The 144,179-nt window shown below is 47.1% G+C and overlaps 1 pseudogene; it reads right to left on the bottom strand.

Moving 5' to 3' along the window:
• Nucleotides 1-23,972: 23,972 nt before the first annotated feature.
• Nucleotides 23,973-115,245, bottom strand: LOC130543806 (ubiquitin-like-conjugating enzyme ATG3; annotated as a pseudogene).
• Nucleotides 115,246-144,179: the final 28,934 nt, after the last annotated feature.

Here is a 144,179-nt window from a genome sequence, read left to right as displayed (position 1 = left end):
CTTTAACACTGATGGAGACCTTATGGGCCAGGCATTGTGCTAAAGGCCTCTACTCTTCCCGACCGCCCTGTGAAGTAGGTTCTATTCTTATTCCCATTTTGCAGATAAAGAGACTGAGGCTAAACCGTGTGTGCAAGGCCACACAGCTAGTGGGTTGGCGTCAGGTTCGAACCCAGGCAGTCTGACTTCCGACCCCCTCCCCCCGCCACGGAGCCGCGCACTGACGCCCCCCAGACGCGCTCGGGAGATGGCCTGCATGCACGCGTGTATGACAAGGGAGCAGCACACGCAGGAGGGGACTGTGCTCTGTCTGCTGCCTGTGGGCTCTGTGACTGCGGTCGGCCAAAGCGCTGGCCTGTTCCAGCTCACTTTTATGTTTTTATTTAGAAGCTTCAATACCAGAGCTGATGGCAGAAAATGTGCAGTAAAACGCAGGAGGCCGCTGGGTAATGGCCCCTGTAAAGTGTTAATTGCCTATTGAGACTGCAGACTTTGTCGATGGTGGGGATCTGAGCTATTGACAGTCCCTTATTTATTTCAGGCCCACAAAGCGGGCTCCTCCTCCAAACAGGCTTCCAATCAGTCACGCTTCCCTGGGCCCGCCAAGGAGCGCCAGTCGATAAGTCTCCTCGCTGCCTTAACCCTTTGAAGCTGGCAGTATGGCCTGTGGCGCTGGCTGAGCCAAAAGTCTTGTCACGAGGGGACCTGCGCCGATGGTGGTCATGGAGGAAGGTCCCCGTGGATCAGTGCTGATTCTGTACCAGGTCCCCAAGCTCTGCACGTGTTTCCTCTGATGCTTACAACGTGGACAGGTGGGTAGCATCCATCTGTATGGAAGGGGCAGTCCAGGCCCAGAGAGGTCAAGTGCACTGCTTATTATTACAACCAGTACATTGCAGACCAGTAGGGGCTGAAGTGTGCTCCCACCACGTTTGCATGTTGAAGTCCTAACCTCCAGTACCTTAGAATGTGACCGTATTTGGAGATGGGGTCTTTACAGAGATGGTTAAGGTCCAATGAGGTCCTTAGGGGAGGTCCAACACGACAGTGTCCTTGTAAGGAAAGGAAGTTAGGACATGGAGGGAAGACGGCTATCTACACACCAAGGAGAGAGGCCATATTAAAAATAAGCGCTGCCGACACCATAAGCTCGGACTTCTGGGCTCCAGAGTTGTGAGAACACAACTTTCTGTTGTCTAAGCCACCCAACCCGAGGTACTTGAATACAAATCCCAGCCAGTTGGCCAAGTGTCCATATTGAGAAGATCCCAGAGGATGGGGTGTGAGGGAGGCAAAGCCTGGGCCCAAAGGAATAGTTGTTGGAGGTGTCCCCCAGCATGAGCTTGCCGTTGCTCTGACATGACCAGATTCACCTTTCGAAGGAAAGGACTGCTCTGGTCACTGTGCATGGAGAAAGGAAGGCAGGATGCAGGAGCAGAGCCAGGAGACTGGGTCCCCAGCAAAAGGGGACCACCTGAGTGGTGGCCACGGAGGAGAGGTGCACAGACTTGAAATGGGTTTTGGAGATAGAGCTGGCAGAACCCGCTGATGGACAGGGAGCGGAGCCGGAGGGGAGGGAGTCGACCAGATGGTGCTCTGGTTTGCGGCTTGAGCAACGCAGTGTTTGCGGGAGCTATTTTCCAGAAGGGCAGACATGAAGAGAAATCAACTGGGTGGCAGATGGTTCCTTGCTTTAAGTGGACTGTCCTTGGGATAGGGCGAATGTCTTGACTGAAGGTTGTTCGAGTCTATTCATTCCTTTCCCCACGCCTCATTCACACACGGGAGTTTTATGTGAACCAGGAATTATAGAGTTGCTTTTTCTGCATGGGAACCAGACTCTGTTTTGTCAAGGGGAACACCAAATTTCCCGAATGCTCTTCACTCAAAGCCCTATCGCCAGCCTGATGGCCGTCACGCGCGCCTTTTGTGTGTTGACGTTTGATCCTGTATCTTCCGTATACGGCAGAATTTTTAATGGTATGATACTGGTAACATAAAATTTATCGTTTTAACCCTTTGAAAGTCTGGCCTAAGTACATTCATAATGTACAACCATCACCACTGTTTAGTTCCAGAACTTCTAATCCCCTCAGAAGGAAATCCTGTTACCCATGAAGAGGTGTCTTCCCGCTCCCCTCAGCCCTCAGCTCCTGGCCACCACCGATCTCTTTTCTGTGTCTATAGATGGACCTGTTCTGGACGTTTCAGCTCAGTGGGACCTCGGACTACATGGCCTTTGTGTCTGTTTTTTTCACTTACGTTAATGTTTTTAAGACTCGTCAACATGCATCACCAGTGATCCGTGTTGCAGCCTTTATCAGTACTATGTTCCTTTTTACGGCTGACTACTATTCCATTGTATGTGTAGACCACATTTTGTTTATCAGGTCATCAGTTGGGGGTATTTGGATTGTTTCAACCTTTTGGCTGTTATGAATAGAGCTGCTGTAAACATTTGTGCACGAAGGTTGGGTGGGATATCTGTTTTCAGTTCTCGTGGGCAGATACTGGGAGTGGAGCTGCTGGTCATATGTGAACTCTGTTTAACTTACTGAGGAACCTGTATGAGGCATAGTGAAGATAAATTAACTCCCGTTTTAGGGAAGAGAAAACGGAGGCCTGTGGTGGCCACAACCACCACCTGTACATTGTCGCCTCTCAGCTCTTTGACTCCTGCCCAAATCATCTCCCTGGTCCTTATCCTCCTACATTTGATGCCTGGTGGAGATTTCTACCTGGGTATCTCACAGCGCCCCAAACACAGCATGTCTGGACCTGAATGCACCATTTCCTTCCCCTCATCCCCATAATAGCTCCCTTTCCTATTTCCATCTCTGTGGGTGACACCACTGACCATTGGTCATCAAATGGTCATCACCCAGTCATCACCCTTGGCCTCTCAAGGGATGGTAGCATCATGAACTGTGTGACCATGGGCAAGTCATTAGTCTCTCTATGCCTGGTGTCCGTGTCCAGAAAGTGGGAGGTAACCTCACTGGGCTGTGTGAGGATCCAGGGACATCTCTGTCTCTCGTTCTCTTTCTCTTTTCCCCCCTTCTCTCTCTCTCTTTTTCCCTCTGCTCCCCCATCGATCCTTCTATCTTCTCCCCCTCCTTCCCCCCCTTCCCTCTCTCTCTCTTCTCTCCCTTCCTCCTTCTCTCTCTCCCTCCTCTCTCTCTCTCTCTCTCTCTCTCTCTCTCTCAGCAAGGTGTTTGGTGCACACTGTGAGCTCAGCACATGTCATTATTAATATGGACACTTCTGGGTAAGAAACGCTAGCGTCCCGTGGAGCTGGTGTTTCACAAAGCGCAGTGGAGGGACATGGTGAGCTACCGCAGTGCGGCGTCAGCAATGCCTCGGTTCTGCGGAATCAGGATACTGGCGGGTGCTGCCCAGGAATCAGCACAAGTAGCAGGCGCCCCAGGTGATTTTCATGCTCAGCCAAGTTTGGAAACCGCTACTTTCAGCTAATTATATTCTGCTATTCGTGAATGCCTTAAAAACATAGATTAGCCATTTCAATCAAACATGAGCTTCACCATTTCCCTCCCTGAATCTAATAAGAGCATCAATCCCTGCACCTTCAGACAGGTCTCTGTTTCTTCTCATTACTTGTATGGGACTTCTGTGGCCTTCTCTACCTGGTTCCCACCGGAGTTGTCTTCTTTCCAGTTGTGCATGCTTCATTCACTTGGACATACCATCAGCTACAATGCTGGGCACTTGGCGACTTACCTCGCCCTGTCCTTTGGAAAGTGTGTCTAGTCCTGACCTGTCCTAGGCTCTATTGTGCAGAGCCTAGATTCAGGAAGTATTAGTGATGAAGGGAGATGTTAACTAGTGTTTCAAGGAAACAAGTGTTCTGTGCACAGATGAGCTTGGAGAACACAGGGTTCAATAAGGTGACCCAGATTCCTTTTCTGCAGGACTTCTCAGGGCCTTGAATATGGTAATGGGCCCTGAGTATCCTTAAAGTGCAAATGAACTGTAACTTCAAGTGACCCAGCGTGGACAAAGAGGGTGGCCTCCCAAAGGGAAAAGTTTCTAGGTGGTCTGTTTGGTCAGAAGCAGAAACAAAGCTTAGAGGAAGCCTTCTTGAGGCTGTATGCTGAGGAAGGGGTTGCCATGGGAAAGTGGTGGTGATAGTGGGGGTTATTGGACGTGGAACATCCAGATCTATCCATTGATCCATATTGGTCAACATCCATCAACATCTCTATGTCCCAACAATCTGGATCACCCTCGGCTCTGAAAAGGACTACTCTGGCTTCTGAAAAAGGCCTGCCAGCCCTTCTAATGACTCGGACACTGGGGCTGTCACCATGTCATCAGCCTCCAGTGCCACATAGATGTCTCAGTCATATCTCCCATGGCGTCAAATTGTATATACATCTGTCTTCTCCAGGATGAACCACTTGCGAACAGGACCTGCTCATGTTTTCATGGCACAGTGCCAGGCACCCAACTTGTGTGGGTCAGTGTTTGCTTGCCTGTTCCATCAGGCTACTGCGACCCTATTTTGTAGGAAGAGAAGAGAGAGGAAGCAGGAAGGAAGGAAGAACGGAGGAGAGGCAAGGCAGTTGGTATATCCTTGGGGACTGGAGGGCATTGGCAGAGGGCTCTAAGCCCTGGGGCTGCATGGCCATATCTCCCCAGACTGTCACCACTAGAGAGCACAGCGTACCTAGGAAGAAGGTCTGCTCAGCCCCGGCACTGGCCCAGCCCAGCTCTGCTCAGTTCCCACCCCCACCTTCCCTGGCAACACCCCAGCGGGCAGTGGGGATTTGGATGAGGCTCAGCCCTGCCTCAGACACTTTGCAATCTTGGGCCTAATTAAAACACCACAGACGGTTTGAACCCCGCATTAAAATTTGATGAGGAATTGATCAGCCAAGCAAACAGGAAATTTAGCTGTGAGTGAAGGTGCTGTTTGCTCAAATGTGTAATGAGGCCCGCGGGGAATATTTGTGGGGACCTCAGTCATGTCTGGAGCTACTCCTCTTCAGTTTCATCTACCCCACGTGCCTCTCCCCTCAGAACATCCCGGATGCTTCCAGAGGGAACAGGGAACTAGAAAAGTTTTGGCTTGACTTAAAAATTGCCTTTGAACATCTGAGGAAATCTCAGATCCCCAACAGTGTGCTGGAACAAAAGCATAGGAAAGGCAGCCCTGGGTGGGAGTCCTGGCTTCGCCATTTGCCAGCTAGGGGTGCTCAGTTTGCAATAGTCGATTTAGTCATTAGTCTTCGAGTGCCTACCGTGTGCCAGCTCTGTGCTAGACCCTGGAGAAAGACTGGTGTGCGGAAGAGTCATGGTCCCTGCCTCCACGGGGTGCGTAGTTGAGTGGGAGAGGCTCCGAGCCCCAAATTCCCCATCTGTAAAATGGGGGTATTAGTATCTTTTCACGTGGGCTTGTTGAATGAATTGAATGAGAAAATAAACAAGAAACACAGAAGACAAGGCCTATATATGTGCTAAGTGCCAAATGAAGATTCTTCTACATCCTTCTTCCTTTACATCATGCATATAAAGTCTTCTAAGGATTTGAACTCATTCTCCTAATCAGTTCCCTGCCAGTGACCTGACTGGGTGTTCACTCACTTACGTGCTCACCGCTGGGTAATATAACCAAGGCTGAGGGTGAAGCAAGTCACAAGAAGGCTATACTTGCCAGAATTAGAATTGGTTTAGGAGTTCTATCAGAAAGATCAAATAGAAGGAATTCTTCAGTCATCTGCGGTAGGGGAGTCTTTGAAAATTTGCTCCAAAGATGAGACAGAAACACTGGAAGCTTAAAACTTTCTTTGGACACACCCAAGACACCTTAACCGAGGGAAGAAATGAACCCAGAGTGATTTTCCTTCTTTTCAGGCTTTTGTGAGGACATCTCATCCTCAGAGTGGTGATGCGCCCATGGCTTTCCCTTCTTCATCATCCATATCTTCATCCCAATGCCCACCATCATCCATTCTGCTCCTATCACCATCTCCCCTGCTTGCCCTGCTTTCCCTTCACTGCCACCAGCATCGTTAAGAGGATCTTCATTCTCTTTATCACAAGCTATCCCCTCAATGGTTTGGTAGACACAACCATATCTGGCTAGTCTCTCTTTTATTCCTGGGCTCATATAAAGAAGTTGGTTGCATTCTTTGCATTTCTAGGATAATCCCCTTTCCTTAGTTCTCAGGAAACTTAGTGCACGGTCCCTCACCTCCCATATTTTAATGTCTCTGAATTCAGAATGTCAAAAGACAATTTGCAGCCATGGGTAGAAGGATGGGTTGTGACGGTCTTGGCATTGCTTTGGCATTCTCTTGGAATGAATAGGTCATTAGATTTTCAAAGATGGAAGGAGAGTCCAAGATGACCTCTTCCAAATACCTGGAGAACGATCACTTAGTTCGAACTAAGGCAATGACTGATTTCCAAGTGCACCTTGAAGTTCCATTTCCAAGTTCCGTTAATGTGGAATTCTATTAAGGGAAAAACAGAAGTTTGAGTTTAACCAAATAGGAAGTGTAGGGAAAACCCTGGTTTTCTTCAATATGCTTCAGATGCTGATTGCTCCTAAAGTTCCTAGAATGGTCAGAATTAGGAGCATAGAATTAGGGGAAGCAGCATGTCACGCTGATGCTATGCATAACTGCGAGTGGCCGGAGAGATTCATTCAGAAGGCCCTTGCGGCACTGAATATGATTATCAATTACCTTGGTACTATGGATTGAGTATTTTTCATTTACCTTTATAAATGTTTATTGCTGATCTCCTGGAAAGCCATAGATTTATATATATTTATTTTATATCTTGCTATCTAATGAAATTCTATTATTAGCTTTTCAAATCCTTCTATTACGTATCTTACATTTTCTAAATTTATAATAATAATGTTTGCATATAATGCCCATTTGATTCTTTCTTGTCAATAGTTAAACACTTATTTCTGTTTCTTAGCTTATTGCATTGGTAAGAACTTCCATCCAGGTTGGTTGATTCAGATCTTGCAATACTTACTGAATCATTGTTGTTCATTAGAACAGTATAACTTTTCTAGAAGATTACCTACAGTGTTATTTTTAAGACCATCGGTATAGAGCTATATGCATTTTCTCTGTTAATTTTATTTTTTTATTTTTTAAAAGATTTTATTTACTTATTTGAGAGCGAGAGAGAGCGAGAGAGGGTGAGAGAGCACAAGTGTTGGGGGGGAGGGGCAGAGGGAGAGGGAGCCCGACGCAGGGCTCCATCCCCGGTCCCTGGGATCATGACCTGAGCCGAAGACAGATGCTTAACTGACTGAGCCACCCAGGGGCCCCTCTGTTAATTTTAAAATCTCCTTCCTATCTGCTCTCATATCCCCTTTTCCATTCTTAAATTTGTGTAACCCAAATGTTCCAGTCTCATGAGTATCAGGATACCATTTAGAAAGATCCCTGCGTAGTGAAGGCTCTGAGTTTCCACCTGATCAGGCCCGTGGGTCCGTCCTCCTGATTTCTTGCTGCTAAGATCAGCCAGAGTGGAATCTGAAGTCCTACTCGTTTTCTCACCCTACCTCCCAGGGGTAAACACAATGTACATTTGGGAGTCTAACATGTCAGTCCTTTATCTCTGCATATATGATATGCACAAATAAAATTTCATTTCCACACAGTTGTGATCCTATCGTATGTTGTTTTGGAATGTGTGTTTTCGGTGTGCTCTTGAATGACTTCCTAATACTCCACGGTACAGATCAACCGTGTGCTATTTACTCACTCCCCTGTCGTTGACCGTCGAGGCATCCGTTTGTTTGCTGTCATAAGTAATTTTAGGAAGAACATTTTTGTAAATAAATATTTGTTCACATTTCCAATTCTTTCCTTAGGATGAAATCCTTAAGTGGGTATATGAATAATGTCAGCATCTTTGATACATATCGCCCCATGGCGCTTTAGGAATTTGAACTAATTTATACTCCCACCTGCGGTACATGAGTGTCTCACTCACTCCACTGTCACCAACGTTGGATTTTCTTAATCTTTGAGAATGTGATAGATTACCAATACAGTCACGTTGCTGTCTTAATTTGCATTTCTTTGATTATGAGTGGGCTGCCCCTTTTAAATCTTCTTTATCTGCCATTTATGGTTCTTCATATGTGAACTTCCTCTGTCTGTCCTTGGACCTTGTGTTTCCCTGTCTCCGCACTGGTCTTCTTACTGCTGGGGGGGTGATCCAACCCTTAAGAAAACCTTAATGATATTAACTCTTGATCACATATGTTGGAAATATTTTTCTCAATTTGTTGTTAATCTTTAAATTTCTGTAGTTAGGTCTGTCATTTTTTTAAAGCTTTATTGTTTCACCTTTAGCCGTAGTGAATTCTGTGATCAGTAAAATATTGATTTTGGTTTTCTCCTGCAGATTGAATTTAGGGCTTGTTGGTGGGTTTGGCACAGAGTGACCTAACTTAAGTGGACAATCAGGCCTTCTTTAGTGGGACAGAACCTTTTCTTTGAACGAGACCGCAACTTTGGGAAGGAGGACAATGGCGCCTCCGTGGAGGATGGCTTACTGCCGGCTCACCCAGTCATCTGGCTCAGCCCGGTGGTCTTGGGGTGGCGCGTTGTGACGTTCTCAACAGCGTCCTTTTGAGAACTTTGAGTTTCCTCCTTTATTTAACCTAAACATTTTAAGTTTTTATTTGAATTCCAGTTAGTTAACATGGAGTGTTCTGTTAGTTTCAGGTGTACAATACAGTGATTTAACGCTCCCATACATCAGCAGTGCTCATCACGACAAGTGCTCTCCCTAATCCCCATCGCCTGGTTAGCCCATCCCCCACACCCTCCCCTTAGAGTTTCTTCCCTTACCTGTAAATCTTTAATCTGTTTCAAACTTAGTTCGGTGCATATCTGAGGTGAAGTTCTACTAATGTATGTGCCAGGCACGTGTATCATAGCTGTACATCGAGTTTGCACGGGCAACACAAATGTGTATAATAGGACGTAACGGCCTAGCACAACATATATGTTACAACAGCCTAATGAAGGAGAGAGTGAAATAATTTGTAGATTAGGAGAGTGAAGCTCAAAGGGGAAGGTGATTTGCTCAAGCGCTCTGTCTTTGGATTGACCCAGCCCACTCCTGCCTTTGCTGGACTACTGGATGCAGCACAGTAAGAACCTGGGGCGCTCCAAACGCCACCTGCTTCATTGTGGGAAGGCCTCTCCTATGCTCCTGTTTCCCAGAGGGCCTGGGGGTTTCTAGAGAAGCTTCCACATGTCCATAAATCAGTCCTGTAGCCACTCTCTTCTTCTCCAGCAAAACTGAGGTGACAAAGCCACACGGCCGACTTTAGAACCTCATGTCTTCTCTGAGGGTGCTGCCAACAATGGCACACCCGGGGTAGCTGTTTGATGTGCAGACTCTAATCCTGGGTTCTTTCGCCAAGCCCTGATGCTGTTGTCACTCTGTGGAGTGAGGGGAAGGACCGTCCTGACTCTGTGAGCCCCTGCCCGATGCTTTGCATGGTGGCACTGGGACTTTGTAGTCTGATGGCTCTGTTGAGGCTTTCTGTCCATACTGCCTTTGGGATGCATACTCTTTAATTGCCCAGATCATTATGATTCCAGGAGACAAGACAGACAAAGAACACTTCCTCCCCTTGGTTTATGCTTGGTCGATGGGTATCTCATTGCAAAACTGCCCAACTTCCAAATATATTTTATAGTTCTTAGATTTAGAAGTTTTTCACCTCTCCTGCCCCTCATACATCTGTTTCCCACCCAAGGGGCTCCTACATTGCAAACATCAGTGAATGTCCCAGGTTGTAAATAACAGAAATCCACTGGCTAAACTCAAGCAAAAGGAAATCAGTTGGATATTTGGGACCTCAGGATTGTTAGAGGTGGGGCACCAGGGCAGACATGAGCCCTGTAGATACCTGAAATCAGGAAGCCCAGCAGTGATCTCATGGCAAGACTGGTCTGGCCAGGAGCCCCCATCCTCTGCAGCCATGCATGGACTCTAGCCATTTCCTCCCACCTCTTCCTTCTTCTCTCAAGACTCAAGTCCTCAGGGAGGGTGTCTTGCTTCTAACCGTAGGCTGCTAGCCTGCCCCTGGTCCTGCTTAGATAGTGGCCGGAAGAAGGAGGATCATTTCTTTTTGACTTCTAATGGCCCTGCAACCAATAATGTACACAAAGAGGACAGACAGTTCCTTCAGAGGAAGCTAGAAAGGAGTAACAAGCACCCGGCAGGTGTGGTACTGGTCGAGGAAAGAGCCGGAACCAGACTCATCCATCTACGTGGAACCAAGCTGTCCCCAACCCTTAGACCATCAAGGTTGCATTGGTCCCCTTACTCTAGTGTCTCTGCCTTGTCTGTCCGCATTCACTCTCTGATGCAGGGTCCTCCCCGTCATCTGGCTTTATTCCCTTTCACCCTTGTCCACTGTACATGTTTCTATATACTTGGACCTCAAGGAGGGTTAGAGTCCTAGCTCCTGTTTTATTGGCGGGTATGGTCTCCGTTCATGTCTTCAGGAGACAAGGACTTGGGTGCGGGCTCCTTTATTTTTCTGGGAGGTGATCCCAGAAAACAGAGGGGAGAAAGTAGGGAAAGCAGGACAGAGAAGGAAGAAAAGCCTCCGAAATGGCATGAGAATGAGTATACAGTTATAGCTGTGGGGGACTGGGGCTTAATCCTGCTGGGGACCCTCGAGAGAATGTACGCACCTTCACATCTTCGCAGGGTGGGAGGCTGGGACATTGATGCGCTGACTTCCAAACCCTGTTGGCTGGAGAATTTAGAGGTGTAGGAGCAGGCACTGCAGGTGGACGACCAGCTGGAAGTCCCTCCATCTGCTGCCCTAGGTGGGTCCTGTGGGCGAGGGGCAGCAGGCAGGGCACTAGGAGCCTCTGCTGCAGGCGGGGCTCCTGCACCGGTGGGTGGATTCATCTCTGTGGGAAGCTGCGTAAATGCTGTTACAGAAAATTGGTAAAAGACCCAAATATCTTATCAGTCTTTCAGTTCCAATGGACTCTGCCTACTGCACCTTGTCCCGTTTTATTCCCTTATGTCAAAATCACTCAGAAATCAAGGTCAGAAATGGGTAACTGAAAATGTTACATTCACACGTATTCCCACTATTCCGTGCCTTCTCATTCAATTCTTCCTTCCCTTCCCTTCCCTTCCCTCCCCTTCCCTCCCCTCCCCTCCCCTCCCCTCCCCTCCCCTCCCCTCCCCTCCCCTCCCCTCCCCTCTCGTCTCCTCTCCTCTTCTCTCCTCTTCTTTTCTCCCCCAGTATTATCAACTCTGGTCATCATGGTAGGCACTTGGCTTTCTCTGTTAGGCGTAGTGCACTTAGCATGATGCTGACCAGTTTCCTCCATGTTGTCTCAAATAACAGGATTTCCTTTTTTTCTTTTTAAAGGTTGAATAATATTCCATCCATTGTGTGTGTGTGTGTGTGTGTGTGACATTTTCTTTGCTCATTCATCCATTGACAGACATTTGGGTTGATTCCGTATCTTGGCTCTTGTGCATAATGCTGCAATGAACAGGGAGTGCAGATATCTCTTCAAAAGAATGATTTTGTTTCCCTTGGCTATATACCCGGAAGAGAGATTGCTGGATCATATAGTAGTTCCATTTTTGATTTCTTGAGGAGCCCTTATACTGTTTTCCATACTCACTCAATTCTTTAATTTCTACCAGACTAATACATTGCCGTAAAGACAGCTTCCAAATGCAATGATAATCATAACAATCCCTGCAAAATGGAATAGATACTTATGTTGATGAACAATTATTTGTAGCCCTATAGGAATATAAGCATACTTATTGATTTCCATTGTTACTATTATCTTTTCACGTGCCTCTTACCAGTATTCAGGCTGGGGCTCATTGACCGGATTAGTAATTGGAAGTCTTTGGATAGACTTGGAAAGATTGTCTGAACACTGGCAGTATGTGAGCCTGGGTGACTAATGGGAATAGTGTCTAGTTTTGTTCTCTATACATGTGAGCTAAGGGGCCTTGATGGGAACTGCACGACATATTTTTGTCTGTAAGGAACTGTTTGACCTGTATGGTATTTTTGGATGATGGGTCTTCCCACAGTCCGCATGCCCTGGCTTTTCCTTTGCCAGCCTTTATTGATGAGACCCATGGAACAAGAAGCCTCTTGCATCACTGGAATGCTCCAGTGGAGAGCATCCCACATTGTGGTTTGGCTAATTGGTCGGGCAATAGATGACTTTCCACCAAGAATCCCCACCATGGTTTTGCTCCACTTCTCAGCAAAGATTTAAGAGGTCATTGGTTTAGAGACTTCTCCAAGGCATTGTTACTTTGACAAGATATACCAGGGTCATCGATAGTATGCACTTGGTATTATCATAAATAATTAAAGCAAAGCTATGCTTATCAAAACAGATGCACTAAGCAATATGCCTGTTTGGCTGATTCCCATGTTCAAAGGGATTGGAAGATTTAGAAATTAACCATATCTGTCTTTAGACACTGCCTTCAAATGAGTGACTGACTATTGATCTCCGTCCTGGAGGAAATGACATTGTAAACGGCCATGGTTTAATGAAACATGGTAGGGAAATGGGGCAGCAAAACTGGGTGAGAATTCTGATCTTCTCTTTGTAAATGTGCCCTCAGGTAAGCTTGTGTGCTTGGGTTTCTGTTACTGTGGTGATGACATAGGCTAATAGTCCCCATCCTTCAGCAGAAGCGTAAAGGTGAAATGAGAGAATGTATGAGCAAACACTTTGTAAATTCAATAATGGTATGTAGATGTTACATGCTTTTGTTGTTAAATGTGATATATAGCCCACTTCTCCCTTCCCCCTTCCTGGTTTCTCTCTAAGGCTGGGTTTCTCAGCCTCAGCACTATTGACATTTGGGGATGGATAACTTTTTGTGGTGGCAGGCGTCCTGTGCGTTGTAGGGTGTCCAGCAGCATCCACGGGCTCTAGTCACTAGACTCTTAGTAGCATCATCCAAGTCATGACAACCCTAAATCCTTCTAGAAGTTGCCATATGTCCTGGGGGTGGGGAGGGGAGGTGAAAATTAGGCCTTGGTTGAGGACCTCTGCTTTAAGAACAGAGGAACTGTTGCTGAAAGTTTCTGGAAATTCTTTGGACCTCGTTTCTTTACTAGCTGGTGGCATCTCTATACGTGAAAAGTGCCTGCTGCCATTCTCTGCCATTCTCTTTCTTCCATTCCATGGTGCTGGGTGGGTGTAACAGGCAGTTCCATCTAGGTTACACTATGGTAACAAATAATCCCCAAATCCCAGTGGCTTAAAATAGCAAACATTTATTTTTTGCTCACACGGCATGTACATTTCATGTTGGACCTGTCTCTCTTCCACACACCTGCACTTTGGGATCCAGACTGATGAAGAAGCCTCCATGGGACAGTGGGACATTGTTAGTCTGTGCCAGAAAGAAAGGAAAGCCATGGTAATGATGAACTGGTGACACTGGTTACTCCTGCCCGCATTTTAGTTGGCCAAGGGAAGTCAAATGGCCATTCTTGATTTCAATGAGGCAGGGTTAGTAAATCTCCTTCCAGGCCAGGTAGCACAGGTCACATGGCCATGTTCATCCCAGATGGGATGGGGACATACAATTCTCCCTTAGGGAGGGCAGTAAATATGGTGAAGAATAATGCAATCTGCCATATTGGGTAAGTTGGTCATAGAGGTCCTTTGTGTCCTTTGTGTCCTGTAGATATTGACACTTTTCTCCCACTTTTTCCTTGACTTTCTACTTCCATGTACCTGCCTGAGGGGGTTAAGTTCCCACGATTTATAGTCTACTTTGGGCCTCTTGGACCTCCCTTCTGGCTTTACCAAAGGTCTGCATTGGGGTGTTAGGCACAGGTGCAGCTGATAATCAAGGGCCACTTGGATACTTCTTTGCTTTTGCTCACATTTATGGCTCATATGGAAACTTCATCGAGGAAACCTTCTAAAGGCTTCAGGCCCAGAGGGGGCTAAATCGATCTGCAGTCTGTGTAGTGTCATAACATGCTTGGTTGAAAAGTCAAACAGTCAGCTAGTCATTTACTTGGTGTGTTAGTATAATAACAGTCACCGGTTGGGCTGATTTTGTCACTTAACTGATGGAGACTGTCTACTGCTTAACCATCCAGCATCACCTGCCTGCCTGGCGGCACAGATGGACCATGTCAGAATCCTGTCACTCTAGCAATGAGACTGTGGAAATGAACCTCGCAGTGGGGCTGAGGGTCATGCTTGCGTGACAGTGGAGGGGTTCTGCACCAGGATGCACGGGCTAAATTGACTTCTTCCTGACATGGTGTTGGTCAGATACTGGGGCAAACACAGTCACATGTCACAATTTATAAAGCCCTTTCCTGTCTACAGCCTTCCCTCCACGGGCTTCTTCCCTGTTTGCCTAGAGAACTCCTATTCGTCCTTCAAGAGCCCACTCAGATAGGAACTCCATGGCCTTTCCCTGACCACCCCTCCCCAGTATAGAGTTGGTTGCTCTTTGCTCTGTGTTGTTGCAGTATTCCCTGCCTCTACTGGTCTGAATTCACGAGGCAGCTCTTTGGATCCGAGGAACCCGCTGCTTTGCCTGGCATGGGGTGTGCACATAGGAATGTGGCTGCTTTACTGACAGCTTACATTAACTCTTCCCATGACTCTGTAAGCCACACAGGGAAATGGGGATTTGGCGATGTATTCACTTGCCCCAAGTCTCACAGCCGACACAATATAAACAGGACACAAACCCACCTCTGCTCGTGACCACTTCTTTCCTTCACATCAGCATCTGGGGGACTGACCCTCCGTTTGTGGGGTGCCTGGTGGAATGTGGAGCAATCTCAGGGCACTTGGTTTTCCTTTTGTTTTTCTAGTTCAGCTGAATCTTGGAGGTACAGATGTTAGTCTTCTATGGGAGCCTCATTGGATGCAGTTTTAGTGGTTGTAAAGCACTGTGTGATATAACTTTATGACCCAAAGCTCAGTCCTCTGATGTCAGAAAGACCTAGGTTTGAATCCCAGCTCTTTCATTTATTAACTGTGTGGCTTTAGGCGAGTTACTTAACCTCTCTGTGCCTCAGTTACTGTACCTGTGAAATGGAGATCCTAACAGTACCCATCTCATTGGGTTATTTTGAACACTTCCATGAAATAATGTATGTAAAAGATTTTGGCACATTGCCAGGCATACGTGAATCACTAAATCATTGTTATTTCTGCCTCTCAAACGGTATCATCTATTTTCTCTTGGTGTGTCAGGTCCTTCCTTCATTCAGTCAGTTTCGTGGAGCATCTTCGTAGCACGTGCTGATGTCAAAAAGAATCCTTAACAGCTGTAACTGTGTGATTCATTTAACTTCTCGAGTGCTTGGTTCATGTGAGGCATCATCATTCATTGGTCAGTATCAATAAAGAATCAATAATCAGTTGCATGCATTATTTCATTTAATCCTTATCACAGCTGTGTTAGGAAGGATTCATTCTCCCCATTTTACAGAAGAGAAAACTGAGACTCAGCTAACTGAGGAATCTGAGGGAAGAATGGACTGAAGCATGGTCTGCTCAGACACTAGGGGAGGACAAGAAATGCAGCAGCCCGTCCTGGCCACGAGGTACGTTAGTAGAGGAAGGAGGAGGGCCACCCCTGTGGGTGCCAGGGGCTGGCGTTTTCTTTACATTGTTTTAGCTGTTTAAGGAAAAGAACATGATTCTTTCCCAAGCTGACTTTCCAGGACAGCAGGCCGTTTTGAGGGTCAGTGGACGAAGGTTGAGAAGCCTTGAGAGCTGGCCTGCAGAGTATGACATGGCTTCTGACCACCCATTCCCTTCTGGGCAGGGGGAGGGCAATTCTGAGGAACAAAGAAGTTCAGAAGCCACCAGCGGGAGCAGAATCCTGTTCTGCCTCCTCAATCAGCCAGAGAATGGATCAGTAATTAACAAAGCCCAGAGCCAGACTGACTGTCTAAGCTGCCAGAGCATGAGCAGGAAGGAGAACTTCCCTCAGTTGTCTACACTGGGACCAGCCAATGCATAAGTCAAGCAGAGACCCATTTTGAGGGTCCACTATGTGCCTCCCATTTTCCTGGCCCCATTTCATGATTTCTCTCAATAACCCTGGAAAGGCAGGAACGAGGAGGGTCCCCACAACACAGCTTGGACAGTATTTTCATTTGTGCATCAAACATGCTTTCAGCAAGTCTATGTTTTAAACGTGCTGAGTGCTGGGGGTATAATGGTGAGCAAGACAGCCAGGGTCTTGGGGCTCAGAGAAGTGACGTCACAGGCCAAGGTCACACAGCTGCTTAAGTAGTGGAACTGGGATGTGCCCCTAGGGGGCATGAGCTCCTCACACTCCACACGACAGGAGTGCTCTTCCCGGGCTCCCTGTCCTTTCTCCACTCTGGTTTCCACATGCGGACACCAGCTATCTTTGGAGGCCAAGTGACAAGTCCGAGCCTGTTGAGTGGGTGGGGCAGGCTGATGACCTCAGCTCAGCCTTCTGGTGTTGGTGGAGGTGCTCCTGGCTTCTGGCTTTGCAAATGCAAAAAAGACCCCTGGGTTTCCATCTTTTCTACTTGTTTCAAGAGTGGTCACCACCATCACCCCATTGAACGTATGCCGCTGCAAGGAAGGCTTAGCTGACAAGCAGCCCCAAAGCCAGGAGAGGCCAGACGGTTCCTGGGTCCTCCAGTGCAGGTGATGGGCAGGGTGACGGCAGAAGCCAGCCCTGCATTACTGGGCATATCTCAGCTTGTCCTACATGGTCTTTTTTCTCTGGCGAACCACTTAAACCAGGCCTTTCCATACTTACTCTGCATGAATCACCCAGATCTTGTTACATGCAGATTCGGATTCAGCTGATCTGGGATGAGGCCTGCTAACCAGCGCTCTGCTGATACTGGTGCTGACGTCTAAGCATTACGCCTTTTTTTTTAAATTAATAATATTTTTTTAATTATATTATGTTAGTCACCATACAGTACATCCCTAGTTTTTGATGTAAAGTTCCATGATTCATTACTTGCGTATAACACCCAGTGCACCATGCAATACGTGCCCTCCTTAATACCTATCACCAGTCTATCCCAATCCCCCACCCCCTCCCCTCTGAAGCCCTCAGTTTGTTTCTCAGAGTCCATAGTCTCTCATGGTTCATTCCCCCTTCTGTTTACCCCCCCTTTCTTCTTCCTTTTCTTCTCCTACCGATCTTCCTACTTCTTATGTTCCATAAATGAGTGAAACCATATGATAATTGTCTTTCTCTGCTTGACTTAGTTTGCTTAGCATTATCTCCTCCATTAGCATTTTGCTATCCATGTTGCAGCAAATGTTGAGAAATCATTCTTTTTGATGGCTGAGTAATATTCTGTTGTATATATGGACCACATCTTCTTAATCCAGTCATCTGTTGAAGGGCATCTCGGCTCCTTCCACGATTTGGCTATTGTGGACAATGCTGCTATGAACATTGGGGTGCATAAGGCCCTTCTCTTCACTACGTCTGTATCTTTGGGGTAAATACCCAGTGGTACAATGGTTAGATCATAGGGTAGCTCAATTTTTAACTTTTTAAGGGATCTCCACACTGTTTTCCAGAGTGGCTGTACCAACTGGCATTCCCACCAACAATGTAAGAGGGATCCCCTTTCTCCACATCCTCTCCAACAATTGTTTCCTGCCTTGTCAATTTTTGCCATTCTAACTGGCGTAAGGTGCATTACGCTTAGTGAGGCAGAGATTAGACCACATTTCCGTCCTGGTTTCCACAGAACCCTAGCGTTCAATAAGATGCTGGTCTTACCAAATCAGGTAAATTTGCGAAATGCTAGGTTCCACAAAATCAAAGGAGCTTCTTGACTGCAGGGTTTCTCAGAACCTGTAATATGTTAATATGATCTGTCTCTCCAAGATGTAGATTAACATATGCAAATCCTTCTTTTTGGAGAAAGCCCTCATCTTCCGCCAACCCCTCCCAAGGCTACCTATTCATTAGTGTTGTCTGTCCTGCAGTTTAGACAGGACAGCCAGCTCTGGGCTTCCTCCTTCTGGAAGTTTTTTTTGCTCTCCACGCCAGTGTACTTGCCTCATGCTCCCTCTTCCTCTAGCGTCTGCAGATGCTCCCCTTCCGAGCCTGAAGATAATTCATTAAAGCAACTCTCCCACTCCCTGCCTCCCTCTTCTGATACACCTTTCCACCTCCTAACACCCTGACTAAAAAACACCATCAATATTTCATAAACTCACAGTGACAAATTTATTTTAATGTGGTCCACCGAGAGCCAAAGATTGATTGGTCCCTCAGAAGCGTGACACGTTTCAAAGCAGGATATTCATGGCGTGTTTTAGTGCCTACATTAGTCAGAGAGGAGCAGATCCTGGATTTATCATCGTTATGACTTTCTCAGTATCTATTCTCTTCTAGCCACTGGCAGCAGCTCTCTGAATGCTCCCTATTGATTGGTTTTGTGTCTTTAAAATGTGCTGGCCAGGGAGGCGGGGGCGGGGAGGGTGTGCAGGGGGCTTGCTTTCCATCACGGGGAGCCTGGCTTGCTGGGATTCCTGCAGATTGGTAGCTGGTGTTTGGAGGAAGCCAACAGGAATATTTTGGTTTTCACCTCTGAGGGAGCTACAGGGAGGGAGGAAGGGAGGGGGCTGATCTCCTGGAATCCTGAGGGATATTAGTGATTGGAAAGTGGGGCCGGTCTCGGGTGCTATTCTGCCTTCTGTCACTTTGCACGCCTGCTCCCCTGGCTGGGGAGCTCATCAGAAGACAGCTGGGGTTGAGACCTACGTATCGAGGGTCCTCGATGTCTGAGGACTTCGTGAGTTTTTTTTCCCTCTATCGTTCAGGACATGCCCAGTGCAGTGCCAAAACTGTCTTCAGATCGAGGAAACCCCTTCCTCCACAGATTAAATAATAATTATTAAACTGGCAGGTGACATTAATTGAGCACTTACGATGTGCCAAGTACATGACAGACACGGTCTCTTCTCAAAGCAGACCTGGGAGGAAAGTATTACCATTACTCCCATTCTACAGACAAGTAAACTGAGACAGCTTAGAGAGTTTAAGTAAGCTGGCAGGTAAGTGGTGCAGGAAACGTAAAGCCCAGGATCACCTGACTCCTGGCTCTTAGCCTCTCAACTTTCTAGATGCAGCAGCCCAGGGAAGCTACTGTTATGGAAGTGATGGGCTATATTCGATACATTCTTACCGATTCATTAATGCAGAAGGCAAGGCCTCTCTTCAGCAATTCTCTTGGGCTGATTTGATTTTCTGCATGATATTCAGAGTAAATAAGCTATTGTTCTTTCAGATTACCCCCATTTCTCATTAATTCAGCTCTTCCCGAATTCATATGAATTAATAAGAGCCTATCGCTTTGCCACATCACTAAAAGTAGCGTTAAATTGCACGTGGCGTGCTTGCCTTCAACGCACATTTCCTGGGCGCCCACCCAGGCACGGGCTCTACCCAGAAGGAGTTTCTGTTTAGCAAAAGAGACAGGTGGGTACCCAGCCGGCCATGCACAAGGGCAGACTGGGGGGGGGGGGCGGGTAAGACCGAGGGCAAGCGTGTGGCTGGAGAACTGAGGCTAGGTCAGTTTCATCCCCGGGAACTCGGTCTGGTGACACGTCAGTTGTGCTGGGCCCGAAGACGTGAAAAAGATTTCCAGAGTGGAGATGGGTCTGAGGACACTCCATCCAGGGGACTGTTGGAGACGGACACAGTAGCATGGAGGCATGTTGTGTATGTCAGGGACGTATACCTGGAATGACTGGAAAATTAGAGAGAATCCCCTGGAATTTGTCCCTTCTTCCTGTATGGATAAACGGACTAAGGCACTTTCTCCCCCTGTGTGGATAAGGATGCATTAAGCCAAACGACTGTAGAAGAGATCCTAGTTCCGCTTGGTTTCCATTAGAAAGTCAAGGATATATTATCTGTGGAAAGAAGAAAAAAATCCTCTAGTAGATTGAATGGAAGCATATTTATGAGAGAGGAGAGGAGGCAGAGGGCAGTTAATTGTGGTGATTGTAGACAGAAGTCATCTCTGCTCAGGGGCGCGGTGGGAGCGGGTTCCCTACTTAATGGTCACCCCCCCACCCACCGGGAATCACTTTATAGGGATTGTGCCAATGCCAGGGTTTCTCCCGAAGTGGAGGCTGCCACCTCCCTGTCCTGGACAATAGTTCCTTTTATGCTCAGGAAACTTTTGACTTCATATTTGCGGAGTACAGAATTTAGCTTCACCTTTTGCCAGGATGTAATAGAAGCACATTGCTCTGGAAATCAGCTCAGTAGGGCTCTACGTTCCTGAGAATGTTTTCCATTCTCCCCCCCCCCTTTTTTTTTGAAGAAAGGAATGATCAGGGATACCAGCTTCCTCTCTGGAATTTACTATACAAGCCAAAAAATCATGGCGATTTTTCAGTGGAGCGTTTCTCATTGGGCGGTCTGCAGATGACCTGCATCATAATCACCTGGGGGCATCTATAGAATAGATTCCCAGGCCCCACCTAAAAACGAATGGAATTCCAATATCCAGGGGGTGGGGCCCAGAAATCTGTATTAACACACACCCACACACCCTAGCAAAACAACTCGGAGATTCTGTTGCACAGGAATGCCATGTATAGTTGGGCAGGTTTACCCTGTGTAGCACTGGGGGTGCCATTCATATCAGATTAATGGCACTGGTACTGCCTGGATTTGTGCAGTGTGAAACCTATATAGCAGTTCATGGCAGCTTTGCACTGTGGAATCAGTGATGGAGACTGGCGTCTGTCAAGTCCAGACTAACTTGTTCTGCTTCTCCAACTTCAGGGCAGGTCAGAGATCCCTGGGCCCAGAGTAGAGCTGTCAGAGAGGCCTTGCTCCAGCCTCATTCTCCAAAGGAAGGCCCAATCAGGGTCTTCATCAGGAGCAGATGGTCAAGTAGATTTAGGCATTTTTGAAAGAGTCTTGATCACTACCTGTTCCCTTGACATATTGCTGCATAAATTAAATGTGCTAATGCTTATCAAATGCTATTGCTTGGAGCCTAGCACATATTCAACACTTAATAAATGTTGTTTCCATCCTCTTTTCCTTTTGCCGAGCATTTGTTTTTTTGATTTTATTGTCTACACCCTCCCTCGCTGATTGGCCTCCAATATCACACTCCATAGTCACAGGTGACTCTGAGCCATAATGTCTCAAGGGTTCAGTTTCTAGAAAGTGACTGATTTTACATTTTGCTTGTGCAAAATTTTTAATCTTATTTTAATATAGCATTAGACACACATAGAGCAAGGGGAACGAAGTTCCAAATTATTATGGAGGTTGGAATTCTCCCTGCGGTGACCGCTGGCCTCCTGGCCATCTGGAGCTTGGGGGGTTGTGCTAGCTCCAGGTGCTGTGGATTTCCTTTGTGGGACCCCTCTGTGTTTGAACCCTCTGGCATCCTGGCCCCAAGTCGCTGCCGGATAGGTGCTGAACTGAGCAGCTGGTGGAAGATTTTTATCTTACTATCTGTTGATGAAATTGCTAATAAACCAAGATTCCCCAATGCCAAGTTTGGAAGTGTTGCCCAATTATCTTCTGAAAAAATTGACAAAACTCAGCCAGATAAATGCCATGTGGAGGAGAGTCTGTAGGGCCAGGAGACTTGTGTTTCAACCATGGCCCTCCCCCTACTGGCTGCGGAAGCTTGGATAAATTTCATAAGCTCTGTGAGCCTTGGTTTTGTCATCTGTGAAATGGGAAGAAGCATCCCTACCTCATGGACCAATGGATGGAGTGCAGCGTGCTAACATATGGAAGGACTAGCACAGTGACCAGAATGTCCATTCATTGATTTAAAAATATGAGGAGCTGTGGCGGGTCAGGCCTGTGTTAAACATGGGGAATAGAATAGGGAACAAGGCCTCCAGGGCTGTGTAGTCGGCAGATCTTAAACTTCACTGGGGGAGAGTGGAAATAAGAAGTCAACAAATGTAGTCTTGGAGGGTAAGTTACCAGAGGGAAGTTGGGGCTACTGCAGATTGGATTATCAGGAAAGCTTCTGGAAGGGAGTATTGATTGGAGACCCAAATGATGAGAAGATGCAGAGAAGACAGGCACAAAGCAGACGATGAGCACTTCAAAGGTTGAGCAGAACAGCATGAGCTGTCCTAAGGCAAGAGCAAGATTGATGTATTGGAGGAAATGAAAGAACGCTGGTATGGCTGGAGTACAGAAAGGGAGAAGGGTGACATGAAATGAAGCAAGCAGATCAGGAAGGGGGTTTGTATTCTATTCTCAGTGCACCTGAAAGCAGGCACAAAATTAATGCTACTTTCCCTCTTCTATGTAAACTTAGCTGCTTGATTCATTCCTTCTATCAATTAAGAATATTTCAGCAGTAGGTAACAGGAAATATAACTAAGCAAGGATACACTCTTCTCACATAGTATCTGTAGAGGTATGAAGATGCAGGTACTGTTTTAGCAGCTCAACTATGTCATGTCTCTGGGCCTATGATTTTCTTGACTTTCCCCTCATGGTCACAAAATAGCTGCCACAGCTCCAATCCTTACATCCTTATACCATGCTTGCAGGCAGGAGGCAAGAGTCAGTAGAGGAGCAGATAATTTCTCTTTAAGTGCCTCTTTTTCGTAAGAACAGAGAAAACTTTCCCCAGCAGATTCCCTTGTGTCATATTGGTGAGCATGGAATGATATCCTGGGGTCAAAGAATCTCCACCTGATACTTGAACAAAGTTGGGGTTTTGTTGGCCGGAAAGAAGTATGGGGTAGGTAACCACAGTGATTTCCACACTCCTCATATTCCCACCTGCCTTCCTGAGTGAAGACCACAGAATTTTAAAGTTTGGCTCCAGCTAGGGTCAGCAGCTCTCAGAGGGGTTTTGGTCTTTTTGGAAGCTTCGGGATTTTTCCGTTTTCCTCTGGCACCATCACAGGCCACTCTTTGCTGCTCTTTAGCGAGTCAAAGGCAGAGGATTTAATTAGAAGGAAACTTGACATAAGTGCTTTTAATTGTAATAGAAAAATGCCGCCTGTTTTGTAAAGGTGACAGTTTGCAAACACGAGTGTGACTATCTTCCTCCCTCACTTGTTGGCGGCCCCAACCCGGAGTGGCAGGGTGGTGCAAGGATGGAGCTGGTGTGAATGGCTTGTTGCGGCAGGGAAGGATGCACCCTGGATTTCTCCCGAGGAGTGCCAGCTGTCACTTGTCATCAGGTGCACTTAGCTAATGAGATCCAAGGGGTGGCCTCTGGTACCATCATTCCACCCAGCCTTCAGGCTTGCCTGGGAGAGAGAGGTGTTTCCCTCTCATCCTGGAGAACTGGGGCACTCGTGACACACCTCAGAAGCCAGACTGTCTTTTCTTCACGTCCTAGTCTGATTGCGAAGCAAACTGTACCCTCGGTCCCCAGGAGTTTGACATCAGTGGATTTAAAGGCCAATCAACTGGCTGCGGGCTGTATTTACATTTTTCTCCAGGATGTTGGGCCACTGTAGATCCAGCCTTGGTGTACTTCCTGGAGGCTACTGGGCCTTCCAGAGGGAAGGCTGTCTCTCTCCATCTCGGTTTGCAGAGACGTGTCTAGCCTGAAGAAATTTAGGAGATAACCAGCTGCGGGGAGCAGAAGCCAACTCAAGCCAGTGCAGACAGAGGGTTTTCTGGGGGCATCCAAGAACTCTGCCGGAGCCCACCTGCAGGAACCATGGATGGGCCTCCTGTCTGTCTGCTCCATTCCCCCTTAGAGACCAGCTTCCTTGGCAGGGCTTCCGATGTCCACGGCCCCATGGATTCTTTCTCCGTTTTCAGGGCTGCTGCTAACCTCAACTCTTACCTGACCTTGCAGTTCAACCGTTCATTCATTTATGAATTCAGTGATTCATTCATTTATCAAATAATCACAGAAGTATGTGTATCACGACAAACGGAGATAACTCCTCTGAAGGAAAGGGTTACGGTGTTCTGCAGCCGACCGCCTCCGTCTCCGTCTCCGTGGTGCGGTTCCCACGATCCTGAGGGGTGACCACGATTGGTCCAGCCTGGGACACCTGGTCCAATCAGCAACGCCAGGCCTGGGCATGGAGCCTGTTATCTAAGTGTTGGAAATGGGCAAGGAGGACATACTTGACATCTCTCCTTAGAGAAAGACTTTCAGATGAGACATCCACAATGTTATCTTGGATCGAATCTCACCCATGTCAGGCTTGGTTCTCAGAAAAGCTTCCCTGTGATTATATGGCTGCGTAGGCTAAGAGGTCTGCCTCCTAGATGCTGAGCTGAATTCTGCAGCGGGGGGCATGCCCATGACCCACCTGCCCGTGACTCACCTGGGCAGAGAATTCTGGATCCCAAGTGCGGAGTGTGGGCGGGTGTCCAGCTGCCCATGGCCTCTGCTGATGGGCAGCTGTACTGACAGGAACATAGAGTCAGATTTTCCAAGGTCTTTTTTTTCTACTGAATGAGATGAGTGGCACAGCTACCCCAGGGCAAACAGAAGTCACAGGCACTGCACGCAGCAATGGCTGGCCGAGCTTGCCAATGTCTGAGGTCAAAGTTTTGAGAATAAACTTAGCAGTGTGATAAGAGCAGGTGACTGTGTCTTTCATCTGTTCGTCTAGCTGGCAGTGATGGAGTCTTTCATCTGTTCACCTACCCAGCGGTGATGGAGCATGGACCAGGCCTGACCTGGTGCAGGCACGCAGACTCCTAGAGAAGGAGTTCCTGATGCTGGCCTTGCTCCTGCCCACAGAGTCCCCCTCCTTGAAGAAGGGAGGTAACAGGGCCAGGTAGCCCACAGCCTAGGGCCACAGAGGTGGAGACAAGTTGCCCTGTCCGCCCAGGGTAAGCTAGGCCTTGCAGGTAAGACTGTAGAGAGAGGGTGCCGAGCAGACATTCAGGGTTCCGAGGGCCTGGCTGGGGTGTCCATCTCAAGCCGCCTGGGCTTGTCTCTGCCCTTTACTCCCCCCAGCTCTGTTTTTCGTAGCTGGGAAAAGGAGGGTTTCCCTGGTTCGGGTAGCTCTGTGGATGTGCTCCCGGCTAATAGGCTGGGCTGTATTTCAGAAGAGTTGCTACAAGGGAAACTTAGCCTGTAAGTCAAACACTTTAGTTCTCCAGGCGTGAAAAACAACACTCTTTATCTCTGGCCGTGCCTGGCTTTGTGAGCTGTGTCTAACGGCCGTGGGGGAAGTATACCACGGCACTGCCAGCAGGGTCCCCAGATTCCTGTTAGCAGGAGGCCCCCTGTCCCAAGGTGTGGAAGGGGTGCAGTCAGACTTGATCTGAAATATGTTTGTCTTGAAACAAATGTCTTTAAAAGTCATCCAATATTAAATAAAACGAAAACAAAAACAAACCAAAAGGGAGACAAAACCAGAAACAAATCCCTACTGGATTTGGGGGGGGGATTAAATCACATACTTAAAACAGTGCTCACTCCATCCGAAGGGCTCAACAGATATTAGTTGTTATTCTTATTATAATGATAATGGTTTTGCCATAGATGTATTTCAGCTCTGTCCTTCATAGTGCTGGGATCTGCCCCAGTCCATTTTTCTTTGCTGCCTAGAACTGGAGACCCCCCTCTAGAACTGGAGACCCTCCATGCCCTCTCCCCTGCCCGTATTTGTGGCATGCTCCCAAAGGCAGATGACCCAGATCTGTGCCGCTATGGAGAAGGTTTGAATATCACCAAAGGAAAAGTGTTGCCTGGCTGATGCTTATTTATGCTCTTAGCCTTGGCTTAAGCTCACTTCTTCCAGGCAGCCTTCCTGAGAAGCATTCTCCTTTCTGCTTCATGCCATTTTTTCAAAGCCCCAATGTGTTAGAATATCATATTTTCGAAAGAGGGCGGCAACAATATTTTCCATCCCATAGGCCCCTTTACAATGTGACTTTGTCACTCTCCCCAGCGAGTGGTGGGGTCTCTGTCCTTTTTTCTTGAGCCCAGGTGGGCTTTTGTGATTGTCTTGGCCAATAGGATAGCATGGAACTGATGCTGTGTGGTTGCTGAGGCTGGGTCATAAAAAGGCCAGGCGGCCTCCACCTTGGTGTCTTGGGATGCTCACTGTTGGGACACAGCCACCTTGCTGAGAGGGAACCTGGATCGGCTCCAGGTGAGAGGCCATGTGGAGAAGTCCAGCTGACAGCCCAGTGGGGGGCCGAATGGACAGTCGGCATCAACTGCCAATCACGAGGAGGAAGTGCCTGCAAATGAGGGGGCAGCAAAGGTTCCTGTAAAGGGCCAGAGAGTAAATAGTTTTGGTTGGGCAGAGGCCACGAAGTTTCTGCTGTGGCCACTCAAGTGTGCTGTCGCCATTAGAACCATCTCTAGACCCAACAGAAATGGCTGGGCGTGGCCAGATTTGGCTCATGGACTGTAGTTTGCCAGCCCATGCTCTAGGTGATTCCTACCCCATCATGGAGTCACTCTCATCCTTCCATCATCCCAGTTGATCTCCCGTCTGAATTCCCAACCCACAGAAGGCATGAGCATAATAAAATAGTTCATACATAGCAATAGGACCTGGATCAGCGCATGTCTGTGTTGCGTTATGATTATCTGTCCGTGGGCTCGTGTCTCCTTTAGCTTCGGAGCCCCTCAGAGATAGGTCCCGGATCTTTCTCCTCTTCCTCCTTCTCCTCTTCAGCAGATCTGGTTCCGAGTGCCAGGTGTTGTGTTAAATGCTTCATGTGAGTTGTTGTCTTTGGTCTTCCCGACAGTTCCTGTAGCTCTATTTTACGGATAAACAGAATGCGTTTCCATGGGGTTGGTGAATTACTCCAGGTCACCCAGAACCGTGATCTCCTTGGTTCCAGGGCCCAGGATCTTAAACATGATGCCATCTGGTCTCAGTGCTTATTGCGTGGCATAGAGGTGAGGGAGCTTGAGGAGCACCCACTAGATTGTAAGGAACTTGAGTCCAGAGGCCATGCTCGTCCAGGGTCTACTTCATAACCAGTGCCTGGCAGAGTTCCTGGGGCCTCGTGGTTACTTGGTAATTTCTGGTTGGGCAGGTAAAAGAATGAGTGGGTGACTCGCCCACACTAGATTTCCCCTCTGGCTGATGTCCTACCCAGCTGGGCCAGTAGTGGTAGACCATTGACTCTGGTGGAGGAGTTCTGTGCAGATATGGTTGGTGCCCTGTCTGTATCCCCTTGGTCTTCTCCACGTTCCTGTTTCTGCTGGAGGATGTGTCCTGCCTGAGGGAGTGGCTTAGCCTGCAAATGGGGCTGGTCAGAGGTGTGGGGGAGTTAATGCCCCGGGAGCAGCCCTCAACCAAAGGGGGGTGGGGTGGGAGTTGGTGAATAAATAACCCAGCTTTGCCTGCCAGTAGGACAACTCTGAGCTGTGCTCTCAGCAGTGTCTCTAAGGAGCCCCAGAGGGACTGAGCCCCATTCGGGCTGTTCATTAACATACCCTTCTTTGGCTTTTCTCCCTCTCTATCTCTTTCTCAACCCTCACAGTATTTTTTGAAATCACCTCTCAAACAAATAACTTGTACCCAAATTCTAGTCTTAAGGTTTGCTTAAAAGCAAACCAAAGGGGTTTTCCTAAAGCGAGAGTGAAACAAGGGAAAGTGTATGCTGGGAATGGTGTAACCAGGGGTCCACCTTCTAGGGCACACATGCAGAGGACAGATCTGCATCGAAAAGTCTGACTTAGTGAAGAAACGTAATGATTGATGATATTTTCATGGCTGTAGGTTTCTTACTTTGAGTATATATAGTAACTGGAATCAGGCCAACCAAGATTTGCTTATTATTTTAATCAATAAATAGGAACGATTTGTAATCAGCATATCAATTGCATTTAGGTAATTGGTGCCTTCTGAAATACTTGAGGGAGATTCAGAATGGTGCTATCTTGGGTGGTTTTAATCATCTTCCCCGAGTCTTGCTGCCTGTATAAATTTCTATCAAACCTTCTCTTCATGAATCCAACAGAGATGCCCTGGAGTCTAGGCCTGACCTAGACTCAATTCCACGCTGGCTGGGGGGACGGAGGGATGCATCCCAGATGATTTGATGTTAGTTGGAGCTCGTGGCCTCGCATGTGGGGAGTCCAAGTGTTGTCCTAGGGATCCCGTTGGGAAATTATTTTGGGAGAATATGTGTGGCCTAGACTAAATGTTTGGGAGAATATTTGCGGGCACATCACTCCAGAGAATATTTGCATATGATTCAGCCACATCTTGAGGATGTGGGGTCACTGTGAACTAAACGTATGGCTTATGGGTTTTTTGGACCACCGGGAGCTTTACTTTGAGGGGCAAGGTCACTGGGGGGCTGGCTTTTGGTACCACTGTTTTAGGACTCTACCCAGTCTTGCTCTGCTCAGTGTCAAGTGACTTTTCATTCGGGTCTTCTGGGTGCTGTAGGGCTTGGCATTTGTCCTTTCATGGCCAGTCTAGGCCTTTGAGACACCAACGTGATGGAGGATGGTCTCCTCATAGACTCACAGCCTTGAGTGAGCTTCAGGCTTTGTCTTTTGTCCCCCACATTCCATGAGGCTCTGAAAATGGAAATTTAAATTGTTCAGGTTTGGTAAATACTCTCAGGGCAGAAGCTGCTTCTGTATTCCACACCTCTCAGGGGTCCAACCTTCCCTTAGATTTTGGTCTGATAATTCCCATCATGGTTTTAGGAAGATTTACAAAATATATTTGATTCAGTATTTTTAGTTGTTAGCAGGGAGTCTCATTCCAATACTTATTCTGCCATATTATAGGAGATGGGTTTTTGCCCCAGGGATTTTCTGTGGAGGCCCTCGTGGCTGAGCGTTGGGCAGGAACCATCATTTGGAGACGATTCTTGAATATAAGAGTTGTGAGGTCTCTAAAACGTAACTCACCTGTCACAGCTTAGGACATGAGTCTGAGGATGACCCCATGTACCTGCTGGGGACCTTTTCTGGTCTACTTGTATTTAGGAAGATTTCCATGGACAACCTAGCCATACCCAATTCATTCATGTAGCCATTCATTCACCCATTGTCTGGCAAATGGTCATAGCAGAAGCCTGCTCGAGACAGGCTCGTAGAGGACAGTGGAAGGGGGCAGCTCACAGGCATTAACAAGACTCCCCTGAAGGATTCGAGGTAGCCGGATGCCCCCTCCTAAACTTCTCCCTGGGCAAAGTGTTGGACCCAACATCCTGTCATTATCACAAACAGATGGTTGATAAATTTTGTACAAAAACAAGGGCGAGAGACAAGATTGTGAGACAAGAGGAGAAAGATATTTAAATAGGTAATTCTGGCCACAGCTAATTTTGTAGTATTCCAGTGGGAAAAGACACTTTCCCCCCTCCCATATTTCTTGTGTTTTCCACCTGGAGAATGAGGAGCGAGAATAATGCCCTTCAGTAGAGAGAGACTGCATGAGCAGGCTGTGTAACAGTGACAAGTAAAATCTAGATCTCAAGGGTGCCAGGGACTACAAATTTGTTTCTCATTTATACAAAGCCCAGTGATGGAGTTCCTGGCCTTTGTCTTTGACTCTGGGACTCAGGATTCTCCTGTCCTGGAATGCTACCATTTTTAACACTATTAGCCAATTTGAACCGATTGACATTTATTTGTAGAATAGTCCCTCCAGCAAGAGCAGAAATCACATTCTTTTCAAGTGCACCTGGAACATTTACCAAGATAGACTCCATTCTGGGCCATCAGATGGATATAAAGTCTTGAGAAATTTAAAAGGCTTCAAGTCATACATAATATCTTCTCTGACCAGAGTGGAATTAGATTAGAAACCCATAACAGAAAGATCTCTGGAAAATCCCCAAATATTTGGAAACTAAATGCCACACTTCTAAATAAACCATGGGTCAAAGAAGGAAGTAAGAAAGTAGTTTTAACAAAGTGAAAATTAAAACAATGTGTGTAAATTTGTGCAATGAGGCTAAAGCAGTACTTACAGGGATACTTATAGTACAAAGTGTCTATTTTGGAAAGAAGAAACATCTCAAGTCAGTGACCTCAGTTTCCACCTTAAGAAACTAGAAAAAAAAAGAGCAAATTTAATCCAAAATAAGCAGATGAAAGGAAATTATAATGAAGTTCAGAGTGGGAATCAATGAAATTAAAAAGCAGAAAAACAATAGAGAAAAATCAATAAAATTTGAATAGCATTATATCTGCTAAAGACATTGCATTCGTAGTTAAAGATTTTTCCACAAAGAAGACTCCAGGCCCCGATGGCTTCACTGGTGAATGTAATCAAACATTTAAGGAGGAAATAATACCAGTTCTACATAAACTCTTCCAGAAAATTTAGGAAGATTCCTGTGGACAACCTAGCCCCACCCAGTTCATTCATTCATCCATCACCTAAGAGATGGTCCATAGTTGAAGCCCAAGAGAGTCAGATGTTTCCCCCAAGATGTCAGACTGCCCTCATTAAAGTCTACTCTACATTGTGCTGTGGGTTCTGGACAGTGCAATTTGGCAAGACAGAATCATAAGTATCTGCATTGGAAAAGAGAGAGTAAAACTATCTTTATTTGCAGATGACATGTTGTTTATATAGAAAACCCCATGGAATCTATAAAAAAGCTATGAGAGCTAACAAGCGAGTTTAGTAAGGTTGTGGGGTACAAGATACAAAGCACAGGGGACACAGGATGATAGTTTATATACTGATATCAAAATCAATATATAAAATCAGTTGTACTTATACATATTAACATTGAATAATTATAAACTGAAATTAACATGGCAATAGCATCTACAAAAGAATAAAAACTATGAAATACTTATGGATAAATCTGATAAGTGGTATGAAAGATCTATGCACTGAACTACAAAATATTGCTAAGAGAAATAAAAGAAAATCTAAATAAAGTGGTAGACCTTGTTCTGGGTCAGAGGTCTATATTGCTAAGATGTCAGTTTTTACCCACGTGATCTATAAATTTAACACAATTCTGATAAAAATGGACACACTGATTCTAAAATTCATGGAAATGCTAAGGTTCTAGTTTTGCCAAAATAACCTTGAGAGGAAGGTTTACACTACCTGATTTTAAGATGTATTATAAAGCTACAGTAATTAAGCTGGTAAGTGTTGACGTCAAGGTAGATAAACAGATAAAGATAATAGAATTGGGGGCGCCTGGGTGGCACAGCGGTTAAGCGTCTGCCTTCGGCTCAGGGTGTGATCCCGGCGTTACGGGATCGAGCCCCACATCGGGCTCCTCCGCTATGAGCCTGCTTCTTCCTCTCCCACTCCCCCTGCTTGTGTTCCCTCTCTCGCTGACTGTCTCTATCTCTGTCGAATAAATAAATAAAATCTTTAAAAAAAAAAAGATAATAGAATTGAAGAGTCCTGATATGGACTCATGCATATATGGACAACTGATTTTTGACAGAAGTGTAGGTAATTTAATAGAGAAAGGATAGTCTTTCTAATAAATGTTGCTAGAGCATTTGGATATCCATATGCAAAAAAAAACATTGATTCATACCTTCTACTATATATGAAATTTTTATTAAAGTGGATCATGGATCTAACTGTAAAACATGAAACTATAAAACTTCTAGAAGGAAACAGAAGAAGGTATCTGTGACCTTGGGTTAGGCAAATGTTTCTTAGGTAAGACACCAAAAGTGTGATCCATAAAAGAACAAATGAACAAATTAACTTCAAAATTTAAAATATTTCATCTTCAAGAGACATTATCAAGAGAATGAAAAGACAAGCTGCAAATGGAGAGAAAAGCTTTGCAAATTATAAATCTGCTAAAGGACTAGTATCCAGAATATATAAAGAAGTCTCAAACTGCGCATGAAGGAAAGAAACACCCCAGCAGAAAATTAGCAAAAGATTTGAATAGAGACTTTACCAAGAAAGATCAATGGATTGCAAGTAAGCACATGTATACACCCATGTGTCAAAACTTAACAAATCGTACACTTTAAATATGAATATGTACGGTTTATCATATGTCACTTATCCCTCAATAAAGCCATCAAATGCAGGCTCTTTGGCTGTGTGGTTGGGAAGAAACTCTGTGGGAAGCCTATTTGGAGGCCAGCACAGTAGTCCAGGTGACAGATGATGGCGGCACAGCCAAGGGTGGTAAGAGGCAACGAGGATCCCAGATATGTCAGGGAGGGGCTGCCCGAGTCAAAGGTCTCAAGGCTTGGGCTGCTGATGCAGATGGCTTTGGAGAATAAATAACTTCCCCCAGTCCTGCTACCAACCAGGGGCTGTGCCAGGAGTGAAGCCCGAATCAGCCAGGTTCCATGGAGGTCCTGGAGAGCGACAGTTCCCTCCGCTTTCTCTCTCTGTGGTTGCTGAGGTGAGGAGGGCCAGCGAGTGGGTTCCAGGCCCTGCTTGAGGGAGGGAGGCAAGTGCATGGGCTGCTTGCATGCCTGCCATGGTGTGATGGGCAGAGGCCCAGCTTTCCAGGACCAAGCAGGGATCTGGGAGATTCATCCTGTCTCTTGAGCTCAACGATGGGTGAATCTGGGGTGCCAAGTTTCCTGCTTCCTTAAAATGCATGGGCCCCATGGCCCTGATTTGTGCCAAGCTTCCTGGGATCCTGAGGGAAGACAAGATGGGCCTCAGGGCAGGTCAGGAGGAGGGCAGAGAGGATGAACCAAGTAGGTGAACTCAGGGCAGCCCTGAAACATCGAAGGTAGAGGACTAAGGACCCTCTTCTCCCTATCTCCAACCCCAAACCCTGCTACCCCCGGCAGGGTTCTGAGTGGCCGAGCTTCATGAGTGGCCGAGCACTTCTGGGTGTGGGCATGGTATCCAAGAGTGTCCGGGTGTGTGCCTGTGTGTAGACTGACCAACTCATGCTGGTTTTCCTGGAGCCGTCCATGTTTTAGCCCTGAAAGTCCGTGTCCCAGGAAATTCTTCAGTCCTGGAAAATCGGGGAGGTTGGTCACCCTTTCTGTGTGTATGAGTGTGTGTGTGCACGAGCATGCACGTGTGTGTGTAGGTGTAGTGTGTGGGTTCTTGGGTCTGTACCAGTGGGTAGAACTAATTGCATGATACATAGTTACGTGAAACAGGACGGGTCAGGGAGTGTGTGTCCACACGAGGGTGTCACTGGGACTTTGTGGATATCTGAATGCGGGCTTATTTATCCTTTCCCTCATCCCCTCCTGCCTTTCCAGAAAGGATCTGAGGTGGTTCTGCATGACAGTTTGTAAGGAGGCCATGCTTTCAGTGGTTGAGAGCATGGACTTTGGAGTTGGTGGGATCTAGGTTCAAATGCTGCCTCAGCCACTACTGGCTGTGTGACCTTGAGTAGGTGAATTTGCCAAGGTTTTGCGGATCATTTTTGTCCGTGTGAAATGGATGTCGAAACCCTTCTCAGGAACATCGAGGAGCCAGTGCATCTGGAGGGCCTGCCGCTGGTAGTCGTTACTGTTGTTTTCTTGTAAGTCTGGTGAGTGTGGCTAAACGCACTCTTACGGTGTGTGAATGTGCGTATTACTGTGCATATGGGAGTGTGTGTATAAGTGTGCACATGTGTGACCGTGTCTGTGTGTGCGCACGTTACTGTGGGGGGGGAGTGTGTGTAAGTGTGCACATGTGTGACTGTGCCTGTGTGTGTGCGCGTTACTGTGGGGGGGGGAGTGTGTATAAGTGTGCACATGTGTGACTGTGCCTGTGTGCGTGCGCGTTACTGTGGGGTGGGGGAGTGTGTATAAGTGTGCACATGTATGACCATGCCTGTGTGTGCGCATTACTGTGTGTGTGGGAATGCGTATAAGTGTGCACATGTGTGACCGTGCCTGTGTGTGCGCGCGTTACTGTGTGTGTGGGAGTGTGTATAAGTGTGCATATGTGTGACTGTGCCTGTGTGTGTGGGAGTGTGTATAAGTGTGTACATGTGTGACCGTGTCTGTGTGTGCGCGCGTTACTGTGTGTGTGGGGGGAGTGTGTATAAGTGTGCACATGCGTGACTGTGCCTGTGTGTGTGCGCGTTACTGTGGGGGGGGAGTGTGTATAAGTGTGCACGTGTGTGACTGTGCCTGTGTGTGTGCGCGTTACTGTGTGTGTGGGAATGCGTATAAGTCTGCACATGTGTGACTGTGCCTGTGTGTGCACGCCACTGTGTGTGGGAGTGTGTAAAAGTGTGCACATGTGTGACTGTGCATGTAAGTGTGCATGAGTGTGTGCATGTGTAGGGATGCATAAATGCATGTACTTCTACGTGTTTGCTTATGAAAGTGTGTGTCAGTATGCACGCACGTGCATGTGAGTGTGTGTGCACACACGTGTGTGAAGCTTTCAGGGCGGCTCCTCAGTCAGGGTGGGGGGAGTCCAGGGTGTGGGGAGAAGAGGTTCCCAAACCTCCACATTCCTCTGCACCCAGCCATGGTGCCCGCAGATCCCTGAGGCGCTTCGCCCCGGTTCTCGGCCGTGTGCTTTGTGTAGAGTTGAATTCTCTATTGTACAACCTGCCTTATTAAAATATATATTGTGCCTCTATGAATCTTTAATGTGAAGCACTTAGTGAGGAGTCCATAATCCCTTCAATCGAGCTATTTAAAGGAGGCCATTGGGGAGGTGAACACTTTCCACAGAGGCTGCAGTGAGGAGGGACGGCTGGGGGGGTGGGGAGGGAAGGTTCCTGCAGACAGAGGGAGGAAGTTCCCACAGATAGGGGGAGGAGGCTCCCACAGACAGACAGCAGGTTTCCACACAGGGAGGAATCTTCCATTGACAGAAGCAGGAGGCTCCCACAGATAAGAAGAAGGTTTCAGCAGTCAGGGAGGAGGCTTCCACAGGCAGAAGGAGGAGGTTCCCACAGACAGAGGGAGGAGGTTCCCGCAGACAGAGGGAAGAGGCTTCCACAGGCAGAGGGAGGAGGTTCCCGCAGACAGAGGGAGGAGGTTCCCGCAGACAGAGGGAAGAGGCTTCCACAGGCAGAGGGAGGAGGTTCCCGCAGACAGAGGGAGGAGGTTCCCGCAGACAGAGGGAGGAGGTTCCCGCAGACAGAGGGAAGAGGCTTCCACAGGCAGAGGGAGGAGGCTCCCACAGACAGGGAGGAAGCTTCCACAGATGGAGGGCTGTGGTTCCCACAGGCCCATAGAGAGTACATGGTTAAGAGCCATCAAGAGTCTGGTTCAAGCATAGCTCTTGTAAGGAGGTTGACTCTAAAAAGGGACAGGATCCTTGAATTTTCCTGGCATCTGGTGAGTGTGGCAGGAGGGTGAGGATGGCCTGGGAGGTGTGATCCAGTGGGACTAGAGTGTCTCTTCTTGGAGCCAAAGGCCAATGTCTTTTCTGACTCCAGCTGTAGATGGCTGCAAGCCCTGCCAGAAGGATCTCCCCCATTGGCTGCCCGTAGCGCCCACAGCTCCATTCTTCCTTCTGGCCATATTGCCTGGGCTGAGCGGCACCTGCTAAGCCCTGTTTGTCAGTTGTCAGAGGAGAAGACACTTGGATCCCCTCTCAAGAATTTAACTTGAAGGTGTAGAGACAGGAGTTGGTGGTGCCAGGCATTCAGGCCGAAAGTTCATGTCCAGCTGGGGCTGAGTCAGTGTCGTGACAACTTAATTGATTGGAATTATTGCATGGCAGGTGGGAGGTGGGTGGGCAGACACAGTGGAGGAAGCCAGTCTGAAGGAGGAGGATAAAGCAGGCTGCAGAGGAAAGTGGAGGTCAAGGAACAGAGACAGGAGACAGAGAAAGAGGAGAAGGGATAAAGATTTCCTTCCTCTCTTACCTGGAGTGGGTTTGAATGACGTCAAGGCCCTCCCAGTGCTGGGCTCCTGGGTCTTGGGCACCTAGTTCTTGCCAAGGCAGGCACGGGACAGACGTCCTCCCACTGGATCCTCCCCGTGGCCCTGTGTGGTGCTTCCTAGCTTACAGTTGAGGAGACTGAGGCTCTGATTGGTGACCAGTGCCTGCGGGTTGACACTGGGAGAACACAGAGGCAAGACTGAAACTGCTTTCCCAGCTCCCCTCTCTGTAGCCACACTGGTTATCCCATCTTGGAATCCTTGGACTTGCTGTCCCTTTGCCATGACTCCTTTTCCTGATGTCCACGTGGCTGGCTGCTTCTGATCCTTCAGTCCTCAGCTTAGTGTCACCTTGAGGAACTCTCCTGGTCACCCTGCCTGCGGGACCCCCCACCCCATTATTTCATAGTGAAGCCCCTAGGAGTGCTATCACTGTTATTTATTCACAGTTTGTCACATACTTAGTGACACTGCTTTGATGATTTTTGCCTTTCTTCTCATATCTGCTGTAAGCTCTGTGAGGACAGGAATGGCTTGCATTTTCCCTGTGAAACGTCCATGCCTTGCTTGGAACTTGGCATATAGATACAGATGGTGTTCAGTAAATGTTCGTTGAAGGCCTGGTAGCATCCCTATTTTAACTATGAAGAAATGGAAGCATGGAAAGAGTAAGAAATATGCCAAGGTCTCTGCAAAGACAAGTAGGCTGGGGTTGAACCAGTCAGATGCAACTCAAGTCTACACTCTTCCTTAGCTCTCGTGCCGGGAAACTCCCCATGCTCGATTGCTTCCTCATAGAACATGCGTTTTCCCTGGGCTGGAAGCTGTGACAGAAAAGGCGGCTTCCTGGCAGCCTGAGCAGTGGGCTTGTGCCTGCCGTTCTTTCATCCTCTGACATGAGCCACAGTGCTGAGAACCAAGGGGGTCAGGACAAGTGGGTTCAAGACCCAGTGCTGCACTAATTTGCTGTGGGAACTTAGGTAGCTCTGTTTCCTGTGTGTGTCTTTCCTCCCTGTGTGATGGTTAATTTTATGTGTCAACTTGGAAGGGGTTTTGGATGACATAACCATTTTATTGATTGATCGATTGACTGATTGAGATAAACATTTAAATAGGCGAGCTTTGGGTAAACCAGATTGCTCTCCATAATGTGGGTGGGCCTCATCCAATCAGTTGAAAGCCTGAATAGGGCAAAACGACGGGCCTCTGTGGTCAAGGGGGAAATTCCCCAGCAGACAGCCTTTGACCTCATCTACACCGTTGGCTCTTCTGGGTCTTGCCGGCCCACACTGCAGATTTGGACTTGTGATCCTCCTTAATTGTGTAAGACAATTCCCTATCTCAATCTATCGATCTATCTGTCATCTATCATCTATCTCCTATCAGCTGAGTTTCTCTGGAGAACCCTGCCAGTCACGTGACGGAGGTCCGGGGTATCTGACTTAAGACAGAGACAACATGTCAGGAGCAGGCAGGAGCTTGGTGTGTGTCAGTCCCCTCACGCCTCATCCCCACCCCTGCCAGATTTCACGGTCAGAGCTCTCTAGCTTCCTTGTTGCCTCGGAACAGGCAGGTTGGAGTGCCTGGGGGTGATGGAGGGAGGGATATCAAGGTTCAAAAGGGTTTGCAGATGAGCAGGACACTGCTGGCCGTACACACTCTGAGAGGGGGCTGGGGGGATGTTTACACTCTCCGAGGCAAGAGCCAGGTGCTGGTGTGGGGGTGAGGGGTGGGAAGGGTCGCGGCAGTGGAAGGGGAGGGCACTCGCTGCCTGGGCATGGAGGGGGCATCCGACCTCCCTGTCGCTGCCGCCCAAAGCCAGAGGGGAGCCCTGTGGCCACTGCCGGGCTCTGACTCCCTGAACCTCCGCTTAGCCATGGTGCAGGAGGCCCTGGGAAGGGGCTGGAAGGCTGTCCTGCTGTGTGTGCCTCCCCTGAAGCTGCTCGAGCACACGCAATTATAAGACAGTGGGCAGATGACAGAGTTAGTTAATGTAACAAGCCCTTTAAGCATTTAGCCACATTCGAGTGTTTAATCAGCTGTGTAAAGTGCAATATCTATCTTTCAATTTTATGCCATTAGGGGAGACAAGATTTTGATTAGGTACTTAATCTGTGCACGGAAAAAACAGGCCCACAGCAAGCCCGCGATGGGGAGGGAAGGGGACATTGGGCGCGGGATTCGATAAAGGGGAAAGACAGAAATTTAACATAAAAGAGAATTAGTGCGGCTCCTTTCAATTTAGTGCCCAGGCTTTATGGCCTAATCAATTAGAGGCCTGGCCAGGGCTGCTGGGAAGCCGCTCGGCTGGGCTGGAGGCTCGGCCATATTAATTCCCTTCATTACATGGGGGTCAGGCGGAGGGCTTTGCGGGGGCCCTGCAAGGAGTGGGTCACTTCTCGGGCATCAGCTCAGGAAGCAGGAAGGAGATCGAAGAGTGCCAGGCTGGACAGGAGGGGTCCTGGGGGCTGTGGGGGAGGCTGGGCTCCCACGGGGCTGGGTCTGGGTAGGCCCTGGGAGGGTGTCAGCCCACGAAGCGGTGGAGAGCAGCGGCTTAGCCCTCCGGGTCTAGAGTAGGAGAGGCCTGGGTTTGCACGCTGACCTTGCGACCATTGGCTGTGTGATCTCGGCGCATTGCAGTTTCTTGCGGAACCACAGTTGTGGCTACCCCAAAAGCTGGCCACCAGGAGAAGAAGAGAAAGTGGCCTGTGGAGAGCTTAGCGCAGTGTGTGGCATCGAGTGGAGGTACAGTAGCTGTTGGTATTGTGATTATCTTTATTTCTGATCTTATATGTGTCTCTGAAGCTGAATTATCACAGAGGCACCCACTTTAACCGTCTGCCTACATTTACTCAGTGCTTACTCTGGGCACCGGGCATCGCGCTAGGTGCTGTCTTTGCTATGATCAGTCATTTTTTTTTAGGTTCGTGCTGTTGCCTGCAGAGGGGGGAAACTGAGCCACGGTGCGATTAAACAGTTTGCCCAACATCACGCAATATTGGAGGCTCCGGAATCAGCTCTTAGGCCTTTCCTGTCATGGGGCGGTCGTTCCCTGCCGTGGCACAGTTAAGTGGTGCTGAATTCCACGATGGCGGAGGTCACTAGAAGAAAGGTGGCATCTCTAGGTGTACTCAGAGGACTCTGGATCTCGAGAAATCACCTTCCAGTTACAGACCACATTCTAGAAATGTGCCCAAGGCCGGGCAATGGTCTTCCCAGAAGACTCAGGAAAGGAGTTGCTGTCCTATAGGTTTTCTGACAGGTGAAGACACCCATGGTCTCTGAGAGACACGGGGAAGATAGAAAGGAGCATCTGGCTGCCTCCTTTTTGCCCCACAGCATCCCCAGACGTCAGAGCAGGACCTGAGGGCCTGGAGCACCCAGCTTGAAACCACTGGAGCTGAGAGGGAGCTGGCTGTGTGGTCTGGTTCGAGAGTGGGTTATGAAAGAAAGGCTCTTGATGAAGCAGGGACGTTCATGGAAGGGAGTGCTCCTCTTCAGCAGATATGGGGAGGAGGAGAGGGAGGGAGCCAGGGTTTATTGGGCCCTTAGTGGCTGACTTCTCGCTTCGTGGCTGTGGGACTTTGGGTACGTTGCTCAGTCTTTCTCTGCTAGTTTCCTCAGTTGTAACCCGGGGGTGATCACGGTTCCTGTCTCACAGGCTGGCTGTGAGCTTTGTGAGGTGCCAAGAGCTGTGGGGAGCACTGACCAGGCATTTGATAAATATTAGCCATTATTACCTCTGGCTGTTCTCTCGGCACTAAGTGCCAGGCCAGTCCTGGGGACTCTCTGAGCACAGTCTCATGGAATCCCTGTGGCTTCTGTGTGGATTGTTGGTACAGCGCACAGGCAGAAAGTTTAAGTTCAGTGAGATTAAGTGACTTGTCTGAGGTCACAGAGCTGGTGTATCATAGGATGAGACTACTTCTTTGACTTCTCGTGGCTTCTAAAGGCCCTTCTGCCACACAGTGCTGCCTTGACAGGCAAACAGCGTGGCCAAGTGAATCTAAATTCCAGCAGGACGTCTGGGCAATGAGTTCACTCACATATATTTGTTGAGCATCTGTTACGTGCCCCGTGAAGACAGGAATCACATCTGTCGTGGGCACTCCCACTGAGTAATCCCAAAACACACGTAATATATATTTATGTACTGTATCCTTGAGGGGAGAACGGAGACATGTGAGTGATGCAATCCTCCTGTTAGATGGAGTCGTAATTCTCTGAGTGGGAGGCAACGTCATAGAGGGGAAAGAAATGACAAACTCTGGGTTGGAATTCCTGGACCATCTCCTAACCGGTCAGAGTTGGTTTTATTCACCATAGAATCATAAGTGATCAGTAAATGTTGGACAAATGACTAAATAAATGGCCAGATGAGTGACAGACATGGCCTTGCTATCCTGCGATGGGTGGACACAGATGGGTAGGATAGGGTCTACTGTGTGATAGAGACAGGACTGCCGAAGCTCTCTTCGAGGGGTAGTGCTGCCTTCAGTCTTCCAGAATAAAATCTGGCGGATAAAAATGACAGCCTTTGCACTTTGCAAACACAAGTTTGGTAGAGAAAGACAACAGGCCTTTGTCTTTCTTGATTTCGTTGTCATTTGGAGTGCAGGTCGGCACCATTTTTTGTAAAGTGCCAAGTGACAAATATTTTAGTCTTGGAGGACCCTACAGTTTCTGTTGTAATTACTCAACTGTATCACTGTCGAGTGAAAGTAGCTGTAGACACCATAGAAGCAAATGAGCATGGCTGTGTTTCAATAAAACTTTATTTATAAAAAGCGTCAGCCCATGGTTTGGGTCCATGGGCAGTGGTTGGCCAATTCCTGATTTAGAGGGCATGTCCCCAGGAAGTAATCTCTCCACGTGCAGTAATCTCTCCATGTCCCCAGGAAGTAATCTCTCCACTTCCCCCAGGAAGTAATCTCTCCACGTGCAGGTTCACATCCACTTTAATTAATGTTGATTCTCAGGATCTCTGTCCCCATTTTACAGAGGAGAAGCCTGAGTTGTAGGCAGGCAAAGAGTTGGCTACAGAGCTGGACTTGGCAGGGTGTTGTTCCAGACATGGCAAAAAACTAGCAGCTACCACTTATGGAACACTTCTTATACGTTGCACACTTAACGTGCATTACGAGTTGAATAACCTGAGGCTCAAGCAGGTTAAGTGACTTACTTACGGTCACCTGCCTAATGCCTTAACACTTATTTGTTTAAGGAGACTTACTGAGCATCTACTCTATTCTAGACACTTGCATGCAGCTGGGGATACAGTGGACCTCTGACCTCCCTGTGCTTACATGGTACTCGGGGAAGGTGGATGATACATGTACTAAGGGAATGAACAATAGAGGCTGGCCGGAAGGGGATAAGGGGCTATCGGTCAGGACAGGCTCAAAGCAACAAATCTTCATGACTTCAAACGAGGTTCGGCAAACCATGGCCCATGGTTCAAATCCTGCCCATTACCTGTTCAGTCAGGCCCCCCTGTCCCTGCCTGCTTTTGTGCTACACTGGCAGGGCCAGGCGGTGGCAAGAGAAACCAGCTGGCTCTCAAAGCCCCAAAAGGTATGTGACTCCTTTCTTATCTTTTTTATTTTTAAGATTTTATTTATTTACTTGACAGAGAGACAGCCAGCTAGAGAGGGAACACAAGCAGGGGGAGTGGGAGAGGAAGAAGCAGGCTCCCAGAGGAGGAGCCAGATGTGGGGCTCGATCCCAGAACACCGGGATCACACCCTGAGCCAAAGGCAGACGCTTAACGACTGTGCTACCCAGGTGCCCCATGACTCCTTGCTTAAAACAGCCAAGGCTCTGTGTCCTTCTGGGTTGGCCTGGAAGCACCTGCCCATCCGTCCTTCTGGGACCCGGGCCCCGGGCCGCCCACCATCCTGAGTCTTTGTAAGGAAGAGGAGGATTCTCAAGAGTCTCATGGGAATGGTGACGTGCCTGACCAAAAGCGACACGTGTCATTTCTGCTCAGAATTTATCGGCCCCGCCCAAAAGAAGGGCTCCAGCTTCGCCGCAGGCTTGGGTGGTGGAGAGCGCTGGAGCCGCTTGGTGAGCCGCTGTGATGAGCACCAGCACTCTGCGAAATGAGCAGTCAGTCGGGGTAAGTCGCTGGGGGAGTGCCAGGGCCTTTGCACGTGGTACATAACACAGCCAGGGAGGGCATGGAGGGGGAGCCCCACTGGGGTTCGAGCCCCGCTCTGTTCACCTTGAAAGAGTGCGCTCTCAACCTCTCCGCTATGCTGCTGCACCCGTCAAAAGCGGGTGCTGGAAAGGTCACTGTGTGGTCCAATAGCGGGGACATTCTTCCTTGTGAACTCCTGCCGGGTGTCCCGCCGGCTCTGTCCCCAGTCCCCTTGCTCCAGCCTGGCGTTTCTGCCTCTCCCAGGTCACACCCCACAGCGGCCACAGCCAGGCAGACCTGCTGGCCAGTCCTGGAAGAGACGGGCCGGGGAGGACGGCGAGAGGCCTGCTCTGGGAGGCTGTGACTTCGTGAGGCACTACATTAACGTTATTAATAACCCTCTCAGCCTTTATTGAAAAGATGCTCTCTGCGTCTGAATTTGCCACTATGGCAACCCATTTATTAAGGCTGTAAGAGCTGGAGTTGCTTCAGACCATATTTATTGCCATGATTTGCTGAGGGAAGGCTCTGATCCCAGGGCTGGGGCAACTGGAGGAGAGTTTGTGTTGCTGCTTGCAGGGAAGGCCTGGGCTCACTTCGCCAGAAGGTCAGCGAGAGATGCACTTTCTGTCTCTTCCACTTAGGTTACGATTCAAATTGCAGGTGCGGAGTTTGGGGCTGACCACAGTGGCGACCCCTTCCGTGTGTGTGGGGTGCTAACCAGTGCACTCGAGGCCCTCCCCAGTAGCACCCCAGTGGGGGCAGGTGAGGCACACATTGTTGGCCTTAATGCGTACGTGTAGACAGTAGGACTCAGAGAAGCCATGAGAGTCACCAGGGTCATAGAACTAGAGGCCAAGTGGGCCATAGTGGTGGCCCCAGAGGTCATGGGCTCATTTTTCTATAAAAATCTGAACGAATGCTCTCTGGCTCTGTCTTTTTCTCGTGAGCATCAGAAAAACAGAACAGCAGCATACAGTGATAGCACCACCACCACCACCCACTAACTCACTAAGCATCGAGCTAAGAGATTCCTATCCGTTAAGCTGCTTGAATCCTCACGATGTTCCGGTGTGAATATTATTACTGTCTTCGTGTTAAAGATGCCGTGAGGTGACTTGTCTAAAGTCACACAACAGGTCAGTGGTGGAGCTGGGCCTCGGGGCCGCTCTGTCTGATTGCAAAGTGTGTGTTCCTTTCCCTGATGCCACACCACCTCCTTTCTTCTCCTTGCCCCATTTTCAGAGGCTGGAGGAGGGGCAAGCTCATGCACGTGGTTCTCTTCTTCTCCACTAGCTGTTCCTTTGGGCCCAGGCTTTGTGTATCTGAGACCCCTTCCTCTGGGATCTTCTCAGTTGTGCACTTGGCCGACTGGCTGGGATTTGGATTCATCTGCTAGGACTGCCAGAACCAAGTGCCCCAGAATGGGGAGCTTCGAAGACAGAAACTCATTCTCTCACAGTGCTGGAGGCTGGAAGTCCCAGATCAGGGTGTTGGCAGGGTTGGTTTCTTCTGGGGTCTCTCTCCTTGGGTGCAGATAGCCATCCTCTCTTCGTATCTTCATGTGCTCCTCCCTCTGTGTGTATCTGTCCTAATCTCCCCTTCTTATGAGGACACTGTTGTATGGAATTAGGACTAATGACCTCATCCTTAATCACTTCTTTAAAGACCCTCTCACCAGAGACAGTCACATTCTGAGGGACTGGGGAGGAATTCAGTATAGGAATTTTGAGCAAACAAAGTTCAGCCTATAACAGGATTCAAGCAAGGTCAGTTTCCTGGTCTCTGAAGTTCTCTGGGGTCAGCCAAGGTCACTGGAGTGGCTCTGTAATGGAGGTACCACCAGAAATGGGCTTCTGTTGTCACTGAGGGTGGCCCATTCCCAGGAGTCCCCTGCTGGGGTGCACTTTGGGACCACCCTCTCAGGCACTCCGGTGGCACAGATCGCCAAGGCCTGGCTCCCTCACTCCCATGGCGGCTGCTTCCTTCACACCTGTCCTGCTGTTGTCCATTTCAGATGTGCGCCTAGGTGGAGCTGGAATCTTCTAGCCCACTTTTCCTGTAGCAAGCGGTTTAGCTTTTCATCTCTTTCTACCTCTTCCCATGACTATGTCCTTCCTTCTGTCCATCTGTCTTTTCTTTCCTTCTTATTTCCATCTCTCTTTGTCTCCCCTCTTTTTCTCTTTTCCTCACTTCTCCTTGTCTGTACATCTGCTCCCTGCTGGACACGGTGCTGGCTGCTGGGGACGCCAAATGTCTGTGGCAAAGGTAGACGCCAAACTGGAGCCTCTTTGAGGTAGACCCTGTTCTTGTGCATCTTTCCCGATGACCGTGTCTCACAGAGCTATGGTACAGTGATCCATCGAAACCAGGAAACTGACACTGGTATGTTACTGTCATCTACACTACGACCTTATTTGGATTCCACCAATTTACACACCCGTGTGTGTGTGTGTGTGTGTGTGTGTGTAGTGTGTGTAGTTCCAAGTGAATGACTTTAAGTTTTGGAAGGTGTAAGACAGAAGAGTTTAGGAAACACTGTTGCCAAACTAGCCTCCTCCATCCCAATACACAAGAGCTTCTGGGATGGAGAGAAAATGAGGAAGAAAGCCTCAGAATTAGAAGTAAATGCTTTGCTCCAAACAGTACAGCATAAAGCACATGGAAAGCCGTCACGGGGATATGGACAGACATTGGAACGAACGAGAAAGAGCAGCTAGCATTGCTTCGATTTTGCAATCGAGCTAACAGGCCTATTCAGTGCCCTGATCCGTGTGCCAGCAGCAAGCAGGCTGAGGAGCCAGGCGTCCTGCCTGCCTTCTCCCCCCTCACCCCGCCCGCTGCTCCTGGCCTCTCTGTCTCCTACTCTCGGGGCTCTTAGGACAATAAGTACAAACCCATAAAGCTCCCTTCAGTGCATCTTGCTTACCCGCTCTTATCAGAACAGAGGAGAACTGAAAGGGCTTTCAAAAGAGCCATCTGTTAGTTTTCATAAAGACATTATCTGCTTCCCATCACAGGGCTTTTGCTGTCTCTGACATGTGTCTGCCCTCCCTCCGCTGTCTGCGGGAGCAGGGGCACACTCTGCGCTCCGTCTGCGCCTGGCCGCTGGAGGTGGGTTGCAGACAGAGTATTTATCTAAAAGTGAAGAGATCTGACTTATAAGCAAGCCCGATATTAAATGTATAAATAATGCATCCTGTGGCATTATTTATAATGCAATAACATCCCTATAATGTAATAAAAGTATGCAGGTTCCCAGCACTTTCCTTAACCCCTTCATGTCTTGGAGGATGCCGTGGGTCGACCAGCCCCCTGAGTCCTCCAGGACTTGGGAATGGGGTGCCATCTGTCAAGCCCTGTCTGGGACCCAGCTTCTGCCCAGCTGAGTCTCTGGACAACCGCCAGCGGGAGAAGCTTGGCCCCAGTACTTGGAGTAGTGATTTTCAAACTTTGGTGTGAATCTGAATATAGGCTTCCCACTTCAGTCTGCTGCTTTGGAATCTTAAAGCTTCAAGAGGGGAAATTTGTATCTTTAACCGGCTCTCTGGTAGATTCTAAGACAGGCACGTGAGTACTTTCGGGTTAGCCCTGACTCGTAGCAGGAGAGACCCTTGAGCTTCCCCAGGTCATCGCTGTGGGACTCAGAGTCAAGTCAGCCTTGCGAGGACTGTGCTTTGGCCTTGTGCGTTGGTTCCAGGTTTTGCTCACCTGCCCAGCAGCCATGTCCCTCCTGCCGCTGGCTGCCTGCTCTCTGTTGGGGCCCAGCTGACCTCCTTGGTGCCAGCTGGCACCTACCTGGTCATCTGAGTCTAGCTGGCTTCTATATCTCCTTACTTATCGAATGGCAGAAAATTCTTGGTAGACCACAGGAGACCAGTGTTTGCTTGGATGCTTGGATGCCTGGGCTTGGTGCCTTGCAGATTCCTGGTCTCCAGCCTGCTCTGGGCTCCCCACGCTGCCCAGAAAACTGCCTCTCTATTTGGCTCTCTCTTGTTATCCCAAGTGTCCGTGTCCTTGGCATCTAGTGTCTTCAGATGTCCAATCTCTTCATCGCAATGAATAGGCAACCTCATATACTGGGTCACTGAAAAACTAGAAGCGATCGGAGGAAGGATATGCTCTGAACGTCCTGTTCTCCGCCCTGCCTGCCCACCTGCGAGTGTATCTCTGCCTGCACCCATGTGTCTTCCTGCCCTAGTAGAAGAGGTTAACTGCCTCCAACATGAGACTAATCCTCCCACTTATGCTCTGGACGCTAACCCCAGGCTTCCCACGTAACCCTCTCCATCAACTACTTCTCTGAATCTCCAAACGTTTTCCCTACTGATTTGCCCTCAGCTCCTAAACAAATTCAGCATCTTGCTGCCCTCCACCAACACTTTGCCCAGTGCTGCTTCCAGCTCCTACCCTATCTCTTTCCCCATGTCAGCTATATTTCATAATAACTGTGCTGTGTATACAGTGACTGTTGTCAAAATAGTGACGATACGTAGTGAATGTGCTAACTCAGCTAGTACTAGTTTATTTAATCCTCACAATAACCCTAGGATACATTAATATTGGGTGAGTTGACACCTAATTAAAGTGGAGGGAAGTTGGGTAGTGCGTCCAGAGGCACACAGTACCGTGGGATTTGGTCCCAGGCAGTTGGCCTTCCAAGTAAGCGTCTATACTTGTTGACGCAGTTCCCGCCCCTGCAGTGACTCCTCCACAATTTGGTCCCTTCTCCCAGGTCAGCAGTGACCTCTGTTTTGTTACATCCACTGGAAATTTTGGGACTTGATTTCACCTGGCAGAGTGCCAGATGGTATTGACGTCCGTGTGCAATTTTGGAAACCCCCATTTTTCTTGGTTCTTGGGGCTCCATACTCGCTTCTCCTTTTACCTTTCAGGTCTCCAAGTCGCATTTTTAGGCTTCTTCTCTCTTGGCCCAAGACCTTATATTTTGGGGATGCCCCAAATATATATCCATCCTATGCCTTGTCCCAAGGCTTCATTTACCAGCTAGATCCCAAGAACCACCAAAGCTTGGTTCTGGTCACTAGACAAGAGGTCTGTCTATTGGCCTGATCTCTTGAAACAGACATAGCCCTCATTGAATTGATTATTTTGCCCAAGTTATTCCCTCCCTTCCTCTTTCCCGACTCAGTCAATGGCTACCACACCAGTGGTTCATCCAGTGCCCTAGCTGAAACCTGCATGGCACTTTGGTCTCTCTCTCTCTCTTCCCTACATTACCTAATCAGTCATCAGTCTCTCTCAATCTTACCTGCTAAATTGCCCCACCCCGTCCTCAACTCTGTCCACTTCACACACACCTCCTGAGACCGTCTCAGTTTGTGTGCTCCTATCACCTCCTCCCCACGTCCCTACAACAGATTCCTAACTGGCCTCTTGACTCCAGTCTTGTGGCCCCTGATATACCTTTTCTTTTTTTTTTTTTTAAATTATGAACTATTTAAAATAGACAGAAAACAGTAGACAATGACAGAACACACATCCATTTATCTACTACCCAGGTTTAACAGACATTAGTATTTTGCCATATTTGGATGGATTCACTGAAAGATAAAATGTTACAGATACAGTTAAAGAAATGGGCACCCCATTCTTTTCTCCCCACCTTCTAACCCAGAGGTAATTATCAGCCGAAGTTGGTGTAGATACTTTTCATGTTTTAAAAACTGACATGTAAATCTGTACCCACCAGTGGCATAGCATTTCAAATATTTTAAATTTACCTTAAGCATATATATAATTTTGAAGTTTTAATGGATGTCATGTCTTTGGGACGTGTCCCTGTTGATACACAGGGTCCGAGTCATTCACTGGGACTTCTACACGGTCTACAGCTATAGTCTATTCTTTCCTTATCCACTTCCCTGAACTTGGTTGTGTCTAGGGTTTCACTAATATAAAAAGGGCTGCAAAGAGCATCTGCCTTCATGGGTCCCTGTACATTTGTGTTTCTTCTCCTCTGTAAGGTGCAGATCTACAATGGGAATAGCTGAGCATTCTGGTGCAAGCACCTTTACCAGATACTGGCAGATTGTTTTCACAATGGTTATATCAACTTATACTTCCTCCAAGAGTTTATCAGAATTTTCATTTCCTCACATCCTCACTGCAAACTCATAAATACGTAAAATATGAAGAGCGAGAAGCGGTGCCTCATTGTTTTAATTTGTGTTTCCCTGGTTGCTAGGGATTTTGAGAATTTTTCACGTTTGTCATTGGTGTTCTCTGTAAGTTGCTGGTTCCTATCCTCGCACATTTTTACATTGTTTTTATTGTTTGATTGGCTTTTAAAAATAATTTTAGGAGTTCTTAAACATTCCAGAAACCAATCCTTTGTTGGCTATGTGCTTCCCTTTTACTCTACTCTATTTATGGTATTGTGTGTTCTCCTAAAGATTTAAATTTTAATATAGACACTCTCCATCTTTCTTATTTTGGTTTGTGCTTTTTAGTCTTGTTTGAAAAATCTCACTCTCATGATGTTACAGTTTTTTTGCTATATTTTCTTCTGAAAGTTTGACAGTTTTTTTTTTCTACACTTAAGTTCTTCACTTTCCTTGAAATTCATGTGTCTTAGTGGCATGCTGTGGGATTAAATTTTATTTTACTTTCCATACAGACAACCAGTTGTACAGAACCACTTTACAGATTAAGGCATTTTTCCACTGATCTGTGATGTCAACTCTGTCCTATACCAAGTTCCTTTATGTGCGGGTAAGCTTCGGGGCTTTTTCTTCAGATTGTTTATCTTTCCACCAGCACTGTGTCTTTTAATTGCTTTACAATGACTGTTTTAAAAAATTGAGATTATAATTAACACACCACAAAGTTCATCTTTTCAAAGTGTACTATTTGGTGCCTTGTATATTCACAGAGTGGTGCAACCATCAACCATCCCGGGGTTTTTTTGTTTTTCGTTTTTTTTTTTAATCATCCTGGAAAGAAACCCTATACTCTTTAAGTATCACCTCCACACTTCTCATCCCATCCAGCCCCCCTCCTCCCCTGCAGCCCTTGGCCACCACTAATCTACTTTCTGTTTATAGATTTACCTATTCTGGATATTTTAGATGTGTGATGTAATGTTTTCAAGGTTCATCCATGTTATAGCATGTCATAGACCCACACTGCTCTTAATGGCTAAATAACATTCTCTTGTATGGATATACCACAATTTGTTTATCCATTTATTAGTCCATGGGGATTTGGGGTTTTTCATTTTTTCGCTATTATGGATAATGCTATTATGAATGTTTGGGTACCATCTATGTTTTTGTGTGAATGCATGTTTTAAATTCTCTTGACTATATACCTAAGAGTGGAATTGCTGGGTCATATGGTATTCTACGTTTTACTTTTTGAAGAACTACAACATTATTTTTTAAATTGGCTGCACCATTTTACATTCCCACCAGTAATGTATGAGGATTTCAACTTTTCCGCATCCTCATTGGTACCTGTGAATTTTCCTTTTCTTGATTATAGCCATCCTAGTAGGTGAGAAGAAATATCTCACTGTGGTTTGGATTTGCATTTCTATGATGACTAATGAAGTTGAGTATTTTTTCACAGGCTTACTGGCTGTTGTGTTTCTTTGGAGAAATCTGGATTCAAATCCTTTGCCTGTTTTAAAGCTGAGTCTTTTTATTATTGAGTTGTGAGAATAATTACTATTTGTATCTAGTAGGGGAAATTATTCCTTCCACCCTCATTCTCTTCTTTTCCACCTTGATCTTCAAAATTATCATGGCTATTCTTTGCTCTTTACTCATCTTTATGAATTTGGGATCAACTTGTTGTATGTCAGTATTTATTTATTTTGGCAGATTTTTCACTGAATTTAGAGATAGATTGCTTTTGGAGAGAATTGCCATCTTCAAATTGTTGTCTTTCCATTTGTTTTCCCATCTATGAACATGGTATATCTTTCCACTTGTTCCGATCTTCTTTTTATTGTATTTAGACAGGCTTCAGCTGCACTCCCTTATGGAGAAAGTCCCTGCTGTTCACTTATGCACATGACTGTGCAAAACCCTCAAAGTTGAGTCCATTTAGCAACACTCCCATTTTCCTTACATTGATTTGACAACTGCTTTTCCTTCTCATGTGTTCTTTGATATCTTCCCATTGTCTTTAGGAAACTCCAAGAACTCTTAGACTCCTGAGCTGGGAAGAAGTGGAAAGGTAGTATCATCTTCCCTCTAGATGTTCTAGATTTTCAGGAAAAAGCCTGGGTTGGAGCTTAGGATAGAGAAACTGATGGGTTAAAACTCGCCTTTGAAAAGTCTTGGCATGCCTTGAAGGAGGCTAACCTATAAAAAAAATAATTATATCATTTCCAGAGAAGTGAACTATTTGGGTGTTGGTGAAAGGCGTTGCTTCTTAAAAGTTGAGCACCGCTTCTGTGTCATAGGGAGGGATATAAAGTTATTGTGAATAATATCTCTGAGAAGAGGGACATGAATACACCCTTTTGTTAGGAAGATTTAAAGTGAGGGGACAACCAGTGGCTTTGGAAAATGTTGTAAGCAGAAAATTGTAGTTTCACCAAGTCCATACTGCTGAGTATCTGGAACTAGAAAGCTATGAGGTAAGGGATGAACAAATATTCAGACAGCGCTGTGGAGCAGCAGGAACAAAGTGCTGTGACTTTTGAGGTCCCACATGAGAACTTTGAGTAAGATGGACAGGCAGATGTCAGTGGGGTTGAAAGGGCACAGAGGGAAAACAAGAGTAGGACAGCAGTGGGGAGCAGAGCCTGAACTTTTGATTGGGACCTGGAATGTGTGACAAAGACTGATTCTGGACATATCACCAACGTGGAGACTGAGAGCCTCTTCTGACCCATCATCCTCAGATGGACATGTGTTGGGCATGGTGACTGCTGTGATGGCATCCCACTTGCCACCAAGGAGGCTGCTCTGGTGCCTTGTTTCTGAGAGTTGTTTCACCTTTCAGCCCCTAGGTGGTGCACCTGAGTTCATGCTGCTCCACTCTGAAAAGAGAAGGATTGATTAATAGAACTGAGAGTTATCAAAAAGCAATGGTCCTGGGAGAGGAGAAGGACATCCCCAGAATACAGGACACTGAGCTCAAGCTAGTGTTTAATCATAATAAAACCCCTAAAACGCAGGGAGGGTGAAGCAGCTCTTATCAACTCCATTATATGGAGGGTCGAGCGGCATAGTAAGGACATTAAGTTTTCATTCAACACATATTAACTGAAGGTCTACTATGTGCCAGAAACTGTTCTCGGGGCTGGGCATGCACAGAACAGTCAACAGAGCAAAGCCCCTGCCAGCAGTCTAGTAGGAGAGATAGGCAGCAAACAAACACACGCTTGGGTGCCTAGTGCAGAGGAAGACAAGGAGAGGCACTGGGGGCTGGGATTTGCAAGAGGGAGCAAGAGTCCACCGTGCAGAGCCAGCCAGTGGGGCTGAGACAGAAAGAAGGACCTGCTCAACTAGAGGGACCAGTTGGGGGGCAGTCTAGGCGGCTGTGCCAGGGCTGTCAGAGGAGGGATGGGGGCCCATACAAGCACTGGGTCGATGGAGATGGAGGAAGAGAGGTAGGCTCGACTGATTTTGGTGACTGACTGAACGTGGGTGGGGGTGACAAACTGAAGTCAACATCCCTGGGCTGGCCCCTGCTCTGGGTGACCATTCACATAGCCTGAGATGGCTCCCTGGGCCCTTACAGGCATCTTCTTGACCCCAAAGTCATTTTTATTATTTTCAAGGATGCAGAGTACCCAGAACTGAACTAATAAAGTGCAGCAGTTCTGCTTTAATGAGCAGAAAAGAGTAATTTGTAATTAGCATATACATTATTTGTACCTAATGAGTGCTTTCCAAAGTCCTTGTGGGGGTTGTTTGTCTTCCTAAGTATTTAAAACCCCCCTCCTCCCAACCATCTTGTTTATGCTGTTTATTTGTACTCTCTGTTCCTAAAAATACACACGAGGACACGTGCGCACATTTTCATTTCCATTCACCTGCAGCCCTGTGCAGACTGGCGGCAGCCACAGCGGCACCCACAGGACCGTGCGGCCACCGCGTTCACAGATTCATAAGTGTAACCCCACACTCGCATGTGTCAACGCAGGCACACAAACCCCACACGTACGCGTAAGTGTGTGCATGCACATATATACACATGCACCCATTCCCCGTGCGCGCATGCCCACGAAGTGTGGGTACACAGAACACGTGCTTTCATATAAGAAGCCCGAAGGAGGAAACGTGCATCCATAAGTGCCCCAGCACATGCACGTGGAGACACACATGCCTGTGCACGCACAGCGAGGCTGCCAAGGGTCAGGGATTCCTCTCCTCAGGTAGGGATGATGTCATGTTACCATTTTGGCCTTGTCCAAAGATTTGAGGTTTTGAGACTTCACCCTGTTGTTCACAGCACCTTGCCTTGTACAAGCAGATCAGCTACCGTTCAGTAATGCGACCTCCCAGTTACGCTCCTGGCTACCTGGGCTCGTGAAGGATCTGGAGAACAGAGGTCCTACACACCATAGCCACAGGCCTGTACGGGTGGTCAGAGGTGAACTTTTGCCTCCCTGGGCTGGGGCTCCGCCTGGGCAATCAGCAATAACAAACCTAGTTAACACCATGTTTTCCAGTCCGCCCCCCGCCCCAGGCAAGAACTCTGCACAGTGGTAAGGAAGAACCACATTGCCACACAGACTCTTTCTACCAGAATTTTGGGGTCAGCATTATTATCCTTGTTTCGCAGCCACTGATCCAGGAGCTCAAAGGAACTCCAGTGTTTGTGCAAGGCCCCCCGCAGAGGTAGGCTTGAGTCCAGATGAGTCTCTTGCACGATTTCATCTCTGCTTCTCCTCAGCAAACCACCCCCTGCCCTGCCGGCCCCGCCCCACACAGGGTCTGCGGGAGCAGGTAGGAGAGGGCGACAGAGCTGCCCAAGGTTCTCGGTGCCTCTGACCTCCGACCAGGCATTCCCTTGGGGGCTGAAGAACACAGATGACGTACTCTGTTCACCCACGGGCCAGACACAGTCCTTCCAGGAGAAAACACAACTCCTCTTTTCTGACCTTGATGTTTGCTTCTGATGTGATTCCGGCAAAGCAGCTGCTCAAGTCTTCCTTTGTCGGAAGATCTGGGTGGTCACCCGATGTCAGGTTTGCCCTGGGTGCTAAGTTCCTAAGATCAGGTAAATTGCGTTTGCAAAAACTTAACACTGAGATACTACCGCAAGTGAAAAGGGAAAGCGCCGGAACTTTTTTATTATGTTAGAAAATGCCACATTCCTTAAAAGTTGCTAAGTTGTGTGGTTGGTTCCCTGCCAGTCATTGGCCTCTTACTCTGGGGCAGGCCCTGTGCTGGGACCTGGGCACCAAGTTCGCGGATGAAGGCGTTGGGCCACTTTTGGCTCACATCATTGGAAACATTCTAAAGAAAAAAGTAGTACAAATGTTCTTACAGCTATTCTTTCATTTGAGCTTTAAAACACCTTACGTGGGAAGTAAAAATACTACAATAAACAGTGACAACAGCTGATTTACTCAGTGGTTACTATCAGCCGGTCCCACTATGGCCTCAGTGTACTCGATGTCTCACAAGCAACGGTCTATTCAGTTCTCACTAGGAGCCTATCAAGTTCTAGTCCGAGAATGAGCTATCATGGCTCGGGTTTTCCTGCTGAGAAATGAAGGATCAGTGCGGTGATGTGACCCAAGCAACGTCTTCAGGGAGGATCCAGGTCTGCTGACTCTTAGGACTGATCTCCTGTCCCTGCCAGGATGGATGGAGTGGGGCTCGGGTGCTGGGAACCACGTGCCCTGTGCATGCTCCCAGTCTCTGTGGCCCTAAAGCTATCACAGGCAATGCTTTCCAACCCAGTCATCTGGGTGTGTTGACTTCTAGCCAGGGAATAGGAAAAGGGGCCATGCCTCCCTTGCTGGAATGCAGGTTTAATAGAGTTTGCCAGTTTCTGGGGTATTACACTGTGGTCAATTTCAGCTACCAACTGTTTAACTACTGGGAGAGCAGGAGGAGGGGGAGAGGGATATTTAACAATTGCATATTTAATGCCTAGCTCTCTGGCTCCAGCCCATTGTGGAGCCCAAGGTCCCAGCAATTAACCTTTTGCTACTTCTGGGCTCAAAGGGGGCCAGGCCGTGGGAACAGAGCACCAGAAGGATATTTCGAGGTATTCTCCATTGCCTCAGCCTGGATGAGGCTGATGGTGTTTTACTTCTTCCTTTGCCTCCCTCAGGGAGAAAACAAAGAGTGGATCCCAGAAAGGCCGGGGCCTCTAATCTCTCAGTAAAGCCTTTGAAAGGAGGGGAAGGTGGCTAAGTCTACTACAGAGAACTGGCATGGCTGGGTCTCCGGGGGCCAGGGCCGGGGGCTCCATGCATGGCGCACGGAGCAGGGCTGGCGGACTGGGAGGAAACGGCTGGCGGAAGGCCTCCCGGACCCTCTATCCTGTCTCCGTCACTCCCACACAGATTAACGAGCCCCAGGATGCCCTTGGTATTGGGCAGCCATGCTCGGGGCCTCCCCAAAATAGACAGGACGCCTGGTGCCTCTCGCTACCGTCCCAGCTATTGTCTTTATGAGCCTGGTGAGTTCAGGGATCATATCCTAACACTTCCTCTTCGTGCTTAATCACTATCCTGATGGATAGCCGCTCGCACAGATAGCCTGGGGATGTTGAGGGCAATGCAAACTAGGGGCAGCCAGGCCTCTGTCGTGTATATCTGGGGGGAGCTGGGACTGCTGTGGCTGCCTCTGGAAAGGGGCAAATGGGGCCTTTTAACCTTAAAAATGGAAGTCATTTTACCAGCAAAAATGGGTTTATTTGGCAATAGCAGAGAATTACAGTTGGGGACATGCAAGCCATGGCAAAAGCCATAGGCAAGTCCAACAAAGGAGAGGAACATTATTTTATGGAGAAGAAGGAGGAAGTCGGGAGGGGTCGTTTGAAACAAAGTCCATTGGAGAAAAGCAGTGCTGGGTGATGATAGTTTCTGACTAGCTGAGTCGCAGGGGTGGGCGATTTCTTGTAGGGATGCACTTACACCTTTCCCTGTTGGGGCCTGTCATTGACCAATGACTCTTTGGTGTTGAGACTCTTCTGTTGGGGTCTGTAACTGATCATTCTTCCTGTAATTGACACAGAGTGGAGTGACTACCCCTTCTGGCCTCCCCTTCTAGCCTTCCTAGTCCACTTTAATGACGTTTCCGTTTAATATTTTTCATAGGCCATTGTGGAGCCTTTGCAAGGGCTCAGAGATTCTTTTTGGCTGAGGCTGACTGAGGGGGGCATCAGGCTCAGAATTGGTGCCATGGGGTGGGGGCGGTGCGTGGGCCAGAGTCAGCCACTAGGGGGCAGGCCCTGACAGCAGGTGGACCAGGCTAACCCCCATCAAAGCTCAAAATGCCTGGGAGGAAGGACAGCCACACAAAGTGTCCTGCTCTGGGTCGTGCCAGCTCCAGAGCGAGCCAAGCCCCAGGGAGGTCTGGGAGGTGAGGACACTGGAGATAGGAGGCCATTTGTGGATTCCCTTCATCTTCCCTGTCTGCGGTAATGGGATAGTGATGATCTGCGCCAGCGTCTGGACAGAGGTGGGAAGTGGCTTCCCACGCTGTGGAAGGGGTCAGGGGCAGGAAGAAAATCAGAGACAGAGAAGGACAGGTCTGGGCTAGCGTCAGGAGCTGGCAGCTGCCGGCAAGCGACACGAGACAAATGAGGGAACCCTGGTGGAGGGTAGAGAAGCCCCGAAAGGCCTTTCTTGGTTGTGTCCTTTTGGGCCTGCCTGGCCAGGCCAGCTTAGCTTTTTGTTTGTTTGTCTGTTTTTAGCTTCTCCAAAGAAGTCCCTGCCCTTCCTGTTCTTAGCTCTGGCTGATTCTGGCAGTTTGGGAACCCTCTGAGTCAGCTACCTGCCCAGCATGGAGCTTTCCAAGGATGCGCTGGTGGGCTGAGGCTGAAAGCCAGAGGGGCTTGGAATTCATACTGAGGAGAGAAGACTGGGGAGCCCAGCCACAGATGGGAGGCCTGAAAGAGCCAGGGGCCTGAGGCTGTCTGTCTTGTCCATCCATCCTTCTGTCCATCCGTTCATCTATCCTTTCGCCATCTATCTATTCCATCAGTATATGTCATGTGCCAGACCGTCTCCTGAGAATACAGCTGTGAACATGACAGAGAGGGCCTCTGACCTCACAGGAAACGGCATTTGAATGGCAGCATCCCAGAGACGAGCCCTCACTAATTGTGGCATAAGGATGGAAACAGATAGGTCTTCTCTTAAACTGTCAAGGCAGCAAGCACCCCTCACCTCCTGCCCTGGTACAGGCAGACGTTTACAGCATACATAGACGTAGCCTGAACCGTGCATACCTGTGCACGCTCACGATGCCTTCCCTCGGATACCAGCACAGCCGGAGTCACGGTGCATGTGCACTTACACACTTGAACGCACAACTCTCTGAATACTTGTGCACACATGCACACAAATTCACACAAGCTCACATCCGTGGGCACACAAGGCACTTGCCCATATTTGCATATATGTGCTTACAGGCTTGGCAACACACAGGTGCACACTCGTGTGCCCAGTCACTCAGGCGCACTGGCATCTATGCACATAAGTACGTATAAATACGCACACTTGGGACAGTTTGGATCTGTATACATACAGCACACGTGCCCACATATACACTCATCCAGGCATAGAGGGCACACGCACATATAAATGCGCCCTCTGACTTTGACCTTTTCCCCAAAGCCCCCCCACCCTACCGTTTTCCCATCCTATCTTGGGGAATCACCCATATCTCTGACGAGAGAATGGGTTACTAATGCAGCCACAGAGCTGTTTTGACACTTTTGACGAATAACATTCAATACTATTAATTGGAACAATTGCTTTTCATTTAACTAAATCACGGGAATTGCTAAACTAAATTGAAACGGAATGTAATTTTGCCGCGCGCTGCTTTAATATGGGCCTCTAAATGTCTTCTCCCTGAAGGATTAGTAACTTAATCACCCACCAGTGATAACTGCTTTCCAGGCTCAGCTGGGAGGCTTCGTGCTCGCAGCAGCCTGGCTGGGAACAGGCTGGGTGCCCTGGCAGCTCCTCCCGCCCTGTGCTTCCTCTCCTGCATTATTCATGGCGGAGAACACGGCTCCCTCCCTTCTCTGATTCCAGCAGGACCCTCAGAGATCATCTCCATTGTCCCTTGGTTCTGTCCCTCTGTCTGCGATCTGGCCTGGGGTCTGCACTCTGGGGGTCTGAATGTGGGCCCAGTCTCTGGGCCTCTCTGGGCCTTGCTGAGACCCTTTGTCCCGAGAACACTGGCCCTGGAATCCTGGGGCCCTTTGGACTCCAGGGACAGCCCAGAGCCCGGCCTCGCTTCCAGAGATAGGTTGACATGGGCCAGAAATGCCCCGTCCGCTGCCTGGGAGAGCAGGAAAGGCCCCAGCCCGGCAGGCTGCTGGAGGGTGACCAACTGTCCTGGTTCATTTGAGACAGAGGGATTTCCAGGAACTGAAATGCCCCATGCTGACACTGGACGGTCCCCAGCAAACGGGGGGGGGGGGCGGCTGATGACCCTCGCTGTGGGGCTATCTGTGCTTCCAGTTAGAAATCATCCTTAACTGTTATTGAGTGCTTACTGTATGCTAAGAGCATAACATACATGATCTCATTTCATTTTTGGAAACCATTTTGGGGGGGTGAATTCTGTTAACATACTCATTTAGCAATGAGAAAGCCGAGACTCTGTTTTTGTAGCCTTCTCTGAGATCTCACAGCTGTAAACCTAACACCAAGGATACTAGCCACTAGTATGTGTAAGAGCTTGCTCTGTCAGCATCTCCCCAGCAGTCTTGAAGGTGGGCCTCGTTTCTATCATTCCCATTCCGTAGATAAGAAGACTGAGACTCACAGAAGTCGAGGTTATTGCTGGCTGGTGCCAGAGCTGTGCTTCTAGACGCAGGAGTGTCTTCTCCCCAATGCCCACTGTATTGGCCCCTCTTTCAGGCCATCTGGGGGCCTTCCAGGTTCTTCTCCCCTGGGCAGTCTGAGAGGACCCACGCAGAGGGCTTCTGGCGGTGAAGCACGCTGCATATTGGAGTCACTGTCTGAAGTGTGGCATCCTATGGGCTCAACTCCTGCCTGTCGGTAACCAAACTAGGATGGCCATTCCCCGGATAAAGGTTTCTAGAACTGCCACCCCTTTCCACTTCCCGTGACATGGAGGCTAGCGTCGGGTCCTTGAGTGGATTCTGTTAGTGACTCTGGGTTCTTGAGTTCTGTTAGCCCCTCTTCTCACCCACCCCTGCTGAGCTTAGGCCTTACAGGACCTATAGCAACAGCCTCTTCACGGGCCTCTGAACCTGCCTCTACATTCCCTCCCTCTCCCCTGCCCCAAAGTTGCTGGACAACATTTCTAACTGCCCCTCGGAGTTGTCGCTCCAATATACGTACTTGAAGAGGAAGACTCCCGTTTCAAGAGGGAATAGCATTCCTGAGCCCTGGCATTTGCTGTCCGTTCTCACTGAATCCCTTAGCCTCCCGGGGCTGCCGCCATTCCCATTTCACAGTTCAGAGAACCAAGGCACTGAGGTGAAGGGATTGCCCAAGTTCGTGCACTGGGTCAATGGCAGGCCGAGCTCTCGGTATCAGGCTGTTTGATTCCACACACCCGATTCTCTCGCCGGGCTGGGACTGCTCTTCTCGAGAGTGTGGCTCTTGGGAGTGCCAGCTTTCTCTGTGTCTGGGGGGGGCAGGGTGGCAGGGTGGTGACGCTCGCAGGGTCTGTGCACAGACGCACGTGGGCTGGGAGCCCCGGGCAGTCCTGTCACTCGCGAGACCTGGGGCTGAGATCTGTTTACCTTCACGTGTAACATGGGGGTGCACGCTGTCCCCCCTTCGCAGCCCTGTTGGTCTGTTGCATGAGGAGCTCAGCTCAGGGCCTAGAGCAGAGTGGAGGCTAATAAATGGTGGCTACCATGATTATTTTATTATTTCTGACGGTTTGGAGGGAGGTTCTCCAGAGTTCAACCCCGCCGACTGTCAAGCCCTACCTCCCTGTACATTTTACGCTGCCCGTGCCCTTGAGTTTCCCATTAACTTAATAGGGCTGGACATAAAGGAGCCAGTTGTTCATGGGATCCCAGAGTCAATCAACAATCTACCCTTCACTGCTCCCATTCGCTCAAATCGATATGTATTGATTGAACACCCAGGCCGCGTGGGGCCCTGAGGCTGCGCTGGAGGACGGTTCATCCTCTCGCTGAGCCAGGAGGAGGAGCCACGAGAGTGTCTCTCCAAGTGTGGCCCCGGACCAGCAGCATCAGCAGCATCGGGAACATGTGATAAAACGCGAATCCTTGTAAATTTCAAGCCCCACTGAATCAGAAGGCAGGACACAGGCGCTGGTGTTTAATGAGTATTCCAGATCCATCTAAGGCATGCTAAGGTTTGAGAAACATTGTTCTAAAGACCAGAACACAGTTATTCTCCGAGAGGGACCGGCTGAGCCCTCTGGGATATGGGGAAGGAGAGTGGGAGTCAGTGGGGGAATCTCTGGGGAGCAGGGGGCGTGGTACCCTGACCCATGAACTGCTGCCCCTCTCCAGCCCACAGTGAGTCACACAAAACTGCCCCTTCCTCTGGCTGGAAGTGGCTGGTAGGTGGAGCACGGACTGGATTTCTGTCTTCATTCACTCCTTTTGTGCGCAAGGCTCAGACAAAGTTATGAGGAGGGCCTGGAAGCGCTGTGCCTGTCTTCACCTGGGGGGCTGGCTCCTGGGGTGCTGGACAAGCAGCCTCAGGGGAGCCTCCCTGCTGCACGGGCTTTCCCCAGTCCTCAGGCCTTAGCAGTCCTTCAAATGAAACAGGCTGTAAAGACCAAAGCCCTTGGGAGAAACAGGGCAGTCAAAGCACAGTTATGAAGACAGCAAGCCACCGACTGGAGGAGACATCCCGCCCTGAGCCAACGCTGGAGAAAATAAAACAGGCGTTTGATAGGCTCTCGACATGCAGGTCCCTCCAGAGCACGGTCCTCCTGCCAAAGACAAGTCAGCCGGACACTGATGGAGAAATCGAACAAGCCATGGAGTGTGGCCGAGGAGTAAGAGAAAGCTCGAGGCCCCCAGCTGCCCTAATCAGCACCTGACAGCCAGCCTTCTGCCTTCTCCCTCACCACCCCTCTTCCAGGGGATCCTCTCAGGCCACGCACTCCCATCCCCCTAGCCCAGACTACTCTGGGCTTCACCACCTCTAGATTCTGGCCTGCAAGAACACCCCTTCCCCCCGGGGAACCCTCGGTCTGCCTTGCTCTTCTGTTCTTAGGGGCTCTCGTACTCTCCCTTCATCCCAGAAGCCTTCCTGGGTTTTGGCTTCAGCTGTATAATACCACTTTACTTGTTCCTGGGGCTTGACTGGGGCCATTCCTCTTCCATATTTCTCTCTCTTCCAGAAGGTGACTTCCTCGAAGTAGGGGACTATTCGAGTGTCTTTGTCTTCTGTCTTCCCAACGGGGAGCATCTTATAGCAAGGCCCGGTCTCTCTCTGTAAACAAGTTTCCCCACTCCAACATCTGCTGCTATATGTTTTGTACAAAGTAGAGGGAGTGAAAACCCTTCCTGGTTCAGCCCCAGGGGCCCCGAGACCGGCCTCACTGACACCTGCTAACTTCTTGGGTACCCATGGCTGTGGTGGGCTGTTCTGGGGCTGCTACTCATCTCACCACCCCAAAAGACGGTCTGGACCTCTCATTCCCGACCACATGTGAGAGCAATTGTCCCTGCGAGGCCCGCTCTTGGAGGAGGACTGCGGGGCAGCTGGACTGCGTGCCTCTACCCTAGTGCCCTTGGAGACTCAGCATACCTGTTTCTCTTGTCTCCATACTGAAGATGCACCAGCTCTCATTTCTTCTGGCCCAAAGGTAGATAAAGCCCCAGTCCTACATCCTCTTTGGTATAATGAAGAGTGGACAGATGGCTAAAAGAGACTGATACTGAAAACGGAAGTGGTGCTACCAGGAGAGGGAGTTTCTCAGGCAGGCTGTGAATGGGGCTCTGGCTAGTTGTAGTTATGCTAGAAACTTGTGCTTCATAAGCCGGAGAATTCTGTGAATCTTGTGTTTGCTTTCACATTCCTTGGTGGTCTTTAACATTTGCTCAGGATCTTCCACCCTTACTCTCCGGAAATTTCCTTCTCTGAGGTCACGACTATCTTCTCGCTCCTAAGACCAGGTAAATGCCAGTGCCCTCTTCTCTGGGTCTTGGGGTCTTTGATGCCACGAGGCACCGCTCTCCTGCGTCTGCCGCCTCTCCTTCCCCTCTGTGGGATCTTCCTCTGCTTTCACATTGACACCTTCCAAGGATGCCCTTCTGTGCTCCTTGACCTCGTTCCCATTCCTCTTGATCTTTTCAACTGCCCCCATCACGTCTGCACATGGCTCCCAAATTCCACTTGCTGCTTCCTGAGAGCTCCATGGCACATGCAGCCTCCTGAGGACATTTCTAAATGTGGTCCCTGCCAGTATGCCAAACCCAGCACACGCCTCAAACTAACCCCACTGTCTTCCTTCTCACACCAGCTATAGCTTCCAGCTTCCCTCTTTCTGTTAAAAGTCGTTTCACCTTGGCTTGAAAATGACAGTCACCAAGGTTTCTTTCCTGCTTCTATTTTCATCTCTTCCAAAAATCTGATTGGCATCTCCAGAATTTCTCTGCCATATCTTTTCCTTTCCTTTCCTATTTGCCATTTCTGAGGTCTGGCCCCTCATTTTTTCACACAATTGCCCCACAGAGGTCTTCCCCCCGTTGGTGGCTTTCTATCCCATACACCCGACACCTGCTGCCAAGGTCATCTTTCCATTGTCCGGGCAGGATCATGTCACTCTGTACTTAACAATCCCCCAGCACACATGCCAACTGCTCCTTGAATCCTCTTGTTGGGAAGGGCCACACAGGTGTAGGGCATGCATTATGGAGCCAGAAAGATCTGGGTGACATTCTTTTTTTTTTTTTTCTTTAAGATTTATTTATTTGAGAGCGAGAGAGAGACAGAACAAGCAGAGGGAGAGGGAGAAGCTGATTCCCCGCTGAGCAGGAAGCCCAACACGTCACTCGATCCCAGGACCCTGAGAACATGACCTGAGCCAAAATCAAGGGTTAGACACTTAACCGACTGAACCCCCCGGGTGCCCCTTTGGGTGACATTCTGACTTATTACGTGAGCACCCAGGAGAGTGAATGGCCCTCAGTAAAGATAGTTTCCCGGACTAATTCAAGCATAGGTAGTTTTAGGGTTACTTTTTATAATTTCCATAGTATCTCACCCATCTCTCTCTCTCTTTGATACCTATTGCTTTTTTTTTTTTTTTTTTATCTAGCTGTTTTGGTATATGTCTTCTCTTTCTTCTTAATTTCTTAAGTAGAACCAACTTGAATATTTTTAAAAGCATTAAAAATTAGGACATATCAACTTGTATGGTTTCAGTGGCCACAGCTGTAATGAGACGTCAATTCATAGCTTCCAGTGCCTTTATTCCTACTTGGATAGGAGACAGCCTACTGACCATCAAAATCCATCCTCTCTTTTCTCCTCTGTAATAGAAGTACTGGGTACATGGTTATCCAGTTAGACTTCCTCTCCTTTTTTCCCTTTGAGGTCGCTGTGATAATGTGACTAATTTATTTCTGATGAGCAGAAGGGTTTTGAAGCATTTCCAGGCCTAGCCCATAAAATCCCCTTTGTGTGCTCTTCTGGGTTCATTCCCTTTTTGGCTGGTTGGGATGGCATCAAGTCAGGTGGTCTTGGAAGCCACGTGTTGAAGATGACAAGGCCACCATCAGCCTGGATACCTGAGTGACGGTGTGGAGCAGAATTCCACTGACCTGGAGCCTTTACCCTGGACAGTTCTGTGTGAATGAATATATCTTTTGCTTCTTAAGCTACTGAAATTTGGGGGTCTGTTACAACTAGTTAGCTTAGCCTACCAAATATATTACTTATTTCCTATAGTAGGCATAATTTCCAAAATAATCGCCCAAAGATGCCGCACTATAATACCCAAAACTTATGAGAGAGTATGGTGAAATATTACTCCCATGATTATGTTTTTTTTTTTAAAGATTTATTTATTTATTTGACAGAGATAGAGACAGCCAGCGAGAGAGGGAACACAAGCAGGGGGAGTGGGAGAGGAAGAAGCAGGCTCCTAGCGGAGGAGCCTGATGTGGGGCTCGATCCCATAACGCCGGGATCACTCCCTGAGCCAAAGGCAGATGCTTAACCGCTGTGCCATCCAGGCACCCCCCTATAATTATGTTATATGGCAAATTGATCTTAAAATGGGGAGATTATTTTGGGTTATCCAAGTAGATGCAGTACAATTATAAGGGTCCTTAAAAGTGGAGAACTTTCTTTGGCAGTTTTAGCAGTAGGGGAAACCAGAAAGAGTCAAAGCAAGAGAAAGACTCAGTGTACTGTGGCTGGTTCGAGGATGTAGGGGCCACATCTAAGGGTTGCAGGTGGCCTCTAGCAGCAGAGAGTGGTCGCTGGCTGACAGTCAGTAAGGAAACCAGGACCTCAGATTCATAGTAGCTGTAAAGAACTGGATTGTACCAACAACTTGAATGAGCCTGGAATCAAAATTTTCCCCAAGCCTCCAGATAAGTGGTCAGCCTGGCTAACAGCTTGATTTCTGCCTTGTGAGCCACTGAGCAGAGAACCAGATGAACCCACTTGGACTTCTAAACTCTTCTTCTGTGAAACAAAAAATGGGTGTTGTTTTAAACCACTGAGCTTATGGTAATTTGTTTTTCAACAATAAAACCAATACAATCCCTTAAAGGCAGGGGCTCAGATCTTATTTGTCTCAAATAAGTATCGTTCTCTGTGAAGTCCAAGGATAGTGCCTGGCGTGTGAGGCCTTATCTAGTTTTGGTTGAATGGATAAATGAGTTGGTGTGGCAATCCTCAGGGATAGGTCAGAGGTCTGCGTTCCCTTTCTGGAAAGGGCCGGACAGTAAATATTTAGGCTTTGTAGGCCCTGTAGTTATCTACTCAGCTCTATCTGTAGGGCAAAAGCAGCCATAGACAGTGTGTAAACAAACGTGCCTGGCTGGGTTCCAATAAAACTTTATTTAAAACAGATGGTGGGCCAGATTTGGCCTGCAGGCCACAGTGTACTAGACCTGTTATAGAACACTGGATCTTTGATCTGGTGCTTCCTCCTAAAGATATGGACTCTTTTGCATAGAACCACCTGTTCTAAAGAAATGTTTTATGGACAGAAACGGTTTCCGCCACAAGCAATACTTACTTGGTCAGTAATCCTGCAGGTAATCCTGCAAGTTGCCTTTTCACTCTGTTAATTGTTTCCTTTGCGATGTAGAAGTGCTTTAGTTAGTTTGATGCAGTTCCACTCGTCTAATTGTGCTCGGGGTGTCATATCCAAAAAAATCATTGCCATGATCAATGTCATGAAGATTTTCCCCTTGCTTCCTTCTGGCAGGTTTGCAGTTCTGGGTCTTATGTTTAAATCTTTAATCCATTTTGAGTTGACTTTGATGTATGGTGTGAAATCAGGGTCTAATTTCATTCTTTTGCGTATAGGCATCCAATTTTCCCAACACTATTTGTTCAAGGACTGTCTTTTCCTTATTGTGTATTCTTGGCACCCTTGGGAAGGATTGGTTGACCATATATACGTGGATTTACTTCTGGGCTCTCTATTCTGTTCCATTGGTCTATGTGTCTGTTTTTATGCCAATATCACAAAATTTTAAATGGGAGAAAATGTTTTCAAAATATATATCTTATAAGTGATTAATATCCAAAATATGTAAGGAATTCTTACAAGTCAATAGCAAAAAACACCCGCCACAAACACCCTCCCCCTCAATAAGCTGATTACAAAGTAGGCAAAGGACCTGAGTAGACATTTCTCCAAAGAAGACATACAAATGGCCAGCAGGCATAAGAAAAGACGCTCAGCATCACTAATCATCAGGAAAATGCAAATTCAAATCACAGTGAGACATCACTCCATACCTATCAGAATGGCACTTACCAAAAAACAAAAGTTAAGTGTTGGTGAGGGGTGCAGAGAAATGGGCCCCCTTGTACACTGCCTGTTGATGGGAATGCAAAATAGTGTAGCTGCTACGGAAAACAGTATTGTGGGTCTGCAAAAAGTTAAAAATGGAATTACCATATGATTAAGCAATCCCGCTTCTGAGTATTTATCCAAAAGATTGAAATCAGGATCTTGAAGAGCTATCCGCAGTCCCATGTTTATTGCAGCATTATTCCCAATAGCTAAGAACATGGAAACAACCGAAGTGTCCATCCACAGATACATGGATAAAGAAAATGTGATCTGTACACGGAATGGAAGATAATTCAACTCCAGAAAAGAAAGGAATCCTACCACGTGCGATAACATGGGTAAGCCTCGAGGACGTTTTGCTAAGTGAATGAAGCCAGTCGTAGAGGGACAACAACTGCGTGAGTATACCTACAGGAGGTATCGGAAATGGTCAAGTTCATATAAAGAGAGTAGAATGGTGGTTGTCAGGAGCTGAGGGGAGGGGGACATTGGGATTGCTAGGCAGTGGGTGGTGAGTTTTAGTTATGCAAGATGGATGAGTTCTAGAGATATGTCCCGCGCTGTGCCTATGGTGAGCCACGCTGTGTTGCACGCTTCCGTTCTTGGTAAGCGGGTAGATCTCATGGTTCAGTGTTCTCACCACGTAAGAAAGAAAGGAAGTATTTGGTCAGGCTTGATAGTCATTGTCATTACAGAACACGTGGAGCTTCTCGGTTTGTAGGGAGATGAATCCCATGTGAAAAGGTCTCTTAGCTTTCTTTAGCTTTGGAGAATTCTTCCATCAACATGGCCTTAGCTGGTTCGCCCTCTTTCAGGGAGGGGCACCCCCAGCCTTATTGCGTGCCAGCAGGACCCAGTCTGCGGTGTTTGCAGGATGGGGGGGGGGTCCCTCCACCCGCGTTCCTCTGAGCCCCCAGCCCGTGCCTGCAGCCTGAGCAAGCTTCCCCAACCAGCCTCTGGCAGAACTGGTACATTGCTTCTGGGCCTGCCTGCCCATCCTTCATGAATTTTTATTAAACAAAACTGTAAGCAGATTGATTTTGTCCTCTTTTATTGCATTTTTATTTAATTCCCTTCCATGGTGGAGGCTCCATCATGTTACCGCAGAGTAAATCACTCCGGGGCATCAGGCCAACGCCGTGGAGAAGGGCAGGATCTGGCTTCCCAAGAGCACATTTACCGCATAAGAACCTTTATTAGCGGAGAGTCATTGATTTTTTTTTTTTTTTCAGGTCACAGCCCCTTCACCATCCTTTAAATAAGAGAGTATCACAAAGTTATAGTGGAAGAGAGACTTTGTGAGGTCAGGGTCATGGAGTGGAGGCTTGTCTCCAGGTTTGACAACACGTGCACCCCCACTATCCTGAGCTCTGCACCCACTGTGTGCGGGGTGTGGGGGTGTGAGAAGCATGGAGAAGGAGGAGCGTGGGTGGATTAGGGGGTGGTACCCAAGGGTGGAAGGGAAGATTAAGTCTGGGGACAAAGCAATTTAAGATCATTAAAAAAAAAAAATTAAGGGTGGTTCTAGTTCAGCCATACAACTTTGCACATAAAATCAGAACCATGAGAATTATAAATCAAAGCTTCTCCTTCGGTAGGTCCTGTTTTTTGCATTCCAGGTAAAGGACTTTAGGATTTTACTCTTAGGGGCTGGAGAGTTTAGGAGAAGGTCTTGGAGCAAGGCGATAACACGGCATTTATTCTCTTTGCTTTGGGAGGCTTAAACTGGCAGCAGGATGTAAAATGAATTTGAGAAGGGTTCAGGGCTGGGGTTAGAGGCTAGAAACCAGAGCATCTGGTAAGGGGCTAGTGCTGAGTGTAGGCACAAGCCAATGGGAACCTGAAATGAAGTGGCGGAATGGTAGAAATGGCCAGTGGAGACGCATGACACAAGAAGGGAGCCGTCAGACAGGACTCGGGTTTTTTTTATCCCCTGCAGAAGGAAGTTAAAGCAGAGAAGCAGCTTTGGGCAGAGCAAATGGGGAGCTGAGTTTTGTGCATGCTCATTTAAAAAGTTAAAAGAAATACTTGTTATTGCAAAGTAAGGCAAGCAAATTGCAGAAACATTAGACACAGGTCTCATAGAGAAAATAGAATCCGTCTTCAATCCCTCCACTGTGATTTGCCTTTGCAATAGTTCATACGGTTTGGTGTGTATCCTTCTAGGCAGATAAGTAAAATGGATCACGCGACCCAAGTTTCTTCAAAAATATGATTCTTAATGGCTGCGTATTCCCTTATCATCTGGATACACCAAAATTGATTTCGCCGTCCACCTATTGCTGGACTCTGACTTGATTTATAGTTTCTCCGTACTATAAATAATGCTGTGGTGAACATCTTGCTGTATGCATCTTTGTCTGTATCTCTGATAAATTTCCGAAGTAAAATTATTGAGCTAAAGGTTATAATCTTTTTAAAGGCTCTTAATTCATATTGTCAAACGCTCACTAGACACTGATATAGTGTCTGCACGTGTTCATTTCACAGCACATTTATCAATACTGAGATTATTTTGATTGTTTTAAGTCTTCGCCAATTTTGTAGTAAAAAAGGATATATCACTGTTTGTTTCTTGAATTTTTCACTTTTTTGATTACTAATACTTTTATGATAATTTTGGGTGTGCCTGTTGGTCGTTGGTTACTTTTTATTTCTTCCCTTTTGAGATTTGTTTTTTTTGCCTATATTTCTATTGAAGAGTTGCTTTTTCTACTTACCAATTTATGACAAGTTTTCTTATTGAGGCAATTAAAACTTTGTCTGTCATACATGTTGGAGATTTCTTTCTTTCTTTCTTTTTTTCCATTTCTCATTTAGCTTTCGAATGTTTCTATGGTGTTTTTGACAAGTAGAAATTCTGAAGTTTTATATGGTCGTTGCCGTTAGTCTTCTCCTTTTTGTTTTTCTTCCTTCCGGTACACTCTGTAAATCCTCAGAACGAGACTGTAAACATTTACCTATAGCTTCTAATTATCTGTGATTTTATTTCTTCACTTTATGTCTTTAGTTGACCTCAGACTGGAGTTAGATGGATTTGAATTTGGATCCCGATTCCCCTACTTAGTAGCTGTGTGATCTTGAACAAGTTACTTAATGTCTCTGGAACTCATTTTTCAGATCTGAAACAGGGCCGGTGTCTGTCCCGTTGATCTGTTGGGAGTATTGCAGGAGATGATGAAGGCGAAGTGTCTGGTGTAATGCCCGGCAGACAGAAGACATTCCAGGGAAACATTATGCCGGTGGAGCTCTTTTAAGTGTGTACAGTTTTGATCTCCGTCAGGGTTGAGCCCTTGTCCTGTTTATCTCCATATCGTGTCTCACCAAGGACATGTCTTAAAGCATATTATCACCAAATATTTGATGAATGGATGAAATGAAATGAACTGATGGCATTTTATAAGTTGTAAGGGCAAATAGATGCCTGCTTCTGCGAATCCACTTTAAAATCTTGGACCCATTTAGAAATGACCAGAATCATGATATGTGTGTCTAGAATGCAGAAGAAGGAGAAAAAAAAACCCCAAACAAATGAACATTGTGTTTTCATTATCCACAGCTCACCAGTCCGGGCTGTGGGTGTGTTCCGTCACCTCTGACCTCTGACTTATGGCCCTGACCTCTGCATGCAAGCCATGCTTCACTCCAAGTCGGTGCATAGAGAATTGTAAGAGCTGGTAGGGCCCTTTGAGGTTATTTTGTTATGTGGACTTCCAGCATTTGTTTTAGCGGCTAAACACTTTTTCTAAAGAATGTTATCTTGAAAGCTCAATACTTAAAACAGACCAACGTGGAGATGCTAGGATTGAAAGATAGGGTCAGGAGGGCATACTCCTTCTGCTGGGGGGCTCTGCACCTGCTGCTCCTTCTGACTGTCCCACTTACCTAGTTAAATATTATTTTTCCTTTGGGCCCTAGCTGAAATAACACCTCCTCCAGGAAGCCTCCCCTGACCTTCCTCGGCCCAGATGAGTCCCTCCTGCTATAGATCCCTAGCCCTACGTACCTCTGTTTGCTAGCACACACCTACTTGTAAATGTACATCTGTTAATGTTCATTTTCTCCTGCTAGACTTTGAATGAAACCGAGGCCAGGTTATGAGGGGTTTGTTCACCATTATACCCTGAATGCTGACTGCAAAGCTTGGCACACAGTGGTTTTCAGTTAATATTTGATGCCTCACTGAAACTGCATCTGATCCCATCCCTTCCTTTTCTGGATGGAACAAACGTCCCCCGTGTGCTAGATCCTCTTCTAGGTCCTGGCGGTGCCGTAGTGAGGGAGACAGACGTGCTCCCCGCCCTCAAGCAGTGCACGTCTCACAGGATGACAGGCAACCAGGGAAGATTTGCTGATTTCAATGGTGGTAAATACACTGGGCCTCTATGTAAGATTTCACTGGAACATAAAGTTCTTTTATTTTTCAATAAAATAACTGGCCAGTTTCTAGGCCGGCACATTTTGTTGGTGATGGAGGCAGTGGTGAAGAGTGGAACCCGGGGACCTGTCTCGGTGGTTCGTTCAGGATGGGAGGGTGTCTTCACACAGTGTCAGGATGGACAATTACCCACTGATGAACACTGGACGCGTGCCCCTCTCTCTGAACGGTGACGTCTAGGGGGGCAGCGGGGCTAGAGGAAAGAGAGGCCCTTTAGGGATTTTTCAGGGCACTTGAGAGCAAATCCCAGCTCCTCACTAGCACCTACGAGGTGAGGCCTGTGCTGATCTGGTTCCGACTCCCTGCCCATCTTCATTCTGTTCCACCTGCTCTCGTGTTGCAGATGTCAATTTCAGGTCCGATTTGAGCTGTTCCCGATGGCAGATCAGGGAGGTTATTGACTGATGCGCGGTTCATAAATGCTGTGAGGGTCTGTGATGTGGGTTCAGATAGCAGTCGTCTCCCACTTGGAGCCCACCTTTTCACCCATCTCCTTCAGAGGTCGCCGGGCTGATGCTTGTACCTTGGTGGGCTCCGATGCCAGCTCTGGCTGGGCCACCCTGGAACCCACTTCTGTAGGAGTGCTGCTGAGGGCTCGGGAACCCAGCAGACAGCTCCCAGGCTTGCTCCCTTTGCTGTGCCAGGCTGCCCGTGCCAGCTGAGGAGGAGGCCCCCTCCCGCCTCTGCTTGTTTCCCTTGATTGTTATGTAATGTTCGGCAGCAGGAGGTAAATTCCTCTCCAATTTCCAGGCCCGTTACAGCGCATGAACCCCACCATGGGGAGCCACAGTGATTGAGCTCAGCAGCCAGGTCCCATGCTGAGTGTCATAAATCAGGCCTATTACCCGCTCCTCCTGGCAGATGCCACCGCCAAAAACCTGCCCACTCCGCTCTGGAGACCCAGCCACCTCTGCGCATAGTAAACCAGGGCTGGCATATCCACCCGGAATTTGGGGGCTCTGTCTGACATCCTGCCTGGGGGTTGCCCTGAATCTTTTTCTGAAGGGATGGGAGGTTTCATAGTCCTTGCTGGCGCATCTCAGACCCGAGGTCCTGCAGCCTCAGGCTCAAGGAGCAAAATCAGAGCATGCTCACCTGCTGCTTGGATTTCCTGGTGTGGTGCAGACTTCCGTGTGCTTCGGTACCCATAAGAACCTCCAGGGGACTTGTTAAAGACACACATTTCCCAGGGTGCCTGGGTGGCTCCGTCGGTTAAGCATCTGACTTGATTTTGGCTCAGGTCATGATCTCAGGGTCATGAATTCGAGCCCCGCATCGGGTTCTGTGCTCAGCGCGGAGTCTGCTTCAGATTCTCTCTCTCTGCCCCTCCCCCTGCTCTCTCTCTCTAAAATAATAAATAAGATAAATCTTTAAAAAAACCACACACCCGTTTCCCAGCCCCAGCCCCGGAGATCCGTTTTGCGGTAGGTCCTCCACAGGACACGGGTATCAGCGTGTTTACAACTTTCCCGGTGATTCTGCTGCGGGGGGTTCCTGGACCGTCCTCTGAGGAGCGCTGCTTTAAGACTGACTCTATCCCCAAAGCCATGCCTGTAAAATGAATGCCTATAAATCTAATCCTTCTTTTCCATTTCCTTCTATCATTTCGCTGAAGATGTGTGTCCCTGGGGAAGAAGATGTGGGTTTCAAAAATCAATGGCAATCACACTGAAAAATGAAGCAAATCTTTGACTATGACATATTTAACGGGCACTAATAATGCTAATAGTTGGGGGGAAAGCCCCCCGGCAGGATGTTCTGCTGGGATTTAAAGTGCTGCAGGGGAATCTCACTGCTTGTTTCCCGCTGGCTCTACCTGGGGCTGGGATGACCCATGCTCTGCGTGCGCTGGCTGAGTCCCAGTTTATACAGGTCGTCTCAGTGCAAATTTTAATACTTCCCCTTTTGACTCTCAAAAAAAGTCCCAGCTTGGATGGCCAGTCTTACCCTATTGATAAACCATGAGGATGTTCCCCTGGAGACCTCCCATTTTCTTCCAAAGGGGTCTGCTTTGTGGGTGTCTCTGAAGGGTTTTGTCAAATTGATCCCAGGTCTGGACTTCACACCAAAGGCCACCCTGACCCTGAGCCAGGATGAATGGCAAAAGGACCCTTTTGGCTGGGGAGATCACGTACTGGGGCAAAGGAGAGACTTCTCATCTGGTGGCCAGGGTAGCAGAGATGGTGAATTTGGGGACCAGGGTCAGCCTTCTTTGGGGGTCAATTCCCCGTGTTGGGTGTCGAGCTAAGGCTGCATTTTCCTGTCAAATATCAAAACCCCGAGTAATAATAAGCTGCTCGTCCTACAAAGCACAGTGAAATAGGGGCTGGAGAGTTCTAGTGTGAGGGCTGGATTTGATTCCAGCACAACCTTCCTTCCAATGGATACGTGACTTCAAGCAGGTTAACCATGTGGAGCCTCATTTTCCTTATTTGCAAGATGTGGATAATAATCTCCAATCTGGCAGAGGACTTCAGATAATGTATGTCAACAGTGAACATTTCATGGGTAATCAATACATGGTGACAGTTAATAGAATCATCCCGATGATGCCAATATCAAAATGAGGTTTAGAATTCCTAAAAATGTTTTCCAACATATTTTTGGGAAGTGATATTTTTATCTTATTTCTTTATCAGTTTCTTCCTTTGGAACTTCTGCCATGAAGGCTAAGCTATGAAGCTTCCAAAGAAAATAAAAAAGATTCAGTTAAGAATAAAGATGTCCAAAGAGTGGGCATAAAAACTGAGGATGTGTTAGAAACAACTAGAAATTTCTAGGGGAACTCCAGGATTTGTTTGTTTTTTTATGGATTTTAGCATTATGGGGAGACTGTCCAAAGCCCTTAGAGAAGTCTCCAGTTCGGCAAGTTATTGGAGGCACTACAGAGTGAGTAGATCAGAAACCAGAGAGGGAAGAATTCAGGGGGATATATCCAGGATAGCCTCTTCCAGCTCTGTGACTATTGAGTCTGTGTGCCCCAGGGGGGGACCCTCATGTGTCTAGGGTACATCAGGATATGAAGTTCTGAATCAGGACAAAGAACCCGCAGCGTGCAAGACCTCAGGACCAGATGCTGTGGCTGCAGACCTCAGCAGTGGGTACCAATGGGAAGCCCCCAGAGAACGAGGTGGGACTGGCCACACCCTGGTGGACGCCAGCCTAATGCCTGGGGTTGAGACTGAGACCCATGTCCCATTGCCATGATGTGAGTCTCCATCTGTCCTTTGGGAAGGAGCAGGGGCCACTGGGTTCCCAGTCCCTGTAAACTTGGCCCTTCCATGTTTGCACTGAATGCATAGTCCAGATATGCTCTGTTCTGCCACAACCTAATCACACGTCTGAGTCACCTTGTCTGTGCCTCCTGCCTCCCTTGTCACCCACCCACCTGCTCTTTCAGACAGTCTTTCTCTCGGGGATGCACTTTATTTATTTATTTATTTATTTATTTATTTATTTTAAAGATTTTATTTATTTATTTCAGAAAGAGAGAGTGCACAAGCGGTGGGGGGAGGGGCAGAGGGAGAAGCAGGCTCCTCTCAGAGCAGGGAGCCCAATGTGGGGCTCCATCCCAGAACCCTGGGATCATGACCCGAGCCAAAAGCAGATGCTTAACCCACTGAGCCACCCAGGCATCCCGGGGATGCACTTTTTAAATACAAACCAATCAATCCAGAGCCCATACCCTTCTTTCTTCTTTATTGGACTTTCATACTTCAGGCTGCTATCCACCTGCCTTAATGGCCCCAGGGGTGGGTTCCAGACAATGAGGGGCAGCCCCTAGGCCCCAGAGACCAGTGAAATGATTCAAACTAGCCAATTCTAAAGCTGCTTGCCCTGCCTCACCCACACATCTTCCTACAGAAACCACAATAAAGGCTCCTGCCCATGGTTCCCCTGCCTCCAGACCAGCCCTGGGCTTCTGTGTGTGTGTCCCCCACCCCCTATGGTGTGGCATGCCTCCTCCTCTTGGAAACTGAGTAACACACTCTCTTTACTGTCAATTGTCTCCTGACCTGTTGGCTTTCCTGTGCCTCCACTTTTCTATTAATACACTGTTACTTTAAAATGGGAATACAGAAGGTGGCAAAGAGCCCCAAGAAGGGATTTGAATTTTACCTTGACCAAATATGCTAAATGAAAGAGATTTTATTTAATATGTGTTTTATTTTTTGAACTTTGAAGGTCTTTATCACAGTACTGGATATAACAGAATATTATAAACACCCTACATTCAATGACAGGCAACTAGTTAAGTAAATGGCAGTCTAACCATATAATGGATATAGGCGACGTTATTATATAATAATGACTTGGAAGGAAAGCTTACATAATGTTAACTAGTTAAAGAAGTGCCCCAGAGCTCTGAGCTGCCAGGGATAGGAATCTCCTCAGAGCAGCTGAAGGAGGAACAGCCATGATAAAGTGTCTAAGTTCAGGTTCCTGGAAGCAGAGCCTGAGACAGGGATTCTCGAGGAAATAATGTCATGAAGGAGTACTCTCAGGAAAAAAAAGGGAGAAAGCAAAAGGAAAGCAGGACAGGGCAGGGGAAGGAATAAAACAAGGGTGAGATTTCCAGGTGGAGACTAGCTCCAGCCTGATCCCATGGGGGAGCCCTGGTGTGTAAACTTCACCATGGAGCTGATCTCACCGTGAGGCAGGGAGGCAGGCCTTATGCAGAGCGCCTGGAGGATGGATGCACCAGCCTGGTCCAGGGGAGCTGGGTGTGGTACCAATAGCATCAACTACGTAAGGTGACAGGGAGCACGCACACAACTGAGAGGACAACCCAAAGCGCACGTGGGCTCCACAGGAGTCGGAGGACCTGAGAAGTAGCTCGTACTGAGGTTCACAGTCGCTCTTGACTTCTCTTCTCTGCGTATCTTCTCTATCCCCTCAGATGCTAGTCATGATTCAGTTGGAGCCAAACTAGGCTCGTGAACTTGAGGCAGTTCACATACAACTTGGTCAGCTAGCTGTCCGTGACTAGTCCAGGCTAACTGGAAAGGATGAGTTGGACCCCCCGGATCCCTTTCTTCACAGCTAAGACTTGCAAAACTGAGTTCCGGAACTGGTTAGCTGTGGGAGCTGGGCTAAAGGGTCAAGAAGCAAGCTGGGATGGCTGCCCTGGTCAGTTCACGTAGCGAGATGAGAGAGGAGGGGAGGCGAGCACGGTTGGCCTTGGAGCCTGCATAAAGCACCACCTCTACCCAGCACCCCAGCTTCACTTTGGGTTTTGCTACCATTGACGTGGGCTTTGGGGAGCCCCAAGGGATGTCCTTGCACACTGACCGACAGGTGCTGAGAGCCTGCCCAGAATTATTTGGACCATTATAGCATAAGAATGTCAAAGGTATTGGTGGTCATGAAGATGATGATGGCGGAGATGTCGTTGCTGCTGCTGCTGCTGACGATACAAAGAGAGACACAGGGATGGCCGTTCACAGTGAGGACTTGTCATGTGCCAAGAACAGCCTGAAGCACATTTCCCGTATATTATTAGATAATTCTTGCAATAGCCCACGAAGTGAGTACTATTATTTTTTTTAAGATTTTATTTATTTATTTATTTATTTATTTATTTATTTATTTATTTAGAGTGTGAGCAGGGACAGGGACAGAGGGAGAGGGAGAGAGAATCTCAAGCAGATTCCTTGCTGGGTGCAGAGCCCAATGAGGGGCTTGATCCCATGATCCTGAGCTCATGACCTGAGCACAAACCAAGAGTTGGATGCATAGCTGACTGAGCCACCCAGGTGGCCCAAGTACTATTATTATCCTCCTATTACAGATGAAGAATCTGAGATCCAGAGAGATCAATAGATTCTTCCAAGTTCATTTGGTGAGTAAGTATTGAAGTCAGAATTCCAGCTGAGCCAGTCAGCCCCAAGCATGCCATGCTATACGAAAAACACACACTGCTCACACACACGGGTACAAAGGCTTCGGAGCCATACAACTCTTGAGTCAAATCCCTTTTATTCTTTTTCTACTTGAACAAGTATCTCAAACTGTCTTAGATACCATCTCCTTATCTGAAAAGTGGGCTCGGTAATTCCAGCTCACCTGGTTGGGGGGGAAGATTAGGCAAGACGACCTATAGTAGCTGCTGAGTAGATGTCTTGCTTCCCCCGCCTCTGGTTTTCAGGTCTGCTCGAAGCTCAGGCCCCTCCCTTCCTGGAGGAGGAGGAAGATAAGCATTGGAGCGTAGTCCTGGGCTTTCTACCCAGGTACAGGCAGCATATTTCAATGGGGGCTTCTGGAAGGCAATTTGAACGCTGAATGGCAGTAGTGAAAGTCTGCACAATCCTGGCTCTCCAGGAGACTGCGGCAGGAGACACAGCCCTCAGGTTCCACTGGCTAGATGCAGGGAGTCCGGGCGAGACAGGGAGAGGAAGAAAGCCCCAGAGGGCCAATAGCTCCAACTCTTACAGGACTGAGTGGTAAAGACACCCTCCTTGGGGTGAGCAAGTGCCTCCCTCCCGCTTCCACTCCCTTTCCTCCAGCCCCTCCTTGTCGCTCTGTCTGTCCATGCCTCCCCCTCACTCTTGTCTTCCTCTTGCTTCTTTCCAGGGCTCCCTTTCTCCCTCCTGTCTTCCATCCTTTGTTTATCTCCTTTGTTCTTTTTTCCCCCTTTCTTTCATCTTGCAGGTCTTCCTTCTGCCCCTTGCTTCCATCCCTAGGTGCCTCTGGTTGGCACCTGCCCATGAGGGCTTTGATGGTCCTCGGAACAAGGCTTCTCTCCTGGATAATCACTTTGCCTCTTTGGGACGCTGGTTTCATCCTCTGTAAATTGGGGCGAGGTATGCCACTGAACCAAGTCAGATGACCCAACCTGGCTTTTTTCCGAGAGAGTGTGCATCTTCCACACTGCAGAATACTACACAGCAATGTTGCAAACTGTTTATGACCATACCTGCAAACATGACACCGAGCAAAAGATGCTTAGACACAAGAATCCATCCTGAGTGATTACATTTACATGGAGGTTAGAAATAAGCATGATGAATCTATGGTGTTGGAAATCAGGTGGGGACGCCTGGGTGGCTCCGTTGACTAAGCGTCCGCCTTCGACTCGGGTCATGATCCCAGGGTCCTGGGATCGAGCCCTGCGTCAGGCTCCCTGCTCAGCAGGGAGTCTGCTTGTCCCTCTTCCTCTGCCCCTTAACCACCGCTCGTGCACACGTGCTCTTTCGCTCTTTGTCTCATGTTAGTATTCTGTCATGTTTGCGTAGTATTTTTAGTGTATTGTAAGGAGAACTTATGAAATACTTTGAAATGAACCAAAAGATTAGTGGATGCCTTGAATGGAAATTGAGGTCTTTAACGCACCCATTGTGTAATAAAGAATTTGGCTGGTGTTTGCCCCTAGTTGCTGAAAGGGAGTCTCTAAGCCCTTGGAATACTCCAAGTGATAGGAGGGTCTTTGCTCTTCATGCTTGGCCTCCTGGACCACAACTGAGTTTATGTTAAGGAGGCCGCTCGAGGTGGGCCGGGATGATTGCAGAATGGGATCTAGCCATGCCAGAAAGACCAACCATGCGATTAAAAGGTTGGGGCTTGGAGCCACGTGATACCAGCCTGACCTCCAGAGAGTGGGAGGGGGATGAAGACTGAATTTAATCCCATGGCCAATGATTCATTTAGTCATGCTTACCTAATGAAACCCAATAAAACTCTGGACACCAAGCTCTGGTGTGCTTACCTGGTTAATGACGGACGTCAGTGTGCCAGGAAGGTGATGCGACCTGAGGACACAAATGTTTGGATCCCTCCCTGAAATCATCCTATGGTTTTCTTCTTTTGGCTGGTTTTGATGTGTTTCTTGTATAATAAAGCTCTTGTTATGGACTAAATGTCTATGCCCCCTAAAATTCCTACATCAAAACCGTAATTCCCGATGTGATGGTATTCGGAGGTGGGGCTTTGCGAGGTGATTAGGTCATGAAGGTGGAGCCCTCATGATCAGATTAGTGCCCTCTATGAGAAGAGAGGTGAGAGAGCTTACTTCCCCTCCCTCTACCATGTGAAGACACAGGGAGAATTTGGCCAGCTAAGCCAGGAAAAGGGCTCCCACCAGACACCGACTCCCGCAGCACGCTGATCTTGGACTTCCCAGCCTACACACCAAGATAGCTGTGAGAAATGAACATTTGTTGTCTGAGCCACTAATCTTTAACCCCTTGTGATAGGAGGCTGAGACACCAAGGCACCCGTAATCTGTCATCCGAGCTGGTGGCTGGTGTCTGAAGTGAGGGTCGCCTGTAGGGCACTGTGTCCTTACTTCCCACATGAAATCTGACCCAACTCCACATAGGGCCAGAATTGCACTGGGACACCCTTCTGGGTTATCTGATTTTGTGATTCTTAGGGCCTCTCCTTGTCTTTGAGCTCTTTCACGCCTCCGTTAGTCTTCAGTCCTAGTTAACTGATTGCAGTGCATATGGTGCTTGTCTGCGGACAGGAAAGTTCTGTCTGGTGCCGGAGAGACAACGGATCCTCCTCCCACCAGATTCGTGAATTCACTCTAGCCGGATCGGGATCAGCTAGGAGAGTGTGGTATTCTGTGTTGTCCTTTGAATCCATCGTGACATCTTACTGGTTCCCTAATTCAGGAATGAGGGAAATCAAATCTTCCACGTATCTTCACTTTGTATGAGAGCTGTGATTAGATTGTCTTTTAAAGTTTACTCTTTAATAATATGTTCTCCTTCAATAAAAAAAAAAATGCAAAATGCATTTTGCCAGGCCCCACGGCAGCCCTCCTGGGTCATCGCCTCCCGGAGCCTGCATTTGCACCGGCTGCCCTGATGACTCTGATGCCCTTGCTCGTGGCCAGGTCACTGGGACTCTGCACGAGACAACTGCCAAGGCTCCTTGTGGCTTTAAACCTCTGGGATTTGAGAACAGGTTGTAAACCCCAGGCTTACGATTTTACACCATCCGTCTCCTTCCTGTTCGGGGTTTTCGTTCATGGAGGAGTTTCTGGCCAGGATTTGCAAAGGAAACAAAAGGTCAAGCCCCGGCTCAGGCATGTTTGGAAAACCTTCCAGCCAAGACTTTTCCTACATTCCGCTCTGGAATCCAACAAAGGAGGCTAACCCGGAGTCGGGCAGTGCCAGGACGCCACACAGGCTACTGTAGACGGAGCTGAAGAAGCCCCACTCGCTCTCCTAGCCCTTTTTTTATTAAGCTCCAGCCCCAGTTTTGTAATGGAGTTAGTATTTTTTCTGTCCTCCTTCCTTCAATTCCTAATGCAAACAGCAATGCTCAGAAAAGCAACATTTATTAAATCAGGAGGATTACAATATCAATGGGAAGTTATCATGCAATAACCTTCTATTGATTTGTGTATTGCCAGTAATGAAATCAACTGGAATATTATTTATTAAACATATTGATTAGCAAAAAATAATTTGCAGGGACGGAAGCCTGACTCTGCAGGGGCTCCCACCAAGCTCTGTGTGTACGTCCAATCTTCCCCTTTTGTTGTGGGCGGAGGAGCCATAGTGTATAGCTGACCTAACAGAGAACTAGCCCCAAGATGGAGAGTCTTCGAGAGCATTTCCTGCGGGTGGGCAGACATGCAGCCCGTACGGCCAGCTCCCGGGGGAGCCTAGGACGAGCTGCCAGTGCTTTTCCACTGCAAGGCTGGATAAACTGATGATTGGGTAGTGTGTCTTCTCACTCCTGCTTATCTCAGAGACAGAGGGGTGGGGTGGGGGCTGAGGGGCACCTGCAGGGTAGGGAACAGCATTTTGTTTGTTTCTGAGAAATCCTTGAGGCAAGGGTTTGGGTGCAAGTAAGATATTAGGTAGTGACTCCAGAAAGCACAGTGAGCGAGAGAGGAGGAATGGGAGACGGGGAAGGGAGCATGAGTCATCAGTGACGGGTAATTGATGGGTGTCGCCGTGGGCAACCAGGACTCAGCCTTGCTGGGGACGCTCCAAGAGGTGTGTGTGACACCAGGAGGCAAAGAAGCTGGGATGTTTACCACTAGTTCCTGCCCTTTCTTGGTTGAGGGCTACTCCTGGTTGTCTTAATTCTTCACCATCTCTGGCATTACTGGACTGTCCCACCCGCTGAAGGAACGTGTTTTCCAGGCAGTGTGTAGCCTCAGGCAGAAGGATACAGGTGCTTGAGGCAGGAGCCTTCCTAGTGGATGGGAACTGTCTAGCGCAGTGGTAGGACCTGGAGTAGCCAAGGGGATGTGGAAGGTGCCCCGACAATGTCCGCTGCGGACGCACTGAGGGATGAGGGTCGATGCAGGGCAGATTCTCTCCAGAGCTGCCTTGGACTTTGAATGCTCAGCTCATAGGATTTCCACAACCTGAATCCTGTCTCTCTCAGACAGGGACTGGAGTTTTCACAGACGAACCCAGGAGGAGCAGGAATGAAGTTAAGAACACACTGCGAGGGGCTGGTCCCCTTCATCCTCACGAGAGCCCTGTATGTGCAGCAATTATTGTCCCTATCCTATAGGTAAGGAGACAGAATGTAAGCACACAGAGTGAAGGGAGACGTCTGGAATTCAGGTCAGTTTGCCTGACTCCAAACACATCATCTGGTTCTGAGTAGGACGGCCGCAAGCATGCGCTCTGAAGCCGGATCGCCAGGTGTGGGATCTTGACTTCATTTCTATTAGTTCTGGGACCTCGAACGAGGCACTCAACCTCTCTGCTCCTTAGTGACCTTGTCTTATGTGGCGTAACAACAGCCTCTGCCCCAGGGGAAAATGTAAAGCTTAAATGACACAGTAGAACTCCAGATCTCTTCTGTCCCATGGCTAGTTATCTTTCAATGCAACGGTGTCATTCCCAGCTCTGACATGACCTTTCGGTTCCGTGGCTGAGGGCTTTGTGCTAGACCCACAAACTGGCCGGGACGGGGGGGTGGATGGGTAAATGGGATCAAGGTGACTGAGGAAAAAAAGCTTCGAACAATTATGAAGCACGTATCCTCTCTCCTCTCTACACCTCATTTCAACCTTGCTCATTTCCTCTTTAAAATATAAAATAACAACATGGGCATTGCTGTGCCCATTTTACAGATGAAACAATAAAATGCTCAAGGATGGTTACAGAGCTGTGTCTGCTCCAGGTTCTTGCTAGAAGTGGCATGGAGGAGATGCCAATGAGACCTGTCCACATTAAGGCCACGCCAATGCCCCCCAAGTCGGGGGAAGACCTTCCTTTTCACTGTCATTCACAAATGTTTAACTCCCGAGTCTCTTGTTAGTGCAAGGGCATAGCTGATGACTAATGAGTTTGGCTGAAAAAAACATGTCGGCACCTCCCAAAGTGACCTTGTGGTGAAGAAGGGGGAAGGGCCCCTGCTGGCAGTGTAGACATCCCTGAAAGTTCTTTCAGGCCACACTCTGAAATTTGGTTGTCAGTCTGCAGGCCAGATATTCACACGTGTGGCACACTCCCACGGATGGGCTTGGATACCTCTATGACACGGAAGAAATCTGCCTTCTTGCTAATCACCATCCCAAGGTGGCATATCACTGCTCTATTTTAAGCCCAGATCGAGGATATTAGCAATCCAAAGTGTTAACTATAGAATTATCGAATAGACGAACCCAAGACGAACCAAGCTCTTGGTAAGAACAACAGTCTTGGGCCGAGAACCCAAGCTGAGCTAAAATAGAGCATGTTTTCAGAATTAAAGCAGAACTAGACAGCTGATTTTTTCGTCCTCTTCCTTCTGGCTGGTGTCGCCTTTTAGTTGTGAAACTGATAAAGTGTGTGCGTGTGAGTGAGTGGAACTGAGCGGAACCGTGGGTTTCTGGGTTTGTCAGGCACGTTTATGCGTGACTTGTCTGAGTGCTTGAGTGTGTGTGAGTGTGTGTCTGCGTGTGTCTGTGAACATGTATATGAGTGTGTGAAGGTGAGCACCAAGAAGGTGGGGGCCCCGGGCCTAGCGTAGTCGCTGGTATGGGGCAGGCACTCACCGTGTGTTGAATGACTGTATGAATAAGTACAGGTGTGTTTGTGTCCATGTGTGAGTGCAGATTTGGGCTGTTTCTTCCTGAGAGTGAGGGTAGGGATGTTCCTGCCGGGGTGGGGGTCCTCCATCTGATTGTGTGTTTCGGTTTTTGTAAGTCTAGAACTTGGCTATGCGGGGATAACGGGATTTTCTTGCAGTCCCTGACCCCAAGGGACGCTCCCATCCCCTTCCTTGGGGCTCCCCCTGCCTGCAGGGCCCTCCTTCTCCCCAGCCCCCATTCGGACCTTTGCTTCTGTGTATCTTCCGGAGGACACAGATGGCAGGAGCAGAGAATCGGAAGCACTTGGCAATGAAGTAGCAATTCACTCTGCAATCCCTCCGGTATTCATCGCAACAATGCCCGCTCTGATGGGCTCCGAGCGCTGAATGCAGCTTTCAATGTGCAATCCGGCAGGGATTACCGTGCCGTGTGGCCCTCATCACGTCCGCTTGTTGTCAAGTGTCGCTGAGAGTTCTCCCACTCGGGATGAGGGAACCACTCGTTTTAGCAACTGCTTTCCGAAACCACCTCTCGGCTGGGGTTTCTGCGAAGCTCGCAGTGATGTGTTATTGCTCCTGGCTTGTGTTTTGGACACTCATGCGCTCTGCTGAAGTAGGTAAGTTGGCCATAATGCGAGGAAATGAGGTATAAAAATAACTCCAGGGCAGCAAACGCCGGAGGAGCTCTGAGATGGGCAGAGCCTTTCCTCGCTCTGCCCTGGGGCCGAGGAGCAGCTCTTGGCAGCAGGGCTGGGGCAGGAGACCTGAGATGCCCGGCACACGCGGCTCTGTGCAGCGGGCCGACTACTGCCCAGGCTCCTGCCGCTGCCTGGCTGGACGGCGCGACAAGGCCGGGGTGACCCCCGTCCTCCGGAAGGGAGCGAGGAGCTGGATGTCGACTGGCTCCTTTCATGTCACCTATCAGCTTGGCCGACTGAACCGGGGGCTCTGCTCTCGCTGGGGGAATCTGCTGCCCACCCTCAGGGGGCAAATGTGTGTCCTTGTTGGCCCATGACCTGTTGACCATCATTTCCTTCTGCCCCTTCGCCAACCTGGGCTGTTGGCAGGGGGCTGGCCCCGCAGGATCTCAGGTTGGCTGGCTTTGGTTGGGTTTGGCCAGTGCGAAACACTGTGGGGACTGGAGGGCAAGAGAAGGGAGGAGAAGGGGGAGATGGCTCTCTGACTCAGATGGTGTCTCCAGGAGCAGATGGGCTCCGCTCTGGATCCAGAGCCCTGTGGTCCTGGCTTCCACAGATGACCCTTGCCTCTGTGGATCCAGACCCCCATGGTCCTGGCTTCCACGGATGACCCTTGCCTCCCGTCATCTCAGCCCTCCCTCAAACCTAGGCCTCCCTTGGACCCCAGGCCTAGGCATGGGGGTGGCCTCCTGCTTGCCTCTTCCTTGTCTCTGGGTTGACTCACTGGCCTCTGTTTGGCTTCTCAGCCCCTCCATTATCTGACAAATTTGCTGGCAGTAAAGTGCCTCTGAAATGCTCAGTGGTTTCTGTTTCTTGTTTAGATTCTGACCGAGATACTTGTCCAAGACACCTTGGACCACCAGATCTTCTTCCATTGCCTGTTGAGGGAATAGATAAAAGGGCAAGGAGGCAAAAGGGAAAGAGACTATTTTCTGGAACTCAGGGGGAATTAATAATAATGATGAGAGTATCGGACATTTACTGAGTCCCACATGTGGGTCAATGTGCCCAGCACCTCATTATCTTATTTAATACAATGACCCTTTGAGGCAGGGTATTACTGTTATTCCCTTCTATAGAAGAACACTGAGGCCCAGAAGTAAGGCTGATATACCTAGTAGTGTGCATGTGTGGTCAGATTGGAACCAGAAGTTTTATTCCAGGAGCCAAGGCTCAGATCATGATGCTTCTCTCCCTTTTCTAGTAGCACCTTCCAAATTATAGTTGGAGGCACTGTAGCTCTACTCAATGCTACACGGCAGGGAGGGAGGCGGAGGTGGTACAAAAGATTCCATGGTGAAATGAGCTTAGGGAAAATGATAGGTTCTATCCCTACCTTATTGGAGATTTGTAGTTTATATTGCCATATTAAAGGCTCTGACAAGTCCTGCACCACAGAAGCAGATTTATCTCAATAAACCCAAAGTGTCCCACCGTGGAATTCTTGTGGACTTCCTTTACAGCCCCTTGTAGGGGGTGGGTGGGTAGTCCAGGGAACACGGTTTTTGGAAAACTAGAGAGGGGATTCATCCTGAGTATATCCAATATATCTTTTTGTATTTTAAGATAAATAGCTGAAAAATCTATTTGGAGAGCAGAAGGTCTTAAAATTGCAGCTTGAGAAGTGACTTAGAGATGATCATTTTGATGCCTTGCTCAGTTCTTGGGTTATTATCTCCTATCCCCTCCAGATGGCCCTGGCCCTTACCTGGTCTCTCCAGGGACTGAGCACCCTCCCTCCCTCCCAAGCCATGCGGGCTATTGTGGGAAGTCTTAGAGGTGGAAGACCTTCATCTTTCTGTAACTCCCTTCCATGAACCCTGTTCAGATTCCCACGAGGCAGTTCTTTTGCTTTTAGAATGTGTCCATCATATACACCTTCTGTCTTGCATTTTCCAACTTAAATTGTTTCAGTTCGTTGGTGGCGAGTCCGGTGCCACCCAGAGCACCCTCCTTTTTGGAGATTGGTGCGCAGAGCTGAACCCAGAGAGTGGGGGTTTCTTTAGCTTATTTTAACCGTGTCCATGGCTTCAATTTCCATATGGTGCTCAAATCTTCCACATCTGCCGGAGAAAATCTCCAAATTACTTCCTCATATGTAAAATCGGATGCCCCTCAGTCATTTCCAATGTTGCATGCCCTAAACTGGACTCACAGTCCTTCCTCTCCAGACCCACCCCTCCTCCCACATTCCCTAGCTCACTAGGGAAAGAAGGCAAACTTTCCACCCAGTGCCAAAGTCATATCTGGATATTGGAAGGCATCCAACCAGTGGCTCGATTTGCAGATTCTTTCTTAAAGCTCCTGCCTTCTCCCTTTTCCAGGACTGTTACCGAGGGCTTGGCTGCCATCCTTCTTTGCTGAACTGGTGTCAGCAGCCACCTCTAACCCCGTTCTGATTTTTGCTCCCCTACAAGCCATTCACACAGAACAGGCAGATACATCTTTCTAAAGTACATACTTAATCTCTGATTACTCTCTTGCTTAAGACTCTGCAATGGCTTCCTAGTGCATCTGGGTAGTGTATCTACCTCTTAGCTAAGGGGTTATAGAAATCTTTTAGGACTTGGTTCCTGCATGTACCTCCAGCCTCATATTTATCCATTATACCCCTTGTTTTTTATTCTCCATCCAAACTGAATTATTGGAGCTCCTGAACATGCTGGGAGGTTCTTGCCACTGGGACTTTGCACATGCTGTTACCGGATTTTATTTTATCAACGCCTGTTAGTCCTTTAGGATTCTGCTCAGGTTTCATCCTCTCCAGGAGATTTCCTTCCAAGCCTGGGTTAGAGGTCCCTCTTTTGTACTCCCCAGGCCTCTTATGCTCAGTGAGGATAGAAATGATATCAGAAAGACCTTGCTGCCCTTTGGACGAAACAATCAGATTAGAATAGTATTTTAAAGCCCAAGAGGGTTTTGGGATGCTTTGGGGAATTTTTTGGTTTCTCTAATGGAAGTGGCTCCATTATTAATATAGTCTTTAATGACTACATTAATGTTGGCTGGGGTGTTAGGAAGGTTTTGTGTATAGCAGAAAGAAATTCCTATTGTTCAACCAGTGACATCACATGGAGGCCAGAGAATGGTGCAAAGCAAACTTTTGCTTTTTCAGCTGAGCCTGTGCTGCATGTGCCTGACATTGCCCCGGATGGGAATGAGAGAGTTCTTTTTTTTTTGCTTTTCCTCCTTTTGTCTTTTCTATCATCTCCTCATCTCTTGTCCCATTTCCACTCACTTCCAGACACTAAGTTCCATTCATTTTATTTCAATGAGAAGGAGCTTGGAGAAGGGTTGGGATGTGGATTTGGGGTCTTTAGGTTCTAGTGGGATGAAGGAAATGACCCCATCAGGTCCAGCTTTAGAATGAGACTCTTACAAGACACATAAAAATTTTTTTTTTTCTTACATTGACTCTGGTAGTTATGCTGGCTGATTCTTTTTCCTTCTTCTTACCAATGACCTTTTATATTTTCTTACCTTGGAAAGGGTCAGAGACTCCATGGGAATAAGTAAACTCCATAGACAGGAAGGTGATCAAGGGGCTTCAGAAACCTTATTCTGTCTTGCTAAGAAGAAAAGAGGACAGTGACAATAACTATAATAAAGCCAAAACATTTGCTGTTAGTGTATACATATTGCATATAAAGCCTTGTCATAGACATTCCCACATCTCTACTTTCCCATGATCAAACGAGGCTGAGATGCATGGGGTAAATTGTCTCAAGACACCGAGGACTGTGCTGAAGGCTTGCTACTCAAGGACCATGCTTAGTCCAAGAAAATCTGTCACTCCTCCATAGAAATTTTTATTTCTTTATTTTTAAGATTTTACTTATTTATTTGAGAGAGAGAGAAAGAGAGAAAGCACAGAGGAGGAGTGAGAGGGAGAAGCAGACTCCCCACTAAGCAGGGAGCTAGATGTGGGGCTCGATCCCAAGGACCCTGGGATCATGACCTGAGCTGAAGGCAGACGCTTAACCGACTGAGCCACCCAGGCGCCCCATACTCCATAGGAACGTGCCCCGCCCACCAACCAGGGCCACTGGAGACATAGGGTCCAAAAATGCTTTGCAGACTGTGGCAGAGTTACCCGTCAGCGGTTCAGTGGTGACCAGGGCTGCTCAAGCCATGTTGGTCTATACAGTAGGGTGATGGGTGCTCCCAGCATCCTCATGTCCCCATCCCTGTGAATGCTGATTCATGGGCACCCTGAGTCTGTGGCCCCTCCACTGAAGCATTGCCCTGCCTGAATTTTCTGCCTGGTCTGCTCTATTCTACATAGGACAGAAGAGCAGGGAGTCATGGGTCACACCAGCACAAGGAGGTCTCAGTAAACATCTCTGGACTGCATATTGCCATATTAATGCTCAGCCTCCCCACTGAGAAGCTAGCAAAGTTAGGGCTTATTTAATTGGAGATCTAAAGGACAGTACCTGCCATAGCCTACCCGGAATTTATGTACGTCTGTCTTGATGAGCTTGGAGGGAATGGGATGATTCACGATGGGACTGCTGCCTCGTGATTTACAACCCATCATTTACATGTCGCTAAAGTCAATTAGCACGTGTGGAAGGTCATACTCAACTAGAATTGTACTCACTAAATCTCTGGGTGCCCTGTCTTCTAGGCAAGTCATGCCCGACCCCAGGTCCAGACTCCTGGGATCAGAGGAAATGGCAGACATGTGGGTCAAAGAGTCGGTCCAAACACAGTGGCCAACCCCAGGGAGCTCTGGGCTTCCAACTGACTACATTCTTGGGAGACTGAGAAACCCTGGGCCATCTCTAAGTGTGAGATCTGGAGTGAGAACATCCCCTTGTCAGCCCTGTGACCTTGAAGGAAGTCATTTAACCTTTCCTAATTTTGGTTTCTTCATCTGTAAAATGGGAATGATAAGAGTAGCAACCTCATAGGGCTGTGGAAATTAAATGAGAGACATTAAAGATTTGGAACAGGGCCTGGTGTATGGAGTGTTTGCTCGTGAGACTCTAGAGCCTGGAAGTTAAGCAGTCCGCTTGTTGCGGAATGCACGTTTAGACCCCCGGATTCATATGTGAAAACCCTAACTCCCAATGGGATGGTATTAGGAAGTGGGGTGTTGGGCCATGATTAGGTCACGAGGGAGGAACCCTGGTGATGGGATGTTGCCCTTATGAAGGAGACATGAGACAGCTTGCTTCCTCCCTCTCTGTTGTCTGCCATGTAAGGCCACTTGGAGAAGGCAGCGTCTACAAGCCAGGAAGCAGGTCCTCCTCAGAGCCCGACCCTCACGTCGGACTCCCCCTTCTCCAGAACCGTGAGAAACACATTGCTGTTCGGTTCTGCCAGCCGGTCTACGCCATCTTGTTACCGCAGCTCGAACTGACGAGGACGCTGGTGTTCAAATCCTACAAGACCCAGAAGAATATAGTCTCCGAGACTCATGTTCTCATCAGTAATCCACGGATGATGCTTGATAATAATGCTTCGAATTCTCAGGGCTGCGGTGAGTTTGAGTTTAAAGAGGTAATTAAAGCAGAGCGCTCGGCATGGTGTGTGGCGCGCTGAGTGCTCATTAAACACTGGCCATGTGGAGAAGGTGTGCCGAGCCTGGGTTTGGGCTTGGCCTCGGTCTGAGCAGACCTCATTCTGCAGCTTGTTGTGCACGAGCCGTGAGCTGGCCTATGGGTTTTCTCCGTGTGCCTTTTGGACAACACGTTTCTCATCTGCGGGATCAAAGATTCCCACTTCTCTCTTGATTTCTTTCGGAAACATCTGTAGTGCTGTTCGCTTCATTGCGTCTTCTTCCCCATTTTTTCCACCTTCAAAATTCCCTTCTCAGAATCTACCTTCAGCTCAGAAACATATCACTTCTCCCTTGACTTAGGAATTAATTGGGCTTTCTCTTCCCTCTGCTGTTGGAGCTTGGCTCATCCAAGGGGGGGAGCTGCGTTGACACCCAGTTGGGCTTTGACCTCCCCCGTTTCTGGGACATGTGGTGGGGGGTGGTCTGTGGGTTCAAGGAGCAGCCTGTGGCCCCTGCTCATGGCACGGAGCGCCCTGCTCTGTTGAGCGATCCTCAGCCGAGCCCCGTGGCCCCCCTGCTGTGACCCTTGGGCAGCAGGACTGTGGCTGAGCCAGCAGCCAGCTCAAGGCGAGCACAGAGCAGACCTGCTCAGGAAACTCGTGCTGAGCGGAGAAAATCATGAATGGGGATGCAAAAATTAGAGGGTATTTTTCCTCCTTCCTTCCTTCTCTTAAAGAGAGTTAATAAGTGATGCCTTTTTTTGCGGTATTACACATAGAATCAGCATTTTCCTTATCAAAGTGTTATTTTCAACATTAAAAAAACCTCAGTGGGTTTGATATCTTTTGGAAAAGTTAGGTGAGTTGACTTATTTCCAGCGAAGTCTCCCAATTTTCCTTAAAAAAAAAAAACCTCATAAAGCACTCGTAATGCATTTTATAATCAATTAGTCATAACAGCTAATATATATTGAGTGCCTCCTATGTGTCAGGCCCTGGGCTTGGTGTTTGGCATCCCAGGGCCCTTTCATCCTTACAAAGACCCCAGGAAGCAGGTGTTCCTATTAAGGTCATTGCTCTGGCTGTCCCAGCGTACAAACTCCCACATCTCAGTGGTTTAATGCAGAAAACCCCTAAGGTTTTCTTTCTCACTCTTGTGCAATACCCCGGGGGTTGGGCGGCCCTCCGTGTTGCAGTCCACCCTCCGGAACACATGGCCCCAGAGTCCCCACAGTGGAGGAAGGGAGGACTAGACACTTCCATAGAATGTGCTGAAGAGTTAAGCTTGGAAGTGGTTGCCATCACTTCCACCCACATCCCATTGACCAAAACGCAGGTACATGGCCCAACCCAACCGCAACGGAGGCTAGGCAATGTGGAGGACCATGCGGATGTTTGGTCCCTAGCGCTCTCTAGCTGCCAACGATGTTCTTGTTTTATGAGCAAGGAAGTGGAAGTTCAGAATTTAAGTAAATTGCTCTGAGTCACACAGAGGGTAAGAGGAAAAGCTGGCAACTAAAGTCAGTTCTCCTGACCCAAAAGCCTACTCGCTATATCCGGGGTCAAGGAACTAGGGTTTGTGGGCCAAATTTGGCCCACTGCCTGTTTTTGTAAGTAAAGTTTTATTGGAACACAACCATTTACATGCATTTGTGTGATGTCTATGGCTGATTTTGTGTTACATCAACAGAGTTGAACCATTGAGACTGAGACTATATGGCCCACAGGGTCTAAAATATTTGCTGTTTGGACCTTTGCAGAAATGTTTGCCAATCTCTCATATATGTATATATGCTTTGACCTCCTCCATTTCTGGGACATGTGGTGAGGGGGTCTATGGGTTCAAGGAGCAGCCTGTGTCCCCGCACTCATGGCATGGAGCTCACTGCTCTCCACACACACACACACACACACACACACACACACACACACAGGCTCATTTTGCTTTCTCTAACCCAATTGGTAGGAAACTGAGAAGTTGGAGGCTCTGATTCTTTAGGCTTCATCTGAGGTTGCCCCGAATGGACGAGAATCTTATTTCTGCCCTTTCTCCACCTTGAGTCCTTTCAGCAAAGTCATCATGGGAGAACTAGTCTAGACCCGGGTTTTCGAGTAGCCTAGGTGGGCTACTACGGCGGGCATGTCGGCTTTGCCTGAAGGACAGAGTGTGTACGTGTGCATGTTTTAATTGACTTGAGGGGCTTTTAGGCTGGGCGTGCTGTGGTAACCACCTTTTCCGGGTGCCTCACCCATGCACGCTTCATTCATTTACACTTCCTGGCTTGTCCCTACGTGCATTTGAGTTGGTGGGCCCTTGACCCAGACTTTTATTTACTCCTTCTGCTGTGAGCCCTGCCTCTTTAGAGGGAAAAGTTGTGTATCTTTGGAAGCTAGAAAGGTCAGACTCCATCTATTTGCAGCTCAGGGCAGCTGAGAGAGGGGAATCGGGTTGGTTCCCTACTTAAATGCTGTGTGATCCAAGGCATGGAACTAATTTAACTGCTCTGAGGCTGAAGTTCCTTATCAGCAAAGAAGCAATAATCATACTGCAATAGCAGAACCCTAAGATGGCATCTGGGGCTCCTGCTTCCTGGTGTCTATGCTCTGTACCATCCCCTTCCTGTGAGTATGGGCAGGGCCCCAAGATATTGTGGGATGTCGTTTCCATGATCGTGATACACTATATGCCAAAAGAGATTTTGCAGATGAAATTATGGTTCCTAGTCAGTTGATTTTGAGTTAATGAGAAGGGAGATTATCCTGGGTGGGCCTGAACTAATCAGGTGAGGCCTTGAAAAGACAAGCCATGGCGCATACTCTTCTGCTAGCCTGGAAGAAAGCAAAAACTGCCTATGGAGCCAAGCACATGACTAGGACCTGAGGGTGGCCTCCAAGAACTGAAAGTGACCTGTAGCTGACAGACAGACAGAAGACATGACCTCGATCAGACAGCAGTAAGAGACTGGTGTCTACCAACAACCTGAATGCGCCTGGAAGAGGACCCAGAATTCCATGGGAGACCACTGCCCAGCTTACCTGTGCCTGGACCCCTGACCCACAGATACTGTGAGAAAATCCATTTGCCTAGTTTTCAGCTGCCGAGTTTGTGGTATGATTATGTAGCAGTAGAAAAGCCATACGCATACCCCACCTTGGAGGGCTGCTGTGGGGAATAGGAGAACACGTGCTGCATCTCCTGATACAGGGCTTGGCACATTGTGGGCATCGTTAAGTCCTGCTGAACTGAATCGAATTTGCCAGAGATTTAAGGTGCCCAGAGATTTGACCTGCCCTCCCTAAGGAATGTTCTTGCTTGGCTGTGGTTAGGTTGATGGCAACTCACAAATCTTGCTCTCTTGGGTCAGGTTCCCTAGAAGCAGAGCCTGGCATCGTTGAGGGAATGTTCTGTAGGAGAAACTCATGAAGAAGCAAGGGGATATCAGACGGGCAGAGGAGGACGCTAGGACGAGCCGTGCGCGCGGCTGGACCAGCCTCAGCGTGAATCCGTGGGGGGCCCTGCAGCATAGTGACACTGCAGGGTTTGTCTACCCTGGGGCACAAGGGGTGGGCTTTTGTGTCCCAGGATTGGTCACTTATGGGTGGGGACCCCCCCCTGGTGGGAGAAGAGGGGAGCAAATGCGCAGTCATTTGCAGGCGAGACGGCTACTGTCCACAAAGCAGCCCCACAGAGAAGGACACCAACTGTCCTTACTATGTTTCTCTTTTGTTTTGGCTGGTGGGTCTGTTTCTCAGGTTCTGTTCTGGGCCTTTTCTTCCCCTTCAGTCTTGAAGACTTGAAACAACTCGTAGAAGTTTTCTGTGATGTTTGGGGTCTTCCAAAAGTCTCCACGATCCCCCCATCTCTGCCATTCTCAAAAGTTGACCCAGCTCGGCCTTGACTTTTTGCCCAAACCACCCCCACTGTCCCAGTACCCCAGACTCGTGGCCCTAAGAACTGTGCTGCTAAGATTAATTGATTAATGAAACATTTGCTGCACCCTGTTATGTGCTAGGCATGGGGCCAGGGGAATGAGGGTGTGTTAAGAAACAAGACTCTTCCTTTCCAGAGTGTACAGTCTAGTAAGAAGGAAAATCACTGAAGAGTCCGTTATAAAATTGTCAGTAGGAATACGTCAGATCTGCTGGTGCCTAATATCGTATCTTCTTGTCCCTCCGCACCCCTCGCACCCTGGACCTCACTCACCGCTCCATTAACCTGCCGCGCTCAGGTTCACACGGCAGCTTCTTGTGTCAGCTGAGCCCCTTGCCCTCCACCATGGCTCTGTCCTGCCACTGAGGCGTGGGAGGCCTGTGTGAACCCACTCAATTTGGAAGCACAGGGATTTCTGGAAGAACAAAGGAGCTAACAACCCATGAAGCACTTTTGGCCAATGGAGGGCAGGAGCCCCCACTTTTTGCACTTCGGGTAGAAATTCTGAAAAGCATTCCCATGGCTCATAGAGGATCCCCTGCGGGACGAGTCCCAGTTACCCACAGCTCCATAACATTTTTGGATTGGCTTTACTGCCCTCTTGTTTCATTCTTCCCAGTATTCTGCTCTTGCTCCTTGGGATCACTCCCCAAAATAAACTACCTGCTTGCAAGCCTTTGTCTCAGGCATTGCTTTCAGGGGCATAGGGCAGGGGCTCTTGGGGCACCAAACATGTCACTTACATGGCCTGGGGTAGATAGAAAAGCCTCCTAACTGAAATAATATCTAATCGGAGAACTGGAGGGTGAGTTGGGTGCAAAGGGTGGTGGAGGCGGAGGGGAGAGTATCCTAGCCTGAGGGTGAATGCTCTTCCAGCTCCCGGAGTCTTTGTCTCTTCTGCACCTGGCCGTCTCTTATTCAACCAACAGAGCCCAACGTTATCTGTTCTCTAAAGGCTTCCTTGGATGCCCCATTTAGTCTTTATTTCCACCAGACATTGGAGCAATTCTGAAATTTTAATATACAAACTGTCGGGAGAGACGGTTAAAAATGTACTCGGACCCTGTGTTAGTCATCTATTGCTGCTTAACAAATTAACCAGTATTTAGTAGCTTCAAGCAAGGCACATTTATAATCTCAGAGCTTCTGTGGGCCAGGGAGCCAGACAGGGCTCAGCTGCATCCCGTGTTAGGATCTCTCACGAGACTGTAGCCGAGGTGCTTTCCAGGACAGAGGACTCTTCCGAAGACTTGCCCGGGGAATAATCTACTCCCAAACTTATTCACGTGGTTGATGGCAGGACTCAGTGACTTGTGGACTACTGGACAGAGGGGGATACAGAAGTGTGTGAGTTCCAGGAGGCAGGTGTCCTTGGGAGCCCTTTTAGAAGGTGACCCTCCATTGGCCTGCTTGTAAAGTCTTGGACTCCTCGGTGAGACCCAGGAATTTGCACTTTTTAGCAAGCACTATAGATTGGTGGTTATCACACTTTGCTGAATGTTCGAACTTTCCAGGGAACTTAAAAACATGCCACATCCCATGCCAGTTAAATCCGAGTCTCTGGGGAGGAAGCCTAGGTATCAGCACTGTCTAAATCTCTCTAGGTCAACACAGTGTGCAGCTTGTTTGAGAACTCCGGTGGTCTAGGATGCTGATTGCACTCAGTGAACCATCCCTCCCAGCGTTCATGCCCTTCTCTTGGATCTGGACTGGGCTGTAACTTCCTTCAGTTGGTCGAATACAGAGGAAGTGCCATTGTGCTTATGCCTTAAGAAGTCCTGGCAACTCCCTCTTTTGCATGCTTGGGAGCCCCAAAGTACTACATAAGAAACCCAGCTACCCTCTCGAGAGACAGAGGGGAGAGACCATGTGGGGAGGGAGAGATCCTGCAAATGCATATTGTTGTATCCAACCATTAAGTTCTGGGGGTGGTTTTACAGCAATTTCTGTTTCAAATACTCGTTTCACTTTCTTCTGACAACTCTGCAACCTGGACCAGACTTGGCTGGGGAAGATCTGGATGGTGGTCACTCGTGCAGACACATTTAGCAGGTTGGCTGGGGCTGGCTCAGCGGGGATGCTGGGACAGCTGGGCCTTTCTCTCTCCATGTCGTCTCAGAGCTCCTTCGAATGTGGAAGGAGAAGCTGCTCTGTCTTGTTGAGGCCTGGGCCCAGCCTTGTATTGCTTCCTCTGGAAGGTACGCTTCACTGGGGGCCCCTGACAACACCGTTGCCCCAGAACCAGTGCCTCTCAAACTGTCATGTGCACAGGAGTTACCTGGGGGTCAAGTGAGAAAGAAGACTCTGATTATGTAGGTCCAGGGTGGGGCCAGAGAATCTGCATTTCTAGCAAGCTCTTCCGCGATGCCGAAGCTGCTGGTTTGTGCACCACTCTGACAATCAAGAGGCTGGAGGATTGCAGTATGTGTGGTCCATAGAGCACATCTTGAGACACAGTGCTATGGGGTCATTAACCATTCATCGGTTAAACTTCTTAGATTATGGGCACCTCAACACAGAGTTTTGTAGTAATTTTAGAGAGTTTACAGACTTCCACCTGCCAAGAAGCCATCTATGGACCCCTGCAGGTAAAGAACCCCTTCATCAGCTCCTTAATCTCTGTTATTATTTGGCCATGACAAACAGTAGGAACTTAATACCCGTTTGCTAGAAATAAATGGATGGATGCATGTATATGGTATATATAGTATTATGAAACATATATAGTGTTATAAATAGTATTATTTATACCATATTATGTTATAATACCATGATATAATGTATTATACATGCATTATATAATGTATATAATATAATGTATATAGTATTAATTTATAATACTATATATCAAATATATTTATATAGTTTGTGTATCTAAATATATATTTATATATAAATTAATAATGTAATATACAAATATATAAAATGAATCTAATATATGAATTTATAAAAATATAAAATATATAATATATAATATTGTGTGTGTATATATATATGTGCGTATATATATATATATATATATGTCAATTTGACTTAGAGAGAAGGGCCTCTACCCACTGGAGCTGATTGACCTTAGCTCCTCTCCTTTTTGACCTTGGCAAACTGGGAGCGAAGGCAGAGTGGGCAAGTGGCAAGTGCGCAGCACGAGGGGGCGTCTGAGACGCCTGACACACAGTGCTGCAGCGGGGACCGTCCCAGGCAAACCGTGTGAGTTCAGCCCCAGTGAAGGCGAAGGACTCGGAGTTCCCCTGAGATCCGGGCACCAGGGACACCGACTCCTGCCCTCATGGCCAGCACTTTTCTGCCACATCAGCACCCTTCGTACATTTTCAAAAGCCCATCTGTGCCCACAAAGGAGTGACTTCCTGTGTGCCTGGGCGGCCCTGGGGAGGCTGGGTCTTGGAGAGCCCGTTTTGGATTATAAGCCTTTGAAGACATCTGCAGGGAGGGGATAATTCATTCCAGAAAAACTACTCTCTTTGCCATGCAAACCAGGGACCAGGAATGGAAATGAGATTTCTAATTACATGGGGCATTTTCAGAGCCACCTGCTGGCTCGGGCGGCTCGCTGAGCTGCTTCCTTGTGGAGGTGCTGGGGAGCGGGCCTGGCCTCCGAGGTCCGGCTGCTGGGAGGCCTCAGGTGGGCTTCCTGGGCCGGGGCATGAGCTGCTACCTTCAAAGTATTCTTGCAGCTGCATCCAGCTGGGCCTGCCGAGAACTGATGCCAGGAAGGTCTTCTCTGAACTTAGTAGCAGTGCCCTCCTGCTGCTCAGAAAGTCTTAGACACGGGACTACTCTTACATTTTGTCTGTCGATGTTCATGGGCTCCGATCTATGCAGGCTTCCTCAGCACCAGTCAGGGAAGCCGATTGGGCGCCAAACCCTGAGCACTGAGGGGCTCATCGGGGGCCGCCGCTCCCACCCCGTTTCTGGCAGATTCACTCATGCTGCCCATTCAGACAGATTCCGGTCCAGACCTCGGCTCCCCTGTGTCTAGGTTGGGCTCCCCAGAAGGAAATGATGAGATGCAGGTCGGGAGGCAAGATGGTAGTTTGCGATCGATGCCCGTAAAAGACAGGAGGGCCAGCAGGACCTGGGATGTGGGTCCAGCATTGGCTGGGCTGACCCAGAAGATAGCTCTGGAATGAGCATTGCCCATCGAAATTGTGCTAGGTTATGTTGAAGTGGCTGAACCGTTATAACCTTGCTTTGCCCCATCTTGGGATGTTGGCGTCCCTGGGAAGGATGTGGCCTTGGGTGAGGTGGCCCCATGCCATGGAGACACTGACGGGGCTGACTGCTGGAGTCTGTGCCTTGGCTGCAGGTGGGCAGTGAGGGGCTCACTCAGTGGGCTTTCTGAGCGACACAACTTGGCCTCTCCCACAGCCGGATTATTAGCTCTTCGAACTTAGAAATGTAATTAACCTCTGAGCCCCAGTTTTCATGTATGTAAATGGAGCTAATATAAATATCTAACAGCGTTTTTTAAGAAAACATTTTTAATGGAAAATTTGAAACATATACAAAACTTAGACAAAAGTAATGAGCTTAGCATGTGAATTTCCACGTACCAATCAATCGTCCAGCTGCAAAGATTATGAACGTGTGGGCACTCTTATTCCAACTATACCCTGCCATCACTCCTGGATTATTATGAAGCAAACCTCAGATTCAGAGACACTGTGGTTTTGTCCATTAACATTTCATATGTATTTCTAGAAGAAGGGAGCTTAAAAAACAAAGCCAAACCATAACCACAGTTAGCCTACCTGTGTTTGCAGCAGACTAAAGAAGCTAATACAAATGAAACATTTGCAGTGGCATTTGGGACACGATGTTAGCCGCATCTGAAGCATCCTCTTGGGAGATGACACACAGGAGAAGGGAAAAGGAGACTTCATTCTATCTAGTGTAAGGGTTCAAATAGGTGACCTGGATACTAGGCTGCTTCCTCTTTTGCCTGGAACATCACCAGGCAATCACGGGGCCAGTGAGCCGCGTGACATTCTAGGCAGCCAGTGCCCAGTAGCTGGTTTGCCCATATGATGAAACCAATTGGACGTCATCGTCCTGGACATCTGAACGTGCCCCCCTCAGCTGGACGGATGGCTGCACCAGAGCCAGCCCTCCTCCAGCCCTCCTGCCTTCTGACTCATCTGACACCTGCTACCCCTGCTGCGAGGGTCAGGGTCTGCTCTGGCTCACGGTGACTGCACAGCAGCTGCGTGGAAGCCCCCCTTTGCCATGTCCACTGGCGTCCCTTGAGCCTGGACCGTCGCTCAGCCCCAGGCATTTCAACATCGGCCCCCGCGGCTTCCTTCTGCTTCTCCCATGACGGTGCCAGAGCCTCCTTGGGCTTGTTAGCTGCTTGTGCCTCACCTCCTCCAGCCTTCCTCACTGGGCCATGCTCTCTCGAGACAACGTAGGTGTGTTCCCAGGAGAGGAAAGTATTAGGCTAGAAAGAACTGAAGAAGCCGGTGTGCACGTGTGCGTGGGAGAGAACGTTGACCACTCGGACATGACCACACATCGCCTACAACCATTCCGTGCTGATGCCTTCATTTCCGCCTCCCGCCGTGCTGTCAGCCAGTTATCGTCATTCTTATTTTATAGATGTGGAAACTGAGATCCAAAGGGGTTCATGAGATTTTCTTCTGTTTTAAATATCATAGACATGAGGCCAAAGGGGAGATGGAGAGTCCTGGCTCTGAACCATGTGGATGCTTCCCACCCCTGGGTGGGTGTTAGACTGTGGACTCTTTCTTTAAGTGAAGATTCATGTTAATGCCCATTATTTGAAATTCTGGGTGAAGTGGGCTGGGGAAGGGTAATGTGTTCTGTTTACATTAGCGTGTGGTTGAGGCAGAGGGAAGGTTGGTTTATGGAATCCCTAAGACTTTGGGGAGCTTGATTTAAAAACCACTAAGTTATACAAGCAGACACAGGGTGTAATTTTACCAGCCTTGGGTGTAATTCCACTATTGAGAGTTTTAGTAGAAAGGCTAGGGAGTCACTGGTTAGGGAATTCTGTATTTTCAGACCCACACTTTCTACCAGTAGAAAGGGGAGGCTTCCTATTTGCTGGGGGCAGCTGTTAGGGGGAACGTGCTAGCTTTGGGGGTCAGAGCTGAGCCACACTTAGACCTGCCAGGACTGCACTGTCCTCGTCACGGCTGCAGCCAAGAGAGGAATGAGGGAGAGGGGACTCCAGGCCTGCGCTCTGAATGGCCTTGAGCTAAGGCCTTCACCGAAGTAACGAAGTAACGCTCATAGTAATCGTAGTGTTAGCCACAACAGTGATTCTTGAATATTTGCTCTCTCTGTGTTAAGCACTCTGCCAAACAGACTTGCAGTTTAATTTCCATGACAACTCCAGTAAGTCTTTATCTCATTTGCGCACACCAGCAGGGTGCCCAGGGCCAGAGCTGGCAAGCAGTTGAGCTGGGATTTGAACCCATGCCTCCTTAGCTCTGGCTCTCATATACTCACTCACTCACTTGCTCACACATCCTGACTCTTTGCCTGATTCTTCCACGTAATCCTTCCCATAGCCTTCGAGACGGGCATCTTTATTTCCATTTGTTCATGGCCACCCATGTGGGAGGGGAAGCATGTGAACACAGGTGTGTCTCCTTGCAGTCATGAACTTGGATGGTGCCATGAGCAGGTTGTGCTGCCTTTATGTGGGGGCTCTGATGCACTCCCTCATTTGGTGAGAATAAGGTCTTTCTAGAAACAGAATTAGCCTCTCTTCTGCCTTTTTTTTTTTTTTTGGAAAAGCAATTTCTGTAGGCAGGTAGGTATGTAAAAACGCACTGGATGGCCAGAATTTTTGTTTCTGTTTCTCTACACTGGCAACTTGGGCAGTCCTCTGGCAAGATGGGCAAGAGGAAAAGAAAGAAGGTGGACCTGAGAATATCGGAAAGGAAAGGGGGTAGAGAGCTACAGCTAGAAGAGGATTGTAAACAGGAAGATTGGAAAATGTAGATAAAATGGGCACTTTTCTCAAAAACGATTACCGACCCAGATTTTCTCCAGAAGAAATAGAGGATGTGAATAGGCCCACATTCATTAAATAAATTGTGTCAGTAATAAAAGTCCTCTCCCCACAAAAGCATTAGGCACAGATGGTTTTATGAACATCTTTTCCCAAACCTTCAATGAACAGTTATTTCAGAGAGTACAGGAGGGTGGAAAGTTCTCCAATTTACTTAATGATGCAAATTGACCTTAATATAAAAATGGAAAAAGACAGCTAAATAGCAGAATTAGAGTCTCACTTACGGATATACGTGAGAAAAACGTAAATGAAATATCAACAAGGCAATGCAGCCAAACAAGCAAAACCACACCATGAAACACGTACAGCTAATCCTAGGAATTCAGGGATGGTTTAATGTGGGAAAATCTATTCACACAATTCATACGATTGTCAGACCAAAGAACCAAAACCATGGGCTCATTAAAATAGATGCAGGACAAGAATCAGAGAGATGTGGTTTCATATCCCCCTCCTCCTTTTGAAAGTAGCCCCAAACAACACGGAGAACGATAAAACAGAAGCACAAACTCTATCCTACATGAAACAAGGAGGCAGGTGTGATCTCGAACCATACAAGGTTGACAAATTGTGGATGGAGATACAATGAGTAACTTAGCAGGATGGAGAAAAGCCAGTTGAAGATGCCTGTGAAAGGAAAGTACATATTAGAAGCCAGCTGGATTTCTAAATGTTATTTCTATAAACATGCATGTGTAGTGTGTGTTTTCCTGAGGAGAATACCTACGCGTGTAAAGATGTAAAAACATGGTTAAGAAGGTGGCACTCCAAACTGAGCGCACTGGGGAGCCTGGAGGTGTAAGGACAAGATGTGGGGTGGATGGGGGAGTGTCTCAATTTTATCTGGAATTTTTTTTCTTAAAAAATTTTGAAGCCAATACGATGAAATGGTATTTGTTAAATCTGAGTGGTGGTTAAGTAGTTTTGTGGTATTAGTCGTGGTACTTATATATAAATATTTGGAACATTTCCTAATGAAAAAGCTGAATTAATCAACTTTAAAGTAACACATGCTTACTGTAAAAATTCAGTAAGAAAAGCACAAAGCTGAAAATTTCCTAATTTTCCACTACTTATAGGTAGCTCATACAGCCATATATAGTATGTATACAATTTAACAAAAACACCATATTTTGTGATACACACATCTCAACAATAAGAAATCGGGATATAGGGGCGCCTGGGTGGCACAGCGGTTAAGCGTCTGCCTTCGGCTCAGGGCGTGATCCCAGCATTGTGGGATCGAGCCCCACATCAGGCTCCTCTGCTATGAGCCTGCTTCTTCCTCTCCCACTCCCCTGCTTGTGTTCCCTCTCTCGCTGGCTGTCTCTATATCTGTCAAATAAATAAATAAAATCTTTAAAAAAAAAAAAGAAATCGGGATATAGGGGCGCCTGGGTGGCACAGCGGTTAAGCATCTGCTTTCGGTTCAGGGCGTGATCCCAGCATTGTGGGATCGAGCCCCACATCAGGCTCCTCCGCTATGAGCCTGCTTCTTCCTTTCCCACTCCCCCTGCTTGTGTTCCCTCTCTCACTGGCTGTCTCTATCTCTGTCAATTAAATAAATAAATAATCTTAAAAAAAAAAAAAAGAAAAGAAATCGGGATGTAATTACATATAACTTAGAGGTTAGGAGTTCAGGTTTTGGAATCAAAAGGCCTGGATTCAAAATCTATCTCTGTCACTTGCTAGATTTGATTCCTCTCTGATCCTCAGTTTTCCCATCTGCAAAATAGGAGTAATGATAGTATTTATTATTGGATCAAGGTAATAATCAATAATGCTCATAGTCTGATACATAGTAGTGAGAATTCCATAGAAGATAGATATCATTCTCCTTCCCACGCCAACTCGTGCCATCTTTAGGTGGAAGGTGTAGTGCAGGTATTTTGGAAGAAAGTGGAGCTTTTTCCAGTGTCCGGGCAGGAGAGGAGGACAGGCCACACTGAAGGGGTCCTTAATACAGAGAAATCACAGTCCCAGTTGGACTTAAGTCCCGTGGACCGGCTGTCAGCTCTCGTGTGTCTGAGTGCTGGGCCTCTCTTAGCAGGGAGAACACTGGTGACCCACCATAGGCTACCCATCTGTCATTCCCTGATTGACACTCCTCGGAACAGCCCTTGTGACCCACCGGGGAGGCTACATGTTTTAAAAGGTGAGAACCAATCTCATTTCCCTGTCACACTCAGGGCAAGTTTCTTGAAGGTATTAACGCTGTCTCTACCTGGCTCTGTGGAAACCTGGCCTGCCTGCCTCCAGGGGTGAAGCTCTGTGGATTGAGCGAGAGAGAGGATGAGGAAGAGGGCTGGGGGTGTGTCCCCCGGAGGTCTCCAGTGGCTGTTTTTTCCTGGTAACCTTAACTGAATCCCTGTTTACTAGTGATTCTTCCCTCTTCTGTCCTCATGAATATCACTGTGTCTGAAGTACTCAGATCGAGGCAATCGCAATCTTGGGTCCTTGCGCCATGTCTGGAATGAAGACAGCTCTTTGGCAAACTCCAGACCTGGTTTTATAGGGTGGGTGAGGAAGGGATGTCATCAGTATTAACAGATTCAAGAAACTCACTCTAGAAAGCTAGAGCCCCTAATGTTCCAGGTACTGCCTATCCTGGGCATTATCAGAATACTCTGAAAATTTTAAACAAAATATTAATTCATTGTCTTTAAAGGTGATCGTGTTTCTAATTCACAAGCTTCTGTATGCTGCTTCGCAGGTGGGTTTTACTTACGGGGGAATGGGCATATGCAGCAAGTCCGTCACGTGCCCAGGTACGGACAACTGGGGGTCGGGTTTGAGCCAGGGGCCTGAGTTTTGCCTCAGATCTCCCTTCTCTGGTGTGACTTGCCTGATAGCCTCTCTCATTTAGAGCACTCCTCATACTTTCTGAGGAGTTAAAGTAGCTAACATGAAATTCATATAGTTTCTTTTAGGAAACCACTTTATTAGGGACCCACTAACTCTTACTCTACAAACAGTTCAGACGATTTTGGTTTCTTATTTCCTGCCGCTATTGATAAGAAGTCCAGTTATGAAAAGGAAGACAACCAGAACCTTCTTTCCCCCACACAGCCCCGAAAGTGTGGTACACGTCTTGCTTCTCAGAAAGCACACACGAAGGGTCTGAGTGCAGGATTTCACTGGGTCTGTCCCGTGTCCCCTGCCTCCCTTACTCCTTCTCACTGATGTGAAGTGGAAAGAGTCAGGTACATCCGGGTTTGAACCCCAGCTCTGCGGCATCCATGCTTATGGCCTTACACAAGTTCCTTATTCTCCTGGGATACCAATTTACTTCTTTGTAAAATATGGATAATGATATCACACCCAGGGCTGATGTTTGAATGCAAGATAATGGGGAGGTAGGGACAAAAACTCCTGCTTTCTCCATGTCTTTTGAGAATCTTCTATTCTCAGTACAGCATCTTTTCCCTGCCTCTCCTTCTGCTTCCCCCAGGAGGCCTGCTTGGTTTGATGAATTCTTGAAGAATTCCACCATAAACAACAAAACTCTTTGATAAGCAGCTTGGGATTGAGGGAGGCGGCGATGGAGGCTCCCCCAGGCACATGCTTCAGGAAGAGCAAGTTGCATTTGGCCCCTGCTGGGATAAGTGGGGCCCACAAACCGGAGGCAGGAACGACATTGCACGGGCGTCACAGAGCGGCTTTGGAGAGGCCACGGCCAGGGTCAGGCAGAGAGAGGAGAGAGGTGAGGCAGGAGGCAGGGGAAGGAAACATGGTGTGGTGGGACTGGGGTGCTGGGAGAAGAACAGGGGATTTGTTTGCGTTTCTCCTGTATGACGAGCAATGTGAAGCTTTCCCTCCCACGTCCTTGGGATCTTCAGCAAGATATCAGTTTCCCATTAATGCCTCATGCACCTGGATCCTTGGCAGGAGGCATCTGATGAAGTGCTAGGTACGGCCTCCAGGTGGGGTGGGATGAAAACCAAGGGCATCCAAAGAAGGCCCACCGTGTCTGGTTTTCGTCCATGTGCAAGCAGATAGTAAGTGCTCAGTAAATCGTGGCTGTGGTTCTAATTTCATCCTGGCTCCTCTTTTTCTTCTACACGAAGGTCTTCAAGGGCTCAGGGGAGTGCACCTGCTTTATCTTCCAGATTCATCCCACTGGCAGAATGCCTGGCCCATAACAGGTTCTGATAAATAAATATTCGTTTTTAGGATTAATACATTCATATAATCTCTGTGACCAACAACGTTCTATTCTAGGCTCTATTCTCTTCTTACCCCACACTCTTCTGTCCTCAGAAAGCTGATCCGTTCTAGGGTGTTGGCTGTCCTCTTCATCTACTGGGCTACTGGATAACTTCCAGCTACTTGACAATCACTATGCTAAATCATTACGTGCATTATTTCATTTAATCCTACAGGAACTCTATGAGATTGCCACTGTTAACATTCCCATTTCATGGAGGAGGAAGCTGACATTCAGAGAGGTTGCATAACTTGCCCAGGGCCACACAGGGATTAAGGGGGTGCAGTTGGAATTTGGTTTTAATCAGCCTAACATCAAAGGCTTGTGCCCTTAGCCACTATGTTATTCTGTCTCCATCATCATCAAAACACAAAAAAAGCATTTCTGATGAAAGCAGAGGGACATGGTAGGTCTATTTAGAATGAACTAGCATTTGTTGATTACCTAGTAGGTGCTGGACACTGTTAGACACTTCGATGTGCTTTAACTCAGTCTTTAGCACAAGCGTGGGAGGGAAGCAGGCGCAATCATCTCTATTTTATGAATGAGGAAATTGAGGAACAGAGAGGTCCAGTGACTCACTCGAGGGTGCACAGCTCAGAGGCAATAGATGTTTCCGGTGCAATGAGCCAAGTCTAGTAAACAAAACTCCAATCCTTTTTCCTTGTCTTACAACAACGCCTCTATTCTCAAATTGACCCAACCCCCCCCACCCCCCGCCCCATGCAATTATTCTTGCACCGAATCTCTATGGCTTTGCAGTGTCTTAGCTTCAGCGTCGCCTAGAAGACCCTTCCAGGACAGGCTTCTGGGAAGGTGCGTGAGTGGAGCAGCAGGATGTGTGCTCCTGCCCTGATCTCTCCTCTGTCTGACCCTTCCTGGTGGAGCTCCACAGTTAAGACAGCCTACCGGGGCTCACTGTGGTCTTCCCGGAAAGTAATGTTCTGCTCAGAGGTGATAGAGAGCTCTGTGGCCTGCCCAGCCGAGGTATTGGAGAAAGATCCATCACCCCTGAGTGATCGGTGACCCACAGGAACCACGCGTGGAACCTAATGACCAGTCACTCAATTACGGGCTCAGTGACATGTTTATAAGGGTGAACTTTAGAGCGCTATTAGGGAACAGACAGATGAACTATAGCCGTGCCTGCGGGGCAGAGCTCACCCAGCCTGAGTGCCTCTGTGGACCCATTACCCAGTAATTAGGGGGATTTTTAAGTAGGAAGCAAGGAGTTAAATTATTGCTTAGATTATCGCTTCACTTGTCATGGTGGAAAGTGCTGCTTGAAGGAAGAGGGAGAGAAGGAAGGAGGGAGGAGAGACAGAAAGGGAGAGAGGAGGGCGAGAGGGACAGGGAGGCTCTGGATAGTCGAGGTTTGAGATGAAAGCTCCATTCGGTTTTCCGGGTGGCATCTGTACCTCGAAGGGGCCACGGAGGACCAGGGAGAGATGGAGACAGGTGCGGGATCTGGGCCACCAGCTGGGGCTCCTCAGAGTCACGGCACCCAGAGCCTCTGCTTGGGCCATGGTAGCTCCCAGGGAAGGTAGAGAATGATACAATAACACAATCATATACTAATACAATCATACACTGATGTAAGAATAGTTACCACTTTTTCAATTATGTATTAGGACCTAGGAGCTTTGCTAAGTATCGTCCGTGTATCAGCTCACCGGATCTGCTCGAGTGTGGACGGGTGTGGACCACTGTGACCCCCACTCATCGGGTGAGGACACTGGAGCCCCTCTGGGTAACTAAGCGACAGAGCTGGGGAACCACCTCATGCCAAGGCCCATGCTCTTAAGTCTCCATATGCTGTTGTGGGAGGTCCTCCCGATGCCGGAGGCACGGACCCACCTCTTCTGCAGAGGCAATAGATGCCGTGGCCTGGCTGCTGGCTTCAGCCTTACCTCTGCTCCGTCCCTCCCTCCCTTCCTCCCTGGAGCAAAACTGGCCACTGATAGTAATTTTTAGTGTGTGTGTGTGTGTGTGTGTGTTAAACTTTAACTTTTATTGTGAAAAATACCATCCAGAATCAGGTAGGCAGGACTGTATAACAGATCTTCAAGCACCCTGGGCCCAGCGCAAAAAATGATCAACGAGGGACCAGTCTTGTTTTCCCGTATCCTCCACACATCCCCCGCCTTATATTATTTTTTAAACAAACCCCAAGTATCATTTCATCTCTTAAGTGCTCCAGTATATGTCTCTATAATACAGAGATTATTTAAAAAAAAAAAATCAAAATCCTTTGATCATACCCCCAAAGTATTAATAATTATTATTTATATATCCAATCTGTTCAGATTTCCCAATTTTATTACATAATTTTAGAAAATCATGTATTTGTTTGAAATAAGATGCAGATACCATCCATATATTGCAATTGGTTCATGGGTCTTTTTGGTCTCTTTTAATCTACTTTTCACCCTTGAGATATACTTGTTGAAAAACCGGGTTGTTTTTCTGAAAGAATCCCCCACAGTCTGCGTTTTGCTGATGGCATTTCAGTGGTGTGGTTTAACATGTTCCTTCGGCCCTGGTATTTCCTGTAAATCAGTACTTAGATCTAGAGTTTTGATCAGATTCAGGGTTAGTTGTTTGGCAAGAATCCAGCTGCCCTTTGAACAACAGGGGTTTGAACTGCGGGGGTCCATTTAGACGCAGATTTTTAAAAATAAATACAGTGTGGTACCATAAACGGGTTTTCTCGTCCCTCTCGTTTTCTTAATCACGTTTTCTTTTCTCTAGCTTACTTTATTGTAAGAAGACAATATGTAATACATGTAACATACAAAATATGTGTTCGTTGACCGTTCATGTTATTGGTAAGGTCAACAGAAGGCTACCAGTAGTTAAGTGTTTGGGGAGCCAAAAGTTGTACACGGATTTTCGACTCACGGGGTGGGGTCAGCGTCCCTAACTGCCCCTCCCCCTGCTGTGTTGTTCAAGGTCAGCTGGCCTTCATCCCGCAGGACACTCTGTACTCCTGTTAGGAAGTCTGGTTGACTCTCTTCTCTGGGTAGCAACCACTGACGGTCCCTTTGAGCAAGGATCATTTTAAACCCATCATTTCTTTGTCATTCAATATCTGAATCACTTTTTAAAGAAAAGCTTCTCCATCATCCAAGATACAGTTTATAGGGGAGAGAAAAATTAATGCTCGATTCTTTGTCTTATTTCCTAGGGTTCCCAGTGCGTTGCTTCTGTAATTTTCGATGTAGGACACCGGTGAGCTTGTTTTGTTCTTGCTCTCATTTTGCACTCAGGGACAGAAACTGTTGGAGGGGTCTCAGTGCATGGCAAATTGTTTTTTTTATTGAGATCCAAATTCTCCTGTGTCTGGCCTGTGGGAGACTCTTTAATTTGAGTCCTGAGTCCTTTTGACTTGACCACGTGGTTTTTGGTAGCATCTCGCTGTCTGGTTTGGTGGTATGTTCCAGACTCATCTTGTACATTTTCTCTTTCAGCCTCTGCTCAACCCTTGTTTCTCTCAGTGACACATGACATTTAGATACCCACAACTTGGGTTTTGAGGTGCTCGTTGCTACTGGGTTGACCATTGTTTCTAGGGCTTTTTGGTGGGTACAGGTAGGACATACATATTTTGTTTTAAAGAGAAAAACACATCTTTATATCGAAACTTCTGATTAAAACTGGTATCATTTTTACTACCTCTTTGATCTTGCATCTGTATTTCCTATTTCTCCCATCAAATAATATCCCAGTTCCCAAAGGAGCCACCTTTGTCTGATGCCACTCTGGTTTGATGTGTCAGTTACAATAACACCCTACCACCAATGCTATGATTACTGAAAATGGCTTAAATTTTTTTTTTCCTCATTAAATTGATGTCAGTTGGGCATATCCCACAGAGGATGAACAGGTTACTGTATTTATTTACTTTTAATAATTATTTTTCAAAGTTTTATTTATTTAAGTAATCTCTGCACCCCATGTGGGGCTCAAACTTGGGACCCCAAGATCAAGAGTCACGTGCTCCTCCGACTGAGCCAGCCAGGCGTCCCAGATTACTGTATTATAAAACCACCTGACATAGTTCTGTCTGTGTGATCATACCATCTGCTCAAGACATGGATTTATTCATTTGTTTAATTTTAGTTTCATTTTGTAGGGATTGCCTTTTAACACTGTGATTTTAAAATGACAATTTAATATATAAATAATACGTATGAATCTACACAATTGGTTAAAAGTTATTTTATAATTACATAAAACGTGTGCACACTCCAGGTCGAATCCACAAAACTGCGTGGTCTGCGCACACTGTCTACACTGACCCCCAGAGCTCTCCAGTAGTATTAAGCCCTGGTTACCCACCAAGGAAACTTGCTGGGAAACACACACTTACTGGCTGCTCCCCACCGCCCCCGCCATCTGACTTTCTCCTAGCCTTACCAGTTTTCTGGGATCGACTCTCAAATACACTACTTGTACCCAAATCTCTGTCTCCTAGTCTGCTTCTAGGGTCACCCAAATCAAGACGCATACTTTTCTCCACCTTGCTTTTCACATAAAAATATATCCTGGGGTTTGATCCTTCCATTATTCTGGAGAGCAACATGGCGGCTGTTACTGAGGCTCCTCCAATACCAGGGCCTTGCTGGCAGGGATGAGAGGAGCTGGAGCTTGGGCGGGCACACTGGAAGAGACCTCACCAGAGGGCAGACCATGGATCCCGCTGCGGTCGGGCATCAGGAGAGACACGTGTTCACTGAGAGGTTGGCAGTGGCTCAGAGACTTGATTTTGGTGCCCATCCTTGGGTTTGAATCCTGGCTCTGGCAGCTGTCACTGTGTCACCTGGGAAAGTCACTTCGTATCTCTGAGCCTCGGTTTCCTCCTTGGTTCAAGAAGTGTAAGGCTGGTGCCCAGCCTCTGAGGTGTATTCGCGGGAGGTGTCTGGGGCCTGTGCACTTTCTGTAGATGGTAGCTCTGATTGTTCTCTCCCTCTTTTTCAAAAGATTTTATTTATTTATATGAGAGAGTGAGTGAGAGAGAGAGAGCACAAGCTGGGGGAAAGGGAGAGAGAATCTCATGCAGACACCACACTGAGCAGGGAGCCCAATGTGGGACTCGATCCCATGACCCTGAGATCATGACCTGAGCTGAAGGCAGATGCTTAACCAACTGAGCCACCCAGGCACCTGTGGTTGTCCTCTCTTAAAGAGGCTGCTCTCGTTCCTCCCTTTCCGAGCACAAACCATCTCTTTTTTAGGCTCGGAGTCCCCCAGAAGTTCTCACAGGATACAGGTCCCAGGTCTTCTCCATCTTGGGCTATAAATCTCTCTCTTTAATGATGGCTCCAAGAAATAGAAACTACCCGCCCAGCATACCACGTCTGCCAGAAAACTCAGTTTCAAATGCTGCTGATAAAATTTTCTTATTAGGAATTTCCATGGAATTCCCCCATTTTGTGTTTCTGCCCCACAGATCTGGCCTTTACAAGGCAGATCAGGGGAACTTCCACTGACTTTCGGCTTTCCACTGGTCCCTTCTCATGGCGTCTGTCTGCCTTTCCAGTGACACAGATCTATCCCGGGGATCCCAACAAGAGCATCTACTGTGACAGAAGGCCAGGTATTTTCTCAGAACTGACCATTTTATGGTTGTAGAAGTGTTTCTACTGTTTAGTCTGAGGAGAAAGAAAGTCTGTCCTGAGAAGAAGTAATAGAAGGAAAGTATGGCTTCATCCTGTTCTTATGTCACAAGCAAACCTTAGAGGCAGAGAAGGTGAGGGAAGAAGAAGAATATTGGCAACTATGGGGCGCCTGGGTGGCACAGCGGTTAAGCGTCTGCCTTCGGCTCAGGGCATGATCCCGGCGTTATGGGATCGAGCCCCACATCAGGCTCCTCTGCTATGAGCCTGCTTCTTCCTCTCCCACTCCCCCTGCTTGTGTTCCCTCTCTCGCTGGCTATCTCTATCTCTGTCAAATAAATAAATCTTAAAAAAAAAAAAAAGAATATTGGCAACTATGAAAATGTGGAATGGAGTCTCCCTGTCTTTGCTGTGACCTTGTCTGTGGATGCTTTGAAAGTGGCCTCCTTGGTGGGCTCCACAGCTGGGCGGGGAGCAGAGCTCTCAGAGGAAGGAAGGGGTGCCTCAGGCACAAAGTGCGACCCTAAGGGCTTCCACAGACCTCAGTCCCAAATAACACTCCCACGTGCTGGAGGTGGAAGTGATGAGCCCCAGGGCCAAACGTTACCTAGAGTTTTAGCTGAGATGGCTTCTGAGAGGCTGAATAGGAAGCTCGAGAAATCATCCCAGGAAACAAGAGTTTTGTGATATGAAACAAACACTCAGATGTTCCTGGTATTTTCGGAGGGAAGGTCCAGTTCTTTGGGGATGACAGTGACTAGGCAGGATGAGGCCTTTGGACACATGTAGGTCATGAGATCTTGAAGGTACTGCATGTGGTGGGACCCACCACACTGACAGAGGCTTGAAGGGCAGAGCTCCTTTTCCTTGTGTCTCCAACTGAAAGAAGAAGAGAAGCCTGCCATGCAGGATACACAGGGGTTGCAGACGGGGGCAGGATCATAGTCAGCTGGGACTGCGGGGAGTGACTGACAGATGGCAAGAGGAGTGGGTTCGAAAGCTTCCTGGGTACTGGCTAATTTGAATAATTATGTGGGCTTCTGGGCTTCGGGCCTGGCCCTAGCTGGTTGTTTGGCACCTGGCCCTGGAGAATGGGACCTGAATAGGGGAGGTGGTTGGTTCAGGGGCTTAGCAAACTCTCCATGAAGGGGAACTGAGAGTTGTTAGCCAAGATTCCAGAATTAGGTGAAGACAGTGCTTGTGGAATATTATACGATAGCATGTCAATTGAATTCAGTGTGGACCCTCAGACTCTGGAGAAATTTAAGTTAAAGTTGGCCTAAAACCCAATGGGTCTTGGACCAAATGTTAAGAATTAGGGCAGGGAAACCAACTATGTGGCATTCATGCCATTACCATCCTTTCTCTTGATCATGGCAGACATTGCTAATCAAACATGAAATGGTTCCTCAGTGAGCCTGGCCTCAGCTTGGAATCCTTCTCAACTATGAGCCACAAAGTTGGCATGTGATTTGAAACCCACTAGCCATCCTTTATTAGAAGAGGGAACCAGTCTTAAGGGGCATATGGGTATCTGGGTCTCTTGCAATTTGAAATCTATCAAATATAATTCCAGATCATACTCTTTGATGGGCTGAGGGTGTCTCTTCTTATCAGCATCGCTCAGGACCGAGAGGCACTGAGTCAGAAATGGCTGGGCCCCAGGAAGGGAGTTGCTTGGAGCTGGAGAAGGCAGGCTCTAATGGTGGAAACATGGACTAATAGACCAGAGGGGAAAACCTTGCCAGAAGCTGTTGTTCTCACCATATGGGTGAAGACCCATCCACAGGGCATGCTCTGGTGTGGTTTGGGCCAGCATCTCAAGGTGGTATTTGAAATACAGGGGGTATTTGATTTTTTTGGAAAATATAACTGCCCAACCTCAACTTCTCCCCAAAGCTACCTCTGTACCCTTTCCCGAAGTCCTTCATTAATCATTTCATCCATATTTCTTTTCACCTGAGACTTCGAACTTTGACTCGCTCTGGTACTTATAGCAACACCTGTGGTTTCTCAAAGTGCAAAAAGCCCATTTTAGGATGAAGATATTCTCATAGAAGCTGGCTAGACATCTGAGAGTTACCATCAGGCAGTTGACTCAGGTGAAATAGAGCCAAAGAGAAACCAAACTTTGTTTTCTTGATTCTTTTTCTTGCAGGGAGAGGGGATCACTGATCACTTTCAATTTATGTCTCTTCTCCCTTAGTCCTCCAGATTCAATCAGTAAATATTTCTTGAACCTCTCCCGTGAGCCAGACTGTGTACTAGGTGCTGGGGATACAATGGGGGAATGAAACCAGATGGGGTCTGCACCCTCCCGGCACTCTGTTGGGGGAGAGAGAGAGAGAGATTAATGAGATAATCCTAGAGCAGCATGTAAACTTATGTCTGGTGTTTTGAGAAAGAGGTGTATGGTATTAAGAAAGCTCATTGATGCAGTGAGGGAAGACATCCAGAAGTGAAATGATGAACAAGCTAAAGGAGATCTGGAATTAGTGAAATGAAGAGTCCTGTAGTAGAAAGAGAGCTCCAGGCAGGGGGTCCAGCATGTGCAAAGGCCGGGCAGCCGGCAGAAAGTGTGCACACTAGGCGAAAATCAGGAAAGTAGAGTGGAGAAGAGAGAATGAAGGAGCGAGGGGGAAAGTGAACAAGAGAGATGTGATAGGCTATGAGTGGGAAGGGATACTCCACGACCTTGTAAGCCGATCAGAGGGGCATTTGCTGAGAAACCTGTGACATTTAAATTTCGGGGCCTCTCACTCCCATGGGGTCCTTCCAAGGCCCTGCTTTGTGAATGCGGTCAATCAATACAGTCCTTAAGTTTCCTTATTACACAAGGAAACTTTGGAAATCCCCTCAAGTCTCCCAGCGCATACACGAAATAAACTTGATAAAAGATTTCTCAAACGTATCAATAATCCTAACAATGTAGGTGGCATTTCCAAGAACGAGTCTGTGAGGCTGAAAGAAACGAGCCTCCCTTCATCGTGCCAGAACGAGAATAATGCAGAAGGTCTGCATTCCCTTTCTGTTCTCTCTCTAGAAAATGACATTACAAGCTCATCCCATGGAGAAGAGATCAAAGAACACGCAGCCAACCAAAGGTAGGAAGAATTATTACAGAGTCGTGTCTGTGTGCTAATGAATACAAGTACGGTGTTCTTGTCTAGGATTTCGGGATGTGAGTGTTATCTGCCACTTTAAAAAAAAGATGTCGTTTGAGGGATTTATTTTCTTACTCTAAATAAATATTCAAGTTCATGTCTAATTTTGAATTCGGAATTTTGTACTCTTTAGCTGATCTGCCCACTGTTGGTCATCGATCACTATTATCAACCCTTCACCCAATTGCCAGTGTTACTTTGACGTGTAAAGTGTTCCCCGGTGTCTCTACCTCTTAAAATCTTTCCCCGGTGTGAGTGGGTTCAATCAGGCCCACCCGGACATAGTCTGCTGTCTGCTCTCGGAGCCTGGCGGGTTTGTCGTTTCCAGACGGAGGGGTGTGGTGATGAGGGAGGCCGGACACAGGGTCCCCTTGTCCACTCATCCTTATTACAGGTCTGCCCGGTACGTTTGGCTTGAGGCCAATCATGAAGATTCTGGGTGGTGTCCAGGACAGAACAGGGACTGCAGGTCTCACTTTGAAGTCCAGCTCTCTCACTTCATATGTGGTCAAGGTTCTGAATGTGCAAATCAGACTAAAAGTCTGTGAAGGATCCTTATGAAGACAGTGATTGGCAGAAGGACTGGCAGCAGACTTCATTAAAGACATAAGATCTGCTTAGTAGTGAATGATATGGAAGCATCCGTGTACTGAGGCAGGAAAAGCAAAGCAGGAGACCGTCTGTAAGGTCTTCCTTGGGATGTACAATCTTATTTTATTTTATTTTATTTGTTTTTGGAGACAACATTTTTATAATCGAATGCATAAACATGCAATTTCCTTTATTAGAGAAATTGTACATCACGGTCAATAGGGCCAATGGTCCCATCTCTGCATAAATTGTTTGAAGTCAGAGGAATCATTAGGATGGATTCTATGCTCTGCTTGTTACCTTGTGAGGCGTCCCTATAGTTCCCGTCTATCGTTGGGATGACAGTTTGGACGCAGGGCAAGGAAATAAGAAGATACCTATGAGCACCCCTCCCCTGCAACAGTCTCAGTGATTTTCTTGACCACCCAGCACGCCTGCGCAGGGGAACTGAGCGCAGGTGGGGGGCGCGGGGGACGGTGCAAGATAAGAGGGCTGTAGATGGTCCTTGTTTCTCTTCACACCGTCTTGAATGATGTCTGCACACGTGTGCTCGGCTGATAAAAGCTGCCATTGCTCCTCGTGGCTCACAGCTCCAGTTGCGGGGTCTGGTGAGGGTTACCCTATGTGCTGTAAGGTCCTGCGTTCCGGTTTGCAAACCAGCAACGTTAGTTCTAGTGTGATGAGCTCCCACCACGTTCCTTGCAGCTGGAGTAAACTCCTCTGTTTCCGACAAGCCATTCTCGTTATATTCTTTTGTATCTGCAGTTTACTTTCCTCTTCCCCTTCTTCCTTGTCACGTGACTGGGAGCAAACTCAGAGTTTCATACTGATCTTGGTTTCCCTTGCGATCTCTGCACCTGCTTTGGTCCCTCCTGCAGCCCCCCTGCTGGGGGATGGATCTACTCTTCCCGTGTCACCACCGTCTTCTTCAGTGACAGCTTCCCACTCACCCGAATGTTCCGTCGGTTTGCACCTCGGCTGGCATGACTCAGTTTTGGTTACTGAAGATTGTTTGCTACTGGGAGGTATGCCTTCACTTTCAATTCTCCCCCAGTGGGCCACCGCCAAGTGGGACAGTGGTGGACTGAGTCGTCTCCAGCTGCCAAAAAGTTTTCTGGGGGTTATAGCCCCTGTTTGCTTGCCTTGTGATTCCTCGAGGACCAGGGTCAGGTTCTCAGCCACTTCAGTGCCTTTCAGTAACAAATACTGAATGTTTAGGCCACGTTCAGGTAAAGCTAGAGGTTGGATGTGTGTACAGAGCCCTGACTTAGTTCCCTCGTCCAGTGCGCAGGGGGGAGGGCAGTGTGTTACTCCATAACCCAAGAGGCTCTCCTGCCTTGTCAGGCGAGAGCATCCGGAAGCTCTTTGCTGTCCCCCCAGGTGCCAAGCATGCTCTTACCTCAGGGCTTCTACTCCTCCCTCCACCACGATCGAGCTTCTCCCAGAATTCACAGGCTCGCTTCTTCACCTCCCCAGGTCTTTCCCCCAAAACTCTCAGAGATGCCCTCCCAGACTGTCCTATCCCATATAAAATAGAAACCTCCCTGCACCCCGAATCCCTCCCTGCCCCTGACCTGCTTCGTCGTTCTTGTGCCTACTGTCCTCTGACACCATGTATTTCCTTGTTTATTTGTGTGCAACTGTCTTTACCCACAAGAGTGTAAACAACAGGACAGGAGCTTTGTTCTCTTCACGCTGGATCCCCAAGATCGAGGACAGTGCCTGCCACACAGTAACGCTGAAAAAGTAGCCATGGAATGAGTGAGAAAATGGAAACGGGGTGGAGACACAGATCGATTCTGATGTTTTGGCAGGAACTGTACTCATAGGATTTTAGGTGATCCTCACAACCTTGAGAGAAAGGTCTTCTCATTTTATAGATGAGAAAACTCCGGCATTAAGTCAATCTTCACAAGGGCAGGCAGCCAGCAGGTGGCTGAACCTGGCGCTTCACCTGTGTTGCCTGAGTCTTTATCCTAAGCTCTTTCTTTAATGCTATGCTTCTTTCCTCCTTTTGGCCAAAACGTTGCCGGGAGGACCTGACGAAGGTATTTTCACACACATTCACGTGCACATGTACATGTGCGTATGCTTACACACTCATGCATACACACACGCTCGTACACACAGTGGATGCGTATCATTGATCCCGGAGTGAGGACCCTTTCCCTAGAGCACAAACAGGAAAGGCTCCTGGTTCTTGCAGACTTGCAATTTGTACCTTTTTTTTTTTTTTTAAACTACATTGGATTATTAACTAATTACAGCTTGTGAAATCCTCAGGAAATACCAAGCGCCTGTTTGATGCTAAATATGGTTATTAGTGAAGCTGTGATTTTAGAGAACAGCCAGGGACCCTGAAATAAGCAAATAACAGTTGTGCAGGGAGGCTGGCCGCCGATGGGCACGCCATGGTGTGTCATCAAACTCAGCGTGGCTCTCAAAGGTGCTTCAGCTCGTGCTTGCTACGTCTGTCCTCACGGCGAGTTTGCACATTTTCAGGAGAAAAGGGCTTCATGGCTAACGGATTGCTTTTCTGAAGTCCCCTGTCTCATCTTTCAGTGTCTATTTGCTTTTCTTCCACCCCCATCCCTTTAGTCACAGCACTTGGGTCACCTCTTAGGGGGAACAGAAGCTCCATCTCACCTTCATTCCTGCCAGCCCTCCACCTTTCCATCACATGCCATCAATCCCTCCTGACCTCACGCCTCGGAGGGAGTGTGCCCCTCTGGATCCGGCTTCATGGGCATGTGAGTTGGGCAGTCCCAGAGACCCCTGCTCGGATTTCTCCCCTTGTCTGGTTTAATGCTCTGCTGTTACCGTGTGTATGGTTGATTCTATTCCATTTGGTGGAGGGAAATTCCAAATGGATTTTGACCGGAAATTCCTAGAATTTACAGATTGCTTTGGGGCTGAGCTGAATCCGTCTGAATGCAGGATCCAGCTCGGAGAGAAGCTTGTGGGCGCAGGAAGAAGGGCCTCTCAAAGCAGACCTTGCCTGGCCAGCACTTACCGTCCTCACGAAGGCCAGGGCCATGCCGGGGGGAGGGGTCCCATCTGTACCCTCTGAGGTGGTGCCTCGTGTCCTTCCTTGTCCTGGGCTGGAGGCTGGGGGACCACTGATTGGAAGCAGGAACTTCATGATGAGTAAGCCTGCAAGATAAGGTGGGGGCAGATACAGATCCTGTATGTGGTTTCTGGTGACAAGCTCTGGTTTGTAATGTTTGCACCTCTGTGGTATAAATACGTTCGCTGTGGCCAGTCCCAAGCTGCTCATTGAATGCCATTGAATGAAGAGCTGGGAAGAGGTGGACAGAATCACACCATCATACCCTAAACACAGCAGATGTGAATAACCTTGAAAGCACAGACAATAGACAACTCTAATTAGGAAGTGATGACTTTCAAGTATTTTTTTTTACCTCTTATGAATGTAATTGATTTAATTGTGAGTTTATATAATTCAGTTTTTAGTAGTGGCCGTGTTTAACAACGGATTTGCAAAATTCCTGGTCAGTTTGCAGGCGGGTCTCTCAAGCTGAGCAGAGGCAGCCCGAGCACTCCACTGTCAGACAGAAAGCTCTCGATTCCAGTTTCAGCTGGACCAGCCATGTGGCCTTGGCAAAGATGGGCGGCCACGTTTCTCTTCAGCCTCCGCTTGTATTCCAGAGTGTTAAGAGGAATAGGTCTTACACTGGGATATTGCAAAGGTTAGAAGAGACACAGAGCAGTCGTGGGCTAGGGCGGACCACCTGTTGCTCATGGGGGGCGTGGCAGTGGTTGTGGCAGTGGGTGTAATGGATTAATAGCCACTTCGAGGGTTTCTTTTCAGTTCAGTGGTGCATGAATGTGAAGTGTGTAGTGCCATGTCTGGTGCCTACAGAGCTCCGGATGCTGGAGAGGCTGGGGCGGCCGTGGTGGTGGTGGTTATAGGAGGCAGAGTACACAGATCCTTTGCTTACTTGCTGTGTGACCCTGGGCAAGTCAATGAATCTACCTGAGCCTGTTTCATTTTACGTAAAACAGGGAAAATAATAGTAGCCAGCTTAGAGGGTGCTGTAAGAATTCAATAAGACACCGAGGGCTGTTATGATATGACTCCCATCATCGTTGTCAATATCACAGGTGATGCTGAGACACAGTGGCTGTCTGTGACTGTGAGCCACTTCACTGTGGACCTCTAGGTTGGCCCTCGCGTGCCCAGCCTGCCCGTCACCTCTCTCGGGCTTAGGCACACCCTTCCTGCTTGTGTAATGATAAAAGGCTGTTGAGGAGCTGGCCCCATGATGAAGCGCCTCATCCCTTCCCATGGGCAAGCCCCGCCCCCACTGGGGTTGTAGACGGGATGCGAGTGCTAAAGGAATCTCATCCTGGGTGAACAGCTTACCAAACACGAGGCCCGGCTGTCATGTGGGCCAGATGTTACATGACCATGTGATTGTTTGGGCTTTTCTTCAGGGGCCTGGTGGTACTGCGGTCTGGTAATCGGATCTGATATGCCTGGAGTTTTGGTGATAAAGGGTTCTTGATGAAGCCGTGAGTTTCCCAGAAGGGGGGCAGAGGATGGTGAAGGAGTTCAGGCAAACAGAGTCGGAGCTGCGCTGTATAATAAGGGGGCCAGGAGGCACATGTGGCTATTAAGCACTTGAAACGTGGCTAGTCCAAATGAGGTGTGCTCTGAGTATAAAATAGATCTGGAGGGGAGGGGCACCTGGGCGGCTCAGTGGGTTAAGCACCCACACTTGGTTTTGGCTCAGGTCATGATCTCAGGGTCGTGAGATCGAGCCCCACATTTGGCTCTGTGTTCAGCAGGGGAGTCTGCTTGCGATTCTTTCTCTCCCTTTCCGTCTGACCTTGGGGGGTGCTCTCTCTCTCTCTCTTTCAAATAAATAAATGAATAAATAAATCTTTAAAAAGTAAAATAGATACTGGATTTTGAAGACTTAGTATGAAAGAAGATAAAATATCTCATTAATAATTTTTATACTGATTACATCTTGACATGATACTATTTTGAATTGATTGGGTTAAATAAAATACTACTAAAATTAATGTCACCTGTTTCTTTTTACATTTTTAAAGTGTACTTAGAAGATATAGAGTTCCATAAGTGGCTCACATTATATTTCCATTGGACAGCACTGTTGTAGAGAATTCAGGCAGGAGGTAGCCACTGTCAGTGGTGACAGTGCTGGGTTGTTCTGGGGGACAGGAATGAAGCCTCAGACTCCAGGGATGGAAGCCACAGAGATCAAGGTTGGGTGCTGATTTTTGGAGGTGTCGGGCACAGAATGGTACTCAGCCACAGAGCCTCAAGCAGACAGAGGCCCTTGTCCCGTCCTTACTTGTCTCCATCTTGACTTGCCACCAGACACCATCCTCTTGTGCCTGGATGACTCCTACAGCCTCCTCCTGACTGCCTCTACTTTTGCTCCTCCAAGAATCTAGTTTCCTGTCACTCCTCATGGCCAGAATGATTTTTAAAAATATCTAACTCTATTCGAAGGGACTCACTTGAACGCCTGCCATGGCTCCCAGTCCTTTTGGAATTAAATTCAAGGTCCTTGTAAGCCTGGTCTGGAAGGTTCTATGTGTTCTGGCCTTCTCCTGGTCTTCTGCCTCATCTTCCTCCACTCTCTGCTTCACTTGGGGTGTTCCAGCCTCATGAGCCTTCTAAAAGTTGCCTGCTGGGGCGCCTGGGTGGCACAGCGGTTGAGCGTCTGCCTTCGGCTCAGGGCGTGATCCCGGCGTTATGGGATCGAGCCCCACATCAGGCTCCTCTGCTATGAGCCTGCTTCTTCCTCTCCCACTCCCCCTGCTTGTGTTCCCTCTCTCGCTGGCTGTCTCTATCCTGTCGAATAAATAAATAAAATCTTTAAAAAAAATAAAAGTTGCCTGCTGCTTTCCTGTCCCAGGGCCTTTGCACATGCTATTTCTTCTGCCAGGAACTCTCTTGTCTCAACACCTCACCTGGATGGTGACTTCTAATGCTTCAGGTCTCAGATTAGATATCACCTTCTCTGAGAAAACTTCCCCATTTCTACTCTCTAATAAAAAATCTCCATTTCCTTCCTCCTACCTTGTTCTTCACTCATCTCAACAATACCTAGTGACATTCATGTGCGTATTCAATCTTTCGGTCTATCACCGTGTTTTAAGCTCTGTGTGGGAGGCCCTTATCCGTGCTGTATCCCCAGTCCTAGCACGGAGGCCATCACCGAGGAGCCACTTAGGAAATATTTGTTGAAAAGAGACCAAATGCACGAAGGTCTGTTATCTGAATCAGGGCATAAGTTTGATACCAGCCTTAGCAATGATGACTGACGGAGCAGGACTGAGGCTGTGGGGTGGGGTGGGAGGGACCGGCCATTCCAAGGGAGCGGACAGAGGGAGGCAGGGGCCGGGGCAGCAAGCAGGGCCCAGCCTGAACCCGACAGGGACAACTTGGCTCTGCCTTGTCTCAGGCAGTGACTTCAAAGCCCTTCACAGGAAGCGAGTCAAGATGTGTCGGTCCCCGGAGGTGTCATTGGCCCTCGGAAGGCCTCTGCCACGGTTTGATGAAGCACCTTCTGTGGCAGGTCTGGTAATTAACTGTGGCCATGCAGTGTGTGCGTGCAGATGTAAATCATGGGCAGACTTTGGGGCTTATCTACTAATGAAAACTCCTTGGCATTTCTGTAAGCATATTATGGTCAATTACAATTAATTCAGTTTGCATCGACTGCCTTTTTCCTTATGCAAAGATTGTGCAAATCGAGTGTGTGAGCCGAGGGCTCTGAGGCCTGTAAAATCCATAATGGTTAGCTCTCAGGGATGGTGAGGGGAGAATGAAACTGTGGACTGTTTGAAATTTAAATCAGAGCAAGAAGAAGCAGGAGAAGCAGGTCAATAGAAGCGGGTTTACTGCACTCAGATGAGTCGGGCCAGGCCTGAGAGGGGATAGGGGGTACTTTCCTGCTGCCCAGGGTGACAGGGTCACCACTGTCCCCCTCTGTCCAGCAGTTTCTCCTTTCAGCAACACCTCAGCGTTCCCGGCTGTGGGTTCTCGTCACGTCCCAGGGGACTTGACTTCCTGTTGGAGGACTCCCAGCCGCGTGACTCATGAGGACAGATTACTGCCGCTTGAGGAGGGACGAGGTGTTTTCCTTGCTCCTTTCCCACAGTTCCCAGAGCAAAGTTCTGAAGACAGCAGGTGGGAAATGAACTTTTAACATTTTAGTTTCTGAACCAGCTGACATCTGTTGAATGTGAACTGTGCACCACGAATTGTGCTCAGTTCTCTCTGCCTGCCAAGTACGTGTGTCCATGGCACACAGGCCTGTGAGCTAGACCTTCCCCTGGCACACGTTACCCACAAGGCTTTGAGAAGAAGAGTGACCTGTCCACGGTACACAACTAGGAGAAGTTTGGTTTGAGTCTAGGTTTTTCATCACCATCTTATATGGTCCTTTGAATCCTCTAGAAATCCTCTAGAAAGTAATCCTCTAGAAAGTAAACCTCGGTATTGGTTCTGTTATCTGGTGCCTGAGGAAAAGAAGGCTCTGTCTGTATCTTTTCTCCTTTCCTGTAAGGGGAGCTGAGACTAGGGGGCTTCCTATAAAAGTCAGGGAGACAGGCTGCCTGGGGTTTCCTAGGCAGAGAGATGACACCTATGTGGAGCTCTGGCTGTGAGGAGAGCTGGGGACCTCTCTCAGGGTGTTTCTCCTCCGGAAGGTGACACTCAGCTCAGATATCCAGAGAGAATCTCAGAGACTGCCTGACCAGCAAGGAGTTGGAGGGGGGTATGGATAGGGCTTTTGTAGATGTTGGCATCTTGTCCAAATCCCTTCATCCTTACTGCTCAAGTGTATGCCAGCCCAAATTCCAACTGCCAGCCCTTTCATTTCTTTACTTAAGGATTTTCTTTGGCCATTAACGTCCACTTGGCCCAGCTGTGTGGTGGCCCAGATGTGCCAGGGAATTCATACTCCTCAGGAGCTGGCTGCAACAATGAGCGATGGACTCTGGTGTATCAATACCCCAGCTCCCTTCCTCCTCAGGTGAGATTGCTCTGAGGTATGAGTTCCCCACCGGATCACATGCCAGTTACCCATGGTGGGAACTTGCTTATGAACAAACTTTACCAACTGCTTTCTCTTCCCTGTCTCACTTCTCCACTTTCTTATTGGTATTTCCTGGGATGAATTCTTAAATAACACATCTGCACTTGAATCCTTGTCTCAGGGTCAGCTTTTGGGGAAGCCAAAGTAGGATAATTTTTTTTAAAGATTTTATTTAGTTGAGAGAGAGTGAAAGCGAGAGAGGTCACAGAGGGAGAGGGAGAAGTAGACTTGCCGCTGGGCAGGGAACCTGACATGGGAATGGATCCCAGGAACCTGGGATCATGACCTGAGCTGAAGGCAGACGCTTAACCAACTGAGCCAACCAGGTGTCCCCAAAGTAGGATAATTCTTAACTTTAGGCATAAGCCTGTTGCAAAAAAAAAAAAAAAAAAGACTTTAAAAATTGCTCATTTTCAACTGTAGATGTGAACATGAATAATACTTTCACAAACTTTGCAGTTACTTCCCAAGTCCCCTTTCTCCCTCTTCTCCAATCCCTTCCCTGCCCAACAATGACCATTGTTGTTATTTTAGTGTTTTTTCTTCTGCTTTCTCTACATTTACACACACACACACACACACACACACACACACACACACATCCACTCTACATATTGACCAGCAATGTACTTTTTAAAACTTCACAAGATGTTTTGGAGTTCTTTCCATGTAAGTTACACAATACTCAACCTCATTTCTTTCAAATGCTGCATAACCTTACCCTGTATGAATTTAGCATTGTTTAACTTTTCTTCCATTGGTGGACATTTAGGTTATTCCCAGTTCTACGATAGCTTCAACTTTGAGAGCTTCCTCCTTAGAGCATGGACTGTCCTAAGGAGGGTCAGTTCCCTCAAAATAAGGGCTCTGCTCTGCAATCACTCTCTTGTGATTTCTGAAACAGCCACACTGCTGGTTATAAAATGAAGACATTATGAAAAACAGAAAGCATTTTTGGGGAATTCCAGACAATGTAACATGACTTCTCCAAGTCCCTAGAGGACTCAAACCAGACTCTGAAGAGGTGGATTGGGACAGGATGCTGGAGAGAGAAGAAGGGGAGGGGAGAGCATGGGGCGGGGGGGGGGGGGGGGGGGATGAGGACGGAGGAAGAGGAGCCTTTTCTGGCCCCAGATTCTTGAAGCTCCATTTGCTAATTTATCATAAGACCACAGAAAAATTGGTCCCTCCTGCTCCATGCAGATGTTTCTTTCTTGAATTTTGGCCTTGCCCCCATAGCTCTTACCACATCAAGGAGGTGGATAGAAATTAAAAAAAAAAAAAAGCTTTTGCTTTAGTAAGATTGAAATCCCTTCTGTTCTATTCTGTACCATCTCAGTTCTGGGGCCTGGTCTGGGAAGCATAAATTATTAGGTTGAACCATATGAAAGCAACATTTTGTAGGTCAAATATGGTTAAATACCTTCACTTTCTTGTGGTTCAACTGAAGAGTTTTGGGAGCAATTCAAGTTTCTCTTTTAGGTGACAGGCATGGGGTGACAGTGTGCCTGCAGCCTCATGAGAGACCCTGAACCAGCCAAGTAGGTTCCTCTATCTCTTGGTGCCTCAGTTTGCTCATTTCTATAAGGAATATCATAATGCCAGTTTACAGAACTGCTGTAAAGGAAATTGAAATAATATATGTCAGGGACTTAAAATCCCACCTCTCTCATAGGAAAAGTGTAAGTGTAACCACCATTATCATCAGCATCACTGAGCAGTAGGATGCCAGAATGAAAACACAAAGGGACTTAATATTTACTGAATGACCACTGTCTAACAAGCTGGCTGTACACTTCACATAACTTCATTAAAAAAAAAACAACAACAAAAATGTTATGCAAAATCATTAGTACCCTCTTTTCCAAATGCTGAAAATGAACTTCAGAAGTAAGTAGCTTACCAAGGATGGAAAATACAGAGAAGTGTAAGAGTCATATGAGATCTGGTGAGTACATGTGTTTAATTGAAATTCCAGGAGAGATGAGGAATGAAAATGGAGCAGACGAAATATTTGAAGACATTAGTAGCCCATGTTTTCCAAATATAATGAATAACGCCATGTATAATTGACCAAGAAGGTGGACCCAAAGAAAACTACAGTTGGTTCATCACAGACAAACTTGCAAAAATTAAAAAAAAAATTAAAGAGAAAAGATCTTAAAAGCAACCAAAGAATAAAAGGTGAATTACCTTCAAAGGTGTGAAAATAAATATTTAGAGCTGACTTCTTAACAGAAATTATGCAAGTCAGAACACAATGGAACAATAACTTTGATATATTGAAGAACATGATTGTCAACCTAGAATTCTATACCCAGAAATATTCTTTAAGAGTGAAGGTGTATGGTGACTAACATCATAAAAAAAAAAAAAAAAGAAAAGAAATCAATGATAAAAAGTGTTAACAAAAAAAAAAATTAAAGAGTGAAGGTGAAATGAATATATTTTCACATAAATAAAACCCAAGATAATGTGTGCCAATAGACTTGTACTAAGGGAAATCATAAAGGATGTTCTTTAGGCAGAAGGAAAATGATCCCAGATGAAAACCCGAAAATTATGAAAGAATGAAGAGCCACAGTGGGGCTAAATATAGGGGTTATCAAAATGAGTATTGGCTATTACAAGGAATGGTAATAAGGTTTTGTCATTGCAACACTGAAACAAAAGGAGACAGATATAAATAGAACTGAATGATTCTAGAATTTTTATACTATCTGGGAAGTGGTAAAAGTACTAAATTCCATAAGATGACTAATTCAAGGATGTTGTAATCTCTAGAGAAAGTTGTAAGAGAAGGGTAAGGGAATGTATAGCTGAAAATGTAACAGGTGAAAATGGAATAATAATAATAATAATTAATACTTGATTAATTTCAAAGAAGACAAGAAAGGAGAGATAAATGAGCATAGGACAGTTAGAAAAGTTGAAGACAAATAGTAAAATGTTGGATTTAAGTCAAAATAGATCAGTAATTTTATTAAATGTTGATGGCCTAAATTCTGCAATTAAAAGGGAAAGATTTTTTTCCATAAAAGCGTGTCCTGGTTATACAATATTTGTTTTAAATATAAGGACACATAAAATTTGAAAGCAAAAGTCTTCAATAATTAACCAAAAAGAAGTTGGGATAATCATCCTTATATGAGCACAAAGCCTAATTTAAGAAAACAAGTACCACTAGAGATAATAATAGATGTTTCCTAATGATGAAAGGGTCAAATCATCAAGAAGATGTAACAACTCTAAAATCATACTTAGCTAATTAACATAGTTTCAAAGCATTTCAAATAAATAAATGCACAATCATAGTGGGTGACTTTAATATAACTTTCTCAGAGCCAAGAGAACAAACAAATCTTTAAAAAAAGTAAAGACAAAAAAGATCTGGTTAATACACTTGACCTAATTTACATAAATTAGCCTAATTTACTTAATTGACTAAACCTAGCTGACTTAATTGAATACTAATTGAATATTAATAGAATACTTTCTAACATCACACATGGACTATTAAGTAAAATTGATTATATTTTGGGACAGAAATCAAGTCTCACCAAACTTAAAGCATTAAAACTACTTAGCACGTGTCCTCTGACTAGAGTTGAGTTGAGCTAGAAATAAAGAAACAAGAAAATAATTAGAAATGTTCAGATGTGAAAAAAAAAAAGAAAGAAATGCTCAGATATTTGGAAGTTCAACAATAGACTTTTAAATAATCCGTAAGTCAAAGAAAAAATTACAGTAAAAATTCAGTGTTATTTTGGAATGAATGATAATAAAAAAAGGATGTATAAAAACATTTGGAATGTAGCTAAAAGTTGTGGTAGAAGGAAATTATAATGTACAACTTTATGCTAACACATTTTAAAATGTAGATGAATTATAAAAATTCCAAAAAAAATAATTGATTAAAACTGTCCTAAGAAGAGACTATCTGAATAGTCACATGTTAATAAAGATATTTAAACTATAAGTTAAAATCTTCCCACACAGGAAATATTCCTCAAGTGCTAGTTAATTTACCAGTGAAATTTTAAAAATATTTATGGAAGAAATAATACACCAATATCACACAAATGCTTCCGAAGACTAGAAATAGAAGAATAGGGATACTGTGAGGTCAGTAAGACCCGACAAGAATATTGTTCAAAACAGAAACTATAGGCCACTTTTCTATATAGGTGGAAAAAAACCTAAACAGAATATTAGCAAATGGAATGAAGTAGTATTTAAAGAGGGTAATACACCTAGACAAAGTTGGATTCATTCCAGGAATGCAAGATTGGTTTAACATTTTAAAATAGCCATATTATTTAGTATATTAATAACATAAAAGAAAAAATTTTGATCATCTCAATAACTGCAATAAGTGTTTGAAAAATTCAACATCTCCTAGGTATTTACCCAAAGAAAATAAAAAAACCCCACTAATAGGAAAAGATTTATGCACGCTTATGCTTTTTGCAGCATTATTTACAATAGCCAATATGTAGAAGTAACCTAAGTGTCTTTCCATAGATAAATGGATAAAGGAGATGTGGTGTATATATTATGGATGGACCTAGAGGGTATGATGCTGAGTGAAATAAGTCAGACAGAGAAAGACAGATACGATATGATTTCACTTATATGCGGAATCTAAAAAAACAAAACGAACAAAAACCCACGTACAAACTCATAAATACAGAGAATAAACTGGTGGCTGGGGAGGGAGTGGTAGGTGAAATACGTGAAGAGGATTAAAAGGTACAAGATTCTGGTTATAAAATAAATAGGTCACAGGGGCTCCTGGGTGGCACAGCGATTGAGCGTCTGCCTTCGGCTCAGGGCGTGATCTGGGCGTTATGGGATCGAGCCCCACATCAGGCTCCTCCATTGTGAGCCTGCTTCTTCCTCTCCCACTCCCCCTGCTTGTGTTCCCTCTCTCGCTGGCTGTCTCTATCTCTGTCGGATAAATAAATAAAATCTTTAAAAATAAATAAATAAATAGGTCACAGAGATTGAAAGTACAGCACAGGGAATGTAGTCAATAATACTGTAAGTTGCATTGTAAGGTGACAGATGGTGCCTATACCTACCGCAGTGAGCACTGAGTATACACCTGTCAAATCACTATGTTGTGCACCTGAAACTTACACAACATTGTGTGTCAACTCTCCTTCAATAATAAAAAAAAATTCAACATCTAATCATTATAAAAACTCTCAGCAATCTGGGACTAGAAAGGAATTGTAAAAACCTGATAAATAATATTGACCAAAAAAAAAAAAAGAAAACCTTTCAGCAAAAATCACACAATAGTTAATGGTGATATGTGGAAAATTTTCTCCCTGAAAATGTTAATGAGCTGAGGATGGCCACTATTGCCGTTTCTAGTCAAAATCGTACTGGAGGTCCTATCCAATGCAATAAGTCAAGTAAAAGAAATAAAAGGCATAAAGATTGGGTAGAAAGAAATAAAGCTATCCTTATTTGTAGGTGACATGAATGTAGAACATTCATTATATGTAGAACACTCGAAATAATTGCCATATGTACCCTAAAATTAGTAAGTGAATATTGCAGGACCACCTAATAAAAAGTCAATATTAAAAATCAATTGTATTTCTATTACTATAAAACAAACAGAAAATTTAGAAAAATAAAGTGCCATCAAAATCCTCAAATACCTGGAATGAATCAAAACCTTTATAAGACCTATGCACAGGCAAACATAAAAAACTGTTGACAAAAATTAAAGAAGTATGTAAACTACGGGGTATAACATAATCATTCGTTGGAAGTCTCAGTATTATAAAGATGTCAGTTATTTTCACATCTATGAGTTTGATGCACTCCTACTAAAAATCTTAGCTGGTTTTTAGTGTATGTCCACATGCATGTGTGCATGCGTGTGTGTGTGTACAAAAATGACAAACTAATTCTAATACTTATCTGGAGATACAAAGCGCCCGCAATTGCCAAGACAATTCTGAACAAGAGCAATGTTGGAAGACTTACTTGAATCTTTACATCAAGATTTATTTTAAAACTACAGTAACTAAGAGAGTAGGGTATTCACACAAGATAGAATAGAGAGTAAATTGAGATCTAGAAACAGATGCAAACATGTACGTCCCCTTGGTTCATGACAGTGGTGATGCTGCATTGCAGTGCGGCAGGTTCCCCTCCATAAATCATGCTGGGTCGATTGGATATTCATATGAAAAAAAATAAATCAGGAGCTATATCACACGTCATACATAAAAATCAATTCCAGATGCATTCTAGTTCTAAAATGTAAAAGTAAAAACAGTAAAACTTTATAAAGGTAAATTCAATCAATATTTTCATGACCTTAGGGTAGGCCAGTATTTCTTAAGGAAGGTGCAATGCCTTCCATAAAAAAGGAAAGATGGTTAAATTGTTCTTCATTAAAATTAAGAACTTGCGTTTAGTGAAATATACCATTGAGAGAATGAACGTGCAAACAACAGGGTAAAAGATATTTAAAATACATATGTTCAACAAGGGACTCTTAGAATATGGAGAGTACGTTTACAAATCAATTAGAAAAACAAAACCAAACAGGAATACCTGGGTGGCTTAGTCAGTTAAGCGTCTGCCTTTGGTTCGGGTCATGTTCCCGGGGTCCTGAGATCAAGTCCCGCATTGGGCTCCTTGCTCAACAGGGAGACTGCTTCTCCCTCTGCCTGCTGTTCCCCCTGCTTATGCTCTTTCTTTCTATCTCTCTCTCTGACAAATAAATAAATAAAAAATCTTAAAAAAAAAAAAAAGAAAAAGGAAAAAACAAACAAAACAAAACCCAGAGAACCCAAAAGGAAATAGTTCTAAAACTTGAAGGAGTCTTTCCCAAGAGAAGATATCCAGGTAGCAATAAGCATACAAAGGATGTTTGACCTCATCAGTCATTAGCAAAATGCAAATTGAAATCACCATATGATATCTACACACTCCCACCAGAATGGTTAAAATGAGAAAGACAGACAATACCAAGTGTTGACAAGGATGCGGAGTATTTGAAACTCTCCTGCTCTTGCTGTATTCAGTGCATCTCTCAATTACAATGCTGAGTGGAAGAAGACAAGACACTAAGGGGTAAAGACTGAGTGATTTCTTTCATAGAAAGCACTAAAACAGGTAAAACTGATGGTGGAAGATGTAAAAATGATCGTTACTTATTCTAGAAGCCTCGAGGGTGCTGACTGTGGTCTGTTTGTTGATCTGCCTAGTGAATACATGGGTTTATGTAAAATTATTTTATTTTATGATCCGTGCACATTTCTATATGCTTGCTATTTATACAAAATGCTTATTTAAAATAAAATCACCACTAAGTAAAGAACTTCAGACAGCTGAGAAGAGGAAACTCCTCAGTTTTAAAAGGCCTTCACCTGGTTAGTGTAGCCCAGTGGACCCTCAACACAGTATCTGGGCAGGACAGCCCTCTTCCCCAGACCTGATTCCAACACAGCTTCCTCTATAACAAAACCCATTTGACTCACTTGTAACATTTTGAATGCAAAGTCCTTGCAAGTTTGACAAGACCTGACTATCTGGTTCTTCCAAGGCAACAGCATTATTTGGATGTCTGAGGGAGGGACTGGGAGGTGGAAAATTCTGCCTGTCAGTCCACAGTGGTGTTTCTCCAACTCGAACATGCAGTGCAATCACCTGGAGGGCTTATGACAACACAGGTGGCTGGGCCCCACTCCCAAAGTTTCTGATTCAGTAGGTGTCATGGGCTGAATGTTTGTGCCCCCCCCCCTCCAATTCATGCATTGAAACCCTGTCTCCCAATTTGATGGCTTTGGGGGATGGGACCTCTGGGTGGTAATGCCACTAGAGCCCTTACTTGTGAGTACTTTCCAGGGATAGCAGAGTGCTGCTGGCAGGCTGCGGGCTGGTGGATCCTGGATCATTGCTCACAGACACGCAGCCTTGAGGTCTCAATTTCACTGTTCACAGCAGGTTCTCAGAAGGACTCTTCTTCCCTTGGAGGTGGATTTCCTGAGTTAATTACATGAGTTTTTACAAGGAAGTTCAATTATAATACATCAATGGCTTGTTCTTACACGTGACAAGTCAACACGGGCAGGGGAGCCTTTCTTAAGCGAACACCCCTCCCCATGCGTGATCTCATTAGGAGTTTGGCATTTTGAATAGTGCAGCTTATAAACCCAGGGCCATCTGTGCAGGTGACATAGTCTTTGTCTCCGGTGATGACTGGCACCCCTAGTAAAATAATTGTGACCTCGTTTCTATTTCTGTTAGAAAAGCTGACTTTCTCCCTAGCGTCGGCACCAGCGTTGGGGGCAAGGGTACACTGGAAATGGCCAGAGAACAAAGAGGCAGCAGATCCAGACGCCTGCTTCCCTGTCATGAGGTTTACTGTGCAGTATGTCACGTGTCTCAAGAAGACCAGCTGAGCCTGTTACATTTTCCATCCCCAAATGACTCTTGCTTTGCACATGTATTTCAAAGGCTTAGAGTTGTTTGCAGAACGCTGTCCCAACCACAGGATTTCCCATCCTGCAGCTGGAGAGTCTTCTATTCAAAAGGGCCCGGGGTTTTCCAAGTGTGGAATGTCATATCTTTAGCAGAACTCATCTCGCCTCTCTTGGGGTTGACTTGCCGTGAGCTGTCCCTAGCCAAAAACCAACCACAGTGGTTTCATCTAACTAGACCTGGTCACCGTCACGACTTTGGCACCCTAGGGCTCCCAGATCTGCTTTACTTTGGGCAGTATTGCCAGTTAAAGAATTGCTTTCCTTCTGTTCTCATTTCCATTCACGGTCCCCAGCACAGTCCCCTGTCCCATAGACGTGCTCTCTGTTGATTCTCATCGGTGAAGGTCGTGGGCCGTGGAGGCTGGGAGCAGAAATTGCTGGTGCCCTGCCCCCATCCTCAGACCTTGGGTGTACTCTCACTGACTTTGAGCTGCCGGGTTCTGCATCTCAGGGCCTAAAGTCTTCCCCCACTCAGAACCATGGAGGGTCACTCTTCCAGGAAGAGCCCCCAATCAATGACTGTCCGGCATCGGTATATAAATGCTCCAGGTCACTGGCTTCCAGGGTGGGAGACTGCACTGTTTCCCAGTGTTTCCCCCTGGTAGCCAGCTTAAAAACACATCGCTTGCTGGTTTTCCTTCTAAGCAATTATGTATTCAACAACTGTTTATTGAGTGCCCACTGTTTATCAGACACGGTGCTAGACTCAGAATATAAATGATGAGTGAAACAGCCATGGTTCTTGTAGTCCAGGGGGAGAAACAGGCAATAATCACACGGGAATGTGTAATTCCAAAATTGCTATCCGTGCTGTTAGGGCTTAAACGAGGCACATGATGGAGTGGCTAAGTGACCTATCTACACGGTACAGGATATTGAACCTGAGGCCTGAGGAGTGAGAAAGGATGAGCCAAGGGAAGAGGTGGGGGAATAGAATGTGCGAAGGCACTGGAACAGGAGAGCACTTAGGATGTTCTTAGAATGGAAGGAGAGCTGGAAGAGGGGGAGAGTGTGCTAGTCAATGACGTTGGAAAGGCAGGGAGGGACCTGGGATCTTCCGTGGCCTTGTAGAGTGCCCAGACGCATGTGTGTATGTGCATTTGCACATGTGGGTGCCTGAGAGCACCTGCTGCACGTGTGTGTCTCTGTCCCGTGTGTGTGTGTGTTCACTCGATGGTATGGGTGCATGGGGTGTGTTCGCATCTTGCTTGTGATTCATCCACACCACTGTGCCTCTGTGTGTGTGTGTGGGGGTTGCATGTTTATAAGGGCCTTTGTATTGATGTTTTCAAATGGAGTTTTTTGTATGTATCTATAGGTATGTATTTATGTATCTTCCCGTGGTGATGTCTGAGTCGGTGAGTCTGGTTATTTATGAGTGTGTTTGTGAAACTATATGGATGAGTGTGTCATTGTGCATGAAAGCACGAGCCCTGTGTGTATATTTGTGTGTGAATATATTTGTACTGTGTTATTGTATATGTGGATTGTAGGTGCCTATGTGTGTATGTTTTATGAGTCTTTTTTTTTTTCTTCTTCTAATACTGACTGTATGGGTGTCTGCATCTCTGTGTGAAACTCTGGAAATAGTCTTGCCCTCAACCAGACCACAAAATCTTGGAATTTTTATGGCCCACATTTGCTAGCAAGATGCAAACTTTATTTGCAGTTACCGTGATGGCTGGTTTTATTTCATATTTTCAATATTCCTGGACTTTTAAAATCTGAATGCTAAATACTTTATGTGACTACGTGTGTATGTGTTTATTTCTCTTGGTTTTAGTAAGCCAGCTCTAGTAAGCCCAAATCCTGACCCCTGTCTTTATGAGTTGATATCTTTATTTAGAAACGAGTTTCAGACCTGGAGGGGCTTCGTTTCCTTAGGCAGCTTTTTTTTCTCAGTTAATATCCTAGTCGTAAGATGATCCAGCAGCTTGATTGCCGGTGAGTCAAGTGCAATGAGCCCATCCTGAGCCCCCTGGATGCTGTCACAGATTGATGCTGTCAGGGAAATGGAGATAGGAGCTTCCAGGGAGTGGAAGAGAGAAGCCAGAAGCTGGACTATTATGTCTTTAGGGAGCAAGGGGGCCCAGTACGTTGAGAGCATGCTCCTTCAGCTCCCGATCCTGGGAACACGGCAAACATGATTCCGGCACAGTCCAGGAACACGGGCTCTGGTCTGACTCTTCACGCAGCTCCTCACGTTCCTGGGGTTGGTGTCCTATTTGTTCTTCCAACTAGAATTGTTAAAAACATAATTGTCTGCTTCAAGGACTGTTTCGAGTGTTTCATTTTTGGATCTATAAAATATGTATAAGCCCTTCAATGGGCTTAATAATGATCATACCTTCCTTAATCTTATTTTTCTCCCAAGGTAGTAAGTTCTTCTATCGTGAATTCTCTGACCACAGAGAATTTTCAGGAAGACAGTCCCAGCAAATTGGAGAAAGCTTCCTACGAAATTCCTCAGGTTTATTGAGCACTTTGCAAATCTCCCAGAAAAGTCTCTCACTGCTTTGTCTCATTTGAGCAAGACAATATTCCTGCGAAGTGGGGAGGGGACACCTTATCATTCCCATTTTACAGATTAGATGGAATAAACTTTGCACCATATGTATTCTTTGGAAGCAAAGGGAACTCACCTTGGGCCAAGAAGGAAAACTGAGAAGAAAATTGAGACAAATCAACACTTTGCCTCAATCGCCTGTATCTTTCCAGTTAAATTGTTTCCTTTTGCAGCGACAAACTTGCCTTTCCTAGGGCAGACCTGACCTGGATCTGTCCATGCTTTTGCATAGAGGGGTGACCTTAATGTATTTGTAAAATCTACATGCTGCACACAAAAGGCCACCCAGCAAATGCAAATGCAGCAAATGGAAAATGCATTTCAGGTGCAGATCAAAACTGCCCCAGCAAGATAAATAACTGCAGTGACGGGGACTTTGGTCGTCCCGATGCATGCTGAAAGTCTCTCTGAATTAAAAGCAGGGCGTTTGACAATTTCATGTCTTTCCTATCTGAAAATGTAATCTTCCACGGGGTGGAGGAAGCGATCTGGGTCACTGACTTGCTCAGGCAGATTCTCACCAACAAAGAGGCATCACTTGGCTGAGCGGAAGTGATGGGAACCTCGGGAGAGGTGATGGAGTGAGGAGTTACAAACTGGGCACAGTGAGTCGACGGGAAGGTGGATTTCAAACAACTGAGGAAAAAAGTCAGCTCGGCTCTGTGGGGTGGGTGAGGCTTTGACAAGCAGGGTGTCAGTGGCCAGAAAATCTCTGCACGGTGCAATTCTGGTTGTGTGAATTTTTCCAGTGACAGAGGGAGAGCATGGAGAGGCAACCAGAGAACCCAGTGCGGTTAGCCAGGGAGCCCTGATGAGCGCCAGGGCAAAGAGGCACCAGAAGGATGGAAAGAACTCAGGCTCAGGAACAAAATGGAAGAGGTGGCGGGGAAACCAGAAGACTGTGTCATGGAGGAGGCGAGGATTAAACTGTGTTGAGAGCAGAGTCACAGTCATCTCCTAAAAGATGATCGTCTAAAAGGGGCTTGAAGTCTCCTCCAGACAAGACAGTAGGTCTGTGAGGGGAGCAACTGGTTTTGTCCTGAGGAGGGACTGGAGAGAGAGAGAATCTAAGCCTGGAAAATGTGGGCAGGGTATTAATGAGGGGAGGGGTGCACAACCTCGGAGTAGGGAAGGACCTAGAGGAGAGGGTCTCACTTCTCCTCATGGTCTCTAGTTGCATGGTCTCCTCTCGGTCCAAGAGGATGCCGGAGGGAGATCCTTGAACATTGCTAATGAATACCGAGAGAACCCCTGGGGAAAAAATGAGAGGGGTGGACATCTGGAGGCAGATAAATGTCACCCCCATCCTTCCACATTAATGTGACTAGGAGAGAGGTCTCCAGTGGTGAGTCCCAGTATTGTGTCCTTGACCTTATAATCCAATCAGCACCTTGACTTCTCCCTTGGAGGAAGATACAGAGGACACATGAATGATACGTAGCTGGGAAGGAGGGAGAACAAACACACGGGATGACAGTCAGAAAGAACAAAGAACTTGACAGGCAGGAATAGTGGACTGAATCTAGTATGACAGAAAGTGCCAGGAGTAGCCATTTAGCTGAGAAAAAAATCCTCCTGTGCCAGTGTAGAACAGAGGAGATGTGGCTAAGCAGTTATTCAAATAAAAAGAATAGTGATTTCAGATGATGGCACAGTTTGAGTCAAAAATGGGAGATCCCCCTGACAAAAATTGTTAAGGAGATTTCAGGCCATATTAACAGGAGCACAGTATCTGTAATGTGGGAGGGGATAGTCTTCTGCTTAGCACTAATCACTCCTTACGTAGAGTATCTTGCTTGATTTTTAGTGTCATTACAAATAGGGGTGGGGCTAACACTTGTTAACATCACTTCTCTGGTTTCCCTTAATGGTTTCCCATCACACTTAAAAATCATATCCGAATTATGTTCCATGGGACTTCCTAATCTCTCCGCTCCCCCATCTACTACTTCATTCCCTACTACTGTCTCCCTCAGTCCTTAACTTCTGTTGCTGATCTTCAGACAGGCTGTGTGTTCACATCTTGGGCCATTTACATTTTCTCTCTCCCCTACCTAAACACACTGTCCCCAGAAATTTCCTTTGTTTGATCCTTCAATGAATTCAGGTCTCTGCTTAATGTTACCTTCTCAAAAAGAAAAAAAAAAAAAAAAAAAAAAGACTTTCCTGAGAACTTTATTTAAAGAAGGATTCTGTCACATGTTCCCTTTTCATGATGTTTCATTTTTCACCAAAACATGTGCTGTCATTATTCTACATGTCTGTATATATTATTGCCCAGCTCCCTTGTTAGAACATATGCCGTGGGAGGGCAGGGATATAACCATGTTGGTCTTTCCTAGCACAGTATAATGAAGGGTCATAGAAGGTGCTCGATAAAATAAAATGTTGCATGATGGAGAAATGAATAAATGAACATTCTATAGAACTCATGTTTCATGAAGTGCATTTTGGCAAATGCTGTGTGAGGTTTTTACTGCTGTCAACTCTGGAACTAAGATGGAAATTAATTTAGGGAAATAGCAAAGATTTGGTGTTTTTCTGGTTTGTACCCATTGTTCCTGGCTTTCATCCCTGATCCCCTTTCTTAGATATTCCTAAAATTCCTTTCTTGGGAATTCTCTTTCACTTGGGGCCTAAGGGTCAGTCTTGCCCTTTTCTTTGGACATTTCTGGGGTGGTGACCCCATTATTGGATATCTCACCTCTTCCTGCAGTTCTTCTGAGCCTGGGTCCTGAAGGGCCATTGTCCCCAGTCCTGCTTTTCTGTCTTCGGTAGGATTCTTCAGGAGTGCGTTCATCAGCCGATTGTCCTTTGGGAGAACTGACAGATTATTGTCTTTCTATCTTGTGTTAGTAATGATCTTGACTGTTCCAGTTGTACGATGTCAATACGTTGCTTAAATACAACTCCTTGATTGCAGAAATACGGCTTTCGTGTGTGTGTGTGTGTGTGTGGGTGTGTGTGTATATGTGCGTGTGTCCTTCCCACAACATTTAACACAAAGTCTGGACTATAATGAGAGTTGAGGATATTTTTGCTGGTTTTCAGGATGGTTTGAAAAGGCTGTCTCGGTTAAAAAGACGACTCAAATAAGTTTGCCAGAGGGACCCATTCACACATGGGTCTTCATCCCAGAGGCATTCCTTCATTCACAGAGCAAATATTTACTGAATGTCCCCATGCACTTTCAGGCCCTGGCTCAGCATATCCTTGCTTGTGGCCTGCCCTCACCTTTTTTCTTCACATCAGCTTGGCAAGAAAGGGGCCATTCTCAAAGAATCGCCTTATGTGTTACCCTTCCATTGAGCCTCACACACAGGTGTGATTCAGAATTTCAGAAAAGGTGTCATTGGACTCAGTCATTCCTAAGTATCTTTTTTCTAGTCCTCTGGCCTCAAACACAGTTTCAGTGTGGTTGGTGAACCCTTGTCGTCAGTGCCCAGCAATGAGCTTCCATGGTGCTCTGGTCACGAGATTAGAACGAGGTGCCAAAGTCAGACCGAAGAGCTCAGATCCCAGTTGGGTTGTTGACTGACGCTGTGGCCTTACTCAGGTGACTCACCTTCTCTGTTTCCATCCCCTGATGTGTAAGAAGTGGGAAAAATAATAAAACTTCCCTCAAAGGGGTGCTAAGAAGGCGGAAGGGGATGCACGGGAAGTTTCTCGCAAGGCTGAGTGTAGCAGTGGGCCTGGCTCTTGCCTTTTGTGGAGGATTACAGTATCACCTGGTGGCCGATCAGACGTAGGGAGACGGTTTCTGATAGAGAAAAAAGGTCTTCGTGGTACAGCCGCTTCGAAAGACAATTTAACAGTGTCTTGCAACACGAAGATATTCTTACCACGCCATCCAGCAGTTAGGCTCCTTGGGATTTTCCCAAAGGAGTTGAAAACTTATATCCACCCAAACACCTGCACCCGGACGTTTACCTCCGCTTTGTCCACGATTGCCCAAACTTTGTAGCAACCAAGATGTCCTTCGGTAGGTCAGCGGTGAAATCAACTGTGGTTCATCCAGACAATGGAATGTTTTTCAGAACTAAAGAGAAGTGACCTCTCAAGTCAGGAAAAGACAGGGTGGGATCTTAAATGCATACTACTAATGAAGGAGGCCAATCGGAAAAGACCACCTACTATATGTTTCCAACTATATTCCAGTCTGGAAAAGGCGGAACAACAGAGCTAGTAAAAAGATAGGTGGTTGCCAGGGTTTGTGTGTGTGTGTGTGTGTGTGTGTGTGTGTGTGTGTGTGTGTAGAGATGCATGGTGGAACACAGAGGATTCTTGGAGCAGTGAAAATACTCCGTATGATGCTCTCATGACGGATACATGTTATTATGCATTTGTCCAAACCTGTAGATGGTACGACACCAAGAATGAATTATGAACTATGGGTGTTCTGATGGGGCAATGGGGGTACCTCAGTTGTAGCAAAAGTACCGCTCTGCTGGAGGCTGTTGGTGAGGGGGGAGGCTGTGCATGTGAGGGACGGCAAGGTACAGGAAACCTCCTGACTGTCCCCTCAATTTTTGCGCAAAAACTGCTCAAAAAAGGTCTTTAAAAAATCTCCAGCATATGGTCAATTTCATTTTTCATGGTCCTAAATAGAAAGGCACCCAAGAAAAGAGAGAACTCTTTCCAATATCAAAACACACATGATTTGCTATTATTCTACTGTGTGTGTGTGTGTGTGTGTGTGTGTGTGTGTGTGTGTGTAGAGGAGCAGGGGGTGATTTCCTGACCTCCTTCTTCAAAGCCTTCTTCCAGCTAATTCCATACAACGGGGACATAGTGGATGCCAAGCCCAGAGGATCGGAAGGAATTCTATGTATGCGGTATTTCGTTCATCCGTACCTTCCTTCCTTCCCTCGTTTCATCATGATTAATGGATAACAACTTGGTGGCAGGTGTGGACTCCCCTCCTTGGGCTTCCACGCGTGTACACGTAGCTCGCCGACCATCTCCCACGGTACACACAGGACCGCTGCCTTGTCCCCTGCCATCGCCCCTGCTCAGGACCCCAGCCCTTCCAGACATGCAGCCCTACTTTGAACACGATCCCGCGGGCAAGAGGAACCATTCTAGATTTTAAGCACAGGAGTGATTTTGAAAGATACTGGAAAGGAAATAGCCCTGAACCAGGAGGCAGGGAGACAGGTTAGCCCCAGTTTCAAATTCCGTATGTGTAGCCTTGGAGACGTCACTCAGCTGCGCTGACCCCCCGTTGCCTTGTCTTTAACATGGGGGGTGATCAAGCCTAGCTCACGTGATGATCACCTGAGTTCAACGAGAAGACGCGCAAGAAGGTGAGTCCAGTGCCTGGCCTGGGTGAGGTGTGCAGTCGTGATTTCACAACTTCTTTCTTTTGTAACACTCGGTGCTTTATTTAGGGTGAGAGATGGGAATTGAGACTCACTGAGGTTGGAATAAGAGCAAAATGGCTTTATCGTAGGTCATCTTCCAGTAAGACAGAAGCAATCATTTTCTCAGAGTCTACAATCCTTGATTTTTGTTGTTGTTGCTGTTGTTATTGTGGAGGGGGGATCTGAGGGGATTTAGTCCGAACATGGATTCCTGTTGTTCATTTAGCATTTGGAAATTGCTCGGGAAGGGTGCTGCTGGGCCTGGAGGCAGCCAAAGCACCAGGAGAAGCCGAGGACTCTGAGCCCAGCATTTCCATGGCACGAATTTGAGCCGAAGCCCCGTTCTTGGCCTGGCCCCACCTGCCCATCTATAATTAAGGTCGTGTCTACAGTGAGACAGATTATAAGGAAAGAGAAGAAGGATGTCAGCAAGTCATAATTTCCAGAATCAAAGCTCCTTCTCCCTCCCATCTTTTCCCCTCCCTGTTTTGGATTTGGCAGCAGGTTTCCTCAAAAGTAGGCCATGGTGTCCTTTCCTACAGTTCATTACGAGTGGGCAAGGAGGGCCCCGCCGGCTGCCAGGGCCCCGATTCTGGGTTTTGCAGGCAGTGGACAGGGAGTGTTTTCCGGACGCACACCTCCGGCCAGGGAGGCAAACATTTGTCATGGAAGCCTTTTTTTTTTCCCTAAACAAGGAGTTGTCACAAATAAGGAATCATTTGCAAATGTCGAACATGCAGCTCAATTTTATTTTTAATTGTACAGTGCGTGTGTGCTGATGCATTTTGGATGTCGGAAATTGTTACAGATGTCAAGTTGGAAAGATCTTTTCTTTTGGGGTCTTGGGATTTGAAGGTTGTGTTGGAACTGTCAGCCTCAGCCCTTCTGTTGCAGAGTTCATGAAAGGAGAACTTTCCAGAGACAGAGTATGTGAGAAGGATTTGATCTAGGCTGTGACTCCATTGTTGCATTAGGTTCATAAAAACAGCCACGGAGCTGACCTGGCGCTGTGTGGACACGGGATTGTTTCCTTGACAGGGGCTGCCCTTGGCAAGAGAGAGACAGGCTGCAGGACACCCAAGCAGGGGGTCGAGGAAGTTGAAAAAGGCAGTGGTGTTGGGGGTGCACTGTTGAGCCACCACCTCGCGGGCTGGTTCCGACTTTTTGGGGTCAGGACCCCATATGTGCTTGCTATGCATCTCTGACACCCTTTGGATAAACACTGAGACATAAAAGTTGTAAAGCAAGTTTTGAGAGAAATTCAGGTGAGAAGTAGATAGTCTATGAATTGTGGAGGTTTCCTTCACTAAATTATGAGCCTGTTGCAAGAATTGCAAGTTGGCTTTTGCTCCCATGTCCAGTCTGATTAGTAATGGCTGCCGGAGGGGATCCTTCCGGATGTCCGCTGTGGAGATGGGTGGTGGCCGAAGTGGCTCATGCACTGTGTACTTGCCCGAGAGAGTCCCAAAGTGTGGGCTGCCTGCTTCCTGATGCTTCTGGGGTCCTCATCCAGCCAGGGATGGCCTTCTAACCCCCGCCTGCTTGCCATCTTCCTCTTCTCCTCTGCCTGCTCCCCCCCTCCTGCTTTCTTGTCCTAGAAAAGAAACTCACTTCATGCCACACACCCTACTAAGTCCTTTTATGTATATGATCTTATTTAATCCTCAAGCAACCCTTATAATTATAATTCCATTTTTAGAGACTAGGGAACAGGAGCACAGACAGACCTGTTGTGGTGACGCAGCATCAGAGTTGGGAACGGGACCCAGGACCGTCCGGAGCCAAAGGTTTTGCTCACCTTCATGGTGTCTGCGGCCCCACCGGCCCCACCGGCTGCCCTCCCCCTACCCGGAGGCTGTTCCTCCCCCACTGCTCCACAGCTGGTGGTGGTGTTTTTGGTTCTTGAGTCATGAAAGATTGAGCTGGTTAATGAGCACTCTGTGAGTGGAGATTTATTATTATTTTTTAATTAAAAAAGTTTCCCCTCTTGTGTCTTCTTTGCTCCTAAACAGTCCTGTGAAAGGTAGACTTGTGACCAAATTAGCCCTGTGGTGGGAGCTTCCAAGAATATTCTGGACCAGCATCTGAGCATCTGACAATTCCCTGGGCAGCGTAGCTGGATCACGATCTTAACCAGAACTGCTAGAGGTCGGACTTCCAAAGTCTAATCCCTAGGGGCAAGTTGGGGGTGGTGGCTGGTGGGTAGAGAAGCTGCCCTCGCATAAGTTTGCTCTGTGTGAGAGCAGATTTGGGGCCAGGAGTGGGCAGCTCGGGGCTCTGTCTGTTGGGAAGGAGGACAATCTGGCTGAGCTCTGGTCTATAGAGAGCTCATGGCAAGAGTGTCCTGTCACTCCAGATTCTGCATTGGCCCATGGCCCTGGCCCCTCCTGCCTGGCAGCTTGATTTCCAGCTGCCTCAGGTGAAGCTAAGTGACGGCATCATTTTCCTTCAAGGCCAGAGAGAACATACCGTATCCTTCTTCTTTCCAACATTCTTTTTTTTTTTTTAATATTTTATTTATTTATTCGACAGAGATAGAGACAGCCAGCGAGAGAGGGAACACAAGCAGGGGGAGTGGGAAAGGAAGAAGCAGGCTCATAGCAGAGGAGCCTGATGTGGGGCTTGATCCCGTAACGCCGGGATCACGCCCTGAGCCGAAGGCAGACGCTTAACGGCTGTGCCACCCAGGCGCCCCTCTTTCCAACATTCTGATTTGCAAGGGGCACCGGCCCAGCATCTGAGCCATGTGCCCTGGTGCAAATACACACACGTTCCCATCTCTGCTTTCTCAGTTGGTGGGACAGCAAAGTTCCTTGCTCGAGGCAAGAGTGAAATGGGAAGGGGCTGCGGGATGAGAGGGCGCGGGGGATGTGAAGTAACTTAGGATATGCACAACAGAGCTTGATGGGTTCTTTGCTTGTTTGCATGTTTGATTATTTTGATTTTCAACCACAAATCAATGCTTGTTTTTGCCAAGGGTCTGGATCCAGGAAGTTAGACTAACTCACCTGCTTTCTGAGTGTATCTCGGTGAATCTTAACCTGACATGTGTATCAGAATTACTTACAGAGCTCTAAGGAATACTGATGCCTGGGTCCCATCCCTAGAGATTCCGATTTAATTGTCAAGATCGAAGCTTTTGCAACATGACATGAAAAGCTCCACAGGTGATTCTGTGGTTGGACTAAATTTGAGAACTGCTGGTCTATATGACACCTGATGTTTGGATGCAGACAGAGGGCTTTACTGCCACAGTCAGATGTTCCCATCTGCAGTCATAATGAAAACCTCCGTAAATAGCCTTTACCAGTGTTCGTGTGCCAGACGCTGCGGGAGGTGGTTTGCCTCCATCGTCTCGTTGCGCTCTTGAACAACAGTACCTGAATCACCTGGAGGGCTGGTTAAAACACGGGTGTCTGGTCCTCACCCCAGCATTTCTGATTCAGCAGGTGTGGGAGGCAGCCTCCAAGAGGCCCTCCCTCCTGTTATTCACGCTCTTGTGTAATTCCCTCCCCTTGCGTTTTATGGACTTGCTTCTACGGAATAGAAGATGGTAAGAGAGATGGGATGTTACTTCTGAAATAAAGTTATAAAAAATGTTGGAGCTTCCATCATTCTCTCCCGCATCATTTGTCCTGGGGGAAGAAGCTGCCGTGTCATAAGGCAGTTCTGTGGTGAGGTCCCTATGGCAAGTGAGTCTGGATTCCTGATACAGATATGAGATAATAAATGTTTGATGGGTTTAGCTGCTAAGTTTTGGGGTAGCTTTTTTTGCCCCCCAGCAATAGAGAATTAGTTCAGTAGGTCTGGGATGCGGCCTGAGAATTTCCATTTTGAACACATGCCTAGGTGATGCTGATGTTGCCAGGCTGGGGGAGGGGTCGCACTTTAAGAACCACTGCCTTCCACCAATACTAAGAAGATACTATTAGTATCCGATTATACCGATGGAGAAACAGCGTTAGAGTTTTAAGTAACTTGCTCAAGGTCACGTACAAGAGTGGTATTGCTGCGATTCAAATGCAGGAAATCCGACCCCCATACTCTTGCTCAGAACTTAGTAGCTGTGCTACCTTGTCTTCTCATTGTGAAGCACGTCTACTGCCTTCTGCGTTGAATTGTGTTGATGGTTTCCAAAGAGAAACTTTGACTTTTTGGGTCCTTACTGGGGATTATAATGGACTTGGCTTTCGTTTAGGACATAAGGTGCCCCAAGTGAGAATTTGTGCTGGAGTGAACCCAAGGGCCAGTATACCTTTTGATACAGAGGTTCTCGGACTTTTTACATGCATCTGAATCACTTGGCAAGCTTGTTAAAATACGAATGGATGGGACCCATCCTCAGAGTTTCTGATATAGCGAGTATGGCGTAGAACTTGAGAATTTGCATTTCTAACAAGTTTCCGGTCAATGCATCCAGGGACCACGAGGGACCACCCTTAGAGAACCACGGCTTAAATCAAAGGGCCAAGATGCTGACTGCATGGCAGAAGGGCTCTTTAGCTAAATCCTCTGAGCTGTTTAGTGCAGAGAGAAGAGCAGGCGAATGCTGAGTTCTGTGTTCCCTCCCCCCGCCCGCCCCCTGCATATTTCCAGCCCATGTGCCTCTCTGCTACGGCTGGGACATATGGTTGGAGGAGCCATACTGCTGGGCTCTTTCTGCACGTCCCATGCATTCCAGGGTGAGCTCAGATTCCATTCTAATCATCAAGGGCAGAGTGTGGTCACGGGCAGCCCACAGCGCTGCTTCGAGGGAGGTGTTGCCACTTGGGTTAGGTCTTGAGAAACTGAAGTGGGAACTCTGACAAGCGGCTGCTCAGGCATGCCTACCCACATTATTGTTGCTACAGACAGAATGAGGGTGGGTCACTGCCTGGCCAGGTGGAGGTAATGAATGGATGTAGGTTAAGCCAAGATCAGCCAAGCCAAACTACAGAAGAGCTCTTTGCACATTTTGGATGCCAAGCAGCTTTTCCCTTGTCAATGGGACTTGGGTTTTTCTTTCTTTTTTCTCCATTTCTGATCATCTCTTTCAGTCAACCTGAAGTGGCTGATTCCAGTCTGGCCAGGACGGGGCCCAGGGTGTCGGCATGTGATGGTTGAGCCTTGGCCATACTGGAATGTAGCACTGGCTTAAGGCATGTGGGGAGGACAGCTTACCTTCCTTTGCACGGGCCATGAATGTGCGTGAGAGCCACAGCTGGGGGACTAACCTGGGGGTGCCAAAGAAAGCTTGCTGTTTTGAACCGTATCAACCCTTCCACTGGACCCAAAGTGGAGAGTAAGCTCAATTTTTGAACTCTCTTTAATAAATACACAACCGACCTTCTGGTCTGAAAGGAGCAGCTGTGATAGAATGTATTATTTGTTTATGGTATTTCCTCCCCTTCTTGCTCTTGTCACCTTTCTCTGCAGACAAAATATTCTCTCCATCTTATTAACCTTGGGTCTTTAATGTGACTGACTTTGCCCAATGGCCTGTTTGCTACATCTGAGTAGAGGCTTTTAGAGCCACTGAAAGTTTCCACTAACTTTTCTTATTCTGTCCCTCCACCACGAGACCAGAATGTGGCAACCAGCTAGAGATTGTGCCTTCAGTGTGGTCCCCTAATGGGCAGACCTGCGGTCACCCCGCAGCTCGGGGCAGAGTCTCAGAGCCACAGCTGAACTGCAGCTAATGTGTGATATGAGTGACAAACATTTGTATTTCAGGCTAAGGTCTGGACCCTGATTATGACACAGCAGAACCTGGAAAAAGCTCTCTAACTCAGAGGCAGAGCCACTTCCTGGTCTAGATCTTTCTCTGACTTCGCAAGCATCAGGAGCTTCAATTACGGAACTGAGCTTACTTTGTTTCATTAATTCAGAAGGGCTTCCTGGAGTGACCACTTTGAAATGTGACCTACATATAAAGAACACAGTTTATAAGTCTTGGAGAGAAAATAGAAACTTCCAGCTAGGAGATGAATCAGTTCTGGCGATCTAATGTATAGCACTGTGGTTATACTTAATCATACTGTATTATACACTTGGAAGCTGCCAAGAGAGTGGATCCTAAATGTTCTCACCACAATAAAAAGATGGTAATTGTGTGACGTGAGGCAGGCGTTAGCTAACACGAGGGTGGCCATCATTCTGCAATGTATAAGTGTATCAAACCAACACCTCATAGTCCTTAAACTTACACAATGTTATATGTCAATTATAACTCATTAAAGCCGGGAAAAAAGAAGAGTGTGCAATAGAAGGATTGAAATGTATGTTATAATTATATACAGTATAATGTATATTATACATATATATTATGTATGTGATATATTTTGTATATATAATGTGATATATTGTGATATATATTATATATAATGTGATATATATATTGTATATGTGATATCTTTTGTATATACAAAATAATTGATTCCACGTCGCAGAGAAATGAGTCAGTGATGTAGAGGACACGTTGACAAAACTCTTCTGTAACATGAGGGCTAAAGACAGAGAGCTATGCATTAACAGAGCAGAGGTCATGGCCGAGGAGGAAATCTCTTTTTTTTAATAATAATTTTTATTTTGTTATGTTAGTCACCATACAGTATATCCTTAGTTTTTGATGTAATGTTCCATGATTCATTATTTGCGTATAACACCCAGTGAGGAGGCAATCTTATGGTCATATAACTGGTACTGTTGAAGAAGACATCAGAAGCAGTATAAGAGAAGTGAGAATCAAAAATATAATGGAAAAACATTTCAGGAGGTGAAGAAGAAATATTAGAAATATTGTCTAGGGGCGCCTGGGTGGCGCAGTCGTTAAGCGTCTGCCTTCGGCTCAGGGCGTGATCCTGGCGTTATGGGATCGAGCCCCACATCAGGCTCCTCCGCTAGGAGCCTGCTTCTTCCTCTCCCACTCCCCTTGCTTGTGTTCCCTCTCTCGCTGGCTGTCTCTGTTAAATAAATCTTTAAAAAAAAATATTGTCTAATTGGCAAATACCAGTAAAAAAGTAAAAGGAAAACCAAAACCCAACTGAAACCTAGACATTTTCTGCTTTAAAAAAATTCAAGGACTTTTTTGTTAATTAGTGAATTTATTCTCATTTTTCTAATTTTAAAACTAATATAGATTTACTTTTGAAAATCAGGAAAATACACAATAAAACAAATTAAATGGCACTGTAATATCACTACCAATAGGTATTACTATTGTTATTTCTTAGGTTCTTTCAGTGTTTTATACAAAACAAAGATTGTATTGTGTGTACAAATATTCATACACACATATGTGTGTGCAGACATTTGTACGTGAATCCATAGTGTGTACATACACAAGTGTACGGGTGGTGCACTGTGCACACGCATATATGTATTTGTATAAACAGTTCATTCTTTTTTTACTTATTTTTAGATGTCTATAGAGAGACCAACAGAGC

The sequence above is a fragment of the Ursus arctos genome, unplaced genomic scaffold (assembly GCF_023065955.2).
Source record: "Ursus arctos isolate Adak ecotype North America unplaced genomic scaffold, UrsArc2.0 scaffold_16, whole genome shotgun sequence".
NCBI classification, from domain to species: domain Eukaryota; kingdom Metazoa; phylum Chordata; class Mammalia; order Carnivora; family Ursidae; genus Ursus; species Ursus arctos.
This window is presented reverse-complemented; position numbering and strand designations above follow the sequence as displayed.